Source organism: Somniosus microcephalus, chromosome 3 (genome assembly GCF_052327205.1).
Source record: "Somniosus microcephalus isolate GS21.2 chromosome 3, FLI_Smic_1.0, whole genome shotgun sequence".
NCBI classification, from domain to species: Eukaryota; Metazoa; Chordata; class Chondrichthyes; order Squaliformes; family Somniosidae; genus Somniosus; species Somniosus microcephalus.
This window is the reverse complement of record NC_140989.1, coordinates 294,806,346-294,950,524: the sequence shown is the minus strand read 5'-3', so window position 1 is coordinate 294,950,524 and position 144,179 is coordinate 294,806,346.

Below are 144,179 nucleotides of genomic sequence, written 5' to 3'. Positions count from 1 at the left end.
GCTACTTGAAGATAAATCAGTGTCAGAGCAGTGGGAGGCATTCAAGGAGGACATCCGGAGGGTTCAGACCAAATATGTGCCCTTAAAGAAAAAAGGTGGGACTAACAAATCTAGAGCCCCCTGGATGTCTAGAGACATACAGGGTAGGATAAAGAAAAAAAGGGAGGCGTATGACAGATACCGAGGGCTAAATACTCCAGAATCTTTAGAGTACAGAAAGTGCAGGGGTGTAATTAAAAAGCATATTAGGAAAGCAAAGAGAGAGCATGAAAAATTCTTGGCAAGTAAAATCAAGGAAAACCCAAAGATGTTTTATAAATATATTAAGAGTAAGAGGATAACTAAAGAAAGGCGGGAGACGTCGGTAGGGTTCTTAATGAATACTTTGCATCAGTTTTCACAAAGGAGAGGGGCGAAGCAGACATTGCTATCGGGCGGAGGAGTGTGAAATATTAGATGAAATAAACATAGTGAGAGAGGAATTATTAAGGGGTTTAGCAGCTTTAAAAGTGGATAAATCTCCAGGCCCGGATGAAATGTATCCCAGGCAGAGGCCCTCACCATCATTTTTCAATTCTCTCTGGCTTCAGGTGTGGTGCCGGAGGACTGGAGGACTGCTAATGTGGTACCCTTGTTTAAAAAGGGAGAAATGGATAGACCGAGTAATTACAGGCCAGTCAGCCTAACCTCGGTGGTGGGAAAATTATTGGAAAGAATTCTGAAGGACAGGATAAATCTTCATTTAGAAAGACACGGATTAATCAAAGATAGTCAGCACGGATTTGTTAAGGGAAGGTCGTGTCTGACAAACTTGATTGAATTTTTTAGGAGGTAACAAGGAGGGTAGTTGAGGGTAGTGCGTTTGATGTAGTGTATATGGACTTTAGCAAGGCTTTTGATAAGGTTGCACATGGCAGACTGATCACGAAGTTAAAAGCCCACGGGATCCAAGGCAAAGTGTCAAGTTGGATTCAAAATTGGCTCGGAGGCAGGAAGCAGAGGGTAATGGTTGATGGGTGTTTTTGTGACTGGAAGGCTGCTTCCAGTGGGGTTCCGCAGGGCTCAGTACCAGGTCCCTTGTTTTTTGTGGTATATATCAATGATCTAGACTTGAATATCGGGGGTATGATGAAGAAGTTTGTAGATGATACTAAAATCAGCTGTGTGGTTGATACTGAAGAAGGAAGCTGTAGACTGCAGGAAGATATCGATAAATTGGTCAGGTGGCAGAACAGTGGCAAATGGATTTCAATCCGGAGAAGTGTGAGGTAATGCATTTGGGGAGGGCTAACAAGGAAAGGGATTACACATTAAATGGTAGGACACTGAGTAGTGTAGAGGAACAAAGGGACCTTGGAGTGCATGTCCACAGATCCCTGAAGGTAGCAGGCCAGATAGATAAGGTGGTTAAGAAGGCATACGGAATGCTTGCCTTTATTAGCCGTGGCATTGAATACAAGAGCGGGGGGGGGGTTATGCTTCAACTGTATAAAACACTAGTTAGGCCTCAGCTAGAGTACTGCGTGCAGTTCTGGTCACCACATTACAGAAAGATGTGATTGCACTAGAGAGGGTACAGAGGAGGTTTACAAGGATGTTGCCGGGAGTAGAGAATCTTAGCTATGAGGAAAGACTGGATAGGCTGGGTTTGTTTTCCTTGGAACAGAGGAGGCTGAGGGGAGACCTTATTGAGGTGTAAAAATTTATGAGGGGCAAAGATAAAGTGGATAGAAAGGGCCTATTTCCCTTAGCAGCGGGGTCAAAAACCAGGGGGCACAGATTTAAAGTAATTGGTGGAAGGTTTAGAGGGGATTTGAGGGGAAAATTCTTCACCCAGAGGGTTGTGGGGTCTGGAACTCACTGCCTGAAAGCGTGGTAGAGGCAGAAACCCTAACCACATTTAAAAGTACTTGGATGTGCACTTGGGATGCTCTAGCCTGCAGGGCTACGGACCAAGAGCTGTGTGGTGGGATTAGGCTGGATAGCTCTTTGTTGGCCGGCGCAGACACGATGGGCTGAAATGGCCTCCTTCCATGCTGTAAATTTCTATGATTCTATGACCTATTTCCCTTAGTAGAGAGGTCAATAACCAGGGGCATATATTTAAAGTAACTGGTAGAAGGATTAGAGGGGAGTTGAGGAGAACTTTTTTCACCCAGAGGGTGGTGGGGATCTGGAACTCACTGCCTGAAAGGATGGTAGAGGCAGAAACCCTCAGCACATTTAAAAAGTACTTGGATATGCACTTGAAATGCCGTAACCTACGGGGCTACAGTTCAAGAGCTGGAAAGAGGGATTAGGCTGGATAGCTCTTTTTAGGCCAGCACAGACACGATGGGCTGAATGGCCTCCTTCTAAGCCGTAAATTTCTAATTTCTGTGTTTTCAATCTGTCGTTATTTTCAGAATGCTGTACATTATCTGTGGCAATCCATAGTGAAAGTTATTGAAAATTCCTTAAAAGTACAGTAGCAGGGGCATGGCTGAGCTTTTGGCCAGCGGCGGGGCTGAAAGGATACAAGATGCTGATCGATCATACACTATCCTCCTTCTCGCATGCACCTCTTGCTTTCCCGCGCTCCCCTCACCACAACTCCACCCTTCTGCCTTCCTCATTTCACACACTCATTTCATGCAGCCTGCCCAGCCAGTGGGTGACCAAGAAGAGGGAGAGGAGAGTGAAGGAGAACAATAATAATAATAATAAGAAACACCGTCAATCGATTTGACACTCCCAGCCACCAGCTCCTCAAGGTCAACCATCAAGGTCATTTGCAGTGTCCCCCACTGAAAGTCAGCAGTCTTCTAGCAGTCATGCTGCAGCCACTGGGGTAGCACTGCGTGTCATCAGTAGGATAGGCAATGGTACACACAAGACAGTCACTAAGGGAATGCATAAGGGTGATGAGTTGATTTTCTTGATGACATATTGGATGGATAGATGTATAAAGTTGGATTGGCAAATTGCTTTGTGGTGGCTTTTATTTCAGCACTGTGGCTAAGAGGACCCTGTGACAGTCAGTAACAGAGAGAAGTTAAGTGTGGGAGAAATGTGGAAAGGAGAATTGGGGTTGTGGTCATTGGTATCGCAGGTGGATGATTCCATCCTGGATATCCCGACCAGAAAGGGGCTGTCTGGGTTGCATCCTTCCTTCTGCTTCCACCTCTTCTGCTTCTTCCTCTTCTGCGTCCTCCACTTCCCTCTGTGAGTGGATGCTGTAAATCTTAAATAAAAGCATAAAATGCTGGAAACACTCAGCAGGTCAGGTAGCATCTTGACCTGAGACGTGAGATGTGGGCATCGCTAGCAAGGCCAGCCTTTATTGCCCATTCCTCACCACCACCTCTTGAACCGCTGCAGTCCATGGGGTGAAGGTTTGCTCACATTGCTGTCAGGGAGGGAGTTCCAGGATTTTGACCCAGCGACGATGAAGGATCGGCGATATACTTCTAAGTCAGGATGGTGTGTGACTTGGAGGGGAACTTGGAGGTGATGGTGTTCCCATGCACCTGCTGCCCTTGTCCTTCTACGTGGAAGAGGTCGCGGGTTTGGGAGGTGCTGCCAAAGAAGCCTTGGCGAGTTGCTGCAGTGCATCTTGTAGATGGTACACACTGCAGCCACAGTGCACCGGTGGTGGAGAGAGTGAGGCCTAGAAATTGGGTATAGCCCCGCCAGCTCGTTTGTGCCGAAAATTTTGCGCTGGCCGCAGAGCCAGTTGCGCCCGTCCCATATTCACTTTTAGCGCCCCAAGGCGGAACCGGGCGCTGTTCCAGGGTGTGCCCGCCCCCGCTTGGGGCGCTGAAAGTGAATTTCAGCACTCCCGGTGCCGCTGCGCCACCCGATGCGGTGCGGCAGGCTTCTGTACTGCAGGCCTCCTCCTTCTCTTAAGGAGGAGGTGCCTGCAACGGCCGGAGCCCCGATCGCGAGTGCCGGCAAAAGAGCCCGGCACAACGGAGAAGTGCCGGGCTCCACGGAAACCAGCCGGCAATGCCGCGGGGGGGGGTGGAGGAGGCCGGGGAAGGAGGTGCAGGCAGGCGGCCGCCGAAAAAGCGGCCGGCCGCACCTCCACCTTAAAGCGCCCCGCTAACGCTGCATTAAGGGCCCGGTCTCCCGATGTTGTTAGCGGCCGCCACGGAAGAGGCGGCCGCTACTGAAGATGGGGGTCAGGGCAGTAGCGGGGCGGAACCGGGGCACTGCGCACACCGATGACGTCATCGGTGCCGGCGCAGCGCTACCGGCTACCGCCGCCATTACCGCGGCCCTCAAAATCAGCGCTACCACCCCTACTGGCGCAGAAGCCCTCTTTGGGCTGTAACTGGGCGCAAAGCCCACCGAATTTCTAGGCCTCAATGTTTAAAGTGGTGGATGGGGTGCCAATCAAGTGGGATGCTTTGTCTTGGATGGTGTCTGTATTGATTTGTATGTGGGTTCAATGACGACACATTCATGAAAGAGAATGACTTTTTATCTAAAGTATGTTCAACTCAGTTAACAGCATTACAGGAGACACCAGCTTAGAGATCCATCTAAAATGAAACTAAAACTAAACTGCTTGTCTCTCACATGCCCTCTGCTGGTCAGGCATAAATAATCAATCAGGCAAATACCATCACTATTTGCTGATAACATTACATCTCCCTTTCTTAAAACAAAAGTATTTTACTTTTATCTAACAACATGTTTTCTTTGTATTACTCTGCATTTTAACTGTAACACTTAATGAACTTACATTATCATTATCATGATCAAGGTTTTTTAACCTTGTTTTGTGTGTTCACATGAAATATGTAAATACACTAGAACTTGAAGAGAGAATAAGATAACATTACTTCCTTCTATAACAAGAGTCCTTAAACTTGCTCAATGAGTCTCTCAGGAGGCTTCACGTGTCTTGAGGATTTTCTGATTGATTGTCCTTGAATCTGAGTTGTTGCCTCAGATGATGATTTCTCAGCTGTGTGATCAGGTTGTTCAACAGTATCAGTCTTTCGACCTGCTGTGTGATCAGGTTGTTCAACAGTATCAGTCTTTTCACCTGCTGTGGCTGGTCCCATGAGAAGATCCCAACGATTTCTTCTCAGAACAGCACCCTCATCTGTCTGAATGGTGTATGATCTTGGTTGAACTTCACTCAGGACAGTTCCCTTCCGAGTCCATATGTTCGTTTTGTCTTTGAACCTTACTTGGTCACCAGTGTGGAGTTCAGGTAGGTTTTGTGTTCCTCTGTCATAGTAGTACTTTTGCTTTTCTTTCTGTTGTTCTTTGAACTTCCTCACTTTCTCCCCCTCTTTTGTTTTCAGGAGGTTCTCCGGGATGGGTAGGTTTGACCTTAGCAGACGTCCCATAAGGAGTTGGGCTGGTGACATACCACACTCGAGCGGCGTTGTGCGGTATACAAGCATGCTCTGGTAGAAGTCAGTTCCACTGTCTTTTGCCTTGTACATCAGTCTTTTCACTGTCTGGACCGATTTTTCCACTAGTCCATTGGACTGTGGAAAGTGAGGACTTGACGTTGTGTGGACAAAGTCCCACTCTTTGGCAAAGTGTCGGAAACTTGCATTGTAAAACTGGGGTCCGTTGTCTGTGAAGACCTCGCTTGCCACGCCATGTCTGGAGAATATGGCTTTCATACATGTTATCACAGCATCTGCAGTGGTGGTGAACAGTCTACAAACCTCTGGATACAGGGAGTAATAGTCTGTGACTACAAGATAGTCCTTCCCTTGACATACGAATAGGTAAGCGCCTACCTTCTGGTAAGGTCTGTCTGGCGCTGGGTGTGGCTTTAGTGGTTCTACCGGATTGCTTGCTCGATATTTCAGGCATATTGTGCAGTTTGACACCTCATTTGTCACATCTTGGTTGATTCGTGGCCAGTACATCACCTCTCGTGCTCTTTTCTTACACTTTTCGATTCCCAGATGTCCTCCATGGATCCTTTTTAGCATCTCTTTTCTCAGACTCTTTGGGATAACTATTTTACTTCCTTTGTAGATGATGTCTTCGACCACTGATAGTTCCGCCCTGCAGTTCCAGTACTCTGCCATGTCAGGTGAGCAGTCTTGCTTCATGTTGGGCCATCCATCCAAGATGCTTTTCCTCAGTCGTCTCAGTGTTTCATCTTTGTTTGTCTCAGTCTTTATGAGCTCCATTTTTGCATCTGCTATGGGCAGTGCACTTGTGATCATGTCCACGTAGGCGTTCACTTTTTCATCCATTTTGGTGTTTGCGGGCTCACTTGGGTCAACAGCTCTGGACAACGTGTCTGCTGTATACATCAGCTTACCCGGTGTGTATGCAACATTCAGTGTATAGCGTTGCAGCCTGATCATCATTCTTTGTATTCTAAGCGGACAGCTATTTAGTGGCTTTTGGAACAATGCAATCAAGGGCTTATGGTCAGTCTCTACACTGATTGCTTGTCCTGCCACAAACTGGTGAAATCTTTCACAGGCGTATGTGATGCTGAGCAGCTCCTTTTCTATTTGAGCATATCGCGTCTCCACGTCTGTCATTGAGCGCGATGCATAAGCAATAGGTTGCCAGTAGTCATATTTTTGCAGAAGAACGGCACCGAGCCCACTCTGTGATGCATCTGATGATATCTTGATGGGTCTCGCTGGGTCATAAAACCTCAGAACTGGTTCCTCTGTGAGCAGTTTCTTTAGATCGCTCCATGACTTCTCATGCTCATGATTCCATTCCCATTCTATGTTCTTTTCAGTTAGTCTTCTCAGTGGCGCCATCTTTTCTGAGAGGTTGGATATGAATTTACCCATGTAGTTGATCATTCCATTAAACCTCTGCACGTCCTTTTTGCATTGTGGCCTTGGCATATTCTCAATGGCGGACACCTTTCTGGGATCTGGTCTGATGCCCTCACTGCTAAGGATATCTCCCACGAATGTCAGTTCTGTCACCCCGAGCTGGCATTTCTCTCTATTCAGCTTCAGGTTTGTTTTCCTTGTTGCTTCTAGCACTTTTTTCAGTCTCTCGTCATGCTCAGTTCTCGTGGTTCCCCATACTATGATGTCATCCATTGATGTATCAACTCCTTCCAGGTGCTCATAGATCATATGGATAGTTTTGTGATACACTTCAGGAGCTGAGGCAATGCCAAATGGTAACCTTAGGAATCTGTATCTGCCAAATGGACTGTTGAACGTGCACAGTCTTGAACTTGCCTCGTCCAGTTTCATCTGCCAAAATCCTGATGATGCATCTAACTTGCTGAAATACTTTGCATTTGCAAACTGTGACATGATTTCCTCACGTGTAGGAAGCTTGAAGTGCTCTCTCTTTATTGCTCTGTTTAGATCTCTTGGATCCAGGCAAATTCTGAGCTTTCCATTCTTTTTGTCCACAACGACGAGGGAACTCACCCACTCAGTTGGCTCATCTATCTTCTGAATCACGTTCAGGCTTTCCATCCTGTCCAACTCTGCCTTCAGTTGCTTTTGAAGAGCAAACGGAACTTTTCTGCATGGATGTATGACTGTTGGCATACTTTTATCTACTCTGATCATGTGTTCTCCTGGAAGGCAGCCTAGACCCTGAAATAGGTCGTTGTACTCTCTCATGAGTTCATCATAGACTGTCTCTCCTTCGCTTTCCACAACAAGGACTCTCTTTACCAGGTTCAGTCTCTCACAGGCTTTTAAACCTAGCATTGCCTGCACATCCTTTGGCACCACAATTAATGCTAGCGTGTGCTCTCTGTCCTTGTGTGTCACTTTGACAATGCATCTTCCTTTCACTGGTATATTAGTACCTGAGTATCCTGTCACTTTCACTTTTATTCCATGTATCTTTGGTCTGGGTCTAATTTTCTTAAAATCAGTCTCTGATATCACATTAACTTGTGCTCCAGTATCCAATTTAAATGGAATGTGTATGTCATTCACTTTTAGTGTCAACATCCAGTCTCTTTTTTCTTTCTTGTTTTCAGACACAACATCTACATAGAACTCCTCTATCTCGCTTTCATCTACTGTATGGACCTTGCTTTGTAGCTCTTGGTTCTTACAGCAATGGGTATAATGGTTGTTTTTGTTGCAACTATTGCATTTTTTACCATATGCTGGACACTTTCTTGGTGTATGCTGTGTACCGCATCGACTACATGACTTTCGATTGCCCCTTTCATTTTTGTTCGCTGGCCACGCCTCTTTTTTCACATTGGCGCTCTTTTTGTTAAACGGTTTGTGTCCGTTCTTTCTCACTGCATCCACGTTGCAGCTACTGTCACTGAACAGCTCCTTTGCCTGCGACTTCACAGTCTCTGTAGCCCTACACAGTGCTATGGCTTTTCCCAGGTCTAGATTTTGCTCTCTTAGCAGTCTTTCCCTTAGACCATTATCTGGAATACCACACACCAGTCTGTCTTTTATCAGCGAGTCTGTCAGTCCCCCAAATGCACATGTTTTGCTTCAGTTTCTCAGTTCAGTCACATACTGATCAATAGTCTCTCCCATTTTCTGTACACATGTGAAAAATCTGTGCCTCTCAAACGTCACGTTACGTTTAGGTATGCAGTAGGCCTCAAACTGTTCCATTATTTTATCCAACTTCATTTTGTCTCCATCAGCAGCGAATGTGAAGTTATTATACACCTCCAGCGCTTCATCACCCACGACATGTAAGAACACTGACGCTTTCATTTTATCACTTTTCTCGTCAGCTCCGATTGCCGCTAAATACAACTCCAAACGTTGTTTGAATCTCCTCCAATTTTCAGCCACATTACCTGTCAACTGAAGCTTCGCCGGTGGGTGTAAACCTTCCATTTTTCACTTCGTTAGCTATTCTCCAATGGTAAGTAACGATGTTCTCTTTTGGCTTGCTAATATGTGGAGAGCTGATTTAACTTCAGATTTTTCCTCTTCATCTCTTTCAATCACTTCTTCTGACACCATGTATTGATTTCTTATGTAGGTTCAATGACGAGACATTTATGAAAGAGCTTGTCTTTTTATCTAAAGTATGTTCAACTCAGTTAGCAGCATTACAGGAGACACCATCTTCGAGATCCATCTAAAACGAAACTAAAACTAAACTGCTTGTCTCTCACATGCCCTCTGCTGGTCAGGCATAAATAATCAATCAGGCAAATATGCTGGTAAGGCATAAATAATCAAACAGGCAAATACCATCACTATTTGCTGATATCATTACAGTGTCGAGCTTCTTGAGTGTTGTTGGAGCTGTACTCATCCAGGCAAATGGAGCGTATTCCATTACACTCCTTACTTGTGCCTTGTAGATGGTGGAAAGGCTTTTGGAGTCAGGAGGTGAGACACTCGCCACAGAATATCCAGCCTCTGACCTGCTCTTGTTGCCACAGTATTTATGTGGCTTGTCCGGTTAAGTTTCTGGTCAATGGTGACCCCCCAGGATATTGATGGTGGGGAATTCGGCGATGGTAATGTCGTCGAATGTCAAGGGGTGGTGGTTAGATGCTCACTTGTTGGAGAAAGTCATTGCCTGGTACTTGTGTGGCGCGAATGTTACCTGATACTTATCAACCCAAGCCTGAATGTCATCCAGGTCTTGCTGCATGCAGGCATGGACTGCTTCATTACCTGCGGAGTTGCAAATGGCACTGAACACTGTGCAGTCATCAGCGAACATCCCCACTTCTGACATTATGATGGAGGGAAGGTCACTGATGAAGCAGCTGAAGATTATTTGGCCTAGGGCACTGCCCTGAGTGTGTATGATTATACGTCTTTCCGATCTGCCCTCATGACCTCTCCGCTCTCACCTTGTCCATGAGGCCCACTTCCTGCTCCCTCCTCCCTATTCCCACCAAGCTGCTGACCACCCAACTTTCTTTTCTGGCTTCCATGTTAGCTGCTTTGTTAACAGTTCTCTCTCCTCAGATTCTGTCCCCCTCTCCCTCAAAACTGCCATCATCACCCCTCTCCTCAAAAAACCAACCCTTGATCCCTCCAACCTTGCAAACTGTCGCCCCATCTCCAACCTCCCTTTCCTCTCCAAAGTCCTTGAACGTGTTGTCGCCTCCCAAATTCATGCACATCTTTACTGCAACTCCATGTTTGAATCCGTCCAATTAGGTTTCCGCCCCGCCACAGTACCGAAACGGCTTTCATCAAAGTCACAGATGACATCCTTTGTGACAGTGACAAAGGTAAACTATCCCCCCTCGTCCTTCTCGAATTGTCTGCAGCCTTTGACACGGTTGACCACTCCATCCTCCTCCAACGCCTCTCTGGGTGCACTCGCCTGTTTCCATTCTTATCTATCTAATCATAGCCAGAGAATCATCTGCAATGGCTTCTCTTCCCGCTCCCACATCGTTACCTCCGGTGTCCCCCAAGGATCTATCCTTGGCCTCCTCCTATTTCTCATCTACATGCTTCCCCTTGGTGACATCATCCGAAAACACAGCGTCAGTTTCCACATGTATGCTGATGACACCCAGCTCTACCTCACCACCACTTCTCTTGACCCCTCCACGGTCTCTAAATTGTCAGACTGCTTGTCCAACATCCAGTACTGAATGAGCAGGAATTTTCTCCAATTAAACATTGGGAAGATCGAAGCCATTGTTTTCGGTCCCCGCCACAAACTCCATTCACTAGCCATTGACTTCGTCCCTGTCCCTAACATCTGTCTGAGACTGAACCACACTATTCGCAACTTGGTCTCATATTTGACCCTGAACTGAGCTCCCGACCACATATACGCGGCATAACTAAGACCGCCTATTTTCACCTCTGTAACAACACCCATCTCCAACCCTGCCTCAGCTCATCTGCTGTTGAAACCCTCATCCATGCCTTTGTTACCTCTAGATTTGACTATTCCAATGCAGTCCTGGCTGGCCTCCCACATTCTACCCTACATAAACTTGAAGTCATCCAAAACTCGGCTGCCCGTGTCCTAACTCTCACCAACTCCCGTTCACTCATCACCCCTGTGCTCGCTGACCTACATTGGCTCCTGGTTAGGCAATGCCTTGATTTTAAAATTCTCATCCTTGTTTTCAAATCCCTCCATGTCCTCGCCCCTCCCTATCTCTGTAGCCACAAACCACCCACCCCCCCCCCCCCGCCGAGTTATCTGCGCTCCTCTAATTCTGCCCTCTTAAGCATCCCTGATTATAATCGCTTAAGCATTGGTGGCTGTGCCTTCTTTTGCCTCGGCCCTAAGCTGTGGAATCCCCTCCCTAAACCTCTCCACCTCTCTGCCTTTCTTTCCTCCTTTAAGACACTCCTTAAAACCTACCTCTTTGACCAAACTTTTTTTCACGTGCCCTAATTTCTCCTTATGTGGCTCGGTGTCAAAGTTCTGTCTTTTGCTGTGAAGCATCTTGGGAGGTTTTACTACATTAAAGGTGCTATATAAATACAAGTTGTTGTTGTTGTGTATTGTACTCTCGGGCCGCGATTTCGCCTACTGAGGCGGGTCTGGGGCGGCTGGTGCCGATAGCATAGTCCCAGCTCACTGCCTGCTCCATCTTGCTCTGTTGAAGTGATTTTACATTGATTGGGCTTGTTAAGCCCGCCCAGCAAAGTTCCCAGCCAATTAAAAGGAAGCGGGTCAGATAACGTCATTTGATGACGTGTCATCAGCTGCTTTCCTTAAAGGGACCACGGCCACATTGTTTTTGACAATTGTGCTGTCAGTATTCTACAGCATTGAGGTGCTGCAAACACTGACAAGTACTGCACAAAGGTGCCGGGATGCACCCAGGCTCTCCAATGACTCCCTCCATATGCTTATGGAGGGAGTCACAGCACACAGGGAGGTTCTCTTCCCTTCCAGTGGGCAGAAGAGACCTCCCCTGGAGACCATCGCAGCCTGGTTGCACATTGCACAGGAGGGCACAAGCACAAATGTCGTCAGGAGGACCAGGCTGCAGTGGTGCAAACCTTTCAACGATCTCAGTAGATCACAAAATGTTACTGCCAAGCCACACTCAACCTCATGCTGCTGTGCCACTCATCACACCCCCATCACTCTGCTTTCCATACCCTACTCCTGCACATCCTTACTCACACCAACTTACCTTACACCTCCACCTATCTCTCTCTATCTACATTATCACATCCCCATCTCATTAGCCACCCCTCACACTCACCCTCATCCTACTGCAAGCATACAAACTAACAACACACAAGGGTAGGCACTTGAGTGTTTTAGCCAATGTTCATGTAAAGTTTCTGTTAATGTGGTGTCAAACATTGAAACCTTTATTTTCAACACTTTGCGTTCTTTGACAGATTTGTGTGCACCTTTGGAAGTGGCTTAGTGAGTTGCAGTGAATGGTGAGACATAAGGATACCACCCCACCTCCCCCGCACAATGGTGATGAGTGTGAAAAGAATGGCTTGGGCATTGTAGGGATGCTTTATGGTGTTGATGTGGGGTGGTGCCAACCTGGTGCTTCAAGTGGCAGCCAGGGTGTTCAGCGTCAAGTGAAGTAAATGTGGCCATGGTGAGGCTATCGCTGGCGTCCCGGGCAGTAATGTGGTCGAGTGCTGATGCCCTCTGTCCTGTGCAGCATCAGTTGATTGCAGAGAAAGTTGGTGTTGATGTTGGTGCTGCTGGTGTGCCCGATGATGCTGGTATTGGGGCTAATTATGGTGGGATTCTGAGGACCAAGGTGAGGTTTTTTCAAGGGCACTGATGCTGATGGAATAGATGGCAGGTGAAGTTGATCTGTCAATGGTGAGAGAGGTTGCTCCAATGAGGTGACACTGGATAGAGAGTTTGCTCCAAACATTTGCTAGCTGCATAAAGCTCGATCTGTCTTCTAAATGCAGTAAGCAACAGCTTCTAACCTTGGAAAGTAAAGACCTATGAAATGGGAGCTTTTATAGACCATTTGCAGTTGTCAAGTTAGTAAATCATCCCATCTTGACACAACACCTGACTTCCTTACCTGACGTGATCCCCGAGCAGCAGGGAAGCTGTTGGCGACCACTAAAAATCTAAAGGTAAGCTTAAAATAATACTTAATTGCCTCTTAACAATCCAGCTAATGATCTAAATTGCCTCCCCTGCCGCTTGGTGTCGGGTCTGTTCAGCACTGACAAAATTCCAGCCTAGGATTTTTTTCTATTTTTCTGTTGCATTTTGTGTCCACATGTTGAGGGGAAAAATAAAAATCAGGAATGGTGAAAACCAGAAATAAAAATTGAAATGCTGGAAATGCACAACAGGTCTGTTAGAATCTGTAAGAGAAAGCTAAGTTACTATTTTGGAAGGGATCTTAATATCTGTTTGCAGATTAATAAATTCATCACCTGATTCTGTATGAAAGTACTTTGGAAGTCTATCTGTTCTTTCCCTTACCTCTTTGATTTAGTAAGTCCAATCAGAGGCGCTTCTGTCTGACCATGTCAGTTATCCAATGAATATAGCTACTTAAGACCTTTACATACTGTTCTCTTTCAAATGCCGACCTGTTGTTGATTCCAACATTTTATGTAATTGAGGCATTTCTATACAGACTGAGTTTGTATGTTTGAATCCCTCCAACCAGGTGTCCGCCCCGCCACAGTACTGAAACGGCCATTACCACAGTCACATATGACATTCTATGTGACTGTGACCATGGTAACCTATCCCTCCCCATCCTTCTCGACCTGTCTGCAGCCTTTGACATGATTGACCACGCCATCCTCCTCCAACGCCTCTCCTCCGTCATCCAGCTGGGTGGGAGTGGATTCGCCTGGTTCCATTCTTAACTATCCAGCTGTAGCCAGAGAGTTCTCTTCCCACTCCTGCATCCCCCAAGGATCTATCCTTGGCCCCCTCCTATTTCTCATCCCCTCGGCGACATCATCCGAAAACACATCAGGTTCCACAGGTACACTGATGACTTCCAGTTGTAACTCACCGCCACATCTCTCGATCACTTCACTCTCTCTAATTTGTCACCCAGCTTGTCCCACATTCAGTACTGGATGAGCAAAAAATTGGGAAGACTGAAGCCTTCGTCTTTGGTCCAGGTCACAAACTCCGTTCCCTAGTCACCGACTCTCTCTAGCAACTATCTGAGGCTGTTCGCAGCCTTGGTGTTGTATTTGACCCGGAGATGAGCTTCCGACCTCCAATTCTGGCCTCTTGCACATCCCTGATTTTAATCGCTCCTCCATTGATGGCCGTGCCTTCAGCTGCCTAAACCCTAAGCTGTGGAATTCCCTCCCTTAACCTTTCCGCCTCTCTACCTCTCCTCCTTTAAGAAGCTCCTTAAAACCTAACTCTTTGACCAATCTTTAGGTCATCTGACTTAATATCTCCTTATGTGGCTTGATTTTGTTGGATAACACTCCTGTGAAGCGCCTTGGGACATTTTACTATGTTAAAGGCGCTACATAAATGCACGTTGTTGTTGTTGTTGTTGCAACTGCATAAATGTTTTTGCATTCTGTCTCAATCATTAGCCAATGTCTCAGACTCCTCCATCACTATCCCTGAGTAGGTCCTGTCCCATCGGAAGGACAGACCACCAGAGGTGGCGGCACAGCTGTATACAGTTGGGAAGGATTGGCCCTGGGAGTCCTCAACATTGACTCCAGACCCCATGAAGTCTCCTGCCTCAGGTCAAACATGGGCAAGGAAATCTTCTGTGGATTACCACCTGCCACCGTCCCTCAGCTGATGAATCAGTACTCCTCCATGTTGAACACCACTTGGAAGAAGCACTGAGTGTAGCAAGGGCACAGAATGTACTCTGGGTGGGGGACTTCAATGTCCATCACCAAGAGTGGCTCAGTAACGCCACTACTGACCAATCTGGCTGAGTCCTGAAAGACATAGCTGCCAGACCTCGTCCTCACCAATCTACCTGTCGCAGATGCATCTGTCCATGACAGCATTGGTAGGAGTGACCACCGCACAATCCTTTTGGAGACAAAGTCATGTCTTCACATTGAGGACATCCTCCATTGTATTGTGTGGCACTACCACCGTGCTAAAAGGGATAGATTCAGGACAGAACTATCAGCTCAAAACTGGGCATCCATGGGGTGCTGTGGGCCATCAGCTGCAGCAGAATTGTATTCCAGCACAATCTGTAACCTCATGGCCCAGCATATCCCTCACTCTACCATTACCATCGAGCCAGGGGACCAACTCTGGTTCAATGAGGAGTGTAGAAGAGCATGTCAGGAACAGCACCAGGCATACCTAAAAATGAGGTGCCAAACTGGTGAAGTTACATCACAGGACTACTTGCAATCTAAACAGCAAAAGCAGCATGCTATAGACAGAGTTAAGCAACCCCACAACCAATGAATCAGGTCAAAGCTCTGCAGTCCTGCCAAATCCAGCCATGAATGGTGGTGAACAACTTAACAACTAAAGGGAGGAGGAGTCTCCATGAACATCCCCATCCTCAATAATGACGGCGCCCAGAATGTGAGTTTAAAAGACAAAGCCGAAGTGTTTGCAACCATCATCAGCCAGAAGTGCCAAGTGGATGATGCATATCGGCCTCCGCCTGAGGTCCCCACCATCACAGAAGCCAGTCTTCAGCCAATTCGATTCACTCCAAGTGATATTAAGAAATGGCTGAGCGCACTGCATACAGCAAAGGCTATGGGTCCCAACAACATCCTGGCTATCGTGCTGAAGACTTGTGCTCCAGAACTAGCCTTGCCTCTCGCCAAGCTGTTTTAGTAGCGCTACAACACTGGCACCTACCCGACAAAGTGGCAAATTGTCCAGGAATTTCCTGTCCACAAAAAGCAAGACAAATCCAATCCAGCCAATTACTGCCCCATCAGCCCACTCTCGATCATCATTAAAGTGATGGAAGGTGTCGTCAACAGTGATATTAAGCAGCACTTACTCACCAATAACCTGCTCACCGATGCTCAGTTTGGTTTCGCCAGGACCACTCGGCACCAGACCTCATTACAGCATTGGTCCAAACATGGACAAAAGAGCTGAATTCTAGAGGTATAATGAGAGTGACTGCCCTTGACATCAAGGCAGTGTTTGACCGAGTGTGGCATCAAGGAGCCCTGGTAAAATTGAAGTCAATGGGAATCAGGGGGAAAATTCTCCACTGGCTGGAGTCATACCTAGTACAAAGGAAGGTGGTTGTGGTTGTTGGAAGCCAATCATCTCAGCCCCAGGATATTGCTTGAGGCATTCCTCAGGGCAGTTTTCTAGGTCCAACCATCTTCAGCTGCTTCATCAATGACCTTCCCTCCATCACAAGGTCAGAAGTGGGGATGTTTGCTGATGATTGCACAGTGTTCAGTTCCATTCGCAACAACACAGATAATGAAGTTGTCCATGCCCACATGCAGCTAGACCTGGACAACATTCAGGCTTGGGCTGATAAGTGGTAAGTATCATTTGCGCCACACAAGTGCCAGGCAATGACCATCTCTAACAAGAGAGAGTTTAGCCACCTCCCCTTCACATTCAATGGGATTACCATCACCGAATCCCCCACCATCAACCTCCTGAGGGTCACGATTGACCAGAAATTTAACTGGACCAGCCACATAAACACAGTGGCTACAGGAGCAGGTCAGAAGCTGTGGTGAGTGACTCACCTCCTGACTCCCCAAAGCCTTTCCACCATCTACAAGGCACAAGTCAGGAGTGTGATGGAATACTCTCCACTTGCCTGGATGAGTGCAGCTCCAACTACACTCAAGAAACTCGACACCATCCAGGACAAAGCAGTCCACTTGATTGGCACCCCTTAAGCATTCACTCCCTCCAACACTGGCGCACTGTGGCTGCAGTGTGTACCACATACAAGATGCACTGCAGCAATTCACCAAGGCTTCTTCAACAGCAACTCCGAAACCCATGACCTCTTCCACCTAGAAGAACAAGGGCAGCAGGTGCATGGGAACACCACCACCTGCAAGTTCCCCTCCAAGTCACACACCATCTTGAAAATATATCGCTGTTCCTTCATCGTCGTTGGATCATAATCCTGGAACTCCCTCCCTAACAGTACTGTGGGAGTACCTTCACCACACAGACTGCAGCGGTTCAAGAAGGCGGCTCACCACCACCTTCTCAAGGGCAACTAGGGATGGGCAAAAATGCTGGCCTTGTCAGCAACGCCCACATCCCAGGAACGAATAAAAAATTAACTAATTCAGAAGTAATGAGGTAAATCATAAAATGGTTGCTTCTTTTCACTTAAAAAAAAATAAAATGGCTATTTGCAGTACAGACACAGTGGAATTTACAAAACAAATGCACCCCCTTAAGATCTGCATTTTTAGAATCAATTTGCAAATATTTTTAATGATGGGAGTGAGGAGTTAAGAATATTTCTAAATATTCCTAAATTGGCCTATGGGTTTTCTCTCTGTTTTTCTGCCTCTCCCAGCAAGGCTGGATGGCGGGAGGTGGACAGATGGGGGTCACGGTGTGCATTATTTGCACCAAGACAATATGGACAGGCTGATGAAACTCAGCTGCACTTTTCCTGTCCTTCATTTTCGTGTGTTCGTATGTGCTTCTCCTATTTGTGAAGCACTTTGGGAAATTCCTCATGTTAAAGATGCTGTACAAATTCAAATTTATGCCATTGAATACATTTAATATAATCCAAGGGCCTTTAATTGGATCCACCAATTGTATTATTACTTTGACTCATTTCTTCTTTTGTAGGTGCAGGTAAACCTCTTGACTACACTTATTGAGGTCTCCTTTGATTTGACAGTAATTGCAGAGAGGAGAGTTCTCGCAAGAATGATGAGGGACAGGATGATGTCAGCAGGTCTCCTTTCATTCAAAATCAGTACTCACTGTTCTATGAATATAAAATAATTTCAGTTCAGCAAAGTATATCTATACAAACTGAGGGCATTCAGCTATTTAATAATTCTTACAAACAGCCTGCTTATAACATCTGTTGAATTAATTAAAACTGAAGTGTTAAAATGTATAAATCATTCATTTACTTTAGACGGTGTAGCTATTTGGTGGTGGTGCCAGCTTTTGTGCTGCCACTACAGTGCATCCGCGAGGTTGAGAAATACTTGGAAAGCACATTTCTAGTGGTCAGCCCGCAGCCTCAGAATGTGCAGGCAGAGAGGGAATGGGTGACTGCCAGGCAGAGAAGGAGGACCAAGCAGGAAGGACAGGAATCCCCAGAGTGCATCTCGCTCACTAACCGGTTCACAGTTCTGGAAACTGGTGGGGCTGATGGTTCCTCAGGGAGAGCAGCCAAAGAAAAGGCCACGGCACCACGGGTGGCTCAGCTGCATGGGGGGAAGGAAGAAGAGTGGAAGAGCCATAGTGATAGGGGATTCATTGGTTAGGGGAACAGATAGGCATTTCTGTGGACACAGATGTGACTCCAGGCTGGTATGTTGTCTCCCTGTTGCCAGGGTCAAGGATGTCACTGAGCAGCTACAGGACACTCTGAGAGGGGAGGGTGAACAGCCAGAGGTCGTTGTCCATATCGGTACCAACGACATAGGCAGAAAGAGGGATGAGGTCCCGCAGGCAGACTATAGGCAGCTAGGAAAGAGATTAAAAAGCAGGACCTCAAAACTTGTGATTGCTAAAACAACTGGCTTTTCTTTGGATTGGTGGCACCAGTGCCACGTGCTAGTGAGTACAGGAATAGGAGGATAGAACAGATGAATGCGTGACTGGAGAGGTGGTGCAGAAGGGAGGACTTTTGATTCCTGAGGCATTGGGGAAGGTGGGACCTGTACAAGCCAGATGGGTAACACCTCAACAGAGCCGGGACCAATATTTGTAGGGGGTGGCGGATGGTGCATGTGCCCAGTCAGTTATGCCCCTGACTGCCTGTGAGTGGTTCGAATCGCTCCCACGCCCCTGGGTTCTAGACACCGGACTTAAGTACAGGCGGCGATACAGAAAGACTCAAGTAGACAGGTGGTTCAGTGTAAGAAAACCAAGATTTTATTAAAACAGAAAACGAGAACACAGTCTTATGAGAAAATTACTGGTAGAGAACAATTACAGACATATAACACTATACTTATACAGGGAATGGGGAACACACGGCACATCGAGGGAAAAACAACTACTTTAACAATCCCCTTATCCTTATCCCACCCCTGTACCTAACTAGATTAAGCTATGAGGGGCCAGGAATTCATGCTCACCAATCCAAAGAAAAGCCAGTTGTTTTAGCAATCACAAGTTTTGAGGTCTGGGCTGCTGTCCTTTGGGGTACTCCATCGCCACATGGTCTCAGGGCGCAGTGCTGGAGCTGCTGCTGCGACACACCTTTCTTCTCCTCAGCTACCGTCGTCGTCTCGTCGCGATGGGTTCTCTTCTTCTTCCCCCTCGGGCGGTCGGCGGCGGTAACGTTGCGTCAAATGAGACAGTTAGCAGTCTTCACTGCTTAGATTTTCCTACCCATTCTTAGAACGCCACTATATTCGTTGTGGCGTGGCCACCTGCGTTTATTCGCAGTGTTCAACAAGATTCTTCCCCTCAAGTGCCAGCTTATACCTAGGCGCTTGGCCTTTAGCGATGCATTTTTCGCTGCCCTGCTCTGCTCTTTGTCGGGTCTACCTTACTCTTCATCTCGGTTCGTCTCGCCTCATTTCCTCTGCCCTCTCTCGTGGCCCAGGTATCCTGGGTGACTTTGGATTCGGGTCTCGTTCCCACCCCCTGCTGTTGGTACGGATGTCCTTGACTGCTGAAGAACCAATGCGGGGAACGAGAAGAGAACCCGCCATGAGGCCAGGGCTCGAGTGCGGGCGGCAGCAGCCCACGCTAGCAGAGAGCAAGAGTCCAGAGACAAGACACAAGAGTCAAGAGAAGAGACAAGAGAGCGATTGCTACTAAGGGCCTACAGTTATACTCCTTTCGATGGCCCCTTATCTGCGCGCCAAATCAGGTTAGTCCATTGTTTCAATTTTGGCGGGCTGTTTTGAATGATTATACCAATCTAAAATAACTGTTTATAGATGGTCGTTTATTGCACCTAATGGCCTGATGTCCGGGCTGTATTGTCATTAATGCATTCTAATCGGCCTGTCCAGTCTTGATGGCCCCCATAAGCTGTTTCCGATTATTTATGCGGACAAACTTGTAAGGGGTTTTCTCTCTGAGGTCGCAGAGGTTTCTCTTGCCAGAGGCCTCTCTCTCTCTTTTGCATAGTAAAACCTTGAGTGGTTCAACCCACTCGCCCCTTAGGTTCTAGACACTGGACTTAGGTGCAGGAACTACAATGCAGAGAATACTCTTATAGACCAAGTTTAATGAAACGATATGAAATTTTATTGCATAAGGAAAAACAAATCAAATGCAAGCAAAATAAGAGGGTACATGGGAGGGAAAAACAAATCATAACAATACAGTACTAGCTAAAATAGATACAGGCATATTATACTTTACAAAAGTCATCATGAAATGGGGAAACACACGGAACATCGAGGGACAACGACTCATGTTAATTATACCCAAAATGCCCACCCCCTTAAACCTATCTAGGTCCGATTATGTAGGGCCAGAAACATGCTCACCAATCCAACTAGGAATTGCAAGGTTTTGAAACAGGTCTGCGTTTTGATCCTTTCAGGTGCCCTGTCTCCTCGTGGTCAGCGCTGCGGGCTGCGAGCTGTGACACGCCTTCTCTTCCTCAAGGTGAAGGTTACGGACAGGCTGGATCTCAGCAGGCCTGGATGTCGATGTGGGGGAAGAGACCATCTGCTTGACCACGGTTGGAAGCCTCTAGCCGGCGTTCATACAGGTTTCTTCTGTAGTTTTGTCTCATCAAACGGCCCGGGGTTTGTCGACGATCTCCCGATGGTTACCCCAGGGCGGGATGTCGACTCGAACCGTCTTCTTCTTCTTTAATCGCCACGATGGCTACGATGGCACTCTGTGATGGCTCTGATGGCTCCGATGGCCCCCGATCGCTACCCCGGGTGTCTCCAATTATACTTCTCAGATGAGGCCTTTATCTCCCGCCAAATCAAGGTTAGTCTTTGTTTAACTTTTGGTGGGCTTGGATCACAACGGGGAGTTATTATATTTTAAACTGCTTTAGGATGGCCGGTGACGGCCATCTCTGGTCTGGAATGACCTGGTAATGTTTTAATGTCTTCTTGATGTCTTAAATGGGTCCTTGATGCTTTCCTCATGAATATGAAACTGTTCCCCTTTGTCTGGGTAAACATTTAGATGGCCTTTATCTACAGGCCAATCTTGACTGGATCTGCATCCAATCTATATGTATGTGTATGTGTCTGGTTTCGTTCTCTCAGAAACGGCTTCCAGAACTTACTGTGGGTTGAATCCACAAAGGCTGTCTGGGGACTGCAGGAACCATTTTAAAGTGTTCAAAAGTCAGTCACGGGGTCTGGCGGCCATTTTATATGCCCCTTTTTCTGGGCTTCTTTTAAAACAGTCTTTTAAAATCAAGGCCTCTTCTTCCAAAGGACCCTTATAATACAATACTAATTTTGCGAATTCTACAAACTAATGGCCTCATGTTTAGGCCTAACTGGGTTGATCTGTTCCAATTTGCCGAAAATGCATATTCAAATGTTTGCTTATCTGTCTGGCCCTTCAAACACAAAAGTCCTTTTCACAGAAATGCATTTTAAGTTTCAATTTCCCAAAGCTGCTTGTGCTGCCACAGAGTCCAAGTTTTTAAAAAATCTTACAGGCATTTGGTCACGAGGTGCGGACGCCATCTTTGGATACCCTTTTTAAATTGTCCATAGGGTCCCTTTTATTAATAACCTTGGGAGAATGTGGAAATTTTGCGAATCCTACATATTCTCGCAGGGAGGTTTGCAAGAGCTGATGGGGAGGGTTTAAACTAGTTGCAGGGGGATGGGCACCAGCATATTGGAGTAGAAAAGAGGAATAAGGTTCATAAAAGAGTGAGGCCTAGAAATTCGGTGGGCTGCGCCACCAGTTAGCGCCTAGAGAGGGCACTCAGTGGCTTTAGCGCCACTGGCCATGCCTCCCACGAAATTTAGCGGGGCGCTAATGCCGGCGTTAGCCTGTAGCGCTGCGCCACCACCGATGACATCATCGGTGTGCGCAGCGCCCCGCTACCACCCCGAATGCGATATTGGGTCGTGCCCCCCCCCCTGTAGCACCGGTCGCAAATCGCGACCGGTTCAGGGGGCCTAACTGTGGCGGTAGTGGCGCAACTTAAAGGGGAGGTGCGGAGAGGCCATTTTTTTCGGTGGCCGCCTGCCAGCACCTCCTCACGCCGCCCTCCCCGGCCTCCTGATCCCCCCCACCCCCCGGGCTCTTTTGCCGGCACTCGCAATCGGGGATCGCGCTGGTACAGGCTCCTCCCCTTTAAGAAGGGGAGGAAGGCCTGCAGTACCGCAGCGCGCCATGCCGCAGCGTGTGGCGCTGCGGCACGTTGCGCTGTGATATTCATTTTCAGCGCCCCAAGAGGGACACGGGGCGCCTCGAGCAGCGCCCCGCGTCCCTCTTGGGGCGCTCAAACTGAATATCCCGCTGGCGCTCCCGGCTCCGTCCGGGGCGGGACTTCCGGCACCCAGACGAGCTTGGCGCCCCAAACGCAGTGCCACCGAATTTTTAGCCCTGAGTGTGTTGGATAGTACTAGAGCAGAAAGTAGTACTAGAGGCGGAAGTAGTACCATATTAGATAGGAGCAGACTAAGAAAGACTACGAAAAATTCAAAAATGTGTTTAGAATGCATGTACGTAAATGCACAAAGTGTGGCGAATAAGGTTGGTGAACTACAAGCACAATTAGTCGTGTGGCAATATGATGTTGTGGCAATAACGGAAATGAGCCATAAAAACGGTGAGGACTGGGCACTTAGGGAGAAAAAATGGGCCGCGCCCCCTTTGGGGCGGTAACTTCGCCAGGGCACTACTTTTAGCGCCCCCCTGTGCCCGAAATTCACTGGTAGCACCCCAAGAGGGAGGCGGGCACTACTGGAAGCACCCCACCTCCCTCTTGGGGCGCTGTGAGTGAATCTCGCGGCAGTTCACACCGCGATACTGCAGGCCTTCCTCCCCTTATTAAAGGGGAGGGGCTTAGCACAGCACGACCCGGGACCCAGCTGGGCCACCAGGGATCGGAGTGCGAGCAAAAGAGCCCGGCACTCAAGAGAAGTGCCGGGCTCATGGAGCGCAGCCGGCAGTCCATGGGGAAGCTTCGCAGAAGGCTGGGGATGGCAAAGCGGGCAGGTGCTGGCAGGCGGCCAGCAACAAAAATGGCCGCCCAGCACCTTCCCCTTAATTTGCGCCGCCCCGGCCGCAGGTAGACCCCCGACCCTGTTGGACATAGCGTCCGGTGGTAAGTCAGGGGGCGCTACTAAAGATCGTGGCCGAGGTGTGAGCAGGGCTGGTGGCGCAGCGCGCGGGGCGCTAACGACTACAGCCACCACTAACCTCCCGCTGAATTTCGCGGAGGCGTTAGCGCCACCGTGCCCAGGCACTAGTTGCTATGCACCCCGTTAGCGCAAATCAACCAAATTTTTCCCCTTTAATATTCAAGGGTACAAGGTGTTCAGAAAAGATAGGAAAGGAAAAAAGGGAGGGGGTGGCAGTGCTGATTAAGGAAGGCATTGTAGTGTTGGAAAGGGAGGATGTTCTTGAGGGGAGAAGGACAGAATCCATTTGGTTAGAGTTGAGGAGCAAAAAGGGTATGATCATGCTATTGAGGGTATTCTACAGGTCTCCAAATAGTGAGAGGGAGGTAGAGGAGCAAATCTGCAGGAAAATCGCAGAGATATGCAAGAGCTATAGAGTGGTGATATTGGGGGACTTTAATTACCCAAATATTGATTGGGATAACACTAGGGTAAAGGGAAAAGAAGGGGAGGAATTTCTGAAATGTGTTCAGGAGAGTTTCCTTGACCAGTAAGTTCTTGGCCCAACTAGGAAGGAGGCATTGCTGGATCTGGTACTGGGTAATGAGGTGGGCCAGGTCGACCAAGTGTCTGTGGAAGAACACCTGGGTACAAGTGATCATCGTATCATAAGATTTAGATTAGCAATGGAGAAGAGCAAGGAACAATCTAGAGTGGAACTTCTAAACTGGAATAGGGCTAACTTCAATGGGATGCGAAAGGATCTAGCCAGGGTAAAATGGAGCCAAATTATTGACAGGAAAAACTGTAACGGAACAATGGGTGATCTTTAAGGAGATGTTGTTCCAAGTACAGGCTAGGTACATTCCAATAAGAGGGAAGGGTAAGGGAGCCAAAGCAAGTGTTCCTTGGATGACGAGGGAGATAGAGAAGATGACGAAATAAAAAAGAGGGCGTATGATGCATGTCTGTTGAATTCTTCAAGGGAGAACCAGACCAAATACAATAAGTTGAGAGGGGAAGTGAAGATGAAAATAGGATTAGCAAAGAGAGAATATGAGAGTTGAATGGCGGTTAACATAAAAGGGAACCCAAAAATCTTCTACCGGCATATAAACAGTAAGCAGGTAGTAAGAGGCGTGGTGGGGCCTATTAGGGACCAAAAAGGTGATGCTTAGAGGCGCAGGGCAGGTTAGAATACTCAATGGGCTGGATTTTGCCATTGGGGGCAAGCTGGGGCGTGTCAGGTAGTTTTCGTGTCAGAACCCCGACTCGGATGTGAAGTGGGAAAAAAGTGCGATTTTGCCCTAATTGGAAACTTGATTTCCAGCGTGTGGAAACCCCTGGCCCAATGAGTCTTTTCATACAGAAAGTTGCCTCTGATGATATCATCAATGCTGCTGGATTTAAGGCCTGCAATCAGCCTTGCTTCTTCTGGAGACTTTAAACTTTATGCCCATTGTTGTGATCGCTTCGTTCAGCAACTATGTCCAGCAGTAGGCCAAAGTCTACTCCAAGGTTCGATGAGGCCTCCCTCCAAGCTCTGGTGGAAGGAGCAAGATCAAATAAGGAGGTGCTCTTCCCTTTCTCAGGGAGGAAAAAGCCTCCCCAGCAGACTAAAGCTGTGTGGCTGCAAGTGGCCCAGGAGGTCAACTCAATCTCTATGTGCCACAGAACCTGGCTGCAGTGCAGGAAGAGGTTTCATGACCACCTCCGCACAGGAAAAGTAAGTATGACTTTCCCATCACCCTCAATCTGATCCCCATCGCCTCTCCTCACCAGCACTCTGCTTTGCCAACCTCTTCCTCCACATCCCACTTGACACTTACATCCCTGCACCCTTACCCATTCCCTCTCTCTCTATGGTCACATTCACTTAACTATTCTACCATGCAGCACTCACACTCCCTATCACTGTGATGCAATGACAACAACTTAGAAACACACAGGAAGGGCCCATTGTCTCCTTCCAGGCATCTATGCTATGTATTCTCTACACTCACTCCTTTATTCTCACTCAAACTCCACTTGTGTCCCTCATTGTAGGAAAAGAGAGCCCACAATAAGAGGGAAAGAGCGAGTACAGGAGGAGGGCCAACCTCAGTAGCCAAGCTCACCACCTCGGAGGTGGCGGCCCTGGAAATCGCCGGTGTCAAGGACGATTCACAAGTGGGCGATGTACAGACGGGCGCATCACAGCAAACCGGTGACAGAATAGTTTGGCATCTCTCTCATTGACATTGTATGAGTGACTGTTAATGATTCTGATGCTCAAACAGATTGACTTATGACCATCTGCACAATTCAGTGTGCATGTAACCTTTACCTCACATCTCTAACTCTTTCCTTTACCCCCCCCACAGGACCATCGATAGCCCCCATTCCCACTGTCCAGGAGGAACAGCCTGAGCCTCAAGACTCCTCAGAGGAAGCTCCAAACTCTGAGGGAGCAGCGTCAGCAGTATTCAGCGCACCCAGCACCAGCACAGACACTCACACCTCGGTGGGACCTTTGCGAGATAGAGTAGTGTTGTCACCTGGTGTATCACAGTTCACAAGTGAGCATCAGCAGATGGTGGAGACAGGGACAGCAGTGGCGAGTCATCATCAGAGGGCGCAGGACTCTGCCAGCTCGGCTCAGCTGCATGTCGACCCTGTGCCTCCGGGTCCATCCAGAAGTAGAGCGGTGCTGGAACTCCAGGAAGAGGTGCAGGAGTGTCTGGCAGGTTTTGCCTCCAGGGTCGCTGCGAGTGTGGAGCGAATGGAGGAGTCCATAGCGAACATGAGCAGAGCCTTTGTGGAGGCATTGGTGCATGAACGCATCACCACGGAAAGGATGGCTACCTCCGTGGAAAGGATGGCTACGGTAGAGGGGAGGATGGCTACGGCCATGGAGGAGCTAAATCGCCAGAGTGTTGAAAACATTGTCGTTGTTCAGAATAGACTGACATCTCTTGAGGAGCGATGGTCAGCTATTGAGCATAGAAACCAGACCTTCATGGAATTCCTCTGGAGTAGGACTTCATGTGCAGAAACGGGTCCTCATGGCCCCCCTGAAGTGCAGCAACGTGCTGTCAAGCCACTTGCTAGCTCTGAAGTGGGGCTGACCCATGAGAGGGATGTTGGGAGCAGACAACAAGGAAGTGGGGGCTCCTCTCCAAGCGCTCACACGACCATGCCACTGCAGTGCCCTCAGTCAGAGCCCCACCAGAGACGTCACCCAACTGAGATGGGCATCTCATCCCCTGCACAGCTATAGGAGCAGCAGACTGTTGCTGAGCCCTCACAGGTTCACAACCCCAGAGGACGGCCGCCAAAGGTGTCGCGACAGGAGCAGCAAGAAAGTGAGCAAGGGGTGTCCACATCTGCTAAAGCCACAGGGGAAGCACCACATAGGAACATGCATAAGAGGAAGATAATGCACAAGTTATCACAAGGGTAGTCACTTGGGTGTTATGTTGTGTTTATTTTTGAAATGCCATCAGTTGCTTGTGATAAAAGATTCTGATGGGAAACTGTTGAAGTTGTGGCGTGTGTCATTTTGTAAATGGAACTTCCACATTGAGGGCTTAGAGTGACTTGCAATTGTCAGTATGGTGGTCAGAGTGATAGGAATCCGCAGGATCTTGTCCATTGTTGATGCTCTGGTAAGAAGGTGCGAGGCAAAAGTGTTTGATTGTGCAGGCTAAGCAAATCTGGCCAACATGAGTGCATCCCTTGCATCCCGGGCAGCAATGTGGTCATGCTCTGGCACCTTCTGGCCTGTGCAGCTTCAGGTGGGTGAGCAGCAGCTTGGCGCTCCTGTTGTTGCTCCTGCTGTTGGTGCTGCTGTTGTCCATGGTTCTGCTGCTGCTGCGGCTGGTCTTCGTCTGAATCTGATGTCCAGGAGGAAAGGAAATAAATGGTTCCCATGCTTCTGGTATATGCCTCAGTTGAGGAAGCGCTCAGTCAAGATGGGGAAAGGGGTTTCCCAGGACGTCACACTAGAGATGGGAGTCAGGCTCCAAACTTCCACAACAATAAGTATGCCTGCTAAAAGATCCCCCAGACCTGAGACAAAAAAGTTCTGCCACCTGCAAATGATCATTGGTGAAAATTCCTTTTTAATGGTGGATCTGCAGCTGTTCGTAAGCAATCCACTTGTGAGGCCACCGGGATTAACTGGCGTGTTCCAGAGGAGACGTGCAGGACGGGGGAAATGTGTTAAAATCAGAAAGGCCTCTCGAAATGGGATTATAGAGGCAATTAACTGGTTTGTCAAGGGCCTTAAGTGCCGATCCCACCTCTTGGAGGTGGGATGGAAACAGGGTCTGAAACCCCGATTCTGGGAAAATGGCTCGGAGGTGGGCTGGAGACAGGATCGGAGCCGCCCACCATTCCTCCAATCCCGCCTCCACGGGCCTGGCAAAATCGAGCCCAATGAGTACTTTGTATCGGTGTTTACTAAGGAGGTGGATGCTGACAAAATATCGGTAGAAGTGGAAAAGGTAGAAGCAATGGAAGGGGTGAAAATTGATAGAGAGGATGTAATAGAAAGGCTGGGTATGCTTAGGGTGGATAAGTCACCTGGTCCAGATGGCTTGCATCCCAGGTTGCTAAGGGAATTGGGGGAGGAGATAATGGAAGGGCTTGCCATAATTTTCCAATCTTGCCAAGATGTGGGGGAGGTGCCTGAGGATTGGAAAGTGGAAAATGTGACACCATTGTTCAAGAAAGGGTGTAAGGAAAATCCTAGTAACTACAGGCCGGTCAGTTTAACATCAGTGGTGGGTAAAATTTTAGAAACAATAATCAAGGAAAAAATTAACAGGCACTTGGAGAGGTTTAAGCTAATTAAGGAGAGCCAACATGGATTTGTAAAAGGCAGATCGTGTTTGACTAATTGAATTTTTTGATGAAGTAACAGGGAGGATTGATGAAGGGAATGCAATGAATGTTGTCTACGTGGATTTTCGGAAAGCGTTTGACAATCTACCACAAATTTTCAGAACCTCTCTGGCCACAGGGGAGGTGCCAGAGGACTGGAGAACAGCTAACGTAGTACCATTATTCTAGAAGGGTAGTAGGGATAAAGCAGGGAATTACAGGCCAGTGAGCCGAACATCAATGGTAGGGAAATTATTGGAAACAATTCTGAGGGACAGAATTAGTCTCCACTTGGAGAGGCAAGGATTAATCAAAGGATAGTCAGCATGGCTTTGTCAGGGGAAGATCATGTCTAACCAATTTGATTGAATTTTTCAAGGGGGTTACTAGGTGTGTGGATGAGGGTAGTGCAGTTGATGTAGTCTACATGAACTTCAGTAAGGCTTTGGACAAAGTCCCGCATGGGAGACTGGTCAAGATGTTAAGAGCCCATGGGATCCAAGGCAATTTGGTACATTGGATCCAAAATTGGCTTAGTGGCAGGAGGCAGAGGGTGATGGTCGAAGGTTGTTTTTGTGACTGGAAGCCTGTGTCCAGTGGTGTACCGCAGGGATCGGTGCTGGGTCCTTTGCTGTTTGTAGTGTACATTAATTATTTAGATATGAATGTAGGACGTATGATCAGTAAGTTCGCAGATGACACGAAAATTGGTGGAGTGGTAAATAGCGAGGAGGGAAGCCTCAGGCTACAAGATGATATAGATGGGTTGGTCTGATGGGTAGAACAGTGGCAAATGGAATTTAACCCTGAAAAGTGTGAGGTGATGCATTTTGGGAGGACTAAGAAGGCAAGGGAATACACAATGAACGGTAGGACCCTAGGAAGGACAGACGATCAGAGGGACCTTGATGTGCATGTACATAGATCCCCGAAGGCAGCAGGACAGGTAGATAAGGTGGTTAAAAAGGCATATGGGATACTTGCCTTCATTAGCCGAGGCATAGAATATAAGAGCAGGAAGGTTCTGGTGGAGCTGTACAAAATGCTAGTTAGGCCACAGCTGGAATACTGTGTGCAGTTCTGGTCGCCACACTATAGGAAGGATGTGATTGCATTAGAGAGGGTGCAGAGGAGACTCACCAGGATTTTACCTGGGCTGGAGCGTTTCAGCTATGAAGAGAGACTGGACAGGCTGGGGTTGTTTTCCTTAGAGCAGAGAAGGCTGAGGGGGGACCTGATTGAGATGTACAAAATTATGAGGGGCATAGATAGGGTCGATACAAAGGAACTTTTCCCCTTAGTAGAGGGGTCAGTAACCAGGGGGCATAGTTTCAAGGTAAGGGGCAGGAGGTTTAGAGGAGATTTGAGGAAAAAAAGTTTCACCCAGAGGGTGGTTGGAATCTGGAACTCACTGCCTGAAAGGGTGGTAGAGGCAGGAACCCTCACAACATTCAAGAAGCATTTAGATGAGCATGCACGAGGCAGGGAGGACAAGGCCGGCAGTTGCACACGCGCGAGGAGGGGGCACTGGAGCCGGATTACGCGCAAGCGTGGTAAGGCGGGACCGCGCGCGCGAGGTGTGGAGAGTGCGCAGGCGCTTGGAGGCCAAAGGGGCAGGGCAGCTTGGATAAGAAATTGGCTTAAGGACAGAAAACAGCGAGTTGTGGTAAATGGCAGTTTTTCAGACTGGAGGATGGTAGACAGTGGAGTTCCTCAAGGGTCAGTGCTGGGGCCACTGCTTTTTTTGATATATATAAATTAACTGGATATTGGAATACAGAGTAGAATTTCAAAATTTGCCGATGACACCAAACTTGGGGGCGTGGCAAACAGTGATGATGATACCAATCGACTGTAACAGGCTAGCAAAATGGGCAGACAAGTGGCAGATGTAATTTAATACAGAGAAGTGTGAGGTGATGCATTTTGGCAGAAGGAACAGGGAGAGACAATATACACTTAATGGCACAGTTTTAAAGAGTGTGCAGGGACAGAGGGACCTGGGAGTTAATGTGCATCGGTCCCTGAAGGTGGTGGGACATATTGAGAGAGTGGTTAGCAAAGCATATGGGATCTTGGGCTTCATAAATAGAGGTATTGAGTGCAAAAGTAGAGAAGTTATGCTGAACCTTTATGAAGCACTGGTTAGGCCACAACTGGAGTATTGCGTCCAGTTCTGGTCACCACACTTTAGGAAGGATGTGAAGGCACTTGAGAGGGTGCGGAGGAGATTTAACAGAATGGTTCCGGGAGTCGGGGATCTTAGCTACAAGGGCAGGTTGGAGAATCCGGAATTGTTTTCATTAGAGCAAAGGAGTTTGAGGGGTGATTTGATAGAGGTGTACAAGATTATAACGGGTTTGGATAGGCTAGACAGGGAAAGGCTGTTCCCACTCGTTGATGGTACAAGGACTAGGGGACACAGATTTAAGGTTTTGTGCAAGAGGCACAGGGGGATGTGAGGAAAAACCTTTTTACGCAGCGAGTGGTGAGAACCTGGAACTCGCTGCCGACGGAAGTGGTGGAAGCAGAGACACTCAATGGTTTCGAGGAGAGACTGGATAGGCGCTTGAGGGAAACAAACTTGCAGGGTTACGGTGATAGAGCGGAGGAATGGGACGGACTGGATTGCTCTGCAGAGAGCCGGCATGGACTCGATGGGCCGAATGGCCTCCTTCTGTGCCGTTATGACTCTATGATTATGACTATGATTTGTAGAAGAAACCAGGTGATAGATTTTCACCTTCAGCACCTGAGCGGAAATCTGGCAGTGCTGATTACCCACCCTTAATAGAACTTGCCCGGTTTACGTTCCTTTTATTTCAGCATATCAAAATTGGCCAATTCTATAAAGGACGGGTGATCTGCCCCCGTATTATCACCTAGGCAGTGATGAAAATCTACCTCGAGGTGTGATAAACAGAACTTTTACAAGAAACGGCACATTGGCAGGCGTTATTGAATCATGCTGCATAACCAGATCTGACAGAAGGGAAAGAGTAACATATAAAGCCTCCTTGCCAGCTAAAATAACATCAACTATTTCACTGGCACAGTTAGATGAGCAAAATTAATATTTGGATCAGGGAAAGACATCAAAATATTCTTAAAGACTGCCTCAGTTGGCTGACTTATAATGCCAAACAAGACAGGACTAGTTTGTAGAGTGTGATTTGCATCAGGGTTTTCTGCAAGGGGTAGATATGTGGCAAATAAGAAAAGGCTGTAGGAGATTATCTGAATTATGAAGACATATTAGGGAGAAAGTGTAGGTTGATTTTCAAGTGGTTTAAGGTCATTCAGAATAGCAAAGTACTCTGCTTTACTACCAGTCCGATCATTAGTAGATTTGAAAAGTCCCTGAAAGTTACCGAGGCAACAAATGTGACAGAGAATTTCAAGGGCAATCCCACAAGTACAGGGAGTGGATTGTGGGAAAGCTGTGGAAAAACTGTGGGCTTCACACCCGCCATGTTTGCAATGCATTCCCCGCAAGTGCGATTCACCGCTGGAAATGTCTAATTGGCCCTTTAGTGAGGTATTTACATCAACAGTAAAGCCTGATCATATTTTCACTTGATGTCCACACATACAATTTTTAGTGGGGGGGGTCATTGAATAACAGTCAGATACAGGAATGTTTGTGTAGCTCAAGGGTGCTGAGCAGCACCCAGGCATCGTATTTTGGACTTCGGTGGTCTGTATGGCTCAGTGCCACACCAAGCATCGCCTTTATCCATTAAGTTGTGAGGGGAAGTGATGGAGATTCTGCTCTAAGTAACCACCTTGCTGTCAATGTTAAATATTCTTCAGTGGTAGACACAATTGTAAGTTAACATTTGGTTATGCCAATGAACTAAAATGAATGCTCAGTGTGCAGTATGTGTGAAATCTGTCATAAATCCAAACAAAAGCACAATAAATGCCAAATGCTGATGGTACATTAATGAGAATAACCCCTTCTTCTGTAATCCTGATGTGTTGCCCTATAATAGTGAGCTGAGACTGAGTTAATGAAGAATTCTAATCACATCAAAGGCTGTAGTATCTGTTGATTATATACATATATAAGAAAGAACAAATAGTGGTTGCTCCAATGGCAGCTGAAAGTGCTCTTAATCTGCAAAGACACTGTTCTGTTGAATTGGTTGTTTCCCTTTTCCAAACCAAACATTTTGCCAGTTTCACAAAATCAATCTTGACGCGTTAATGGTCTCTATGGACTTGCGCTGATGTGCTTTTTAAAGCAGATACATCAGGAAAACAAGCAACTATGGAACTGACTTGCAGAAATGTTTGAAGAGATATGCGTGATGCTATCTCAAGCATATGCACATGTCAACATGTCCAACTGATCAGATTTTGAAATCTGTACTTGTATTATTCTTTATTGGAATAGGCTCTGTAAACTTATAAATAAAAAATGTGTATATTCAAAAATACTCAGATCATAGACAGAAACAAAGAAAATCTGGGAGAAACCATCCTCACATTGGAAAAAATAAAAAAATATAATGGAAGTTTGTTATTACAAACCTTTTGCTATAAAACTATCTAATGGTTCCTGTTGCAAGTGTATGTGTAAACATTGGTTGGGGACAGTGTTAAGTCTGTGTGTTCTAGTTGTATGTAAGATTAATTACTGACACAGACTACAAGAATAACGTTTCAACAGGTCTTTACTAGTTGGAGGTCAGGGCTATACTAACAGCAATATCACTACACGGTACTTATATACCGGTGGTCACCACCGGTATTACGTATACAGCAGCCAGAGAAAGTAGTACATCTCTTAAGGTGGAACAGGCTTAAGTTCTCTTAAGGTGGAACAGGTTACATACACCACAATCCTCCCTTTTTAGCTTAACAGTCATATCCCCATTTAACATAACATCATAACATATATACATATATAACTTCAGGTATAAACAGTTCAAAGGTTCAGTCTCTCAGGAGGCCTTCTGATTCGGGTTGGATAACGCCTTTCAGTGGTCTCTGATTCTTGTTGCTGAGGTGATTCCTCTAGTTGGTTTCCTATGTATTGGACGTCATCATCAGGTACATTCCCTGCCGAGGTAGATGCTTCAGGTTCATTAACGTCTTCCACAGTTGTCTCTGTCGCAACCATGGGTTCGACCCTTGCTCTCGATTCTACCAGTTGATCCACATGACGCCTTATCACATTGTTACCAATATCTACTGTGTACATCAGAGGTCCTTGTCTGGCCTGAATTGTTCCGGACTGCCATTTTTCGTTTCCATAGTCCCTTGCCAACACTGGTTGTCCTACGTCGAAACTTCGAGTGGTCTTGTTATTAATATGCCGGAACTGTTTGTTTTCCACTTCCCTCCGCACATTTGGTTTTAACAAGTCCAACCTGGACCGCAACCTCCTGTTATAAAACATCATGGCAGGACTTTGGTTAGTCACTGCATGAGCGGCGATTCGATATGCCATTAGGAAATTGTCCACCTTGTGTTGTAGCGGAATCTGATCATCGTTCATGGCCTTTATTGCCTTTTTGAATGTTTGGACAAATCTCTCGGCCAACCCGTTTGTCGCCGGATGATATGGGGTAGAGGTATAATGTTTCACCCCATTCTTCTTTAAGAATTTTTGGAATTCTTCTGACACGAACTGTGGTCCGTTGTCCGAACATATCTGTTCTGGCAATCCATTCCTTGCGAATATTGTTCTTAACACCGCAATTGCCTTTTCTGAAGTAGTGGTATTCATCTTGATCACTTCTGGCCATTTGGAATGTGCGTCCACCGCAATTAGGAACATGGAGTCCATGAATGGACCAGCAAAGTCAATATGTACGCGTTGCCATGGGGCTGAAGGCCATTCCCATGGGTGTAGCGGTGCGATCGGAGGTGTATTTTGCACTTTTTGGCACCCAGCGCAGCTTTTCGTCAACTCCTCTATCTGTTGGTCAATACCCGGCCACCATACATAAGCCCTAGCAAGACTTTTCATCTTAACTCCCCCCAGATGACCTTCATGCAGTTCCTTTAGAACTCTTTCCCTTAACTTGGGAGGAATAATCACTCTTGTCCCGTACATCAAAGTACCATGGCAGACGGACAGCTGGTCTCGCCTTGCCGAGAATGCCGGTAACAGAGGATCATCTTGTGTTGGCCATCCCTTCACTGTCACCTCGTAGACTCGGGACAGTGTCGGGTCGTTCCTGGTTTCTCTTTCAATACTTGCATTGGTGACTGGTAAACACTCGATGATGGTCGAATGAAATAACTCAACAGGGTCAACTTTCGTCGTCTCTTCTTCTTCAGGTAGTGGCAGGCGCGACAGCCCATCAGCATTGCCATGCTGCTTTGTACCTTTGAATTCTATTTGATATTGATGTGCCCCTAGGAAAAGGGACCATCTCTGGAGTCTCTGTGCTGTCATCACCGAAACACCCTTCTTAGGGTTAAAAATGGATACCAACGGCTGATGGTCTGTCAGAAGTGTGAATTTTTGGCCCTGCAGGTAATGATTAAACTTCTTCACTCCCCATACAAGGATGAGAGCCTCCCTATCGATCTGCGCATAGTTGCGCTCAGCGGAGGTCAATGATCTGGATGCAAACACGACTGGCCTTTCCGTGCCATTTGGCAACTTGTGTGAGAGTACTGCCCCAATACCATATGGAGAAGCATCACAAGCCAACTGAATAGGCAGTGTCGGGTTGAAGTGAGCCAACACTTCCTCTGAGGTGATCAATTCTTTGCTTTTGCGAAATGCCTTCTTACAGTTTTCGCTCCATTCCCATGGTACCCCCTTCTGTAAAAGAGCATTCAGCGGGTGCAGTACCGTGGATAGATTCGGTAGAAACTTATGGTAATAGTTAATCAATCCTAGAAACGACCTCAACTGAGAGACATTATCCGGAGCGGGAGCCTTTACAACTGCCTCTATCTTGTCAGGAGACTTATGAAGCCCCTCCCGGTCAATGACATGACCACAGTACGAGATCCGCTTCTGAAAGAACTCACATTTCTGCCGATTAACTCGAAGTCCATACTCTTTCAGTCTGTTGAGCACCAGTTCCAAGTTTGCGAGGTGTTCTTCATCACCATCTCCTGTAATCAGAATATCGTCCAGGTAACATTGTGTGCCTGGAATTCCCTGTAATACCTGCTCCATGGCCCTCTGCCAAATTGCTGGAGCCGATGCCACTCCAAAAACCAGCCTATTATACCGGTACAAACCTCTATGCGTGTTGATCGTGAGGTACTGGCGTGACTCTTCTTCAACCTCCATCTGCAAGTACGCCTGCGCCAGGTCTATCTTGGTGAAGTGTTTCCCGCCAGACAATGAAGCAAAAATATCCTCAATCCGCGGAAGCGGATACTGCGCTGTGTGAAGCACCGGATTAACGGTGATCTTGAAGTCTCCACAGATGCGAACCTTCCCTGGTTCACCTGGCTTGTTGCTCGAAGGACGTTTCATAACGGGAACAATGGGCGTAGCCCACTCACTCCAATCTACCTTAGACAGTACACCTGAACGTTCTAGCGCTTCCAGTTCCGCTTCTACAGCAGGTCATATTGCATAGGGTACCAGTCAGGCTTTGAAAAATTTTGGGTGTACATGTTCATCAATCTTGATGTTTGCCGTAATTCCTCTCAGTGTTCCCAGTCCCTGCTGGAACACCTCTTTAGCATCATCCAATATTCTGGACAATTGTTTAGGTTTGACATCTGTTTCCCCGGAATCTACCGTTAGTGCCTTTAAGGAGTGCCAGTCCATATTCATTTTCCTAATCCACTCCCGTCCCAGTAGTGGTGGACCTCCTTCAGGTAGCACATATAAATCCATTACTTGGCTTTCTTTGCCCTTGTGGACCACTTTTACCTCTATCTTTCCGATGGGGTACACTCTCTGCCCCGTGTATGTTTTCAATATAATCTCCGTATCCCGTAGGGGAATATGTTGGAATAACCTTTTGTAATCTTTCTTATTCATGACCGTCAATGCCGAGCCAGTGTCCAATTCCATCTTTACTTGGACTCCTGCTATCTGAAGAGTGACCCAAATTGTCTGGAGATCTGCATCCTTACCAACGTTGTGTACTCTTAAGCTACCCAGTTCATTACTGCTGGCGTCTGAATCTGACTTCTGTTCGTTCGAACTGTTCTTTGTCACCTTGTGTACCTTTATGTATTTTCCTTGCGGTGACTTTTTGTTGCTGGTCTTCTTTCCTGACCAGCATACTTTAGCTATGTGGCCAAGCCTGCCACACGCTCTGCATTCTTGGTTTTTAAACCAACACTGGTTCTGATCGTGCGTTGTCTTTCCACAACGATAACATTTTACAGTACTCAAAACCAATTGATTTGTACTGAGTTCCGGTGACCGTAGCTGCATTACTGCCGTGCCTCTCGCTGCGGCTTCGTGTGATGCTGCCATAGTGACCGCTTTCTCAAGCGTCAGCTCATTCTCCTCGAGCAGTCGCTTTTGTGTATCTTCTTTTAATAATCCACACACAAATTTATCTCTTAGCGCATCTGTTAGTCCCGTTCCAAACTGACAGTACTTTGCTAGCTTACGCAATTCCATTAAATATTCAGCATTGCTTTCATCTTTCAGCTGCTTTCTGCTGTAAAATTTAAATCGTTCCGCTAACATCAGCGGCGTGGGGTTTAGATGATTTCTCAGGACAGTAACAATCTCCTCGAACGTCTTCTCCGCCGGTTCATCTGGTGATAAAAGGTGTTTCAATTGCCCGTATGTCTTCGCACCCATTAAGTTTAATAAAGTTAGTGCTTTCTCATCATCTGGGATTTTATTTGCTTTACAATAATTTTGTATGCGTTCTACATACGTGGCCCAATCTTCGATGTCGCTATCAAAGGTATTAATGTTCCCATGTTTAGGCATCGTTGCAATTTTTTTTTAGTGATTTCCCTTTTTCCAAGATGGCGGCTTCCCGCTCTTGTCTTCGTCCTCCGCCTACAAAATGGCGGTTTCCCACGCTTGGCGGTCTTTCCCGCGCTCGCCTTCTTTACCCGCTGGCTGCAATGGCGTTTGGCGTGCCACTGCTGCTCCCCTTTCCCAGCGGTTAGTAACTCCCCCAACGCTGTCTCCGCTTCACCGCGGCTCCCTCGGGCATTCGCGCTTCCCCGATGTCGTGCCTCGCAGCCCTTCTTGCAGCCCGGTTATTAGCACCGGCTGCGTTCGCCTTCACCGCGGCTCTCGCGCCTTCAGTCGCCCCAGACCCTGCGCCTTTTTGGCCCGAATGCGGCCCGGCCCTTATCACCAGCCGCGATCGATGTCCCCGCGCTGCGCCTTTTGGCCCAAATGCGGCCCAGCCCTTATCTCCGGTCGCGATCGATCTCACCACCCTTATTCCTCCGTCTTCCCTCCCCGTCTGTACAGCCAACGCGGCCGACTTTCTGCTCGCGTCGCTGACCGGCTTACCCAGCACCGAGGTAGAAGGAAGATAGCTGACTGCCGCTGATGGAGGCTTCGAGTTCAGGATATCTTCTGCACTCCGGGTTCTCGATGCCTGCCGCGCGACGTGTCTTCCAGCAGGGTGATGAGGGTGGATGCCTCTCTTCGACGCCCGTTCTGTGGACGAAGCCACCGTGGATATAAACTGCCGCAGGGTAAGAATCGGACTTGTCGCCACTGTTAAGTCTGTGTGTTCTAGTTGTATGTAAGATTAATTACTGACACAGACTCCAAGAATAATGTTTCAACAGGTCTTTACTAGTTGGAGGTCAGGGCTATACTAACAGCAATATCACTAAACGGTACTTATATACCGGTGGTCACCACCGGTATTATGTATACAGCAGCCAGAGAAAGTAGTACATCTCTTAAGGTGGAACAGGCTTAAGTTCTCTTAAGGTGGAACAGGTTACATACACCACAGACAGGATAAGGCTGTGATGCCCTCACTGTAAAATAGCTACACTAGCAGGGTCAGTGATGGAGGACACCAGTGGGTGCAATCCCAGCATAAGTGCTGGAATCACAGCTTCTGTAAATTTAGGGTCACAATGTCCAGATCTGCCTTGGCTCCTCTGAGGGGGGGCCCCAAATCCCATAATCCTTTTGAGGGTAGTTTTTATGTAGGGGGATGAAATTTGGGGTGTGATGTCAGATATGCCAGAATTATACCCCTTATAAAATAAAGACAAAATTCCAGTGGAAGTGGCTGCTGGCAGAAGATGTGCCATCCCTAGAGTGGTGCATGGAAAAGAGAGGGTGGTTACCTGCATGGCTTATTACACCAGGGAGTGATTGCGTTCATGGAATTTAACTGTCCACAAATGTTGTCTGAAACATCAGCTTTGACTGAAGTGATTAGAAAAACCTCATTAAATTAGAAAAATGTACATTTCAGCAGTTCAAGTAGGGAAATCTTTTTCTTCCCACCCTTCTGTCATGAATAGCCTCTTTCCATATGATTCACAGTGGCTATATGTCATTATGATGGAGCCAGAGCAGGAGTTGTGCTTCCAGACCACACCATGCCTTTAAAAAAGTGTCAGAAGAGATTTGCCTAAGGAGGCAATGGTTCAGTAAAAGGGCAAAGAAGAAATTCTGGGACTCGTTGCAAACTGCTCTCCAAACACTTCAAAGAGAGAACAATCATATCTTGGAACATTGCACTTTATATCACAAAAGTTGTTTTTGCTGTGCACATATATATTTACAATAGATGCTCTTTCTACAGCCTTTCCTACCTCTGGTGCACCTCTGTGCTGTTCTTAAACCTATTCTGGTGCTGTGCCAAGGTGTAACTGGAGAGACAGATACCAATAGTGCTTTCTTGCAAATGCATGAGCAGTCTGGTCCTATATCCAGACACCTACATGAGTAGGCATCTGAGGGGGCTGACCGAACGGAAAGATCACATGAACTGTCATCATGAGAGGATGGCATTGTGAATGTGGACTATAGCCATACCATGTGCTGGGTCCTGGATCTGAGATTACAAAGAGACAGACTTGATGGTATCAGTTAGGAACATAGGAATTGCTAGACAAACAAAGACCACGGTCCATCTACTTCACATTTTACTATCCTGACAGTCACATGATACAACGGTCATGGAGTTGTTGACTAATCATAGCAATCAATCTCGATCAATTAGTCTACAACAGACCCAGAAATGACACGTGGAACACCCAGTGGTGGAAAGCTATGGGAACCTTAGGTCTAAAGTCACCATTTTCCTCCCAAGCATGCTACACTTACCACACACCATGTATCAAATTACTCATATACTGTATCCCAAAATGTTATTTTCTGAAAGAAATCTATCTAATTTGCATTAAAGTGAATCAATACTAACTGCTTCCACCAACTCCCTAGGAAGTCAGTTCCATAGATTGACCACTTGCTCACTGAAATATTGGTTGTGATTTTGCCGGCGCTCAGCTGACGGGATGGGTGGCGGGTCAACTGTGAAATTTAAAATGATGGACAGCAGGTCGGGAACCCGCTGTCAAAGCGCACACACCTGCATTTCCCAATCCCAACAGGCAGTGGCGGGAGACCCAATTCAAATCATTAGTGGCTTGTTTACAGCCACTTAACAATACTTTCTTTCCTAGCTTTTTGACTTTGACAGGTTTCCCACTGGTTTGCCGCTGTGCCTAGATCTCATCTGTGAAGCTGAGATGGGAGGTCACTGGCCATTGAATCAGCTGATGAGTTGACAGTTTCAAATGTCAAGTCAAAGCTCCCAGCTGATTGAGAAATGTTCCTTTAACCACTAGCTTCTCTAAACTGCATTTCCACTACAGATTCGGAATGCTGCAAGTCTTTACACAAGTTTCCATCTAGTCTGACCTCATTACCTCTCTCACCGTTGACAGATTGCTTCTGCCATCTCTACTTCACCTGCCATCTATTCCATCAACATGGGTGCACTTTATACTCTCTCACCTTGGTCCTCAGAATCCCACCATAATCAGCCCCAACACCAGCATCACCAGGCACACCAGCAGCACCAACTGTTCAGCAACCACACTGGCAGTAATGTGAATAGTGTCACAATTTACCTCTGCAACACCCCCTAGTTCCCTTTCCAGTCTCCTCCTTGGTAAAATCTGAGGCAAAAAACTTATCTAGCACTTTTGCAACCTATATAGCATCAGTTGCCATGCCCTCATCTGATCCCAGTTTCAGTGGCCCCATTCCATCCCTTGGTTTTCTTTTTCTCTTTCTGAAAAACTTTTTATTATTATCCTTCACTTCTCTTACCATATTCAATTTGAAAATTCTCTTTGTCATTTTGATGCCCTTTTTACACTGCAGGCATGCCTTTTGGTATTAGATTCTGTAGATCCCGAGATCTCTTGGAAGTTAATTGCCATTATTTTCTGTAAACAGTTTTTTTTAATTCATTCGCCGGATGTGGGATTTATTGCCCATCCCTAATTGCCCTTGAGAAGGTGGTGGTGAACCGCTGCAGTCAGTGTGGTGAAGGTACTCCCATAGTGACTTTATTGAACCACTATGCTACCGTTCCCATAAGTGGCCATGTTGATTATACATTAACTGTTCTGCAGGCTCCTCTGTCACAGATGCAGAGGTTCCTTATACTGACACTCACTCGCGGTAACACCAAATTATTTCCAGATATTGGCACTGAAGATAATGGCACCAAAGATTACATTGGACTTTGCCATGACCTGTGCCATCTATCGCAGATCCTCTAAAATGGTCATCAGTACTTTCATGGTCATCCAGCATCCTGTTTAGAGTAGTACCACAAAGAACTGAGTTCACAGGCCGTGGAGTCAGAGACTGACTTCTATGGCACCTTTACTGCCCACTGTCAGATCCCACTTTGACCTCGGACTCCTACGTGAGTCACCCTCATACGTTGCATCTCACCCAGTGAAAGTGTCTCATCAGAGCCAGAACACGACCCACCAATGTAAATTCACGGCTATCTGATTGCAATTGCCTCCCAGGGCCCTCATTTGCTATTGAGGATGGTTTGGCACAGTAACACTGCTCCTACATAAGTACATAAGAACTAGGAGCAGGAGTAGGCCATGCGGCTCCTCGAACCTGCTCCGCCATTCAATAAGATCATGGCTGATCATCGACCTCAACTCCACTTTCCCACCCGATCTCCATATCCCTTGATTCCCCTAGAGTCCAAAAATCTATCGATCTCAACCTTGAATATACTCAAAGACTCAGCATGTACAGCCCTCTGGGGCAGAGAATTCCAAAGATTCACAACCCTCTGAGTGAAGAAATTCCTCCTCATCTCAGTCTTAAATGGCCTACCCCTTATCCTGAGACACTCCAGCCAGGGGAAACAACCTCTCAGCGTCTACCCTGTTAATCCCCTTCAGAATCTTGTATGTTTCAATGAGATCACCTCTCATTCTTCTAAACTCCAGAAAGTATAGGGCCATTCAACACAATCTCTCATCATAGGACAGCCCTCTCATCCCAGGAATCAATCTAGTGAACACAACACCGAGCCCATCGAGGCCATGTAAGTAAATAGGCTAAAGAGGCCTTGAGATAAGGGAACTGGGATTATCTGGTACAGATAAGGTTAGAATAAGCCAGCAGTTAAGAAGGAGTTACAAAGGCAGACCTAATACAACTTATTTCAGCTATGCTTGGTTGCTAACCTGTATAAATATTAATGATTTGTAAAATAAATTGATTCCAGTTATATAACTTGCCATGGAAGGTACCATTTATATTTCCCTGATGTACCTTCTACTTGTGAGTATATAGACGTATATCACTTACTTGTAGTCTTAGGGGGAGAAATTCAGTTGGCTGCACCACCCGTTAGCGCCTTAAGGGGGCACTAAGTGAGTCGCAAGCCACTGGCCACGCCTCCCGCTAAATTCAGCGGGACGCTAGTGGTGGCGCTAGCCATTAGCGCTGCGCCGCTACCGATGACGTCATCGGTGTGCGCAGCGTCCCACTGACGCCCCGGCCGCAATATTTGGAAGCGCCCCCTGATTTACCGCTGGACGCTATGTGCGACCGGTTCAGGAGGGCCTACCTGTGGCGGTGGAGGCGCAAATTAAAGGAGAGGTGCGGGGCGGCCATTTTTGTTGCTGGCCGCCTGCCAGCACCTCTGCGCTGCCATCCCCGGCCTCCTGAACCCACCCCCCCGCGGAGTGCTGGCTGCATTCCAAGAGCCCGGCACTTCTCCTTGGTGCCGGGCTCTTTTGCCGGCACTCATGATCCTCGGGGGCCCAGCTGGGCCCCAGATCGCGCTGAACAAAGCCCCTCCCCTTTAAGTAGGGGAGGAAGGCCTGCAGTACCGCAGCGCAACGTGCCGCAGCGTGTGGCGCTGCGGCACCTTGCGCCACGATCTTCAGTCGCAACGCCCCAAGAGGGATGCGGGGCGCCTCCAGTAGCGCCGCACTTCCCTTTGGGGCGCTACTACTGAATTTCCAGCGGGCGGCCGCGAATGCTTCCGGGGCGCCCTGGCGAGGCTGGCGCCCCAAACATGACGATACTGAATTTCTAGGCCTTAGTGTGCTGTCAAATATCAATAAGCATCTGTTAATGTATCACTGACTTATGGGTTCACAAATCTGTTAAATACATTTTTTACAACATCCAACATTCCAAGAACTGTTATACAGTGCAAAAAGAGGTTCAATAACCTCACAAGGGTAGCTAAGATGCAGCCTTCATGCACCTCCTTGCCTCTCATACTTTTTCTCTATCAGCATCTGGCTGTCAGGGCAGCTCAGTTCAACAAAGGAATCGCTGCAAATGATCAAACATCTCTTCACTCAAAACCCCTCTGATAACTTGCACTGCCTGCCACAAGGAGTATTGCTAGTCTTCAAAGACATCATTTAAAGGGACAATGCACTTCCACATCTCATCATCATGAGATGTCTGCACACATATGGGGGGGTGGAGAAATGTTTATATCGCTCACATGCCCTTAAGATTGCCTTCCCTTCTTCCAAACAAGAAGCTGATCTACAAACAGCATCACAGAAATAAAACTGAGGGAGGATCAGCAATGCTGAAAACCTTGAGTGCATATGAGGTGGAGGCAATGCACACTGTGGCCAGGCTGACAAACAGAGAACCTATGGGAGAGAGTAAGGTTGGAGCTGAGTTGGCAATAGAAGGTTGGTAAACGCTGGGAAATACTCATCATAGGAGTGTAAACTTCTCAAAGTATTACATTGCTCTTATGCTCAGCAAGTATTTCTTCTAGGGCAATGTCACTATGCAGTAGCTAATCAAGTTTCACATCATAAAGGGTGCCTTGCAAGTTCCCCAAGGTTCAGTACTCGGACCACTGCTTTTTTTGATATACATTAATGACTTGCACTTGAGGGTACAGGGCACAATTTTGAAATTTGCAGATGACACGAAATTTGGAAGTGTAGTAAACAGTGAGGAAGATAGTAATAGACTTCAAGAAGATATAGACAGACTGGTAGAATGGGTGGATACATGGCAGATGAAATTCAACCCAGAGAAGTGTGAGGTGATACATTTTGGTAGGAAGAATGAGGAGAGATCGTACACACTAAATGGTACAATTTTAAAGGGGGTGCAAGAACAGAGAGACCTGGAGTGCTTGCGCACAAATCTTTGAAGGTGACAGGACAGATTAATAAAGCAGTTAATAAAGCATATAGTTTCCTGGGCTTTATAAATAAAGGCATAGAGTACAAAAGCCAGGAAGTTATGCTAAACCTGTATAAAACACTAGTTCAGCCCCAGCTGGACCAATTCTGGGCACCACATTTTAGGAAGGACGTGAAGGCTTTGGAGAGGGTGCAGAAGAGATTTACTAGAATGGTTCCAGAGATGAGGGGGTACAGTTACGTGGATAGACTGGAGAAGCTGGGGTTGTTCTCCTTGGAGCAGAGAAGGCTAAGAGGAGATTCAATAGAGGTGTTTAAAATCATGAAGGATTTAGATGGAGTAAATAAAGAGAAACTGTTTCCAATGGCTGAAGGGTCGATAACGAGTGGCACAGATTTAAGGTGATTGGCAAAAGAAGCAGAGGCGACATGAGGGAAAACTTTTTTATGCAACGAGTGGTTAGGATTTGAAATGCACTGACTGATAGGGTGGTGGATAAAGATTCAATAGTAGCCTTCAAAGGGAATTGGATAAATACTTGAAGGAGAAAAAATTGCAGGGATATGGGGAAAGAGCGGGGAAGTGGGACTAACTGGATGGCTCTTCGAAAGAACCAGCACAGACTCGCTGGGCCAAATTGCCTACTTCTGTGCTGTACTATTCTATGATTCTATGATTCTATAAGAGGCCAGCCATGATGATGACCACTCAGGCACTCTAACTGTGAAATTAGATGACACAACCACAACATCAACTGCTGCCACTTCCGCACCAACGACGTCATAACATCTTACTTGCTCAAGTTGTAGCACAGACACATCCACTCAGGAGGAAATAGCTAGTAAGTCAGAAGGGTTGACACTGGATGAAGCACTGAGCACCAGTGCGAATGAAGACCTGAAAGTGGAAGAGAAGGAGAGTGTCAATTATCATGAAGGGTGGACTAGTAACCACACTTGACTGAGGTAAATAGGCATCCAGATCTCAGGGGTCTAGTCTTCAAAAGAACTATGATTATGGAACATTCATCTCATGTGTGGAGACAGTTTTCACACAAATGGTTGAGATGGTAGATAAGTGGATAAGTGAATGGATTTACACCGCCTGCACTCCTCAGGGACAAGTAGCAGAATGGATTGCTAGCTGGCTTCAAGACAGAAAGCAGAGAGTGAGAGTAAAGGGTCGCTAGTCACAGTGGCAGAAGGTGGGTAGTGGTGTTCCACAAGGATCAGTGCTGGGACCACTGCTGTTCACAATTTACATTAACGATTTAGACTTTGGAATCAAAAACACAATTTCTAAATTTGCAGATGATACCAAATTGGGGGGGTGGGGGGATAGTCAATACTGAGGAAGACTGCAATAAATTACAGGAGGACATGAATAAACTTGCAGAATGGGAAAATAATTGGCAAATGAAGTTCAACACAGACAAATGTGAGGTATTTCATTTTGGTAGGAAGAATAGGAGGTTACTTGTCACTTGGTGGGTGCGAGTCTAGGTGGGGTAGAGGAACAAAGGGATCTCCGAGTACAAATACACAAATCACTAAAAGTTGCACCACAGGTTAGCAAGGCCATAAAAAAAAGCAGACCAAGCACTAGGGTTTATTTCTAGAGGGATAGAATTGAAAAGTAGGGAAGTTATGCTAAACCTGTAACGAACCTTGGTTAGACCACACTTAGAGTATTGCATGCAGTTCTGGTTGCCATACTATAAAAAGGATATAGAGGCACTGGAGAAAGTGCAGAGAAGATTTACAAGGATGATACCAGAAATGTGAGGGTATACCTATCAGGAAAGGATGAACAGGCTGGGTCTTTTTCCTCTTGAAAAAAGAAGGCTGAGGGGTGACCTAATAGAGGTCTTTAAAATTATGAAAGGTTTTGATAAAGTGGATACAGAGAGAATGTTTCCACTTGTGGGGAAGAGCATAACTAGAGGCCATAAATATAAGATAGTCTCCATGAAATCCAATAGGGAATTCAGAAGAAACTTCTTTACCCAGAGAGTGGTGAGAATGTGGAACTCGCTACCACAGGGAGTGGTTGAAGCAAACAGTATAGATGCATTTAAGGGGAGGCTGGACAAGCGTATGAGGGATTAAGGAACAGAGGTTTACGCTGATAGATTTAGATGAGGAAAGATGGGAGGAGGCTCGAGTGGAGCATAAACGCCGGCATGGACTGGTTGGGCCGAATGGCCTGTTTCTGTGCCGTATATCTTATGTAATTCTATGATTATGCTATTAATCCGATCCTGTAATTTATGGTGGGGTCAGCACCATGACATCATGCTAGACGGAAGCACAACCTTGCCTCACTATCAGTACCACAATAGCATGTTGAAATTTCAGGTCCCTAGTCTTTGACAGTTCTCTATAGGTTTGTTATTTTGTATGAATGCATAATTAATGACTTTTAACAAAGTCTAGACTAGCTATATGAATCTTATCCCTTACTCTTCACTCACCCTTCTTACTCCTTTTTGGAGGACTGAGAACAGTGAGTGCAGAGCTAAACGTATCTGAATCATCAAGTGATGCTTTCCTTACATTCTGCCATGCTTTACGTCTGTTTTTTCAGTAACATTAGTGATCATGAGAGAATGTCTGGCCCAAAATTGTCTTCATTGTGTGATAACGATTGCTTTCAGTGTTCAGAGAGGTATTAGCATTTACACACACACACACACACACACACACACACACACACACAGATAACTCTCTCTTCACATGTAGGCATCACCTCTCAAATATCATACCTCATAATTTTTATGACCATGCTCCTACAAACCTATTAAGCTTAGACTCATAAACAATATTTCATATATTCTTTGTAAGTTTACAAAATCTTTTAGCTTTTTTAAGTTTCCAAGAGATATATCATTTGGACCCTATTTTCATGTTTTTCCTTTATCACCCAATTTAGCCGCACACTAAGAGGATTGACAACATCTCATTTACCTGTCAGATCCTCTGAGGCTGAAGCAAAATCAGTAGAATAGCTATGTACTGTACTTAACGAAGCATAAAGACAGTGAGGCTTATAAAAGTTTTCTCATCTCATTGTAGTATTTTAGGTGCCTCCCTTGTGAAAGCTAATTAACAGCCCATATCGAGTGTGGTTTACAATACTTGACTCTTGAAGGTGAAAGGAAGTGATTCTGAATCTCTCCAAAAAGAAGTGTGCCTGTTATGACAACGTGCCTTCAATTTCCATGAGCCTGCTCGGCTGGCAGAAGTGCAGCAGAATAGGTACTGGTGACCTCTACCCTACTGGAATATCCAGGATGTGAGGGAAGTCACATCATTTAAATAGCCGTGATGAGTGTCTGCACCACAATGGGTGCATCTTGGTTGCCCACCAGGGAAGGGGAAAGGCATCACAGGTCAGCTGCACTTTTGGCTGCCAGCACTACCGGACTTTTGATTGACATAATCCTTTTATAAGAGGTCTAAAAGATTACTGCTTTAGGTATTTAGTGGGCTCCAGGCTCCAGATAGTCAATGCAGTAGTGGCAGCAAACTCCTTACTACTCAGTGTCAAAACATCCACATTGGATGCACTGAATGATCTGGCACTGTTAGGGGAATGGATGCAGATGTTTCTGATACTGCCACTCATTCCAAGTAGCACATTACTATGTCAAATCCTTCTTAGGATTTTCCATCGGACTGTGCTGTAACCCCTGCCATCTGTCTCAGGTCTTCTGTGATGGTCCTCGGGGCGTTCACCTGAGTGTGATGCTCATGCAGCACTCCGCTTAGGAACAGCTTGATTGTTGTGTCCAGAAATTGGCTGGAGTAGCTGCAAGAACCACTCCCTTTACTGAGGAAAGTCTAAAAATCCTGCTGGAGGAGATGGTGCTCAGGAAATTGTCCAGTTTGGGGACAGTGGGCAACCTCCAATCTTGTGTTTATGGATCTTGCTGTACCCAAATTAGAACAGAACAGTCACAGCACTTAAAAATTCATGGTACATGAAGTGCTTTGGAATTTATCTGAGAGATATAAGACCCTTTATAAATGTAACTACTTGTTTGCTATTGTGTATGTTACATTTGAATTACAACTGGTGTAAAGCAAAAGCAGTGTGAGATATGAGTATAAATCAATTTGCCAAAACAGTTGCACTACAAATTTTGTATTGGCACACTCTGAAAATTACATCAAATCTGTGAGATAGCTGGTTCATATAATGCTTGCCTTTTGAGTACTGGAACTGTACGGAACATTACTTTTTGCAGATGGCCCCTTGATGGTCTGGGTAGGAGAAGCTGCATTAAACTCTCCCTATTACAGACAGATATTCCATGACCTCAAGCACTTCACACATAAGCTTTCTCAATGGCACTGTAATTACAAAGCACATTTTCTTCAACACACAGGGTATAAAGTAAAACCGTTCTCAAAGGAGCAAATTATTCCGTCTTTTGACATGGTTCAGAGTTCTGGGAATCATAAAAGTGTGGCAAATTTAACTTTATTGATGATTTCAATCTACATTGTAAAACCTTGCAGAAATAATCCAACCTGTTTCTGCCTTGTTTTAGGAACAGATAGCATGCCTCCTTTTTCTGCTACAGTAAGCCTGTTCACTAAACATTTGATTCCCTGGCTTCAATCATTCAGGGATTTCCCCCCATTTTTCTCCTTCAAAATCTGCAGAATAACTGGCCCATAGAATTTCCTTTCCCATTCAGCAAATGTTCTTCCTGTGACAGAGATATTCCACGATACTGTAATCTATGACCACAAACACACTACACATTGGCCCCAAGATTGCATACCATTTTTGGAGGTTCTCCAGCCTTTAATCGGGGCAACTCAATTTTCTTGCCAGCATATTGAATTGGAAGCAATTGTCAGTGGTTCCCCTCAACATCTCCCCTCCCACCCACAAAATCAATCGCCCTGAATCATACATTACCCATCTCTGCCCCTGCCTCTGCCCATCGGCAAAAATTTCCTCCCTAAACCTCTCCACCTCTCACTCCTTGTATAAGCCCTTCCATAAAACCCTGCTTTTTGATCAAGCTTTTAGTCACCCCTCCTAATGTCTCCTTCTTTGGCTTGGTGTCAATTTTTGTCTGCTTATTCTTCTGTGAAGTGCCTTGGGATGTTTTTCTATGGTAAAGGTGCCATATAAATGCAATTTGTTGTTGTTACTGCATGAGGACCTACAGCCATGGCCATCTGCTTGCATTGCTCTCTCTGTGGCTTTGAAGGCGATGACTGCACACAATCTGGTAATATGTGAGCAGTACCAGGAAAGAAAATGATCATGAAAGCTATTGGATTGGTGTAAAAACCCAACTGATTCATTGATGTTCATCAAGAAAGGCAATTGGCCTGGTCATCCACTGCCACATCTGGCTTGACCATGTCAAACAGTACCGTATCTCCCTCTCCATGGCCAAATCCTCTAACTATTCCATAATCATCCTTGATGGTAAGCACAATCTCAGATTCCTTTTCTTAACAGCCAACTGCGTCCTCCATCCCCTTTACACCCTTGCACCCTCCAAACTCTCCTCCAGTGCCTCCCTTTCCCCCGTCTTTGTCCTCAACCAGCTTGTCCCCATCACCGTGTCTATTCCATATTCAACTTCTCTCTCATCTTTCCTTCACCAGGCTCATTTTCTACATGATGTTTCCCTCCTTGAGCTGCAACTGTTGCAGTCTTTGTGATAATGGTGCTCCCACAATGTTAGGTGGAGAATTCCAGGATTCTGACCCATCGATGATGAAGCAATGGGGATATATTTCTAAGCCAGGGCAGAGTGGGATTTGCAGGCGAATTAACCTTTAATGTTAAATAAATCTGATGTTGCTCTTTGATTTGGCTCAGCTGTTCAATAAGTGCCTGAGGTCTCATGAGGTCTGGTTGGAATAATGTGATATATTTTTTAAAGGGGCTAGAAAGACAGGTGTTGTGGTATGAAATGATTGGATTTGCCAGGACGACAGAGGGGAGGTAGTGATTGAAGGTTTTGAAGGGTACCATCTTAATCTGTTTTGCCTCATGCTCTTTTGAAAGACATTCCACTTTCTTCTCCTTTTCTCCTCCTCCATCAAGATTGCAACCATGGGAAAATCCCTAGCAAAACCCATACTGCTTCTTACGATGGATGAGATCAAAACTGTGTTGGTAACCAGAGAGTCCCTCACACTGGCAGTTTATAGTGCAGCTCCCCAAGACAAAAATAAAAATTCTGAAAATATGCAGGCAAACCTGATATATGTCTGGTCAAAGTTGTCTGGACAGTAGGCCACCTTAAGTGCATCAATTCCAGCAGGTGGATCTGCTTCAAAGTTGCACGTCCTTAATTTGGTTAGAAGTTAAACCTACAGAAATGGTGTCTGCACTCGCCCATGCTGCTGGGATGTGATTATAACATATTAAAATGAGGCTGACTGGTGTTGGAGTGTGTTGTGGAGTATTTTAAACCAACACTCGACACAAGGTTTTAGATCGTTATTCAAATGATCTTTATTACACCGGTGGGGAGGTCATCTTTACTGGCACACCAGCATGCTTCTCTGAAATGATACAGTAAGCGTTACATATTTATGCATTCAAAAGTCGTGGTAGCCTCGTGCACAATACGTTACACTGTTTTAATTGGCTTAAAGCCCGCATGCACAGTTGCTGTTTGGCTAATTCCCTATCTCGCATCGCACAATCTTTCACCTATATTTTATTGTCACATGATCTTTATGATCTCACCTGTTGTTATATATTGTAACCTTTAGTAAAACCACATGTCTGCATTTCTGTCTTGCTGTGCCCTGTGTGGTTTTACTTCCATATTTTGTGGTTGGTGCTTCTGAGCTCATTTCATCTAATCTTGCAAAAGCATCAAGATCTTGTGGTCAACATGTCTGATCTCTGTCAAGTGTGCAAGCTGCATTGTTAACCCCTTAATTCCTTAAGGGTGCCGCTGCTCCACTTCAGTCCCTCCTTTTGGTCCTTGGCTAACCTACCCAAGATGAACAATTACTACTACTACTGCCTTAGGCATCCCGCCCCACTTGCAGTGGCCAGCTGCTAGGTTGGGGACACCTAGTGCATTTACAGCTAAATAATTCCTTCGTCTTGCACATATTTGAACAGCTTACTCTGTACTTTAACTACCACCTTTGCCCTGGTTTTGTTTCTACGTTTCGAGCAAGCAGCACATGTCATTGTAAGCCAACCTAATGCTAATATTAATTGTAGCGCTACCAGTACATGAGAGATGATGCAGATCCAAGGGTGGATATCTACGTTCAAGCCCCAGTTCCAGACTGTTTCATACCACGGTATCTTACGGAGTTCGGTTTCGATCTCCTTGTCTAGTTCCTGTAACTCTTGTTTTAGGAGATGGTACCGTTTTATGTTCTCATGTAGAGGGTCCCTCAGTTTCTTTAGATCCTCTGGGAGATACGGAATGGGCGCTGCGAGGTGTTCCTCGTACAGCCCCAGGTCCGCTTTTATCTCATCTGTTAGATTCCGGGTGACCACTTTTTTTTTGTGTGTGAATGTACGTCATCCGTGCAAGCTCAATAGTCACGGGTAGGCTGGGGGTGAAGCAGAAGTTGGGGTTAGTGATATTACATGTCAGTCCACCATAATCGTACGTCCGTTGGTTTGTCGTCACGCAATGCTCGCCCTTTCCCCGGTAGGCAGAGTGGATTGGTTCAGATTCCACTGGGCTTATTTCCAACACACATCCGACAGTCTGATTGAACCCGTACCCATCCTTACTACCTTGCCCCACCGGGTGTGGGCAGATCGTGAGGCTTCCTTCCCTGCGGCACCCAATCAATGAGACCCCTCTCATGGTTCCGTTTCTTTTGATTGTGTATTGATCCATTGGGTAATACCGCAGGTAGTCCCTTCCCCTGATCAGTCCTATCTTCTCTACCTCATACTGCGGGTATGGTTTTGCATCTCCAGTCATCACCAGAATTATAAGCACCATCCCTATCAGCGAGGTGTGAGAATCAGTGCACCCACAGGGTAGACCCTTGTCATGCCCTTTAGTATACAGCCATCCAGTGATCCTGGGTGCTGTGCCAACTGCAGTAGTATTGATCCAGTCGTGGACCCTGCCTGTCTGCATCTGGTCCAGGTTGTGTCGGACTTGTTCTATCATCCATCCCCCATATACGTGACAAGTGTTTCGCTTCACCCCCTTGATGGCATCCTCGTATTCTCGGTCAATTTAGCGGTTAATGGTGGTAGCATGCCCCTCCATTATCGTAAGTCCCTGTAATAATATCTTGGTGGCCTGCTGCCCCAAGTCTACTCCCGTCCGGACGTCACCTGGTCTCTTTAAGACTCTCGAGCTTGCTTTCACGGATTGGATATCCAGGGCATTTACAAGGGACATGCCGGTATTTATTCCAGTTAGTATGTCATTAACTAAACCTCGCTTATGACGGTGGAACCCTGTGTGTCGAGGCACCGCATAAAATTAACACGCGTTCACATGTTTCTACAGACATGTAGTATCTGTGGCATCCCTGGTAGATACCTAAACTTAATCCACATACATCTCTGATATGTCCGTAGGTTCGCCCATACCCTATTACTACTACATTCAATCCACAAGGTCCTATTATACTTTAACTCAACGCGCAATATCGTGGGTTGGGTTCCCTTACACCCACGAAATGTTCGGCCCATTCCGGGAAAATTGAAGTACTTGGTGCCCTTCCGCCAGAATATACCCATTAGATATACTTTCTCTCCTATGAGGACCTGTCGGTAATTCGGGTTTCCTTGGTCCTCTGGATGTTCGCGATTTCTCAGAAGGTTTTCTGCTCCTATGGCGTCTAGTAGTGTTCCTAGTACTATTAGGATCGTGGTGTATGGCAACATTCTGTAGGTAGAACTTAGGGTGGGTGCCTTGAGTGTCCGTCGTACGAGGCCCATGTTACCTGTAACTTAAGCAGAAATCTGGTCATCACCAGATGTTAGTTTATCTCCGGTGTTTATACCACTGTTCCTGTGGAATTTAAGATCAGATGGGTTATTGTTGTATCGTTTCAGTTGTGTCCAATGTTTCCATCTACCCTTTCCTCTCATGTCTACGCATGCACACGTGTCACTTGTCATGATGACTTCAAATGGTCCGGACCATCTAGGGGAGAATCCTGACCTTTCTGGTGCAACTTTGACAAACACTCGTTCGCCCACCTGTGGCAAGGGCTCTAATACCCCTTGGGGTTTGTAATCCTTATCTCTAATGTCCTGTTGCGCCTTTACCTCTTGTCTAAGTTCTTTCTACTGGCTGTCTAATGTTTGAACATAACTTCTAATTCTATCCTTCATGGGTCCCAGTCCCTCGCTGCCGGATGCTACTCCCTCCGGTAAGTGCATTGCTCGTCCGGTCATGAGTTCATACGGTGTTAATCTGGTTACTCTGTTTGTGGTTGCTCTTAGTCTCATTAGGATACATGGAAGGACATCCACCCATCCCTGTCCTGTTTTGGCTATAGCTTTGGCTAATTCTGTTTTTAGGGTTCGGTTCATGCGTTCTACCATTCCTGAACTTTGTGGGTGATATGGGATGTGGAATCTCTGCCTTATCCTTAGTCGTCTACAGGCTTCTTTCATGACCTTTCCTGTGAAGTGTGTTCCCTGATCCGAGTCGATCTGCAGCGGGACCTACCCATCTTGGGATTACATCATATGCGAGTATTTGGGCCACTGTCTTTGCACTGCAGTCTCGGGTCGGGAATGCTTCTACCCACCTAGTGAACTGATCTATAATTACCAAGCAGTATTTCTTCCCTCGACTACTGGGTAAGGGTCCGGTAAAGTCTATCTGGATATTTTCCCAGGGGCCCTTGGGTCGAGGCTGGTGTGCCATTTTAACCTTTATGGGCCTCCCAGGGTTATGCTGTCCACAAATGATGCAACGTCAGCAATATCTTGCTACATCCTGTCCCATGCCACTTCACCACCGATCTTTGCTTAATCTGTTTATCATTCCATTTCGCCCTCCATGATCAGGCTCGTGGTATATTTTTAACAAGTTCTCTTGGATACAGCGAGGAGCTACTACTCATAAATCTTTTCTCCATATTCCATCTATTCCCCTAACAGCCCTGTTTTTTATCCAATGTTCCTGCTCCTCTATATCAGTTTCTTCCTGTACTCCCTTAATGTTCACCTCCTCTTCTCCTATTCTGCCTGTTGCTACGGATACCGGGGTTTCGGTGCCTGCCGCTGCTCTAGCTGCTTCATTGGCTAGCCTGTTTCTTTTCTGGTGCTCATTCTCTATCTTGCGGTGAGCTATTATCTTAATCACTGCTACCTCCTTTGGTCACTTTGCTGCTTCCACTAATTCTCTAACTATTTCTTCATGCCTTATATGTCCCCCTCTGGAGGTTATATACCCTCTCCTGCTCCAGGCTGTCATGTAATCGTGTATCACTCCAAATGCATATCTACTGTCCGTATATATATTTACTCGTTTTCCTTCTGCTAATTTTAATGCCTCAGTGAGGGCTACTAATTCTGCTACTTGTGCTGAGACTCCTCCTTCTAATCCTCCCTTGGCAACTGAGTCTCCATTCTCAGATACTACTGCCCAACCATCTATGAGCCGGTGTGATCCGTTCTCGGGACTCTGAAGGGGTGTCTCCGATATAGTTCCACTGATTTCCTCATCTATTACTAACTGGCATTCATGTGCTTCACCTTCCGATAACATCCCATCCACGGGATTGACTCTATGGGCTCGATTTTCAGTGTACCATGGAGTCGGGTTTGGAGGTGTGCAGGGGGTTAAATTCCCGAAATCGGGGGTCCCGACCCCATCCCACCCCGCCTCCATGCCAATTTCAAAGGAGGTGGGTACCTGCCCCGCACTGGGACCCGCCTACCCGAGGCGGGAAGGGATTAGTGCCAATTAACCTCCTGTTAACAGGTAGTTAACAGGCAGTTTTTAGCCTAATCCCTATTTTTAAGCTTGAACTGTGGGAATCCCGACGGCTCCAAACCACGCCAAGTTGGAGGAGTCGGGCCGTCGGGTTGAAGGGCTTGGAGGAGTCGAGATGTTGGTGTTCAGGTGAGTGATGTGTGCATGAGTGCAAAGGTAAGTGTGTTTGGTGTGTCTAAAGTGATTAAATAAGTTTTACATATATTTTCTTACCTTTTCAGCCTTCCTTCCTTTAGATTCGGGGAGCCCCTCAGCTCACCGGCACAGAAAGCAGAATGGCTGCGATATGTCAAAAGTAACAGCCTGCAGCTTTCTGTGCAGGAGAGATTTCTAACTGAGTCTGTGGAGAAGGACTCATGTTAGAAGTAAGACTGTCAGTGTTTGACAGCTTCAAACAACTGTGAAACACTGATATTTCATCTGTCAAAACATCTTGACAGATGAAATTTCAGTCTGTGACGTCACCTGTTGCCGGGTGGCCCTTAGTTGGCCTGCTGAGCCCGCTGGGTGGGCTCAACAAGGTCAATCAAGTTAAAATCGCGTGGATTGGCCGCATCTCAATGGAGGCGGGACTACAACCCCAAAAGTTGTAGTCCCGCCTCCAACCCGACTTCTGAATGAAAATCCAGCCCTATGTTCCCTCATAATCTGGACTGATCTGTCCTTGGCTATCAATACTGCTTCCCAAGCCGCCCTCCTTCTGTCTGATACACCCTTTATTTTGCCTGTGTTTAGTAGGTCCACCACTGTGTGTTGTGTGTGTAGTATCAGCTGTCCTGACATAGTGACGGGCTCGCAGATTCGCACTGCCCATGCGGCACAGCCTAAGGCCGCCACGTAATTCACCATTCCTTCAACTACGGGGTTTTTTTGGGTGGAGTAATAGGCAATCGGCCTCATTTCTCCCCCGTATTCTTGTGTGACCATGGCGTTATAGAAATTTCCATCTATACTGTAGTATATATGGAATGGTTTGACTAAATTCGGTAATTCTAATGCGGGTGCAGACGCCAGGGCTGCTTTTAATTTTGCGTAAGCCTCGTCCTGCTCTGATTCCCATTCTATCTTATCAGTGACGGGTCTCCCCCTTTAACTAATCGTTGTATCGACTCAGCTTTCCCTGCAAAATCTGGTATAAAATTTCTGCAGTAGTTAAATAGTCCCAACACTTTCCTTACTCCCCTGACGGTTACTGGCCTTGGCATGTCTTTTATAGCTGTTTTCCTTTCCTGGGGGAGTGCTTTGTATCCCTGGCTGATTTCATGTCTGAGGTATTTTACCTGGGACAGTCCGACCTATGCCTTTTTGGGGTTCATTTTAAAGCCCGCCTTCTTAAGTGTTTGTAGGGTGCTACATCCTGACACCATGTTCTGTCCCTGTATTGTGGAGCCAATTGACCCCAGTTTTCTTCGCTCAATTTTGCTCTTACTAGCCCTGCAACATCCCGATTGTGGAAGTTGTGACATATTCTCATTTCTCTTAGTTTCTACCAAAATTCTGCATTACTCTGTCGGGGTTTTAAATCGGGCAGTAATTGCAGTAGTTTCAATTAATCTCCGGGGGAAAAGGATATGTAAGTGGTTTTTATCTGTGGCAGTACTGCTGGGATGGGCACAGTACCTATGGCCACTCCGGCTGGCACTGGCACTGCTGGAGTGCCTGGGATAAACTCCACTTTAATAGATGCCACTTTCACCTTGTCATATGGGGGTGTTATCCCCCAGTCGTCATTGTCGGGATTATACTCCAATGCCTTTCTGCCTAAATCATCCCAGTCTATGCCGTCTAGGTTTTACAGGAGCTGTTGCCATTACTGGCACCCGGGTACATTGTGGACACCTGTTTTTGGTCCATATTCAAGTACGTCTACTCAACTCATGATAGGCGTGAATCACTAAAATAAGGGCTTTTTTCTCTTTCAATTTTGTTTCCTTGGCCCACCATTCCCTTTGGTTATTTTTTGGTGGGTCGTTTGGTTGCCAATCACTTTTAACCATTTTGTCAATTAATCTTCTATTTTTGTCCACTAAAAAGCGTGTCAGAGACTCTTCCGGTCCCCAATCGAGGTTTTCACTTCCCATGATTAATTGTTGTCAGTGGTACGTCCCTTACTTTACTCTCGCAGAGTGAGACTGCACTTGCAATTTGTGTTGTCAGAGGTATGCTTAAACTTTCTGCACTAATTGCATCTTTTTATTCAGGTTCTTTGTTGTCAGAGGTATGCTTAAACTTTCTGCACTACTTGCACTTTTTACCACGTCTATATTTCCACGTGTTTCGCCCGAACCCTGAGACCGTTTGACCTACCGATCAAACCTTCAGATTTCTTTGATTCCTAGGGGGCGGTGGACACAGAGCAGTGTTGCCTTGCCCTAACTGAATGTGGTCATTTAGAAAGTACTCACGTTTTTGGCTTGGTTTCACTCACCCGTGCCTCCCGTTCATATGGAATCCTGTTCGTGACGCCAATTGTCGTGGAGTATTTTAAACCAACACTTGACACAAGGTTTTAGATTGTTATTCAAATGGTCCTTATTACACCGGTGGGGAGATAATTTTTACTGGCGCACCAGCAGACTTCTCCGAAATGATACAGTAAGCGTTTCATATTTATGCATTCAAAAGTCGTGGTAGCCTCGTGCACAATCCATTATACTGTTTTAATTGGCTTAAAGCCCACATGCACAGTTGCTGTTTGGCTAATTCCCTATCTCGCATCACACAATCTTTTGCCTATATTTTATTGTCACATGATCTTTATGATCTCACCTGTTGTTATATTTTGTAACCTTCAGTAAAACCACATGTCTGCATTTCTGTCTTGCTGTGCCCCATGTGGTTTTACTTCCATATTTTGTGGTTGGTGCTTCTGAGCTCATTTCATCTAATCTTGCAAAAGCATCAAGACCTTGTGGTCAACATGTCTGATCTCTGTCTAATGTGCAAGCTGCATTGTTAACCCCTTAATTCCTGAAGGGCGCCACTGCTCCACTTCAGCGTGCCTAAAATCCGTGACTTGCACTCCCATTGCACTAAAGGTAATTAGCAATGTACCGGTTGCCAGTATCACAGTATCTGCTGAGACTGGAGCAAATGTTTTACTTTGCAAGCTACAGCTGGAATAAACTTCGAGACATGTTTGTTCAGGTTACAAAAGTGTTTCTAAAATATTTATTTTTTGCCTGCACCTGGATATAGCTGGACTTGCCTCTAACATCCTGGGAGCCTGTGAGACAAGCAGAATTTTTTTGCCCCCACTCACAGTAACAGTTTCTGAGAATCAAGTATGAAATTCCCAATTCCCTTGTTTGCAATTTTAATCTTTTTCTTCTTAGGCAGTCCCTCGGAACCGAGGATGACTTGCTTCCACATTAAAAATGAGTTCTCAGGTGACAGATGAGTCCAATGTGGGACCTACAGTCTCTGTCATAGGTGGGGCAGATGGTGGTTGAAGGGGTGGGTGGGTGGGGTGCTTGGGTTGATGTGCGCTCCTTGCACTGCCTGCGCTTGGCTTCCGCTTGCTCCTGGCAAAGAGATACGAGGTGTTCGGCGCCTTCCACTTTGTGTGGTCTTGGGCCAGGGATTCCCAGGTGTCGGTGGGAATGTTACACTTTTTCAAGGAGGCTTTGAGGGTGTCCTTGAAGCATTTCCTCTGCCCACCTGGGGCTCTCTTGCCGTGTCGGAGTTCCGAGTAGAGCGCTTGTTTTGGGAGTCTCGTATCGGGCATGCAGACAATGTGACCCGTCCATCGGAGCTGATTGAGTGTGGTCAAAGCTTCGATGCTGGGGATGTTGGCCTGAGCAAGAACACTGACATTGGTGCGCCTATCCTGCCAATGGATTTGCAGAATCTTGCGGAGGCAGCATTGGTGGTACCTCTCCAGTGCTTTGAGGTGCCTGCTGTACATGCTCCATGTCTCTGAGGCATACAGCAGGGTGGGTATCACTGCTGCTCTGTAGACCATGAGCTTAGTGCCAGGTTTGAGGTCCTGGTCTTCAAACACTCTCTTCCTCAGATGACCAAAGGCTGCACTGGCACACTGAAGGCGGTGTTGGACTTCGTCGTCGACATTTGCCCTTGTTGACAGTAGGCTCCCGAGGTATGGAAAGTGATCCACGTTGTCCAAGGCCTTGTCATGGATTTTGATAATCGGGGGGCAGTACTGTGTGGCGGGGGCAAGTTGGTAGAGGACCTTTGTCTTACGAATGTTTAGTGTAAGGCCCATGCTCTCATACGCTTCGGTGAAAGTGTTGACGATGGTTTGGAGTTCAACCTCCAAGTGAGCGCAGACGCAAGTGTCGTCTGCATACTGTAATTCGATGACAGAGGATGGGACGACCTTGGATCTGGACTGGAGGCGACGGACGTTGAACAGTTTCCCGTTTGTTCTGTAAATTAGCTCCACTCCAGCGGGGAGCTTACTGAGGGTGAGATGGAGCATTGCAGCAAGGAAGATCGAGAAGAGCATTAGTGTGATGACACAGCCTTGCTTGACCCCGGTTCGTATGTGAATTGGGTCTGTGGTGGAACCATTGGTCAGAATCACGGCTTGCATGGCGTCGTGAAGCAGGCGGAGGATGGTAACAAACTTTTGAGGGCAGCCGAATTTGAGGAGGATACTCCATAATCCCTCATGGTTGACAGTTTTGAAGGCCTTTGTGAGATCAAAGAATACCATGTACAGCGGTTGGTGCTGTCCTCTACCAACCTGCCCCCGCCACACAGTACTGCCCCCCGATTATCAAAATCCACGACAAGGCCTTGGACAACGTGGACCACTTTCCATACCTCGGGAGCTGTAAGGTTAGCAAAAATATCGGAGGATTTCTACAGCCCCCGAAGATTATTTTTGATTAAAGAAAACCTGGGTGGAATATACCTTAAAAACCCAGGGTATCAAAATGGCTGTCAGGCCTCGTGGCAGAAGACAAAGACAGCCTGCTTGTATATCTTCAATCACGGGCTGACAAAGGATTTGAAAAAAACACCAGCCTGCACGAATGTTGAAGTACTTGAAACTGTCAATCAACTGCAGTTTAGGAAGTTTCACCCACAGGACAAAGGGTGTTTGTTTACAGAACTCTCTACAATGTTGACTCAAAGGCTTAAGTGCTTAAAGCTGTCCATCAGTTGCGGTTGGGCGGTGACCGCAGGAGAATGGATTGCTTACAAAGCACTTGAGTGCTGTTGACTGAACACTTGAGAAATCAGTTGGGACATTTCAAACTGGTCAAAAACCAGTTTAAATGAATGGGTAACACATTCAAACCCATTAAAGTCAATGGGGACAGTTCGGTCCCTTTTGTATAGCCCAGATACATCCAGATTTGGGCGCGAAGATTACGGCTCCCAATGGGGTATAAAGATAGCCCCTCAGGAAGCCATTCTCTCTCTCTCTGCCGCCTTGCCTCTGTGCCCTGCCTACAAAGGGGAACAGCTCAACAGCCTGCCCAAAGAAGTGGAATACCAGCAGTTACTTTTGAATTACTGGGGTATCTCTACTTCGGGGTGGTGAAAAATCCAAGACAGACCGCAGGGGCACTGAGTAGGCGTTTACTGGTGAGCATAAAACTTTCTGGCCCTTTACAAGGCAACCTAGATAGGTATTAGGGGTGGGAATTAAAGGGGGATTTTGTTAAATTGTAATTTTAGTCAATTTTCCCTCGATGTGTCCGTTTCTCCTCCCCTATTAAGTAAAAGTACGCTGTATTAAGTAAAAGTGTGCTGTATTAAGTAAAAGTACGCTGTATTAAGTAAAAGTGTGCTGTATTAAGTAAAGGTGTGTTGAGTTCACTATTATTTTCATTATTTTCAATTTATTCTTTATTTCAATAAATACTGGTCTTCTTTGCACCCAACCACGAGTCTCGTTTTGTCTACATCGCTACTGAAATAAGTCCAGCGGTCAGAACCAAAAAGGGGAGCGATTCGAAACCACACAGGGCTCTGGAGCAGCTCAGATACTTCTGACTGGCCAGAGACAATAACCCCATTACCACCCACCCCCTTTTCTACAGAGCCTACTGTCAACAATGGCAGACGTCGATGACGAAGTCCAACACCGCCTTCGGTGTGCAGTGGGCACAATGGACATGGTCTTCACCGCATGTCAATTACAAGAGAAATGCAATTTTAATGAAGGAGGAGGAACACACTCAATTTTTATGCCAGAGGCTCATTTCAAGCAGCATGAGGGATCTGTGCAATATCACCCAGAGTGCTGTCCATGCATGCATACATCAGGTAACTGACACGCTTTTCAGGAGAGTTGGGGAATTAATTCAGTTTGGCATGGCAGCAAGGCAATATCATGATAGGGCAATCTAGATTTATTGGATATAGCCATGAAACGGGCAGTGTTAAGGCCAAACGATGTTAAGTTGCGCCACTTGAAAATGGTCTAGGTAGCATGCAAAATTCGTGTTCACTCTTCATTAACATGATTTCATGATTTCAGTGCTAAAGCTGCTGCTCATTGGTTGAACACTCAACAGGTGGACCAATATCAGGGCCAGTCTAATTCACAGTCATGTTTGGCACAGGCTTTTTCCACTCCTTAAAGGGGAGATCCATTGATGCTTTGGCACCTTATTGTCAGGGCAGTTTGGTTTGCAGCCACCCCAACAACCAGAAGAAGAAGAAGCTCAATGTCAAGCAAGAGTTGTGTACACATGGCAGAGCATCGCATCAGGGAGAGAGCCCGGCGTTTCTCTGATGAAGCTCTGGAGGCACTCATATGGAGCGGAAGTGGGCTGTACTCTACCCGCAAAGTGGCAGGAAACACTCAACCTATATGTCCCATACCATATGGCAGAAGATAGCGGACCATGTGACAGCCAGCACTGTGGCCCCAGGTCCGCCATCCAATGCCGCAAGAAGCTTAATGACCTCACACAGGTGGTCAAGGTGAGTGAAGGCTTCAGCAAATGCCACATACCACCATCTGCACCACAAGCCGGACATACTGCTCAATGCACCACACCCCCAGCACTCACCCGCCAACAATCTCTACCTTAGTTGCTGGCACATAATCAATGAGAGCAGCAGCAGACAGGTGGGGCCAGGTGGACATGCAGGACTTCAGCCAGCTGGAGGAGCGAGTACTCCAGATAATTGGGCAGCACGTGGTAGAGGCCGTGGCAACCGGCGAGGTTCAACATCTTGGGGACAACAACAGTAGGTTCATTTCTAATCCTTCTTCTCATATCCCACTTCCCCCTCAGTCCACAATCTTTTCTCACTTTCAAGCTACTCATTTTGTACGCATGCATTTCTGGCTTCCCCGCACCCCTCCCCTCACCATAACCCGACGCTTGTGCCTTTCTGCTTTCAGATAATCAACAAGCACCCAAGCAGCCTGTCATTGCAGAGAAAAAGGGGGGAGAAGAAGAGGAGGAAGAAGACACCGCATAATTACATCTCTCACTCACAGACACCAGCTCAGAAACTGGCACTATGCAAACTTTAGAGGCTAGTGTAGAAGCGGGATCTGCACAGGGTGAGGCACTGGGCACAAGTGGGCTGCAGCAAGGCCAGGAGGAAAGGGTAGCTTGGGGGCCAGCTCCCCAGAGGGCAAGTTCGTGTGCGAGTTCTGCTGCACAGGACTCAGATGAGAACCTCAATGGGGAGATCTTCAGAAGAAGGGTGATAGGCATGTACATCGAATTGCTGGGTGCAATGGCAAGCCTGCCAGAGAGGATCTCGGCAAGGTCAAGGAGCGTGGAGGAGTCTGCTTCCAACATTGCACAAGGCTCTGCACAGAGCATGGAGCCCAGGATTTCCAGCCTGGAAATGATGGTACACCCCCAAAGAGACTGTGGCGACCCAAACATGATGGTGCGCATGATGGCAGATGTCGCAGCTTCCATTGCAGCACAGGCGGAAGCGACCCAATGTCTCAGTGCTGCAGCGGAAGCTCAGTCTGCTCTCATGTAGGCTCAGCATGATGCCACCCAAGCTCAGACGGCTGTCTTACAGTCTCAGCTTGAAGCCACCAAGCTCTGACTGCTGCCATTGTGCCTGGGTTTACCACTGTCGACCGGGGCTTTCAGGGTGTCACAGCGGGCCAGCAATCTGTCCTCCAACAGATTGCTAGGAATGCTGCGGCGCCACCCCGGGGGAATGGCAGTGAGTCAGTGAAACAGGATCCTGCTATCCTCTCTCAAGATGGCAGCATTCCTGTTCCCACCTCTGCCACTTTGCCATTGGCCCTTGCCGCTGCCTGTCAGCTAGCCAGCCCAGACTGCTGCCGCCCATGCCAAGGTGGTGCAGTCTACAGCTGGGCCTTCTAGGGCCAGAGCTGCTTGAGGTTGTCCTGCAAGGCCATCTGAAGTCTCCTGCATGGAAACTCAGCAGACTTCTACCAGCCATGCTGCAGCCACTGGGGGAGCACTTTGTGAGTGCACTAGGTTAGGAAAAGCCACACGAAAGACAGGCACTAAGGGATTGCACAAGGGTAATTAGTTTATATTTTTCATCTAAATATGCGTGAATTGATTTGATATATATTTATTAATTTTGTTTGGAATCTTTTGTGGTGTCGCTCATTTCAGCTTTTTGCCCAGGAGGATGCTGTGATATTCCATGAAACAGGGATGGTATGATGAGGATGTGGTGAGAAACGGGGATCTGGGGTTACACTCATTGGAATCGGAGTCTGATGAGCCGTTCACAGAGAGACCATCCGGAAGGACAATTGGCTGCCTGCCTCCTCCCTCCCTCCTCTTCCTCTTGCTCCTCATCATTCTCCTCGTCCTCTTCCTCCTCTCATCCTCCTCGTCCTCCAATCCCTCTTCTTCCTACTGAGGTGGTGCCGCAATCCCTGGTGACAAGGGCTGCACCCTCGTGATGGCCAAGTTGTGGAGAATGCAGCAGACCACCACGAAATGAGACACCCACTCCGCCATGTATTGGAGGGCACCTTCCAAGCGGTCATGGCAGTGGAACCGTTACTTCAGTAGCTCGATGGTCTGCTCAATAATGTTCCTGGTGGAAGCATGGCTCTCATTATATGAGTGCTGGGCACCAGTGTTGGGATTGCAGAGGGGAGTCATCAACCAGGTGGACAGCAAATAGCCCTTGTCTACGAGCAGCCACCCTGCACAGCACCTGCACATTAAGTGAGTGGTAGTGTTTGCGGTTACGGAATATCTCAGGATTGTTATGCAACACTGGCAAAGCAATGAGGGTGCAGTTGATGGCGCCCTGCCCCATAGGGAAGTCCGCTATCCTGGCAAAGCCTCATGCGCGCTCATCCTGCTTCTCCCTGCTCAGAGAGAAGACAACATAGTCCCATCTCCTGGTGTAGAGAGCCTCAGTGACCTCCCGGGTGCAGTGATGGACGGCGAACTGTGAGATGTTAGCTATGTCTCCTGCTGCAGACTGGAAGGATTTGCTTGTGAAGAAATTGAGGGCCACTGGGAGAGCTGTGGTCGCCCTGCTCTCAGGCTGCAGATCTGGTTGCAGGAGTGGCAGAGTTCTGTGACCACCTCCTAATACATTGCTCCTCACTTATGTGGAGGTAGGAGAAGTACTGTCGGAAGACCCTAGGTGTGTAAGGCCTCCTGTTGAGAGCCCACATGGCCCTCCTCCTCTTCCCTCTGTGCGCATGTTCCCGTCTTCCTCAATGGCTCCGCTCCCTCTGCTGAAGATCCCAAAGTGCGAGGTCGACTGCCAGTAGAGCCCCCATGACTGTGAGCAAGTGTTGTGAGCAGAAGCCTTTAAAAAATAATGAAGGCGTTCTGAACTTGCAACAACACTCCATGTTACCTTAGAACCTTGAAAGAAGTTAATAAATCTGGTGGCGTTGCAAGAGGTAGCACAGAGCAGTCAAACTGCATAAACATGTCAGATGCAACTGATGGCTGATAATCCCTTCAAATAATGTTGCTGGAGCCTCCTTCCTGCTGTTGAACACTTGCTCTCCCTGTCATTGTTTAGGCATGTCGGTAAGTTGAACGATGAAATCCAATGCTGCAAATCGGGCGTCAAGTGAGTATCTGGTTAATTTCAATTCCACCAGCGATTGCGTTTATCAGTACCTGCCCTCACAAAATGGCAGCCACCATGGGACCCGCCACCAGTTGGCAGAAGTGTGCCGGCTGCCATTTTTTCGCCATTTCATGGCGGTAACGGGTGGCGTTAAACACCCGAATTTTTAGCCCATTGTTTTGTTGGGTTCCCCAAAGTGTAGGGTGCAATTGATGGCACTCACGTAGTGCTGTGAGTTCATAGAATTAGCCCCTTCAACATTATTACTATGAGCAGGTACCACTCTTTGAATGTCCAGATTTTGTGTAACGAGGTACAAAGAATCCTCCACATCAATGTCAAATTTGCTGTAAGTTGCCATAATGCCTTCATCCTCAGGAATTATGTCCTTACTGAGCTCTTCCAGGAAGATAGTGCCAAATGAATGGATGGCATGTGGGTGACAAAGCATACCCCTTGCTGTCATGGATAATGACCCCTTGAAGAGTTGCAAGAACAGCAGCTGGAAGTGCTACAGTGGGGCATATGGCTCAATCACAGTTTTCATAGAGAGAACTATCAAGGTCTTAAAGGGATGTTTTTGTTGCCATGATAGATCAGGAGGGTCTCTGCAATAACTTGCAGTGCCCTGCACAAATTTGTCATCCCAAATGGCTCAAAACTGCACATAACCCATCCTGCAGTTTTCTCACACTCTGCTTTCCATGGACATTTAAAAACATCCTTTCTCATGTTCTACCTGAGGGTTAGAACTGCAAGAGGTGACTGGCTGCTTGAGGACTGAAACTGAGTTGGTCCTGTCCTCTCATAGCAGCTGGGCCCTGGGAGGGAGTGGCTGCTGGCTACATCACTAGAGCTTGTTTCTGGGAAGTCACTGATCTGCAGGCAGGCGTGTCTAATGGCAGATAACAGATTCTGAGATCCCTGCCTGCATTCTGGCCCCCTGTGACTGAAAACGGGTATGAAGGGTGCTGTCAAATCTGCCCCCTATTACCACTGTTGTGGAGATGGGGTCAGTGATTGGTCCTGGGCCACTTCTGCAGTGGGGAGCTGCCACTGATTCCAGTGAAGCCACCAGAAGTTCCATTGATGTCTGCAACAATGAAAAAGTTTCCAAGGTGTTGCTATAAATGAGGTTGTAGATTCTAGAATCACAGCTGTCAGTTGCAGCACATCCTCGGGGATTGACCTCAGAGCCTGCACATAGGTGTGATGTTCCTTGGTAAGGTGGCACATTCTCACCCAGTCCTCCAGCTCCCACATGCTCTGTGAATCACCCACTGCTACATCCTCACTTACACTAATTCACCTAGGGTGAGAGTGTCAGAGCTGGTGTGTGGGAGTGCTGAAGCAAGTGATGCAGGAGGTGACATCAAGTGGGTTAAGGCAGAGAAACATGGGGCATAATGTTGCTCTAGGAACTCCTGTGTGGCCCTTTCCTCAGCATCCTGAATTAGGTGATGGGTAGTATTTGAGGCATGTCTCCCTCAAATGGAGCCTGTCTGCTGGTACCACCCTGTTAAAGTGAAGAAAGGGGTTTTAAGGTTCCACATGCGGGTAATTGTTATTATGGGAGATGGTAACACCTATATTGTAATATCCAGATTTAGAGAAGTCCTTAACCATAGTGTATTGTAGGGGTTGACTTGTGCAGCTATTAATTTTAGAGGGTGAACAGTTTGTTGCATCTAAGGAAGAATGGAAGAGTGCCAGTGTGTTACGTTGCCTGCTTTTGTCAGGCCTTTGAATGACTTCTGGCACTGGTCTGGAGTTCTGGGGATAAAAGGGGTAACTCAGTGCCACTGCCACCTCGCTCCACATGGAATGCCAGACATGTTTTTGCAGTTTTCTCCCATGAATACCCAGCAATTTTTCTCTCCTTTGCTTCATCTCATCCAGCAGAATTTGTAGGTCAACTTTTTAAAAATGTTGCCTCCCTCCAATGCCCTGCTCATTTCCTTGGGTATCTCTGCCAGGACTTCCACTTGAAGACATGCTTTAAAATTCCCATAAAATATCAAATGAGCCATCTACTACACATTCCTGGCAGTAACCTCAGTCTGACAATATGCTTACTATTTACCTGCTGCACCCCCTAATCTGTTAATGGGACCATCTGCCATTCTAGGAGCTTTAAAGGTCTGTATCTTTACTTTTCATTACCCCAGAACAGTACTACCACATTGCATGGAAGTTGCACTCAACCAGCGTCAAAGGATATATAAATGAGCTGACCCTGTGATTTACGGTGGGGTCAGCACTGAAGAAGATCAGCAGATAGAAGTTCTCCCTGGAATATAACACCAGCGTAAATGCCCATGTGGATTTTCATAGCCTCATTTTCTGGGTTCACGTATGTAGATTGGCCACTTGGGGGAGGCTTCTGGCATCCCTGCAACTGTGCTTTAGTACAAGGTGTCATTTTTAGAGAAAAATTAGGAAAAGAATGTAGAAAGAAAAAAAGCGGTAAGCTAATGTGCATTTTCCTTGATAATAAATTACTCCTGTGCTCTGATTAAAGAGTTAAGCTTTAGTGTTTCAGTGTTCTGCATTTATTCAGCCCAGGAGCCATTTATTACCTGTGGACAAACAAAAATTGACAATTATCTGGCAATAATACTGTTTTTTCTTCACATTAGCATTAGCAATTATTTGTTCATCGTTTGGCAGGTGGAGGCAATCAATGAAACCCTGATGATTGTGTGTGGAATGACTTTCATTTTATTAGGCCTATTTCATCTAAAATTAAAGAAATAAATGTTGAACAGTATGATAGTTTGTCACTACAATCTTCCAATAAACAGAATTGAAGAGCTCTTGGCAATGGTACATATAATATACTTCAAAGAAATCCTGGGATTCATTGCTTTTCAAGGGAGGTAATTGTTCCTGTTTAAGCCAGGGACAGTAGAGTCCATCTTTTCAAATCTAATTTGAATGTAATTTGCCATCATTTCATTTTCAGGAAGCAGGTACTGCCTCTTGAGATTAAAATTCCTAAATATTTAAAATCACCAAAATGGACAGGACAAAATGGAAGGTCCATAATCAAAATGAATAAATCAAATTCAGTAAGTGGAATTCATCTTCCTGCCATAATCTTGGAAACTCACAGATTACATAGAAGTTATCTCACCAATGGCAATGAATTACTGTCTTTCACAACCATGAAAGATCTATAACTCACACAAGCTGCAGGCACGTATCAGACTACATCAAGAACCCTCTATTACCCCCAAAAAATTTAAATGTTCTTTTTTCTTGTTACCCAGCTAAATATAAATGAACCTGAAATTTTAAATAACCTTTAAATTAATTTCAGCATGTTGCATGGAACTACCAGCTGTCAGATGATAATATACAATCTCGATCTGTGGAATAATGCTTCAGTGAACAGGGAAATATATGGGCCAACTCCATGAAATAACATAAAATATCTTAATAGTTATTACACAAGTAACCTGATTTGTAACAATGTTGCTTATCAGAAAAGCCCACATAGTTATATAAATTGGGTAAGGAATAATGTACAGCAGCCTATCCTTAATTTCCTAAGTAATTAAATTAGTGTAACTTTGTCTCTTGCTATTCAATGACATTTATGGGGCTTTTGAAGATATGGCCCAGAAATTCGGGTCGGAGGCTTCCCACGGGTGCAAGCCTCTAACCTGCACTTAGCTAGCGCGCCGGCCGTTGAGCTGTGGGCCCGTGTGGGATTCCGATCCTGGGCTTCCTCCAACTGCCGGCGCGCAGTGCTTGCGTATCCCAGGGGCGCAGTTAGTTCAATGCATCCCCTGGGATCACGTGGGCCATGGAGAGCCAATGGTAGCAGGGAATGCTTCATTCATAAGTTTGACAGGAAGAGCTGTCAAACCTATAAATACTATAAGCCCCAAAACATCACTAAAACTTCAAATACATTTTTTTTAAATCGCATTTTTAAAGTAGACTATAAATTACATGCAATAACTATTTTAAACAATAATTTACATTTTTGAAAAAATTAATTACATTTTCTAACGGGGCTAAAAATAAACTTGCCTTTCTTTAAAGTATTTAAAAATAATAAACCTGTGGAAAAAAGTTTTAATTTTAATTAATTCACCACTTACCTTGTTAAAAGCATGCCTTTGTAGGGGGTTTTGGTGTGTGGCGTGTGCCCAGTCAGCTCTGCCCCTGACTGTCTCTGAGCAGTTCGAATCGCTCCACACCCCCTGGATTCTAGACACTGGACAGGTGGCGATAAAGAAAATCGAGTAGACAAGTGGTTTGGTGCAAGAAAACCAAATGTTATTAAAAGGCTGAATAAAACACAATACTACTGAGAATTACTGGTATAGTTACAGGCATAAACATTTAATACACTTACATGGGAATGGGGAACACATGGCACATTGAGGGAAACAAATACATTAAAAATCCCCTTATCCTTATCCCACCCCCTATACCTAACTAGATTAAGCTATGAGGGGCCAGGAATTCATGCTCACCAATTCGAAACCTGTTGCTTTAGATGGTGGGGTTTGCAGGTTCGCTCTTTCTGTCTTTGGGGTATCTCGTCACCACATGGTCACAGACCGCGGCGCTGAAGTTGTTTGTGCGAGGCACCCTCCCTTTTTCTCCGTTAACGTCTTCGGGCCTTCTTCTCCTTCGGGCGGTCGCCGACAGCATTGCTGTGGTCGGGGGTCGGTCTTTACCGTTTAATGATTTTCCTACCCAAGCTTCGAACACCAGCTTATTCTTCAACTGGGCTATTACTGTCCATGTAACAAACGCCAGCTTATAACTAGGCCTTTTGTCTCGATTTTGCTGCCCATTCTTCGAACACCAGCATATTCTTAAATTGGGGTTTTACTGTCCATGCATGTAACACCAACTTATTCACCAAACGCCAGCTTATAACTAGGCGTTTGTTCCCCAACGCTTCTTTCCGCTGCCCTTCTCTGCCTTTATCGGTTTACTGTATTCTTCGTCTCGTCTCATCTCGTCTGCTCGTTTGTGGCCTGTGTGTCCTGTGTGGTTTTGAACTCGGGTCTTGTTCTCCTCCCGCGTTGGGCCCTCGGTGTAGTAATGGGCGTCCTTGGTGTTGAGCGGCGCGGGGAGCAAGAAGAGAGCCCGCCACGAGGCCAGGGCCCGAGAACGAGAGGCAGCAGGCCGAAAGCCAAACGATAAGCAGCCAGAGCAAGAGCGCTATGCCCAATCACTACCGATGGGCCTACAATTATACCCGATTCTTCATTCCTTATCTGCACGCCAAATCAGGTCAGTCCTTTGTCTAACTTTTGGCGGGCTCGTTTAAAATGATTACAGCCATTTACTTTAACGACTTCTGGAATGGTTGTCCCCGTGTTTAATGGTTTCGATGCCCTGGCTGTTTGTTATTTATGAAACTTAATCGGGTTTCCTGACTTGATGGCTACTGTGAGCTGTTACCGATTAAATATGCAGAAACCTAATGGCCTCGATTTAGGCCCATTCTAACCTGATCTGTTTCAAGGTGAATGAAATGCATATTCTGCGTTTGCTTTAGCTGTCTGGCTCCACAAAGTCTCTTCACAGATTTATGCATTTTAGGTTTCACTTCAGGCTATTGAAAAGGTGCCTGCCTGTTTGCAGGGTCTTGCTTTTAAAATCCTGTACTTTTGGTCACGAGGTTGCAGAAGCCATTTTGGGTACCCTTTTTAACAACTTGTCCATGCAGGGTCCCTTTATCCATAATTTTTGGGGAATGTGGGAATTTTGAGAACCCTACACTCCCCCCTGTTGATACTAAACTTGCTTTAAGTATCATCCTGATAAGGTGAGCAAAATGTCCAACCCTCCACAGTCAATCTTCCCCTGCAATTACCTATCTAAGATACCCATGACACATGCATTTCCCATTCTGTAAAATGTAGTGTACATCAGCATACATAGAATAATTACAGTCGTTTACACACATCCAAGCATGGAGGGGTCCAACACCCCTGCACCACTTGGTACATACACATCTTTATTAAAAATAACACATCAAAGTCTTTATTAAAAAATAACAAAACACAAAAAAAAACAATCTTTATTCAGAAGTACACAAAAAAAATTCAAACAGGTGTATCTCCCTCCAACTTAACGTAATGTTCCTTCCAGGTCCTTTGGTTTTGGAATTCTAGTAATTGACCTTTTCCCTTGGACTGAGTGCATACTAGGCACAATACTATCCTCAACTGACAAACCATGAGAATGTGGGAAGCCAGTCTGATCCACGAAAGGACCTCTATATTCTCAAAAATGTCCCACCAGGGTGGAACTACAATGTCCAATATCTTGGCCCCTATCTCTACTGTTTTCTGCTCCAGAGTGTAAAAATGTTTCTGTGAAACTATAGCTGCTTTGAGTATTTTGGTAAGGTGTTCTGGGAGGGGGGGAATTTCGTAGCTGAAATGCGCTACATACTTTTGTAGATTGGTGAAATTCTCTTTTACAGTGAAGTGAACAGTGGAGGGTTCAGGAATGGGGACAATTCGTTCCTGGGCCACTTAAATTTCTGCCTTGGGTTTAAAGCAGAAACTGCTGTCACTTACCGGACACCAGCTATGCTGTCCATGCTGGTAGTGGGGCACACCCGTGGTGACACAATATGTCCCACCTCCTATATATGCTACCTGTGGGGGAACATGGCCTTGTGCCATTGCCTCCATGATACAATTGAAAGGTTTTGCGCCAGCAGCTCTGAACCCGCACTGTGGTTTTGAATAGGCGTTCAAGTGCTGGGGACACAGGATTATGTGTGCTCCCCGGCTCTGGCACCCTGAGAGGTCAGTACCTGTCATAGTGTGCTCCCACTTTATGACATAAGATGGGACCGCTGTGAAACGAATGTGTGCACCCCCTTCAATGACTCCAATGTTCTCAACCCTGTATACCGGCGTGGGTCGGGCTGTCCTACCCATGACCGGCATCCTAACTACTATACCCATGATCGTGTGGTTAGACCGTCCACAATCCACTGGGACTGGGTAGGCCTCAGAAGCTAGCCGGAGTTGGCACGGGCTTAATTCATTCTCAAACAGATGGTGGGCTGCGAGGTGCTTGTTGCTGATCCAGGAGGGGAGTAAACCCTGTTTTAAATCCTCCAGATTACTGTGGCCCTCGCCCAGCAACCACGCCCCGTACAGCACGCACACCTCATTCTGCGCAGCCTGGTCAGAAGCATTTCTGTCCTCCCTTATGAGGGCATTTACGGTCTTTGCGTGCTTCTCCAGCTCGGCTATAATTTCTTTTAAATGGACCGTCCTGGCCTGGTCTTCGTGTAACTCCGAGCCCGCTACCTTGTTTTCATCCATTAGGATTTTCTTTAATTGAATTTTTAAACCGTTTATCTGGGTCTGCAATTCTATGTCATCTAAACTTTTGATGACGGAGGATCCAGTGTTAAACGCAGTAAAAACATAATTCCGTACTCCCCTTCTTTGCCTCCCCGCATTACCCAAAAACTCATGGGGTGTGGGGTGCAGTTCAGTTTTGTCGTCATTGGTGAAATCGAACTTGTAAAATTTTCTGAACATGTCCTTTAATAGGGCCTGGTATAGCTGCTCTGTCTCTTTGGGGCACCACTCCGGTAAATGTACCTCGGTGAGGTTTAAAATCATGAAGGCTACCGCGTAGTGTACCCCCTGGTACAGCACCTGATCCATAGGCACTAGTACCAGCCCATTCCCTGGTCCCTTGGTGGTGGCGGGGCACCCTTCCCTGTGTGTCCTCGCTGTCTGCGTCGTGGGCGGGGCACAAGCTCAGTGGCATTGACTGGGATCGGGGAGTATTGGACCGCGCACACCTTGAGGCTGGTGTCTCACTTCATCCCCTCCCCGGCGTCTTGCCACTGCCGGTGGAAAATGATGGATATGCCTGTGGGGCAGACCCTCTCTGACTCCAACATACAGACATAAATCCCTTGATCCGGTTCCCACCACTTGTCCCAGCACACTCTTAATCCCCCGTGAGTCCCTGTAATCGTCCAGTGGGTATTGTTCCCCAACCGTTCCCCCTCGACTGCGGGGTTCCTCATATCCTTGCTCAGCTTTCTGAGCCACCACCACCTATCCAAAGGAACCTGTCCCTTGCATGTTAAACATACACGTTTCCCTACGGTGACGCTAACCCTTGTGGTAACGACCTGTAACCTGGGGCACAGGAGGGAGGCCTCCCCGTACATGAAGCCGGTCTGGCTGGAGTACTGAGACGAATTGGACCCCAGCCACCCTGGCCACCTTCCCTCGTGGCCGTAGACGGCGATCTCCTCCATGTCCCGTTCACCACTTCCATCGGTTACTATAGGTGCTCTTTCTCCTGAGCACCCATAGATGTGGGATTCCTCCATGTCGCCTCTCTTTTCAATGCTCAGTCCTATCAGGGCAAGTAGGATTATGCCCCCTTTCATCCTGAAAATCTTTCAGCAAAAGATACAAGAACATATAGCTAGGTCCCGAGGAGATTCTCTGGCTTGGATGAAGCACAGTCGGGCCTCGCGACCTCGACTCACATACACACACTCGTAACAGATTACTACTTATTTAAAACTACCCATCGCCCCATTTAAACTTGCACTAAACACCCAAACTAAAAAAAAAACTAAACTTAAATTACCTAAACTATATACATCCGCTGCCCGTCTCCGGGCGGCCAGCCTAATTGCTGTTTTGGCTGCGGCACACCGCTCCCTTCGGCGTGACCACACTGTCCTGTACTTTCAGTCCCTCGCAGCCTCTGGCTGCTGGCTGGGGACCTCTGTCCTTGGACTTACCCCTAACTCGGGAGGCTGTCCCTTTAAAATGGGGAGCCGGTGACCATGGTTTCCTTGGCTGGGGCGTCCGTGGAGACCTTCTAGGGACTTTGGCGGTTGGGGTTTTCTTGGCTGGTGGGCCTTTAACCCGAACCGCTGTCCCCTCCGGTGCGGTCTGTGGGCTTACCACTGCCGCTGGCTGGGGATCTGCTTCCTCAGGCTTTACTTCTCCCGAACCTGGGCTAGGGGCAGGTAACTCTCCGCAGCCTGTTGCTGCAGGCTGGGAGTCTCCGCCCCCAGGTCCCAAACCTGGGTCCAGGGCGGGGTCTTCGCCCTCGGGTCCCTCCTCATCTAAACCTGGGTCAGGGGTGGGGTCTTCGCCCTCGGGTCCCTCCTCATCTGGATCCCAGAAGAGTGGGGGAGTGTCCCAATCGGTGGGCAGGATGGCCCCTCCCCTTAAACAAGCCACAGTGCCTGCCGTGTGCAGTCTGTGAACTTGTTCCCGCTGCAGGCTGAGGATCTCTATCCTCAGACCTTACCCCAACTGACTGCTTTCTCTTCTCGGGTTTAAACAGTTTACACTGATTAATATGGAACCATTTGGTGCGCCGAGGCATCTTAATGGCGTATACCATGGGGCTTGCCTTGTCTACAATGCTGTAGGGCCCCATGTATAGCGGTTCTAGACTTCCTACCCGAGCATAGTTCCTCACCATGACCTGATCTCCTCCCTCCCACTCGTGGTGTTTTCGGGGTTCTAGCAGCAATCGGTTGCTCCGATGCTGCTTTCCCATGTTCCCAGCCGTCTGCCTGTGGACCTGCTTAAGGTGCTCGAAGAGGTTTTGGGCGAACCTGTCCCGGTTTACCTCTCTGAGCTGACCTTCGGTGAGCACCGGGGCTCGTACATGGGTGGGGGTCCGCATAACCCTGCCAGTCATCAGCTTGTGCGGGGAGTACCCCGTGCTTTTCGACTGGCTGGCCCGGATCCCCATTAGGACCAGCGGTGAGACCTCTGCCCATTTTCGAGGCGAGTCCACCGTCTCCTTCCTTAACCTCTCCTTTAAGGTCCTATTCATCCTCTCCACAATCCTTGATGACTGTGGGGTGTGGGCAACGTGCCACTTCCCCTCGATGCCTAGCAGCATAAGGGTATTCTGCATTACCTGCCCGGTAAAGTGACTCCCTTGGACGGACTCCACATACTGCGGTAGCCCCCATCACGAGAACACTTCACGGATCAGGATCCTGGCCGTACCCAGAGCTGCGGCCGTTTGCAGGGGAAGGCTTCTACCCATTTGGTGAACACATCCACCAGGACTAGGCAGTACTTATAGCCTCCCTGGGCAGTGGGTAGCGGCCCGATGTAGTCGACCTGTATCAACTGCCATGGTCCCTCTACCCTCCTGATGTGTCCCATGGGTACCTTCCTTTTATGGGGGTCAGGGTTATTAGCAGCGCACACCAGGTAGCTGGCGCAGGACTCGCGGACATCTTCCCTGAGTCCTGGCCACCATCCCGCCTGTTCCACCCACTGCCAGGTGGTCTCAGGCCCAGGATGCCCCGCTCCTGGACCCTCATGGGCCAGTTGAAGGAATTCCCTCCAGTGCTGTTGCGGCACAACCCACTGTTCCCCCCTGAACAGCATGCCTTCTTTTACGGAGAGGGCTGCTGCGTCGTAAGGGCCCTCTACCCTTTCTCCCTCAGCTACTGCGCTGAGGACAGCCTTAAGGACGGGGTCTTGGGCTTGGACCGTCTTAAGGTCCGGGGCTAAAGCTACCCCTGCACTCCCTTGAGTCCCATCCCTACCCCTGACTGCTGCTATGGGTCTGGATCCATATGGGTCCCAGAAAGTGCCTGTGCGGGCACCGTCCTTAGCCAGCATGTCAGCCTGCTGGTTACCCTGACTACGGGGTTCTGTGGAGGAATGGGCCTTCACCTTGTGAATGAAGACCTCCCCTTCCTCCCCCACTGCCGCTAGGATTTTCTCCAGCAGGGGTTTTACTGTGAGGGGTCTCCCGTCAGCGGAGCTGTATCAGCAGCGAGACCAGATGGCCAGGTACTCCGTACACGAATTGCACGTAAACATGCTGTCCGAGCAAATCGTGTATGGGGTGGGATTTCGGGGTGTGTAACGACGTACACTACCGCGGACAGTTCAGCCTGCTGGGTGCTCATGGTGCTGAGGAGCTTAATTGTCAGGGCAATGTTTGCCGCTGGGTCGTAAACTTCGCACCCCGTGAGTCGCTCGCCAGCAGATACCGTGCTGGAGCCGTCGACATAGATCTCGCGACCCGTGGGATGTATCCCGGCCCGTAAACCTATGTTCACTTCCCAAACCCCTTCCATGTAACACCGGTGGGCTGTTCCAGGATATACCAGGTTGGCTGCGAGCTTTGGCTCGCAGAGACCCTTCACCTTAAGATCCATCTGTGAGAGGAGCAGGGTCCAGTGGGCAATGCGGGCACTGCTCACCGTTCCATCCTTGATCCTCCCATCCAGAAGCATCTGGGTGGGTGTGTGATGGGTGAGGAGGGTGATGGGAGAGGTGCCTGTGAAGATCAGTGATCTTTTCACAGCCCAATGTGTGGCCAAGAGGTGCCGCTCACAGTTGGAGTAGCTCCTCTCCACCTCCGTGAGTATCCTGGAGGAGTAGACCACCGGCCTTAGCCTGCCCTGCCGCTCTTGGAGCAGCACAGCACTCAGGCTATCCCCACTGGCTGCTACCTCCAGGAAGAACTCTTTCCCCCCATCTATGGCCCTTAGAGCTGGTGCGGTCTGCAGATCCTCCTTGAGCCTGACAAATGCTGCCTGGCAACCCTCATCCCAAACCCACTCCACTCCCTTGTGTAGGAGTCGGAGCAGAGGGGCTGCTGTGGCTGCAAAGTCTTCAATGAAGTTTCTGCAGTACCCGGTTAGCCCTAAAATTGACCTCACACCCGTAACTGTGTTGGGGACGGGTAACTCATGCACCACCTCCCTCCTAGCCTTATCTATGTCCCTTTCCCCAACGCGTACGGTCAGGCCCAGGAATTTCACCTCCTGTTGGCCGATCTGCGCTTTCTTTGGGTTCACTTTAAAACCCTCCTGCCTGAGCAGCTCCAGCAGTTCGGCCAATAGTGGGCCATGCTCCTCTCTCGAATCGGTGAAAAGGAGCAGGTCATCCACGTACTGCACCAACTGTCTGGGCTGGCTGAAACCCTTTAAACTGTTCGCCATGCACTGGTGGAAGATGCTGGGGCTGTTGTGGAAGCCCTGGGGCAAACAGTTCCACGAGTACTGTTGCCCTTTAAACGTAAAGGCAAACTTGTACTGATCCTTCCTCCTTAAAGGGATAGACCAAAACCCGTTGGAAATATCCAGCACCGTGAAGGTGGTCGCGGATGCTGGGATACTTCCTATCAGGTCGGCAACTGCTGCTACCGTGGGTGCACAGGCTGGGATGTTGCTGTTGAGCACCCGATAGTTCACCGTGGCCCTCCAGGAATTGTCCGGCTTTCTAACCGGCCACAGTGGAGAGTTTACATGGGTGGCTATCGGTCTCAAGACTCCCTGCTGCACCAAGGAGGACATGGCTGCTTCCATGTCTGGCTCCGCTTCCCTGGGGAAGTTATACTGTTTCTGTAGTCGGGCCATGGGGTCCCCATCTACGCTAACCTCAAACCCGTTGACCCTCCTGCAGTCGTGTTTGTGCATGACAAATGTGGCTAGGTGGGCGCGCACAAATGTCTGGAACTCTTTCGGGGTGTTACTGACCATGAGCTCGAGGTTATAACCCTCTTTGGGCTTCATTGTGCACAGGGTCCCCTTCCCTTCTTTCCCTGGGATCACTACTACCTCGCCGTCCTTTCCTGTACTTGCCCCCAGAGGCAATGATTCCTTAAATCTACCAGGATACCGTGGCCTACAATAAAATTGGCTCCCAGGACCCCTCTTCCACCCTCCACTTCCCATTTCATCAGGACACAGGTCCACTTGGAGCGGAGTGGTCCTAACCGAATGGCGAGCAGGATGGAAAACGAGCTGGCCTGTTCTTTGCCTGTAAATCCCGACAGACTGTATGGGACCCCATTAGATAGAGGCGAGGTGGTGGAGTTAGCTGAATGGACCACGGTGCAGGATGCCCCCGTGTCCAACAGATAGGTCCCCTTCACCTTTTCTACCTCCATCTCCACGAGGGGTCTCTTCCATTCATCGTACCGCAGGGAACACAGGTAAACAGGCTGCGCTGGCTCTAGTCATGGCTGTGGGTTGGATGGGGCTGATGGGGTCAGAGCACCGGTAGCGGCTACTACTCTCCCGTGGCCAGTCAATAAGGACCTCGTGGTGTCCAAAAATGACTCGACCGTGGCGGGAGGGATTCCTGCCTCTGCCTTTTGGGCTGTGGAATTCTTTCCCTTGTTGTCTTTCCAAGGGTTTTTGCACTCCTTCCTCCAGTGGCCGTCCTTCCCACACCCGTAGCAATTCATCTTAGTGCTAGAAGGGTTATTCCTTTCCTGATGCCACTCCTTCCTACCTTGTCCGGGTTTTACCTCATGCATCTTCCCCTTAGGTGGGTGTGCATCGGTTCCCCTACCGTTCTTATAGGCTAGGGTCAACTGTCTGATCACCGTAACTTTGGTGGTCTGGGGATTCTTGGGGTCGAACCAGACTTCCAGCTTGGCCCAGACCTGTGGCAAGCTGTTTGCCACCAGGCAACCGAGCCAATGGGCCAGCTGACCCTGGCTCAGGAATGCCCGATTAGGTGCCCCAGGACAGGCGCTCCTATAAACCGGCCATAACCTGTCCGCGAAAGCCTGCGGGGTTTCCCCTGTGAGCTGGACGGTCTTCTCCACATGGGAGAAAGGACTTCCCTCATTCATCCCCATGGCCTCCAGAACCTCATCCCTGAGCTCCTCATACCCGCACTGCCCCTTCTTACAGTCGTCAGAGAGGGATTGGACGAGCCTACTTTCCAGGGAGAATAGCAGCATTTTGGCTTGCTCAGCACCATCGCAGGCGTTGATGCTGGCTGCCTGCTCTACTTCCCTGAAGTGGATCGAGGGGTCCCCTTTTTCGGAGAGCTTTGGGATATGGCTCACCATAGCCCTAAGCTGTTGGGTGCTATAGGGTAATACGAACTGGTTTTGGAGGGTGTAATGATCAATAACATGTCATTCTATAGTGGACACTAGGTGGAGCCGTAGAGCTGTGTAGAGCTGTATATATATATAAGACTACACTACCCAGCTGTATGTATATTAAGACTACATTACCCATGAGGCACTAGGCTACCCACAAGGCAGCAGTCAAGATGGATGCCTCTACAGATACTGTACCTAGTCCACATGTGCTCAATAAAAGTGTCTAGCAAAAGCTAGCTGTGTTCATAATAAGAATGTCTATTTAGTAATGAACATAAGATGGTACCAGGATGGTGAAGATCTGCTGAAAATTGTGAAAAGCGACATGGAGAATTTGAAGCCACCAGAGCGTTTGAAACTCACAGGAAATATCGACTACAATTGGCAGACTCTTAAACAACAATTCGAACTCTACATTGCAGCCATCGGATTCGGTACGAAGCCAGACGCAAGGAAGATAGCGTTGCTGCTTACGGTTGCAGGCCCATGGGTGATAGAAGTATTTAATACATTTGTATTTAATCCAGAGGAGAACAGAGAAAAATTAGAAGATGTGCTAAAAAAATTTGATGCACATTGCTCTCCCAAAAAGAATGAGACCTATGAAAGATACATTTTCTGTTCTCGGACACAGCAGCAAAATGAGACTTTTGATAGTTTTATAACTGACCTGAAACTGAAAGCACAGACATGTAATTTCTCTGAGCTCAAAGCATCCATGATTCGTGACCAGATTGTGTTTGGTATTCATGATAAAAAAAAGTCAGGGAACGTCTGTTGAGAGAAACCGAACTAAATTTGGAAAATGCAGTGAAAATATGCCAAGCCAGCGAGCTAGCTCAAAAGCACGCGAAGACTTTCAGTGAAATCAATAATGATGCGATTGTAATGAGTGATAATGCTGCTGTCGGTGCTGTGTCCTACAAGGGGAAGAAACGTGGGCAGAACAGAAATGAAAAGCAATCGGAGGATGAAATTTTTAATTGTAAACGCTGTGGTTACAAACACCAGTTAAGACAATGCCCAGCGTTTGGAAATATGTGCACAAAGTGTAATGGAAAGAATCACTTTGCCAAACAATGCTTTTCAAAAGTACAAACTAAGAAAGGGCAACAAGTTAATGTAATTGAGGACACTGATTTAAGTGAGACATTTTTTGTAGGAATGGTGTCATGTGACGATATCAAAAAGGATACAGAAAATGTGCAGCCCTCAGAAATGGACAATGCTGAACATAAAGTTAATGCAGTAAAAGAGGACAAATGGATGATCCCACTGCAGGTAAATGGAGCATTAGTTACCTTGAAACTAGACACTGGGGCAAAAGCAAACTTAATCAGTATGAGTGACATTAACAATATGAAAGAAAAGCCCAAAATACAGAAAAAGTCAGTACTACTGAAGGACTATAATGGACAGAAAATAGATAGCTTAGGTGTATGCAGACTTAAAGTGACAGTCAAAGACAAAGTGCATCATCTCATGTTTTCTGTTGTGGCTGAAAGACTTGATTCGATACTAGGTGACAAAGCTTGTGAGGACTTAGAACTGGTCAAGAGAGTCTACCGTATAAACTGTGCCATAAGCAGACCAGATGACTCGGTGGATTCTGTAGTGAATAATTTCCAGGATGTGTTCAAAGGATTTGGAGTTCTACCATTCACTTACAAGATCCAGCTAAAGGAGGATGCTCAGCCAGTGGTACATGCTCCACGAAGAGTTCCAGCACCCCTGCGTGACCGGCTCAAGAATGAACGGGACAGAATGACCACACTAGGAGTCATCAGGAAAGTCGAAGAGCCAACAGACTGGGTTAACTCCATGGTATGTGTAAAGAAAAAGAACAAAGATCTAAGAATATGCATGGATCCAAAGGACTTAAATGCAAACATAAAACGTGAACACTACCAGATTCCCAAGCGAGAAGAAATCACCGGAGAAATGTCAGGTGCCAGATACTTTACAAAGCTCGATGCCTCACAAGGATTTTGGCAACTAAAACTGGATGAAGAGAGCACCAAATACTGGCCTAGAAATTCAGTCGCGTTTGCGCCCACTTATTGGCTATAGAGTGGTTTGCGCCGGAAGTTTTTTAGCGCCCGAAATTCAGTTGGTCCCTAACATCGGCGTTAGCCGGTAGCGCTGCGCCGGCACCGATGACGTCATCGGTGTGCGCAGCGCCCCGGTTCCAATGCTATTCCGTGCCGATGGCCAAATTCAGTTGCGGCCGCCTCGCCCGTAGCGGCCGCAAACAGCGTTTGAAAAATGGTGCCTTGCAGCTCCGAGAGGCCGGCGCATAAAGGTGGAGGGGCGGCCGGCCGCTTTCCCGGCGGCCGCCTGGCCGCACCTCCCTCCCCGGACTCCTGCACCACCCCCCCGCGGCATTGGTGTCTGACTCCCGCGAGCCCGGCGCTTCTCCGTGGTGCCGGGCTCATTTGCCGGGGGAATCCAGCGGCGATCTCACGGCTGCAGGCAGCTCCTCCTTAAGAGAAGGAGGAGGCCTGCAGTACCCCAGCCTGCCGCACCGCATCGGGTGCCGCAGCGGCAGCTGGACGCCTGAAACTGACTTTCATCGCCCCAAACGAGGCGGCCAAACCCTGCAATAGCGCCCGCCTCCGTCTTGGGGCGGCGCAACTGAATTTCAGGCGGGCGCTACGGGAATCCGGGCGAGCGCAAAATTTCGGGCACTAAAGACCTGGCGCGGCGATACCGAATTTTTAGCCCACTGTACCTTCAACACACCATTTGGCAGGTATTGTTTCCTCAGAATGCCTTTCGGGATAATATCTGCATCTGAAATCTTTCATAGAGCGATGGAACACATAATTGAAGGTCTGGAAGGAGTTCGGGTCTATGTTGATGACATCATCATCTGGGGCTCCACACTGAAAGAACACAATGAGAGACTGACTAAAGTGCTACAGAGCATACGCCGGAATGGACTGAAGCTCAACAAAGCCAAGTGTCAGTTTGGCATCCAGGAAGTCACTTTCCTAGGAGATAATCTATCTGGTAAAGGAATAGAGCCAGATATGGAAAAAGTAAACGCCATACTCAAAATGCCCCGACCCACTGACAAAAAAGGAGTGCTACGCATCATGGGGATGATAAACTTCATTGGAAAGTTCATTCCTAACTTGTCAGCCAAGACAGCCTGTCTGCGAGACCTGCTACATAAAACAAATGAGTTCGCATGGACAGAAAGACATGAACAAGAGTGGATGAACCTCAAAACAGTGCTGACAACCACACCTGTACTCACCTTCTTTGACCCAACAAAAAGAATCAAAGTGTCAACGGATGCATCAAAAGATGGCCTAGGTGCGGTCTTGCTACAAGCAGAGGGTGAAGATTGGAAGCCTGTTGCCTATGCCTCCAGGTCTATGACTGATACTGAGTGTCGATACGCCCAGATTGAAAAGGAATGTCTAGGCTTGGTAGTTGGACTAGAAAAGTTTCATGGCTACATATATGGACTTCCCACCTTCACAGTTGAGACAGACCACAGCCCTCTGGTTACCATCATAAAAAAGAACCTGAATGAGATGTCTCCAAGGATTCAACGACTCATGATGAAGCTGCAAAGATATGACTTTGAACTGATCTACACACCAGGCAAATACATAGTGTTAGCAGATGCACTATCCCGAGCACCCACAATGAGTCATGTGAGCTCTAACGTGGATGTTCATATGAGTATGGTCACTGCTGCGCTGCCCGTGTCAGACACAAAATCAAAGCAAATAGCAGAAGAAACAGTAAAAGATACAGTATTACAAACAGTAATAGAGAGCATTCATCATGGTTGGCCAAAAGGTTCCTGTCCAAAATATTTTCATATAAGGTCAGAATTGAGTGTCGCAACTGGACTATTACTAAAACAGAACAGAATAGTCATTCCACAGGCTCTACATCAAGACATGCTCAAAAGGATTCATGAGGGACACCTCGGAATTGAAAAATGCAAAAGGAGAGCAAGAGACACTGTTTATTGGCCTGGCATAAATAAGGACATTGAGAACATGATAGGCATCCAGATGCATGGAACAGGAAAGCTACAGTTCTTGAGGAAGTAGGACCAAGGTCATACACTGTTAGAACTGAGGAAGGACCGATTCTCAGGAGGAACCACCGTTCCCTCCTAAAAACACAAGAGACTATTCAAGACCAGATTGATGACAATGCCGCAACTGCATCGTCATTCACCGCCAGAACAATCTCATGAAGACACATCAGACTTACCCGTGTTGAGAAGATCCACACGTGAAGTAAAAAAGCCTGATAGACTTCATCTTTGAGTACAATGTAAAGCTTTGAAAATGTGTTGACTGTTTTGAAAATGTTTATGTTTATAGAGCACTAACAAAAGTGTTACTGATATATCTTTATTGTTTTCTTGAAAGTTGATTGATATTGATTTTGTTAAACCTCAAAGAAAGGGGGATGTAATGATCAATAACATGTCATTCTATAGTGGACACTAGGTGGAGCCATAGAGCTGTGTAGAGCTGTATATATATATATATAAGACTACACTACCCAGCTGTATGTATATTAAGACTACATTACCCATGAGGCACTAGGCTACCCACAAGGCAGCAGTCAAGATGGATGCCTCTACAGATACTGTACCTAGTCCACATGTGCTCAATAAAAGTGTCTAGCAAAAGCTAGCTGTGTTCATAATAAGAATGTGTATTTATTCATGAACATAAGAGAGGGGTCCCTCGTCGTCGCCATTGACGGGTGGGCCGAACCTCCGATGCCGGGCCGGGCACATCGGTCCCGGCTCTGCCCTCTCTGGCGGGGGTTGATCCACCTCCGCTCCCACCCCTGACTCCGCCCCTCCTTGCTGCCAGACCTCGCTGAAACCTGGCGCTATGGGTGGCAGTCGTGAGACCTCCTGTTCCTCAACCGGGTCGTTCCTGGGCACTACCAGTGATGTTTGAATCATTCTCTCCTCGTTCCCTATAAAATCCGCCTGGCCTGCCTTCGGGCTTATGAGGCACACCATGCCTTTTGCTTTCCTCAGGGCCAGGCTCAGATTTTCTATCTGTTCTTTGCAGGGGCCATGATCTGTATCTTCAAACCCCTGTTCGCTCGCTAACTTGTAAGCTGCCTTAACCTCTTTCACTTTCTCCTCCTGTTCCCTTACTTGTCTTGCTAGGCGGGTGTTCTTTTCCTGCGACCTCAACTCATTACCCTTGGCTTCGGTGACTTGGCACTGTAGGTATTCCAACCTGGCCTTAATTTCTCCCATTAAATGTACCCTTTCCTGATTCAGGGCCTGCAATGCTACCAATAACTTCTCCCCTGCTAGAGCCTTGTCCTGGATCTTCAGGGCTGACTCCTTTAACTCGGCTGCCTGTGCTGCAACGAGCCTGTCCAGAAGCTGGACCTGCTTTTTAAAGCATATCAGCCAGACTGCCTTCTCTAGGGATTTCTTGTGCTCCTTCCCTTCTGTCCACTTAGCTGCGGCATCTACCGGACACCCAGCCTTTAACAGAGTGGTGATCCACATCTTTGTGATATTCACCTTACTAAACACATAATCAGAAATCCTTTCCTCCATCATGGTTTGCTCTTCCGAACCATTGTCTACTGTATCGCACCCCTGTTGCCGGTGTCCTGCCGCGGTCGCCATTTCTGTAGGGGGTTTTGGTGTGTGCCCAGTCAGGTCTGCCCCTGACTGTCTCTGAGTGGTTCGAATCGCTCCACACACCCTGGGTTCTAGACACCGGACTTAGGTACAGGCGGCAATACAGAAAATCGAGTAGACAAGTGGTTTGGTGCAAGAAAACCACATTTTATTAAAAGGCTGAATAAAACACAATACTACTGAGAATTACTGGTATAGTTACAGGCATAAACAGTTAATACACTTACATGGGAATGGGGAACACACGGCACATTGAGGGAAACAAATACATTAAAAATCCCCTTATCCTTATCCCACCCCCTATACCTAAATAGATTAAGCTATGAGGGACCAGGAATTCATGCTCACCAATTCAAAACCTGTTGCTTTAGATGGTGGGGTTTTGAGGTTCGCTCTTTCTGTATCTTTGGGGTATCTCATCGCCACGTGGTCACAGACCGCGGCGCTGAAGTTGTTTGTGCGAGGCACCCTCCCTTTTTCTCCATTAACGTCTTCGTCGAGTACTTCGTCGTAATGGGCCTTCTTCTCCTTCGGGCGGTCGCCGACGGTATTGCTGTGGTCAGGGGTCGGTTGGCGGTTTTTACCGTTTAATGATTTTCCTACCCAAGCTTCGAACACCAGCTTATTCTTCAACTGGGCTATTACTGTCCATGTAACAAACGCCAGCTTATAACTAGGCCGTTTGTCTCGATTTTGCTACCCATTCTTCGAACACCAGCATATTCTTAAACTGGGCTTTTACTGTCCATGCATGTAACGCCAACTTATTCACCAAACGCCAGCTTATAACTAGGCGTTTGTTCCCCAACGCTTCTTTCCGCTGCCCTTCTCTGCCTTTATCGGTTTACCGTATTCTTCATCTCGTTTCGTCTCCTCTGCCCGTCTGTGGCCTGTGTGTCCTGTGTGGTTTTGAACTCGGGTCTTGTTCTCCTCCCGCGTTGGGCCCTCGGTGTAGTAATGGTGTTGAGCGGCGCAAGGAATGAGAAGAGAGCCCGCCATGAGGCCAGAGCACGAGAACGAGAGGCAGCAGGCCAAAAGCCAAACGATAAGCGGCCAGAGCAAGAGCGCTATGCCCAATCACTACCGATGGGCCTACAATTATACCCGATTCTTCATTATCTGCGCACCAAATCAGGTCAGTCCTTTGTCTAACTTTTGGCGGGCTCATTTAAAAGGATTACAGCCATTTACTTTAACGACTTCTGGAATTGTTGTCCCCGTGTTTAATGGTTTCGATGCCCTGGCTGTTTGTTATTTATGAAACTTAATCGGGTTTCCTGACTTGATGGCTACTGTGAGCTGTTACCGATTAAATATGCAGAAACCTAATGGCCTCGATTTAGGCCCATTCTAACCTGATCTGTTTCAAGGTGAATGAAATGCATATTCTGTGTTTGCTTTAGCTGTCTGGCTCCACAAAGTCTCTTCACAGATTTATGCATTTTAGGTTTCGCTTCAGGCTATTGAAAAGGTGCCTGCCTGTTTGCAGGGTCTTGCTTTTAAAATCCTGTACTTTAGGTCACAATGTTGCAGAAGCCATTTTGGGTACCCTTTTTAACAACTTGTCCATGCAGGGTCCCTTTATCCATAATTTTTGGGGAATGTGGGAATTTTGAGAACCCTACACCTTGCACCTGCTTTTTAAAAGTGTAACTCCTGGAGACTTACTCTCCCGGAGAACCCTGCAAAAAAAACATAAGTTCGATGCGCACGCGCTGCCTCTCCGGCGCACGCGTTCGACCTCTGAACCCCTTCTTTCAGAGGAACAGAAGTGCTGGTTTCCCGCGCATGCGCAGTGCATGCACAAAACCGGCACTTTCGTTGGGCCTACGTGTGAGTACCCCGTGCGTACTCACGCGTTGGGATCCGAATTTCTGGGCCATTAGTTTTCATATTTCTGTTGAATCAGTATTTATGTTCTTAAAATTATTATTCCCTCAATGTACTATTGGCATGGAATGATTGAATTTGAATTTCCCATATATACAAGAAACAACAACAACTTGAATTAATATGGCACCTTTAATGCAGTAAAATATTTCACAGTGGTGAAAACAGATGCCAAGCAATGGTGGGAGAAGAATTCAGGGAGGCAACTAAATGCATTTTCTGCTGTTATTTCAGATTTCCAGCATCCGCAGTATTTTGCTATTGCATAGTTAGAGGTCGGCTTAGAGGGGACTTTTGAAGGAGGCAATTGAGAGGTAGCAAGGAGGTGGGGTTTAAGGACTGTACCCATAGTGTGAATGCAAGATAGCATAAGGTTTACCGCCAGAAATGGAACAAAAGAGGGGATGCAAAAGAGGTCAGTCAGATAAGTGTAGGACATACATTGACATGTAGGATTGGAGGAGGTCACAGAGAGCAAGAGTACGGACAGATTTATAAATAAGGACAAGGATTTTGAATTCAATACATTGGTGGATGAGGAGTCAATGTAGGTTGGTGAGGATAGAGGTATATATATAAGGTATAAAACCTTATATTTTTATTAAAAATAAAAATACAAAATCCTGGAAATAGACAGCGGGGTCTCAAATTTCCAGGGCTGTCTGATACACTCATAGCAAAACAGGGCCTAAGGGATGCCTGTCGGTGTCCAACATTGCTATGTATGGTGGAGGGGGGAAGTTAAAGGGCCACAGAAACAACGGGGGTGATTTTCATTCAGAAGTCGGGAAGGAGGCAGGACTGCAACTTTCGGGGTTGCAGTCCCGCCTCTATCGAGATGCGGCCAATCCACGCAATTTTAACTTGATTGACCTTGTTGAGCCCGCCCAGCGGGCTCAGCAGGCCAATTAAGGGCTACCTGGCAACAGGTGACATCACAGACTGAAATTTCATCTGTCAAGACATTTTGACAGAAGAAATATCAGTGTTTCACAGCTGTTTGAAGCTGTCAAACACTGACCGTCTTACTTCTAACCTGAGTCCTTCTACACAGACTCAGTTAGAAATCTCATTGGCACAGAAAGCTGAATGCTGCAATTTTTGATAGATCGCAGCCGTTCTGCTTTCTGTGCCGGTTAGATGATGGACTCCCGAAACCTAGTGGAAGGAAGGCTGAAAAGGTAAGTACAGGTAATTTAAACTTCTTTACACACTTTAGGCACACCAAACACATTTACCTTTGCACTCATGAACACATCACTCACCTGAACACCGTCATCTTGACCCCTCCAAGTCCTTCAACCCGACGGCCCGACTCCTCTAACTTGGCGTGGTTTGGAGCCGTCGGGAATCCCACACTTCAAGCTTTAAAATAGGGATTAGCCTAAAAACTGCCTGTTAACTACCTGTTAACAGGCAGTTAATTGGCACTAATCCCTTCCCGCCTCGGGTAGGCGGGTCCCAGTGCAGGGCAGGTACCCGCCTCCTTTGAAACTTACATGGAGGCGGGTTGGGGGCGGGATGATGTCGGGAGCCCCAAATTCGGGACTTTAACCCCCCGCATGCCTCCAATCCCGACTCCATGGGTCAATGAAAATCGACCCCAATATAATCAATTGCTAAGGTTACTTCTTTTGAATTTTTGATATAAATTTTAAGTTTATCAGACAGCACAGAGGCTTGCAAGTTACTTTTTTAATTCATTCCTGGGATGTGGGCATCGCTGGCACCAACATTTATTGTCCATCCCTAGTTGCCCTTGAGAAGGTGGTGGTGAGCCGCCTTCTTGAAGCACTGCAGTCTGTGTGATGAAGGTGCTCCCACAGTGCTGTTAGGGAGTGCCAGGATTTTGACCCAGCGACGATGAAGGAACAGCGATATATTTCCAAGTCAGGATGGTGTGTGACTTGGAGGGGAACTTGCAGGTGGTGGTGTTCCCATGCACCTGCTGCCCTTGTCCTGCTAGGTGGAAGAGATTGCGGGTTTGGGAGGTGCTGCCGAAGAAGCCGTGGCAAGTTGCTGCAGTGCATCTTGTAGATGGTACACACTGCAGCCACGGTACGCCAGTGGTGGAGGGAGTGAATGTTTAAGGTAGTGGATGGGGTGCCAATCAAGTGGGCTGCTTTGTCCTGGATGGTGTCGAGCTTCTTGAGTGTTGTTGGAGCTGCACTCATCCAGCCAATTGGAGAGTATTCTATCACACTCCTTACTTGTGCCTTGTAGATGGTGGAAAGGCTTTGGGGAGTCAGGAGGTGAGACACTCACCGCAGAATACCCAGCCTCTGACCTGCTCTTGTAGCCACAGTATTTATGTGGCTGGTCCAGTTAAATTTATGGTCAATGGTGACCCGCAGGACGTTGATGGTGGAGGATTCAGTGATGGTAATGCTGTTGAATATCAAGGGGCGGTGGTTAGACTCTCGCTTGTTGGAGATAATCATTGCCTGACACTTGTGTGGCAAGAATGTTACTTGCCACTTATCAGCCCAAGCCTGAATGTTGTCCAGATCTTGCTGCATGCAGGCACGAAATGCTTCATTATCAGAGGCGTTGCGAATGGAACTGAACACTGTGCAATCATCAGCAAACAACCCCACTTCTGACCTTATAATGGAGGGGTCATTGATGAAGCAGCTGAAGATGGTTGGGCCTAGAACACTGCCCTGAAGAACTCCTGCAGCAATGTCCTGGGGCTGAGATTATTGACCTCCAACAACTACAACCATCTTCCTTTATGCTAGGTATGACTCCAGTATGAGGGTTTTCCCCCTGAGTCCCATTGACTTCAATTTTACGAGGGCCCCTTGATGCCACACTCGGTCAAATGCTGCCTTGATGTCAAGGGCAGTCACTCTCATCTCACCTCTGGAATTCAGCTCTTTTGTCCATGTTTGGACCAAGGCTTTAATGAGGTCTGAAGCTGAATGGTTCTGGCAGAACCCAAACTGAGCATCAGTGAGTAGGTTATTAGTAAGTGCCATTTGATAGCACGGTCGATGACAACTTCCATCATTTTGCTGATGATTGAGAGTAGACTAATGGGGTGGTAATTGGTCGGATTGGGTTTCTTCTGCTTTTTGTAGACAGGACATACTTGGGCAGTTTTCCACATTGTTGGGTAGATGCCAGTTTTGTAGCTGTAGTGGAACAGCTTGTCTAGAGGCGCGGCTAGTTCTGGAGCACAAGTCCTCAGCACGACAGCCGGGATGTTGTCAGGGCCCACAGCCTTTGCTGTATCCAGTGCGCTCAGCCATTTCTTGATATCATGTGGCGTGAATCGAATTGGCTGAAGACTGGCTTCTGTGATGGTGGGGACCTCAAGAGGAGGCCACCATTCTCTGTATCCCCCCACACCCCCAACAGACTGCCTGATGAAATCACCTAAAAGGTGCAAAGTGGCCTGACAACAGAAAATTAGCCGGGGATCAGGGATGCATCCTTGCGATGGGCGGAACTGACACACCACCTAAATGCACCAGGATTGTGCGATAGTAGAAAATCCAGGCTGGGTTTTCCACTCTTTTACCTGCGTTAATCATAACAAATTACATTAATGGAATGTGCACAACACAGGGGAATTATCCAATGTTTGTAAGTTTGAGCTCCTTTAGTGTGTATGGTTAACAACTTAACAAGTGGCTCAGCAGTATTACTGCAGGTGCATTCATATGCCTCCTCAGGTGTGTATTAGTTTCAAAACATCTGACTTCACAGAAAATGTTCTAAGTTTTGCAAATCTACCAGTACGGTACAGAGTAAAGTTATCTCACCTTTAATGCAGTATCTGTGCACTGAGGAATTTAACCCTTTTTATTATTGATTTTGTGCTATTAATGATATTCATTGTCGAATGATATGTATGTAAAATTGTGCACAATATTTTGAAGATGTGAACCTATATTTGTTCTCAATGCAGGGATTACATTGGCCCAGAACTTGGTGTCAGGGGCTTGCCGCGCGTGCAAGCCCCCGATCTGCACTCACCCTGCACGCTGACATCTGAAGCCCGGGCCTGCTTGCATTTCCTGTGACAGGCCCGGTTCAGATGTCAGCGCGCAGTGCTTACCTGATCCAGCGGCATAGTTAGTGCGATGTGCCGGCTGGGATCAGGTGAGCACTGTACAACCAATCAGGGGAGGGGAAGGTTCATTCATGAGTTTGAGAGTAAGAACTGTCAAACTCATGAAAACTACGGGGGCCCAAAACACTATTTAAACTTTAAATAAAAATTTAAAAAACATCCCAATCATTAAATTAAGTATAAATAAGTTTAAAAAAATAATTTAAACAATAATTTTTCTTTTTTGAAAAAAATAAATTTTTAATAAAAAGGGTCTAAAACTAAACTTACCTTATTGTAGATTCTTTAAAATAATAAACCTGTGGAAAAAAAATTCTAAATTACACTAAAACACCACTTACCTGTAAAAATAAATACTTACGTGTGCTTTTTACAAGCGTAAAGACCGGAGGCCTTTAGACATGCGCAAATCCCCCAAAACAGAGGAAATCAAAGACGCACGCGCTGCCCCCTACAGCGCACGCGCTAGCCTCTTCACCTCTTGGGTTAGAGGAGAGGAAATGCCGGTTTTCAGCGCATGCGCTGTGCATGCTGAAAACCGGCATTTCCTCCGGCCAGACGCGTGAGTACCCCTTCCGTACTCACGCGTTTGGGGAGGAATTACTGCCCCAATGTCAGGGTAGACCTTCCACCTGCCCAACAAATGTTCTGTTGACACCAGCAAATGTTGCATGGTCAGCTTAAATAAAACATTTTGCACAAGCTCCTTGGAGTGTTTCTGTTACAATTGGAAGCTCACCACTGGATTTAAATACCCCTCGGAGCTTAAAGGGCCAGCCATCATTAGGGAGATCCAATCAGGGAGATTCAGCTGCTTCATCAATGACCTACCCTCTATCATAAGGTCAGAAGTGGGGATGTTTGCTGATGATTGCACAGTGTTCCATTCCATTCGCAACTCCTCTGATAATGAAGCATTCCGTGCCTGCATACAGCAAGACCCGGACAACATTCAGGCTCAGGGTGATAAGTGGTAAGTAACATTCACGCCACACAAGTGCCAGGCAATGACCATCTCTAACAAGAGTCTAGCCACCTCCCCTTGACATTCAACAGGATTACCATTGCCAAATCCCCCAACATGAACATCCTGGGGGTCACCACTAGACCAGAAATTTAACAGGACCAGCCACATAAATACTGTTGCTATAAGAGCAGGCTGGGTATTCTGTGGTGAGTGACTTCCTCCTGACTCCCCAAACCCATCCACCATCTACAAGGTACAAGTAATGAGTGTGATGGAATACTCTCCACTTGCCTGGATGAGTGCAGCTCCAACAACACTCAAGAATCCAGTAACAAAGTGGTTATGTTACCGGATTATTAATCCACAGGTCTGGACTAATGATCCAGAGACGTGAGTTCAAATCCCACCATGGCAGCTGGTGAAGTTAAATTCAGTTAATTAACAAAATCTGGAATAAAAAGCTACTGTCAGTAATGGTGACCATAAAACTACAAGATTGTCATCTGGTTCACTCATGTCCTTTAGGGAAGGAAATCTGCCATCCTTACCCAGTCTGGCCTATATGTAGCTCCAGACCCACAGCAATGTGGTTGACATTTAACTGCCCTCTGAAATAGCCTAACAAGCCACTCAGTTGTAACAAACAGCTACAAAGAAGTACTGCAGTGGTTCAAGAAGGCAGCTCACCACCACCTTCTCAAGGGCAATTAGGGATGGGCAATAAATGCTGGCCTTGCCAATGATGCCCATATCCCATGAATGAATAAAAAAATCTGTGTAGGAGTACATGTGGAACCCTAATGGAATGTGTGGTGGACTCCTCCTACCTTGCTTGAACTGCTCATTAGACTTCCTGTGTTGAGTTACAGTCGTGGGGGACGGGGGTCTGGAAACTTGCATGATTTGCATTCCTCCCAAACTGAACAGTTCCCTCAATTCCTGTAGCAGGACCTCTATAGTTGCAGAAGAAGATATGGAAATATGCAGTGCAGCAGTTGCCATTTTGAATAAACTTACTGTTTTCTTGTTACCCAGCTAAATATAAATGATCCCTGAAATTTTGTCCAATCATCAGCGAACATCCCCACTTCTGACCTTATGATGCAGGGAAGGTCATTGATGAAGCGGCTGATGATAGGACACTGCCCTGAGGACCTCCTGCAGCAATGCCCTGGGGCTGAGATGATTGGCTTCCAACAACCACAAACATTTCCTTTGTGCCAGGTATGACTCCAGCCACTGGAGTGTTTTCCCCCTGATCTTCATTAAATTCGGTTTTACTTGGGGTCCTTGGTGCCATAATTGGTCGAATGCTACTTTGATGACAAGGGCATCTTACTTCTGCAATTCAGCTTTGTGTCCATGTGTGAATTAAGGCTGTAATGAGGTCTGGAGTCATGTAGTCCTGGCGGAACCCAAACTGAGCACCAGTGAGCAGGTTATTGGTAAGTAGGACTCCTGCCATTACTTTGCTGATGATTGGGTGTAGGCTGATGGTGTGGTAATTGACCGGGTGGGATTTGTTCTGCTTTTTGTAGACCGGACATACCTGGCAATTTTCCATATTGTTGTGTAGATGCCAGTGTTGTAGCTGTACTGGAACATCTTAACTACCTAGCCTTTTGCACTTACATGCTGGGCTTCACCATCATTGAGTATGGGAATGTTCATGGAGCCTCCTTTTCCTGTTAGTTGTTTAATTGTCCCCCACCATTCATGACCAGATGTGGCAGGACAGCAGAGCTTTGACCAGAACTGTTGATTGTGAGATTGATTAGCTCAATCTATAGCATGCTCCTTTTGTTGTTTAGCATGCATATTGGGCCTGTGTTGTACCTTCGCCAGTTTAGCACCTCATTTTCAGGTGTGCCTGGTGCTGCTACAGGTGTACTCTGCTGCAATTTTCTTTTGAGACCTATTCAGGTTGTTTGGTGGAAAATTGATGAAATGGTAAATGGTATAAATTAGTCGAAGAATCATAGAATCATAGAAAGTTACAGCATGGAAGGAGACCATTTCGGCCCATCGTGTCCGTGCCGGCCAACAAAGAGCTATCCAGCCTAATCCCACCACACAGCTCTTGGTCCGTAGCCCTGCAGGTTAGAGCATCCCAAGTGCACATCCAAGTACTTTTTTAATGTGGTTAGGGTTCCTGCCTCTACCACCCTTTCAGGCAGTGAGTTCCAGACCCCACAACACTCTGGGTGAAGAAATATCCCCGCAAATCCCCTCTAAACCTTCCACCAATTACTTTAAATCTGTGCCCCCCGGTTTTTGACCCCTCTGCTAAGGGAAATAGGTCCTTTCTATCCACTTTATCTAGGCCTCTCAATGTTATAAACCTCAATAAGGTCTCCCCTCAGCCTCCTCTGTTCCAAGGAAAACAAACCCAGCCTATGCAGTCTTTCCTCATAGCTAAGATTCTCTACTCCCGGCAACATCCTTGTAAATCTCCTCTGTACCCTCACTAGTGCAATCACATCTTTCTGTAATGTGGTGACCAGAACTGCATGCAGTACTCTAGCTGAGGCCTAACTAGTGTTTATACAGTTGAAGCATAACACCCCCTGCTCTTGTATTCTATGCCACGGCTAATAAAGGCAAGCATTCCGTATGCCTTCTTAACCACCTTATCTACCTGGCCTGCTACCTTCAGGGATCTGTGGACATGCACTCCAAGGTCCCTTTGTTCCTCTACACTACTCAATGTCCTACCATTTAATGTGCATTCCCTTTCCTTGTTAGCCCTCCCCAAATGCATTATCTCACACTTCTCCGGATTGAATTCCACTTGCCACTGTTCTGCCCACCTGACCAATTTATTGATATCTTCCTGCAATCTACAGCTTCCTTCTTCAGTATCAACCACACAGCTGATTTTAGTATCATCTGCATACTTCTTAATCATACCCCTATATTCAAGTCTAGATCATTGATATATACCACAAAAAGCAAGGGACCTGGTACTGAGCCCTGTGGAACCCCACTGGAAACAGTCTTCCAGTCACAAAAACACCCATCAACCATTACCCTCTGCTTCCTGCCTCCGAGCCAGTTTTGAATCCAACTTTGACACTTTGCCCTGGATCCCATGGGCTTTTAACTTCGTGATCAGTCTGCCATGTGGAACCTTATCAAAAGCCTTGCTAAAGTCCATATACAATACATCAAACGCACTACCCTCATCTACCATCCTTGTTACCTCCTCAAAAAATTCAATCAAATTTGTCAGACATGACATTCCCTTAACAAATCCGTGCTGACTATCCTTGATTAATCCGTGTCTTTCTAAATGAAGATTTATCCTGTCCTTCAGAATTCTTTCCAATAATTTTCCCACCACTGAGGTTAGGCTGACTGGCCTGTAATTACTCGGTCTATCCTTTCCTCCCTTTTTAAACAAGGGTACCACATTAGCAGTCCTTCAGACCTCCGGCACCACACCTAAAGCCAGAGAGGATTGGAAAATGATGGTCAGGGCCTCTGCTATTTTCTCTGTTGCTTCACTTAGCAGCCTGGGATACATTTCATCCGGGCTGAATATCTGCTAAATCCTTTCTGCCTCTTTTTAACATGTATACACAGAATATCACATTTATATATGTTCTATAAATTAGCTGGCTTTTAGACTGTATCACATAACCCTGGCCAAATAATATTAATCTTTACGGAAATCAACCATAATGCAGGGCAATACTGAGTGAAGTGTAATTAAATCCTACTTACTAGAATCATCACAGATGAACTTGGACATAAAGATCCATTAACTAACATGATTTTAATTGATTAAACAACATCAAAAATGATAATTAATGCTATTGCAAGGTTAAGCATTAAGAATTTCAATAATTTGATAGTCTAGAACATCAAAGGCACAACCATAACTTAAGTATATCATAATATCCTAACTTAAGTATAACACAACAGCTGGATTTTACTTAATAATAGTCTCAAAGAGCTATGTGCAATGAACAAGCTTACAGTTTGGCTTAGTAAGCTTACGTTTTGAATTCAACATGTCACTGACAAGCTTCCAGCATTCAGCATAATCTGAACATAAACATACAACCTCTTCCTTTTGGTAGGTTGGCTGCTGTAGCATTGGGTAGTTCCAAATTTCTCAGGGATTCTTGGAATCTCCTCCAGGAGGCCTGTGGTGAGTCACCATCTATGGTTCTTGTCTTCTTTTGTTGATCATCTTCTTCTTGTCCTAGTTTAAATAATGTCCCATGCATTTTATCTTTGTGTTGTATATTGTTAATTCTCTGAACCCAAAGAGTAAAGTAAGGTATTAACTAATAGCTTTGATACACTTTATGGGCTAAAAATTCGAGGGTTTAGCGCAGGCTGTTACCGCCCGATTTAGGGAAAAAATGGCGCCGCCACCATTTTTGGCTGGGCAGCATCGCTGTCAATGTCTGCACTTGCAAAAGTTATGTAGATAATGCAGATCGTGACGTCAGTGAGTGTGCAACACTCACTTGGTGCCCGATCTGCCATTTTCAACTTTGCCGCTCCACTTACCGGCAAGACTTAACTGCGACCAGCTGAGCAAGAGTTGACAAGCAGGAAGGAGGCTCCAGCAGTGTTATTTAAAGGGATCATCAGCAACAACTTGCAGCTGGCATGTTTCTTCAGTTTGAATGGCTCTGTGGATCTTTCTGCAACTCCAGCTGCCTTATAAACATCTTTCAATGTCCTAAGGTAACATGATATGTTGGGGCAAATGTAGAATGCCTTCATTCTTATTTAAAACCTTCTGTTCACAACACTTGCTCACAGTCATGGGGTTTCTACTGGCAGTCCCCTTCATGCTCAATTATCTTAGGAAGAGGGAGCAGAGGCAGCGAAGGAGATGAGAAGATGCATGCAGAGGGAGGAAGAGGAGGGCCAGGAGGGCTGTGAACAGGAGGCTTTACCCACCTAGGGTCTGCCGAGAGCACTTCTCTTCTGTCCACTTAAGCAAGGAGCAGTGTATTAGGAGGCTCCACTTCAGCAAGGAGGTGGTCACAGAAATCTGTCACCTCTTGCGATCAGACCTGTAGTATCAGAGCAGGGTGACCACAGCTCTCCTAATGGCTCTCAAGGTCCACGTGGCCCTCAATTTCTTCACCACTGGATTCTTCCAGTCTGCAGCAGGAGGCATAGCTAACATCTCCCAGTTCGCCGTCCATCGCTGCATCCGGGAGGTCACTAGGAGAACGGATTACGTTTTCTTGTGGCTTGTGGCTTTACCAGGAAAGCAGGTGTCCTCATGTTGCACGGCACCATCAACAGCACCCAGGTGGCTTTGCAGGTACCGCATAACAATCCTGAGATCTTCTGTAACTGCAAAGGCTACCACTCACTTAATGTGTAGTTGGTGTGTGACCTGATGGTCAATGCCCGCTATCCTGGCAGCAGTCATGATGTCTTCATTCTGCAATCATCCAGCCACCACGTCAAACTCAAGGGTGGCTACTTGAAGACAAGGGCTATCCATTCTGCACCTGGCTCATGACTCCCCTCTGCAGCCCCAGCACTCATGCATATAATGAGAGCCATGCTGCCACCAGGAACATCATCGAGCAGACCATTGGGCTGCTGAAGCAACGGCTACGCTGCCTTGACTGCTCAGGAGGAGAGCTCCATTAATCGCTGGAGCGGGTGTCCTATTTTGTGGTGGTCTGCTGCATGTTTCACAACTTGGCCATCATGAGGGCGCAGCCCTTGCCAGCAAGGATTGTGAGACCACCTCAGGAAGAGGAAGAGGAGGAGGATGAGGAAGAAGAGGAGGATGATGAGGATGAAGGGAGGAGGCAGGCAGCAAATCCCCCTTTGGTATGGGCTGTCCATGAATGCCTCATCAGACTGCGATTCCAGTGAATGAAACCCCAGATACCTGTTGCTCACCACATCCCCATCATACCATCCCTCTGTCACGGAATATTACAGTGTCCTCCTGGGCACAAAGCTGAAATGAGGACCACCACAAAATAAAGATTCCAAACATAATGATTAAATTGATCAAGAATCAATTGACACATACTACAATCAACTAATCACCCTTCTGCAATCCCTTAGTGCCTGTCGTTCGGGTGCCCTTTCCTGCTCCAGTGCTATGAAGTACTCCCCCAATGGTTGCAGCATGGCTGGTGCAAGGCTGCTGAGTTTCCATGGGGGAGACTTCAGATGGCCTTGCAGGGTGGCCTCGAGCAGCACTGAACCTAGAAGGCCCGGCTGTAGACTGCACCACCTCGGCATGGGCGGCAGCAGTCTGGGCTGGCTGGCTGATAGGCAGCGACAAGGGCAATGGCGGAGTGGCGGTGGTGAAAACAGGAATACTGTTATCCTGAGAGAGGACAGCAGGGTCTTGCTCCACTGATCCACTGCCAGTCCTTGGGGCTGCGCCTCAGCATTGCTAGCAATCTGGTGGAGGACAGATAGCTGGTCTGCTGCGACAAGCCCTGTTTGGCACTGGTAAACCCAGCCACGATGGCAGCAGTCTGAGCTTGGGTGGCAGCAAGCTGAGACTGCATGAGAGTAGTCTGATCTTGTGTGGCAGCAAACTGAGACTGCAGGACAGTGGTCTGCGCTTCTGCTGCAGCATTAAGACGTTGGGTCACTTCCTCCTGTGCTGCAATGGCAGCCACGACATCGCCCATCACACACAGCATCATGTCTGGGTCGACACGGTCTTTCTGGAGTTTTCCATCATTTCCAGCAATGTTGGAGGCAGACTCCTCAGTGCTCCTTGCCATTGCCAAGAGGCTTTCTGGCAAGCTTGCCATTGCACCTCGCAATTCGATGTGCATGCCCATCATTCTTCTTCTGAAGGCCGCCCCATCGAGATCCTCATCTGAGTCGTGTGCAGCAGAACTCATGCGCAAACTCATCCTCCGGGGAGCTGGCCCCTGAGCTAGCCTATACCCCTAGCATTGCTGCAGCCGGCTCGTGCCCAGAGCCTCACCCTGTGCACATCCCGCATCTATACTACCCTCTAAATTCAGCACAGTGCCAGTTTCTGAACTGGTATCTCCGAGTGACAGATACAGTGACGCTGTGTCTTCTTCTTCTCCCCCCTTGCTCTCCTCCACTGTCTCAGAGGCAGGCTGTGCTGCTGCTTGGTCTTGGTTATCTGAAAGCAGCAGGGCACAAGAGTTGGGTTAATGGTGAGGGGAAAGCAAGATATGCAGATAAGCATGCATACAGCATCAGCAGTGATTGTGGGAAGAAGGGGAAGTAGGATGTGAGAAGGATTAGGAATGAGCACACCTTTGTTGTCACCAAGGGCTTCAACTTCACCTGTTGCCACGGCCTCAGTGGTTTCCCCTCCAATGATAATGAGCACTCTCTCTTCCAGTTGTCGCAAAGCCTGTATGGCAGCCTGCCCCCCGCTGTTCCCAGCGATTATGCGCTACCTTGGCCTACAAGAGAAAGGGAAGTGTGTGAGTGAGTGTGGTGCAATGTACTTGGGTGATATGCCTGCCATAGTTGAATAGCTGTCAGTGTGTGCAAGGTGTGAGATGTGGGTGTGAGTGTTGCAGCAGTGGTAAGGTTGTGAGAGTGAAGTGAACCTATGATTGAGAGGTCTAAGTGTTGATAGAGATTGTTGATAGGTGAGTGATGGGGGTGTGGTGCATTGAGCAGTGTGTGAGGCTTGTGGTGCAGATGGTGGTATGTGGAATTTACTGAAGCCTTCACTCCCCTTGACCTGCTATGTGAGGTAATTAAACTTCTTGCTGCTTTGGAAGGAGGACCTGGGGACCACACCGGTGGCCGTCACATAGTCAAATATCTCTTGCCACAGCCCTCTGAACATATGGCGTCCTGCCGGCTTGCAGGAAGAGGACAGCCCACCTCCTCTCCACGACCACCACCAGTGCCTCCAGAGCCGTGTCTGAGAATCATTTTGCTCTCTCCCTGTGTTGAGGCTCAGCCATCTCTTTGTAGTTGGTTGTACTTCCAAGTGGAGTTCCGAGTGGAATGACAATGAGAAGCTGTTGCATCAATGCACCTTCCCTTTAAATAGTGGAGCAAGCTTCGGCCAAACATGGCTTGGAATTAGACTGCACCCGGTATTGTCCCACCTGTTGAGTGGTAAGCCAATGAGCAGCGGTTTTAGCGCTGAGATCAGCGCTATAATCATGTTAATAACGACTGAGCACAAATTTTGCGTGCTACGTAGACCAGTTTGACTCGGCACAGCTTAATAGCGCTGGACCATGACACCGCCCATTTTTGGGCCATATCCAGTTTTTAGGCCTATAAGTTTAACTACTGATGTACTAACAACATGACATTTCTCAATCTTCCAACCTCAGAGGCATAGAGTCAAAGAGCAGACCTGGGGCCACAATCCCTGAAGATCAGTAATATTTTTTTTAATTACTTCAATCCTTATACTTGGCCCATTTTTACCACAAATTGCAGCCTCTGCAGTTGGAAATTCCCTAGATGCAACTTCTAGAGGTGCCGATGCCTCTCAATGGAAGTGAAATCAAAGGATCTCCTCGTGACCCCAAAAACTTTGGTACTTATACCAGGATCTGTCGCTCTGCGATTTTTCGACCCATTATTTTTATTCTTAATCGCCTTCTTCCCCCATTGTCAAATCAAAGCTGTTCAACCCATACAATTTCTTTCAACCAGGCGTGTGGGACAGTCTGGGTCACCAATTGTGCCAGCTCTTCACATCTGAGGTGGAGTACCCTGCCATAACAAGACATGGGGCAGGATTTTCATTGAGCCGTGGAGGCGGGATTGGAGGTGTGTGGGGGGTTAAAATCGTGAAAACTGGCGGGCGGGACCATCCTCGCCTCCAAGCAATTTTAATTCATTCGTGTTTAATGGTCCCATCTCCGTCCCGCCTCCAAGAGGCAGGATCGGCACTTAAGGCCCTTAACAAGCACTAAATTGCCTCTATAATGCCATTTTGAAAGGCCTTTGCCATTTTAACCCTTTCCCACGTGAAACACACCTGGTATGAAACAATTGGATTGTAGGCTATCAGCTGCAGGTCAACCATTAGAGAGGAGATTTAATCAGCCATCATTTGCAGGTGGCAGGACTTTGTTGTCTCAGGCCTGGGGGAACTGTTAGAAGGCTTAAACACAGCTGTGGAAGTTTGGAGCCTGACACCCATCTCCAGTGTGACCTCCTGGGACACCCCTCCCACCACCTTCACTGAGCGCTTCCTCAACTGAGGCATATACCAGAAGCATGGGAGCCATTTATTTCCTTCCCTTCTGGGCATTAGATGAGCTCGAGCACCAGCCACGGCACCAGCAGAACCAGGAACAACAGCAGCACCAACAGCAGCAGCAACAGGAGTGCCAGGCTGCTGCTAACCCACCTGAAGCTGCACAGGCCAGAAGGGGCCAGTGCATGGAAGCCCATCAGCGCAGGAGATAGCCCCCAAACAAGGTCTACAGACATAGGGTCAGCTACCTCAACATGTCTGAGCAGCAGTGCCAAAGGCGGCTCCGACTTTCGCGAGAAGTAGTGGGTGACATCTGCGCAATGCTGCAACAACACCTGCAGGCTAGAGGACCAGGTAGACAACCCTTACCAGTGGCCATCAAAGTCACCACGGCACTCAACTTTTTTGCCTCAGGCTCATTCCAGGGATCAGCAGCAGACATCAGCGGCATCTCCCAGGCAGCCACACACACTTGCATCACGCAGGTAACCGATGCCCTCTTTGCCATTGCGCACAATCACATCCATTTCACCAAGGATCGAGCAAGTGTCACGGTGCGTGCAGTTGGATTAGCTAATCTGGCAGGCTTTCCAAGGGTGCAGGGCGTCGTTGGCCCTTAAGGCACCCCATCGCAATCCAGGTATTTTTGTCAACCGCAAGGGCTTCCACTCCCTTAACGTTCAGCTGGTGTGTGACCACAAGAAGGAAATTTTGCATGTTTGTGCCAAGTACCCTGGCAGTTGCCATGACTCCTTCATACTGCGCCAGTCTAGTGTGCCTCTGCTATTCAGTTCGCCAGACCAACTTAACGGATGGCTACTTGGAGACAAGGGTTATCCCCTGAGGACGTGGCTAATAACACCGTTGAAGAGACCATTCAACGAAGCAGAGGAGAGCTACAGCTCCAGCCACATGTCCACCAGAACCATAATCGAGCAAACCATCAGTTTGCTGAAGATGCGCTTCAGATGCCTGGATAGATCTGGTGGAGCCCTGCAATACTCAGCAGCAAGGGTCTCCAGAATCATCGTGGTTTGCTGTGCACTTCACAACATGGCACAGCGTCGTGGCTTGCAGATTCCTGAGGACCAAGTGGCTCCTCACATATACTCCTCAGATGATGATGAGGAGGAGGAGGAGGAGGAGGAGGAGGAAAGCGAAAATGAGCATCCTGCAGAAGCCCATCAACCAGCGGCTGCATTATGCGAGAACATTGCTGCCCGGGATGCAAGGAATGCACTCATCTTGGCCAGATTTGCTTAGCCTAGCCGATCAAGCACTTTTGCCTCGCGGCTTCTTACCTGAGCATCGACAATGGCCAAGACCCTACGGATTCCTAGCTATTTGACCAGCATACTGACAATTGCAAGTAATCCTAAGCCCTCAATATGAAAGTTCCCCTGTGGCTTCAGCAGATGTGGAGGCCCCTTGCTCACTTTCCTGCTGCTCCTGTCTCGACACCTTTGGCAGGCGTCCTCTGGGGTTGCGAGCCTGTGAGGACTCGGCAACAGTCTGCTGCTCCTGCGGCTGTGCAGGGGTTGAGACACCAATCTCAGTTGGGTGTGGACTCTGGTGGTGCTCTGACCAAGGGCTCAGCAGTGGCATGGAAGTGTGAGCGCTTTGAGAGGAGCCACCACTTCCTTGATGTCTGCCACCAACTTCCCTCTCATGGGTCAGGTCCCCCTCAGTGGCTTGAGAGCACCTTGCTGCACATCAGGGGTGTCATGGGGACCCGTATCTGCACTGGCAGTCCTACTCAGAAGGACTTCCATGAAGGTTTGGTTTTTCTGTTCAATAGATGATCATCGCTCCTCCAGAGTTCTCATTCTATTCTGAACACTCACCATGTTTTCTGCACTCTGGTGACTTATCTTCTCCTTGGCCACAGCCATCCTCTCGTCTACTGTAGCCATCCTTTCGACAGAGGTTGCCATCATTTGCACAGAGGTTGCCATCCTTTCCATGGTGATGCATTCATGCGCCAATGACTCCAAAAAGGCTCTGCTCATGTTTGCTATGGACTCCTCCATTCGCTCCACACTCACAGCGACCCTGGAGACAAAACCTGCCAGAGACTCCTGCATCTGTTCCTGGAGTTCCAGCACCGCTGATCTTATGGATGGACCTAGAGGCAGGGGCTCGACATGCAGCTGAGCCGAGCTGGCAGAGTCCTGCGCCCTCCGACTAGGACTCTCCACTGTTGTCCCTGTCTCCACAATCTGCTGATGCTCGCTTGTGAGCTGTGATACACCAGGTAACAACACTACTCTATGTCCTGATGGCCCCACCGAGGTGTGAGTGTCTGCGCTGGTGCTGGGTGCGCTGAATTCTGCTGACGCTGCGCCCTCAGAGGTTGCAGCTTCCTCTGAGGAGTTTGGCTGCTCAGCCTGTTCCTCCTGGCTAGTGGGGACAGCTGCTTGCGATGGTCCTGTGGGGGAGTAAAGGAAAGAGTCAGAGATGTGATGCCAAGGTTACATGCACATTGCATATTGCAGATGCTCATAAGTCCATCTGTTAGAGCTTCAGAATCATTATCAGCGACTCATGCAATGTCAATGAGAGAGATGGTAAACTATTCTGTCACCAGCTTGCTGTGATGCACCCGTCTGTCCGTCCCCCACTTGCGCATCTTCCTCAACTCCAACAATTTCCAGGACCGCCTCCTCCCAGGGGGTGAGGTGGGCTAGTGAGGGGTGTCCCTCCTTCTGTCCTCACTCTTTCTCTTTTATTGTGAGCTCTCTTTTCCTGCAATGAGGGAGACAAGTGGAGGTTGAGTGAGAATGAAAGAGTGAGTGTAGAGATTCCATAGCATAGACACTTAGAAGGAGACAAAGATGGAGTGAGGTGACAAGACCAAGAGCCCTCCCTGTGTGTTGTCAGTTGTCTGCATAGCATCACAGTGATAGGGAGTGTGAGGGCTGCATAGTCGAATAGTTAGGTGAATGTGGCCATAGAGAGAGAGGGAATGGATAAGGGTGCATGGATGTCAGTGTCAAGTGGGATGTGGAGGAAGAGATTACTAAAGCTGAGTGCTGGTGAGGAAAGGCAATGGGGATCAGATTGAGGGTGATGGGAAAATCATACTCACTTTTCCAGTGCGCTGAAGGTCATGAAATCTCTTCCTACACTGTATCTGTGGTGTATGTAACCGTTCCACCTTTAAGAGAACTATTTTAAGAGATGCACTACTTTATCTTGGCTGCTGTATACTGTAATACCGGTGGTGACCACACCGGTATATAAGTGCTGTGTAATGATTTATTGGGCAGTTCAGCCTGACCTTCGACTAGTAAAGACCTGTTGAATTTATTCTTGTGGTCTGTGTGCAGTGATTCTTATTAACAATAACTAGAACACACAGACTTAACAGTGGCGACGATGACGATCTTACCCTGCGGCAGAGATATATCCAAGGCAGTTTAACGGGCGTCGAGAAGAGACATCCGGCCTCATCATCCTGCTGAGAAAAGACTCGGGTCTGAAGAGCAAGGAAGAATCCTGACACGAAGCCTTCCATCAGCAACAGGCAGTGATCATCCCTTCTACCACGGTGAAGATTGCGAGGATACCTAAGCGTGGTAACATCAACGATTTCGATGCCGATGTTGAAGATTGGGCCACGTATGTAGAACGCATAGAGATTTATTGTAAGGCAAATAAAATATCAGATGAAGATAAAGCACTAACCTTACTAAACTCAATGGGTGCGAAGACATACGGGCTATTGAAACATCTTCTATCACCAGCTAAACCGGCGGATCAGGCTTTCGCTAATATTGTTGCTGTCCTGAGAAATCATTTGAACCCCACACCGCTGATGTTAGCGGAACGATTTAAATTTTATGCGAGAACGCAACTGAAAGAGGAAAGCAACGCGGAGTATTTAATTGAACTGCGTAAGCTAGCGAAATACTGTCAGTTTGGGGAAAGACTGACAGAGGCACTGAGAGACAAATTCGTGTGTGGATTGTCGAAAGAAGGAACACAAAAGCGGCTGCTTGAAGAGAATGATCTTACACTTGATAAGGCTGTCACTATTGCAGCATCGCACGAAGCCGCAGCGAGAGGCACTGTGGAAATGCAGCTGAAGGCAGCGGTACTCAGCGTAGATCAAATGGCTTTGGGTACAGCGAAATGTTATCGTTGTGGAAAGACAACACACGATCAGAACCAATGCTGGTTTAAAAATCAGGAATGTAGAAAATGTGGCAAGCTTGGTCACATAGCTAAAGTATGCCGGTCAGGAAAGAAGACCAGCAACAAAAAGTCACCGCAGGAAAAGTGCAGAAAGGTACATAAGGTGGCTGAGAAGAGTTCGGATGAACAGAATTCGGATTCAGACTCCAACAGCAAGGAACTGGGTAGTCTGAGAATTCACAATGTGAGTAAGGAAGCTGACCTACAAACTATCTGGGTCACACTTCAGATAGCAGGAGTCCAAGTGAAGATGGAATTGGACACCGGATCGGCGTTGACAGTCATGAATAAGCAAGATTACAAAAGGTTATTCACACATATTCCCCTACGGGATACGGAGATAGTATTGCAGACATACACGGGGCAAAGAGTATACCCCATCGGAAAGATAAAAGTCAAGGTGGTACACAAGGGCAAAGAACACCAAGGAATGGACTTATATGTAATACCTGAGGGAGGTCCACCACTTCTGGGACGGGAGTGGATCAGGAAAATAAATATGGACTGGCACTCCCTAAAAGCAATAACGGTAGATTCCGGAAAAAAAGATGTCAAACCTGAACGATTGTCCAGAATATTGGATGAGGCTAAAGAGGTGTTCCAACAGGGACTGGGAACACTGAGAGGAATTACGGCAAAAATCAAGATTGCAGAACATGCAAACCCAAAATTTTTCAAAGCCAGGCCGGTACCTTATGCGATACGACCTGCTGTGGAAGCTGAGCTGGAAGGGCTAGAACGTTCAGGAGTGCTGTCTAAGGTGGACTGGAGTGAGTGGGCCACGCCCATTGTTCCCGTCATGAAGCGTTCATCGAGTAACAAGCCAGGGGAACCGGGGAAGGTCCGCATCTGTGGAGACTTCAAGATCACGGTTAATCCGGTGCTTCACACGGTGCAATATCCGCTTCCGCGGATTGAGGATATCTTTGCTTCATTGTCTGGCGGGAAACACTTCACGAAGATAGACCTGGCGCAAGCGTACTTACAGATGGAAGTTGAGGAAGAGTCGCGCCAGTATCTCACAATCAACACACACAGAGGCTTGTATCAATATAATAGACTGGTTTTTGGAGTGGCTTCGGCTCCAGCAATTTGGCAGAAGGCCATGGAGCAGGTATTACAGGGAATTCCAAGCACTCAATGTTACTTGGACGATATCCTGATTACAGGAGATGACGATGAGGAACACCTTGCAAATTTGAAACTGGTGCTCACCAGATTGAAGGAATATGGACTTCGAGTTAATCGCCAGAAATGTGAGTTCTTTCAGAAATGGATCTCGTACTGTGGTCATGTCATTGACCAGGAGGGGCTGCACAAGTCACCTGACAAGATCGAAGCTGTTGTGAAGGCTCCCGCTCCGGAAAATGTATCCCAGTTGAGGTCGTTCCTAGGGTTGATTAACTATTACCATAAGTTTCTGCCAAATCTATCCACGGTGCTGCACCCGCTGAACGCTCTTTTGCAGAAAGAAGTACCATGGAAGTGGAGCGAGGACTGTAAGAAGGCCTTTCGCAAAAGCAAGGCATTGATCACCTCAGAGGAAGTGTTGGCTCACTTCAACCCAACGCTACCTATTCGTTTAGCTTGTGATGCTTCTCCTTATGGTATTGGAGCAGTACTCTCACACAAGTTGCCAAATGGCTTGGAAAGGCCAGTCGCATTTGCATCCAGATCATTGACCTCCGCTGAGCGCAACTATGCTCAGATAGATAGGGAGGCTCTCAGCCTTGTGTGGGGAGTAAAGAAGTTTAATCATTACCTGCAGGGCCAGAAGTTTACACTGCTGACAGACCACCAGCCGTTGGTATCCATTTTTAACCCTAAGAAGGGTGTTTCGGTGATGACAGCACAGAGGCTCCAGAGATGGTCCCTTTTCCTAGGGGCACATCAATATCAGATAGAATTCAAAGGTACAAAGCAGCATGGTAATGCTGATGGGCTGTCGCGCCTGCCACTACCTACTGAGGAGGAGGCACCGACGGTTGACCCGGTGGAGTTATTTCACTCGACCATCATCGAATGTTTACCTGTCACCAATGCAAATATTGAAAGGGAGACTAGGAATGACCCGACACTGTCCCGGGTCTACGAATTGACAGTAAAGGGATGGCCAGTCCATGGTGATCCACTGTTACCGGCATTCTCAGCAAGACGAGAACAGCTGTCCATCTGTCAGGGAACATTGATGTATGGAACAAGGGTGATTATTCCTCCTAAATTAAGAGAGAGATTTCTAAAGGAACTGCATGAAGGTCATCTGGGGGGAGTCAAGATGAAAAGCCTTGCTAGGGCTTATGTGTGGTGGCCGGGTATCGACCAACAGATAGAGGATCTGACGAAAAGCTGCTCAGGGTGCCAAAAAGTGCAAAATGCACCTCCGATTGCACCGCTGCATCCATGGGAATGGCCTTCAACCCCATGGCAACGTGTACATATTGACTTTGCTGGTCCATTCATGGACTCCATGTTTTTAATTGCGGTGGACGCACATTCTAAATGGCCAGAAGTGATTAAAATGACTACCACTACCTCGGAGAAGACGATCACGGTGCTAAGAACGATATTTGCAAGAAATGGATTGCCAGAGCAAATATGTTCAGACAACGGACCACAGTTCGTGTCAGAGGAATTCCAGAAATTCCTGAAGAAGAATGGGGTGAAACATTATGGCCTAGAAATTCAGTGGATAGCGCCAGCCGTTAACGCCATAAGAGGGGTCTACTTCCAGCGCTAGGCACTTTGCGCCCGGGCGCAGCGCGATCCGCGCCGACGCCCAAATTCAGTTGACATTTAGCGCCGGCGCAAAGTGTTTGCGCCCGCTCAGGTGCGCGTGCAGCTTATGACGTCATATCGTCGCGCAACGCTGTTTGTGCGCCCCAAACCGGAAATTCAGTGGCGCCCGCCCAATGTGGGCGTGGCGCTGCTAAGAACTGTGAAGTGGAACGCAACAGAGGCCCTGTGGGCCTCGGGGAGCGCTAATTAAAGGGCACTTACACTGACCTATAAAGCCCAGCCATTTTGCTGCAATGACTTTACTGCTTTGGATTTCTGGACAGAGACCAAGGGACAGAGCTAACTGATTTGGGACAACATAGGAGAGGTATTTTTGGCTTCTGGCCAGTGCTTTGACATTTGACTCATTGTGATTTCACTGTTTTCAACTTCATTATGGGGGCTGTATGGGGGTGCAACCCTGAGTTGCAGCATTCTGTGCGAAGGGCTCGCAGATGCTGTGAGAGAGGGCCAGCCATGCCTAGACGCAGAGGGGCCATCAGGCGTCGGCAACGTAGGCCTTACACACTCAGGCAATACCGGCAGCAGGTATCCTATCTCACCATGACTGCGGCGCATTGTGTTAAGAGGCTGCGCTTCAGAAGGGAGGTGGTTGCAGAGATCTGCCAGCTGCTTCACAGAGATCTGCGTCCACAGCTGATGTGCAGGACGTCTCTCTCGGTGGAAGTGAAGGTCACGGTGGCTCTGAGCTTTTATGCAAACGGCTCCTTCCAAGCCGCTGCTGGGGACATAGCGAACATCTCCCAGTTTGCCGCGCATCGCTGCATCCGGCAGGTCACCGATGCACTTTTCGCGAGGAGACACCAATTCATCTCCTTCCCCATGACCCGACAGAGGCAGGAGCAGCGTGCAGTCGGATTTGGCAGGTTCGCGGGCTTCCCCATGGTGCAGGGCGCCATTGACTGCACGCATGTGGCTATGCGGGCACCTATCCACAATGCCGAGGATTACCGCAACCGGAAGGGCTACCATTCCCTCAATGCACAGCTGGTGTGTGACCACAGGCAGCGCATCCTAGCTGTCAATGCCCGCTTCCCAGGAAGCAGCCACGATGCATTCATCCTGCGCCAGACTACTGTGGCTGACATGTTCGAGGCACAGCCTCCACCAAGGGGATGGCTTATTGGGGACAAGGGCTACTGTGCTGCCTCTCCCTCTAACTTAACCTCAACTGTATGTATTTAACTTACTTATATATGTATAACCTACCTGTTGGGGCCGTTGCCCCTTTAACTTACCTTTTAGGGCCATTGCCCCTTTAAGACGCACCTTAGCGTGCTGACGTCACGTCACGTACAACGTAGCGTGCTGACGTCACGGCACGTACGACGTGACGTGCGTGAGGCGGCTGCCGGCCCGACTCGGCCTTCCAGAAAGGCTGCCGGCACAGCCCGGCCTAGCGTCTTCGGCCGCATCTACCAGCCGCCGGGAGCGACGCGATCTTCCGCTCCCGCGGCAAGCATCGGCTCAGCCTGGCCTCCAGCTCCCGCTCCCGACTTCGGCCTCCACGGCCAGAAACGCGACCACGCGCATCACGTGACGCCCCAAGCGCGGACAACGCTACCGAGCGTGATGAGGTCATCACGCTCCCCACAGGACTGCTACGTAGTCCTCGTGGAGTCCTCGCTGGGACACAGACCTACACCACAGTGCTCCTACAGCAGCACAGGCTCCGGGCAGTTGTATTGTCCCCATGCTTGAGTCTTGGAAATTGTTTGTCTGTAAGTATTTTAGAATGCTATAGATGATTAGTGTGCACTGCATGTTGTAGAAAATGTTTAGTTGTAACTTTTCTCTGTCTAGCTGATTAACTAGTAGCTGTATTTTGATACACTATGTACAGGGCTAAATTAAAGAGAATGCCTCCCAGTTTACTAAATGTACTGTGTTCCTCAGGCGTAACTAAATCTGTGTATACATATCAGTTATGCGCTTGTATACTAATGTGTGCTTCCATTTCTGTGTTGTATTTCAGTTTTACAATTAGAATCGTTCAGTAAAGCGTTACAAGAAAAGTCAAGCCTTGTGATTTTATTGGAAGATATCGAGTTGTTCGCTATCTGTCTAGCTCTGCATAGAATCGCGTTGCGAGGGCAGAACAGCTACCCTTTGTGTACATGGCTCATGACCCCGCTCCGTGCGCCCAGGACCACAGCGGAGGAGGCATACAACAAAAGCCATCAAGCCACAAGGAACATCATAGAGCAAACGATAGGCGTCCTCAAGCAACGGTTCCGCTGCCTGGATCGTTCCGGCGGCTCTCTACAGTACTCACCGGATAGAGTCTCCCAGTTCGTCGTCGTGTGCTGCATGCTGCACAACCTGGCTATCCGCAGGACTCAGGCACTGCCACCTGACATTGCACCACCACCTCAGGAGGACGAGCAGGAGGACCATGAGGAGGAGTACCAGCCCAGGAGGGAGCCACAAGGTCCAAGGGCCGTCCGCCGGGGGCTTATTGCTCGACACTTCTAGGCCCCCTGTCAGGGAATGGGCTGTGGAAATGTACGCACCTGAAGGCAGCCGCTCCGCAAGCCCTCAGCCGGTTAACGCAACAACCGCTTGAAACATGACACCTGGACATGCTGAATAAATAAAACGCTTTATTTCACAAACTCAGGGCCCTTCCCACATGAAACAGAAAAACAGACAAGAGCCCCAAAAAACAGTCAAAAACATCTGTTGCTCCCAAAACCTGGGGAGGACTTACAAAACCTGGCCATCCAAATGGCCTTCAACATCGGCCTTACAAAAATAAGGGCCCCCCTCCACAACACAAACACCCCCATAAAAACAAACAAGGCCTTGATCTTCGGCCTTCCCAAAATAATCCCCCCCAAAACACAAGCCCCCCCATATATAAAAAACCGCTCTCACCACACTCTAGTGGGTGTGCCGAGAGGGCGAGTCCTTAGACAGCCTTCCCCGGCCCCTGCCCAACCTGCTGCTCCGCCTCAACCTGGGTCCTGTGGCTGGGACAAGGCTGGGGGAAGGCTCATGAGGGCCCCGAGGCGTGTCGGCAGATGCCCTTGGGGGTCGGCCTAGACGACGCACGTCCCGGGAGGGGCCGGCTGCTGACTGCTGCAGCTGTCGCTGGCCAGCATCAGTGCCAGCAGCAGCTCGTCGCACCTTGGCTGGGGGAGTGGCAGTGTCGGCTGCACCAAGGGGGGCAAGCTGGCTGATGGCAGGCGCGCGATGTTCGCCAGAGACACTGGCACTCGGCCGGCCTGGCAGTGCAGCAGGCGCAGCTATCTGGTGGAGGCCAGACCACTGTGCTGCAGCAGGGCGGCGGGTGCCGTGGCGAAGCCTCTGCGCCACAGCGAGTGTGGCAGAAGTGAGTGCCCGAACTGCCCTGGTATGTGGCCGCATCAGCTGTGCCAGTGTCTGGACGGCACCACTCATCTCGCGAGTCACGTCCTGCACTGCCGCGAGATGCTGGACACCCCTGTCATGGGCTGCCGCGAGTTGTTCCACCCCCCTGGCCTGTGATTCCCCGAATGCGACCACGCTCTGAGCCAGGGACTGAATGGCCTGAGGCATCTGGTCCACAACCCCCATGAACTCCTGGTGGCGCCGCTCAGAGGCCGCCGAGATCTCTTCGAGGAGGCGCACCTCCTGGGCGAGGACCCTCTCCGGACTGGAGGGAGGACTCTCCCTCTGGGGAGAAGGCGGCCGAGCTGGCCGAACCCTCCCGCCTGCCTCAACCCCACTGGGCCCAGGATCTGCCCTCCCCTGCAACACCTCCCCGCTCTGGGGAGCAGGCCGGCGTGCTGCCGGACCCTTCCCGCGTGCCTCAACCCCACTGCGCCCAGGATCTGCCCTCCCCTGCAACACCTCCCCCCTCTGGGGAGCAGGCCGGCGTGCTGCCGGACCCTTCCCGCGTGCCTCAACCCCACTGGCCACAGGATCTGCCCTCCACTGCAACACTTCCCCCTGGCTCTCCTGCAGGCCAGACGTCCCCCCTCCATTGCCATCCCCTGGCGCGGCTGAGGGTTCCCCCGATGTGCCGCCTTCCTCCTGGTCCTCGTCGTCCTCCTCCTCCAAGGGCCTGGCACTCGGAGCTTCAGGGACCACCTCCTCCTCAGCAGCTGAAAGCAGGAAGGCATAAGAGTAGCTTTAGAGTGAGGACACGGCGTCAGCGAGGGAGGCCTGAGTGGTGGCATTATGCGCATTTGTCGGTTAGTGGGAAAGGATCTAGATCTGAAGCGCTAGGGCAACGAGAGAGGTCCAACCGGTCATGTCCTTACCAGTGGGTTCCAGTAGAGGGTCCGCATCTCCGATCGCAACAGGGCCAGTCACCCGGGAACGCATGAGTCCAGCCACGCTCTCCTCCAGATCAGTGAGCGCCTGGTACTGGGGACGGCCTCCACCGGTGACAGTCTGGCTCCTCAAATTCCTTGCCAGCTTGGCCTGCAAGAGAAAGGACGGACTCTAAGTACAGTGTGGTGCCCTGCTGCTGTGTGCACTGCCTCCCATGGTGGAATAGCTTGGCCAGTGTGGTGCCCTGTTGCTGTGTGCACTGCCTCCCATGGTGGAATAGCTTGGCCAGTGTGGTAAGTGCAGAAAGTGCTATTGATGATCATGCCAGTGCCATTGCTGCGGGAGGAGGGCTGCCCATTAGGCCTTTGAGGTCCCTTTGCCCATAATGTGAGGTTCACATGCAAGGATAAGGAGGACACTGGAAAGGGTACTCACCTTCACCAACCGAGTGAGGTCGTTCAACTTCTTGCGGCATTGGTCCGCACTCCTGGGGACATCGCAGGTGGATGACACCCTGCGGGCGATTCTCCTCCAGGCTTTCCTGTACTCGCTCCTGGGAGCCTTGTTGCCACTGTCCGGGCACAAGATCTGTCTTTTGTCCTCCACACCATTAATGAGCACCCTCAGAGCATGCTCGGAGAAGCGCTGCGCTCGTTCACGGGCCCTCTCCATGTCTCCTGGCGCTATTTTGGCCCACCAGCAGTGTTGAGGCCTAGCTGCAGGGCTCCAGTATGCAGGGCGTGGCAGCAGTCAAAGTCGACCCTTCCCCCTTTAAGAGCAGGCCAGCGTCAGGATGTCTGCTGTCAATCAAAACATGACCGCACCTGCGCTGCGCCCGGCCTCGGCGTTATCAGGCCGCATCGCCGGATTAGCGCCTGAACAGAGCATTGCAACGCCAGTTTCAGCGCTCGGCCAAACTCTTGGCCAACTCTACTGAATTTCGGCGAGGTGGCCTGCACTTTCCGGCGGGCGCTAACTTTAGCGAGCGCCCGACTTTAGCGCCCCAAAAGTGTCCAGACTGAATTTCTAGGCCTATACCTCTGCCCCATATCATCCAGCTACGAATGGGCTGGCCGAGAGGTTTGTACAGACGTTCAAAAAGGCAATAAAGGCCATGAGCGAAGATCAGATTCCACTGCAACACAAGGTGGACAATTTCCTACTGGCATATCGAAACGCCACCCATGCAACAACAAACCAAAGTCCTGCCATGATGTTCTATAGCAGGAGGTTGCGGTCCAGGTTGGACTTGTTAAAACCAAATGTGCGGAGGGAAGTCGAAAACAAACAGTTCCAGCATATCAATAACAAGCCCACTCGGAGTTTTGAAATAGGACAACCGGTGTTAGCCAGGGACTATAAAAACGAGAAATGGCAATCTGGAACAATTCGGGCCAGACAAGGACCCCTGATGTACACGGTAGATGTTGGTGAAAATGTAATGCGACGTCATGCTGACCAACTGGTGGGATCGAGAACAAGGGTCGAGCCCATGGTTACGACAGAGACAACCGTGGAGGAAGTTAGTGAACCTGAAGCATCTACCTCAGAAGTGAATATACCTGATGATGATGTCCTATCCATAGGGGATCAACTAGATGAGTCACCCCAGCAACGAGAACCAGAGACCCCTGAAAGGCGTTATCCGTCTCGGATCAGGAGGCCTCCTCAGAGACTGAATCTGTGAACTGTTTTTACATGAAGTTGTGTATATATGTTATTATGTTATGTTAAATGGGGAATATATACTGTTAAGCTAAAAAGGGAGGATTGTAGTGTATGTAACCGTTCCACTTTTAAGAGAACTATTTTAAGAGATGCACTACTTTATCTTGGCTGCTGTATAATGTAATACCGGTGGTGACCACACCGGTATATAAGTGCTGTGTAATGATTTATTGGGCAGTTCAGCCTGACCTTCGACTAGTAAAGACCTGTTGAATTTATTCTTGTGGTCTGTGTGCAGTGATTCTTATTAACAATAACTAGAACACACAGACTTAACAGTATCCAGGTTCTGCGGGTCATTGCTAAGGAGTTGACCTCCTCTGCCACCTGTATCCACACTGCCTTGGCCTGCTGGGGAGGCTTCTTCCTCCATGTAGAAGGGAAGAGCACCTCCTTATGTGCTCTAGCTCCATCAACTAATGCCTGCAGGGCCACATCATCGAATCTGGGAGCAGACTTAGCTCTCCCGCTGCTCATGGTGCCTCAGGTCCCTCCCACACCAAATGCCAAAAGGTTGGCAGTCTGCAGAAGAAGCAAGGCTTGTTGTAGACCTTAAATGCGGCAGCAATGATGACATCATCGGAGGCGACTTTCTGACTGGATAAACTAATTTGCCATGGGTTCCCACACGCTGGAACTCAATTGGCCAATTAAGTTAAATTCGCATCAATCTCCCACATCGATTTACATTCGTGTGGATAACACGGAATGCGGATTACACGACCCCAGCCCGCCCCTGAATTAAAATCCAGCCCATGGTGTCTGAAGGGCTGCAGAGAACTACTGAGATATATTCCAAGCATTAGTAAGGGAATTAAAGAGACAGGTACCATTTATACTCGGATCTGTGACCATCTCATTCAAATGCAGGTACTGTGACTTGCTGTGCTCCTGTTCTTTTACCATTGAGGCTGCAGTGTTCGTTTTACAGCCTAACAAGGCTCTATCTTTTCACAGAATTCATTCTTTCTATAGCAGATCCACAATTAGATCTATTTTCAGGTAAAGAAATACTACACCTTTAATATAACTAAACATTTGTATGTTTATAATGCACTATGCAATCAATTTCTCTGTTATTTTTCCTTCCTGCCTTGATTATATGACTTCTTCTGCAAAATTAACAGCAACACAATTTACACAAGCATATTGCATTACTATCTCCTATAGCTCTGCCCTTATTGATGGAGAAATGGTGTTGGAGTTCCAAAAACTGGTCTCTTGCGGCCCTCTCGTTAATGAAAAGTAACTAACAATTAATTAAAAGAGGCATACCAGTTGCTAACATCAGCTAAGGTTGGCAGGGATACAGCGGGCTAAAAATTCGGTTGTGTAGCGCCGTTTATTTGGTTGCTATGGGTGCCGTTTTGGGTCAAAAATGGTGTCCGAGCAGCACGTGCACACTTCTCATGCGGACCATGCAGACGCCATTTTGGTGAGGGCATTAGCGTTGGCGCAGGGAGCGTGCGCCATGAGTATGCAGAGTACATAGATTGTGACGTCAATCAGCGTGTAATGGGCCAGCGCTGCCATTTTTGACCTCAACGCTGGAGTTAATGCACTCTCTTAACCTCCCACAGCTGAACATGCATTCAGGAACAGGAAGAACCCCCCACCAGTGCTATTTAAAGGAATCATCAACTACTTACAGGTTCATTGCTGATTGATTTCTACTAACTGATGCTGAGTATGTAGAAGTGTTTGGTGCTTTCCAGACTTCTTTAAAGTTGCCTAAAGTCTACAAGGAGTGGTGTGGCACATGCTCAAGGACCAGGTACTGACTTGCAAGGGGTCTGCTCAGACCAGTTCCACCCAGACATGGGTGCAGTAGTTTGTACCCCCTTGGCCTGCAGCATGACAGAGAGAATGAGCAGAGGCGACACAGAGCAGGACAAGCTGCTAGAAGAGACAGGAGGATGAGGGGAGAAGGGCTTCCAGCAGGAGGCCATATCCACCCAGGGTCTTCAGGGAGCAATTCTCCTACCTCAACCTCAGCGAGGAACAGTGCATGTGATGTCTCCGTTTTACGAAGGAGGTGCTCAGTGAAATTTGTCACCTGCTGCAGGCAGACCTGCCGCCACAGTCCAGGCCGAGGACGACATTGCCAGTGGCTGTAAAGGTGACTGTGGCCTTGAACTTCTTTGCATCGGGCTCCTTCCAGGTGACATCTGTAACATCTCCCAGTTCGCTGTCCACTCCTGTATAAGTGAGTTGAGTGAGGCTCTGTATGCAAAGGGAGCTGAATACATATTATTCCCTTGCCGGAGAGAAGCATAGAAACACAGAAGATAGGAGCAGGAGTAGACCATTCGGCCCCTCGAGCCTGCTCCGCCATTCAATGCGATCATGGCTGATCATCCAAATTCAGTACCCGGTCCCTGCTTTCTCCCCATACCCCTTGATCCCTTTAGCCTTAAGAAATATATCCAACTCCTTCTTGAATATATTTAATGAACTGGCCTCCACCGCCTTCAGTGGTAGAGAGTTCCACAGGTTCACCACTCTGGGTGAAGAAATTCCTCCTCATTTCTGTCCTAAATGGCCTACCCCTTATCCTTAGACTGTGACCCCTGGTTCTGGACTCCCCGACCATCGGGAACATCCTTCCTGCATCTAGTCTGTCCAGTCGTGTCAGAATTTTATAAGTTTCAATGAGATCACCTCTCATTCTTCTAAACTCCAGCGAGTACAAGTCCAATCGACCCAATCTCTCCTCATACGTCATTCCTGCCATCCCAGGTATCAGCCTGGTGAATCTTCGCTGAACTCCTTCCATGGCAAGAACATCCTTCCTCAGATAAGGCGACCAAAACTGCACACAATACTCAAGATGTGGTCTCACCAAGGCCCTGTACAACTGCAGCAAGACATCCTTGTTCCTGTACTCAAACCCTCACGCTACAAAGGCCAACATACCATTTGCCTTCTTAACCGCCTGCTGCACCTGCATGCTTACCTTCAGCGACTGGTGCACAAGGACACCCAGGTCTCGTTGCACTTCCCCTTCTCCCAATCTATTGCCATTTAGATAATAATCTGCCTTCCTGTTTTTGCCATCAAAGTGGATAACCTCACATTTATCCACGTTACATTGCATCTGCCATGTTTCTGCCCAATCACCCAACATGTCCAAATCATCCTGGAGTTTCTCGACATCCTCCTCACAGCACACACGCCCGCCCAACTTTGTGTCATCTGCAAATTTGGAGATATTGGCCCAGAAATTAGGTTCGGGGGCTTGCCGCGCGTGCAAGCCCCCGATGTGCACTTACCCGGCGCACCGACAGCTGAAGCCTGGGCCTGCTTGGAATTCCTGTCACTGGCCCAGTTCAGCTGTCGGCGCACTGTGCTTGCCTGATCCAGCGGCGTAGTTAGTTCGATGTGCCAGCTGGGATCAGGTGAGCACTGGGCAGCCAATCAGGGGAGGGAAAACTTCATTCATGAGTTTGATAGTAAGAACCGTCAAACTCATGGAAAATACAGGCGCCCAAAACACTACTTAAACTTTAAATAAAATTTTTAAAAACATCCCACTAATTAAATGAACTATAAATAACTTTAAAAAAACTATTTTAAACAATTATTCAAATTTTTTAAAAATATATATATTTTTTAAATTGGGTCTAAAAATATACTTACCTTACTGTAAAGTCCTTAAAAACAATAAAGCTGTGGAAAAAATGTTATAATTTTAAATAATAGACCACTTACCTTAAAGAATCAAGTCCTTACGTATCCTTTTTACATTCGTAAAAAGTTGAGGACCTTACACACGGGTAAACCTGTAAAAAAGAAGGAAGTTCAACGCGTGCGCGCAGAGTCCTGCGTGCACGCGTTGGACCTCTGAACCCCTTGGAGGAAATGCCGGTTTCCCGCGCATGCACTGTGCATACAAGAAACCGGCACTTCCATCGGGTCCACGCGTGAGTACCCCGTCCTTACTCACGCGTTGGGACCCGAAGTATTGGGCCATTACATTTAGTTCCCTTGTCCAGATCATTTATATATATTGTGAATAGCTGGGGTCCAAGGACCGATCCCTGCGGTACCCCACTAGTCACTGCCTGCCATTTGGAAAAAGACCCGTTTATTCCAACTCTTTGCTTTCTGTCTGCCAACCAGTTCTCTATCCAAGTCAATACCTTGCCCCCAATCCCATGTGCCTTAACTTTACACGCTAATCTCTTATGCGGGACCTTATCGAAGGCCTTCTGAAAGTCCAAATACACCACATCCACTGGTGCTCCCTTATCTATTTTACCAGTTACATCCTCAAAAAATTCCAGTAGATTAGTCAAGCATGATTTACCTTTTATGAATCCATGTTGACTTTGTCCGATCCTGTCACTGTTTTCCAAGTGCTCTGCTATTACATCTTTTATAACGGACTCTAGCATTTTCCCCACTACTGATGTCAGGCCTATCGGTCTGTAATTCCTCGTTTTCTCTCTACCACCTTTTTTGAATAGTGGGGTAACATTAGCTACCCTCCAATCCATGGGTACTGTTCCAGATTCCATCGACTGTTGGAAGATGATCAGCAATGCATCTACTATTTCTAGGGCCACTTCCTTAAGTACCCTAGGATGTAGATTATCAGGCCCTGGGGATTTATCGGCCTTCAGTCCCATCAATTTCCCTAACACCATTTCCCTACAAATACTGATTTCTTTCAGTTCCACCCTTTCATCAGACCCTATGTTCCTCAGCATCTCTGGGAGGTTATTTGTGTCCTCCTTTGTGAAGACAGAACCAAAATATGTATTTAGTTGGTCTGCCATTTCTTTGTTCCCTATTATAAATTCCCCTGATTCTGACTGCAAGGGACCTACGCTTGACTTCACCAATCTTTTTCTCTTCACGTATCTATAAAAGCTTTTACAGTCAGTTTTTATGTTCCCTGAAAGCTTACTCTCATATTCTATTTTCCCCTTCTTAATTAATCCCTTTGTCCTCCTTTTGTTGAATCCTAAACTGCTCCCAATCCTCAGGATTATTGCTTTTTCTGGCCAATTTCTATGTCCTCTCCTTAGATCTTATGCTATCCCTAATTTCCCTTGTTAGCCACGGTTGAGTCACCTTCTTGGTTTTATTTTTATGCCAAACTGGGATGAACAAATTCTGTAGTTCATCCATTTGGTCTTTGAATGTTTGCCATTGCCTATCCACCGTCAACCTTTTGAGTGACATTCCCCAATCAATCCTACCCAACTCGCGCCTCAGACCATCGTAGTTTCCTTTATTTAAATTCAGGACCCTAGTCTCTGAGTCAACTACTTCATTCTCCATCTTGATGAAGAATTCGATCATATTATGATCGCTCCAACCCAAGAGGCCTCATACAAGATTGCTAATTAATCCTTTCTCGTCACATAATACCCAGTCTAAGATGGCCTGATCTCTGGTTGGTTCCTCGACATATTGGTCCAGGAAACCATCTCGTAAACACTCCAGGAATTCCTCCTCTACAGTATTGTTACTAATTTGGTTAGCCCAATCTATATGTAGATTAAAGTCACCCATGATGACTGCTGTGCCCTTATTGCACGCTTCTTTAATTTCCCTTTTAATGCCATCCCCAACCTCCGCCTTACTGCTTAGAGGTCTATATACCACTCCCACTAACGTTTTTTGCCCCTTGGTATTTCTCAATTCTACCCATACAGATTCCACATCATCAGAGCTAATATCCTTCCTTACAATTGTGTTAATCCCTTCTTTAACCAGTAATGCTACCCCACCTCCCTTTCCTTTTTGCCTATCTTTCCTGAATATCGAATACCCCTGGATGTTGAGTTCCCAGCCTTGGCCATCCTTGAGCCACATTTCCGTAATCCCAACCAAATCATATTCGTTTACCTCTATTTGCGCAGCCAATTCATCCACCTTATTACGAATGCTCCTCGCGTTAAGACACAAAGCCTTCAGGCTTGTTTTTTTAACGCTCTTAGACCTATTAGAATTATTATTTACTGTGACTATGTTTGATTTAAACCGTTGATTTCTCTGACTGCCACTTTTGTTTTTCTCCTTCCTATCTTTTGCTTTTATCCTTGTTTCCCTTTCCTCTGACTCCCTGCTCAGGTCCCCAACCCCCTGCCATTTTAGTTTAAACCCTCCCCCAGAGCACTAGTACATCAGTTCCAGCCCTGCCCAGGTGCAAACCATCCAGTTTGAACTGGTCCCACCTCCCCCAGAACCGGTTCCAATGTCCCAGGAACTTGAATCCCTCCCCATTGCACCATTCCTCTAGCCACGTATTCATCTGAAATATCCTTCTATTTCTACTCTGACTAGCACGTGGCACTGGTAGCAACCCTGAGATTACTACCTTTGAGGTCCTACTTTTTAATTTACCTCCTAACTCCCTATATTCCGCTTTTAGGACCCATCCCGCTTTTTACCTATATCGTTGGTGCCTACATGCACCACGACAACTGGCTGGTCACCCTCCACTTCCAAGATGTTCTGCAACCGCTCTGAGACATCCTTGACCCTTGCACCAGGGAGGCAACACACCATCCTGGAGTCTCGTTTGCGGCCGCAGAAACGCCTATCTATTCCACTTACAATCGAATCCCCTATTACTATAGCTCTACCCCTCTTTTTCCTCCTGTCCTGTGCAGCAAAGCCACCCCTGGTGCCAGGAAGTTGGCTGCTGCTGCTTTCCTCTGATAAACCAATTCCCCCCAACAGTACTCAAAGTGGTGTATCTGTTTGAGAGGGGGATGTCCACAGGGGACCCCTGCACTACCTGCCTGCACCTAGTACTCTGCCTGTTGGTCACCCATTCCCTTTCTGCCTGTCCAACATCTACCTGCGGTGTGTCCAACTCTGTAAACATGCTATTCACGACGTCCCGAGCATCGCGAACGCTCCAGTATGCATCCAATCGCTGCTCCAGTGCCGCAATCCAGTCTGTCAGTAGCTGCAGTTGGATGCACTTCCTGCACACATAGTTGTCAGGGACACAGGAAGTGTCCCTGAGTTCCCACATATCGCAGGAGGAGCATACCACGTGGCCGGGCTGTCCTGCCATGACTTACCCTTTAATTAATTGAAATTAAATTAAATCAATCAATCCCACTAATTACACTACAGTTAAATGGTTTACCAACAGTCCTCGCTACACCAGAGAGACCTTAGTAACTATAAACCACAGAGTTTAAGTTTAAAAAGAGAGAAATACTCACCAACCAATCACTTACCTGCTTCCTGGTGACGTCACACTTTGAGTACTTTTTACCTCTCTCCCGCTGCTGAATTGGTAAGCCTCGCTCACTGCCGCCGCTTTTAAACTCGCCGCGCTCCTCACTCCACACCCAGGTCCGCCGCAGGCGGAGTAAGCATACGGCTTCGCCAGGATAGCAGACCACAGCCTCAGTTACAGCCATTCCAATTATGCCAAGTGGGGTCTGGATATGGAGGTGCGCCTGTCTTCCTCCAGTTAGCTGCTGCTGCCTATGGTTGTGTGTCACCTCCTGCAAGAGATAGGGAAGTGTGTCAGTGTGTGTGGTTCAATATATTTGGCTGATGTGGTTGTCATGGTTGAATAGCTGGCAGTGTGTGCAAGGTGTGAGATGTAGATGTGATGCTTGCAACAGTGGTAAGTATGTGAGGGTGTGATGGAGCATATGAATGTGAGGTATGAGTCGTGACTGATAGAGATTGTTGGTAGGTGAGTAATGGGGGTGTGGTGAATTGAACAGTGTATGAGGCTGATGGTGCAGTTTGTGGGATATGGCATTTGAAGATGCATTCAGTGACCCTGACCACTTGTGTGGGGTCATTGAATTTCTTCCGGCACTGCATCCAGTTCCTCGGGGCAATACTGTTGGCATTGACCTCCACGGCTATCTGCTCCCATTGCCTTCGCAGTGTCTGTCTGGAAGCCCTCCTGGTCCCCTGTGGAGACAGGACCTCTCTCCTCCTTTCCACCTCCTGTCCTCATGCCTCTAGTACTGCATCTGAGAACCTTGGAGCCCTCTCTCTGGACTGTTGTGCCATTGCTGAATGTTTCTCAGTTGAAACAGCCTTCTGGAATGACTTCCAGCACCTGGTCTTGTCAAACCTCACCTCCCCTTTAAGAAATGCAGGCTGGCTTGAATTGGTGCTAGCCTCGCAAGGACCTGGGCCCTCTGCTGAGCATGCAGCCACTCAGCAGTGTGTTTAGTGCTGGGCTGCATGCCACTATCATTTAAATTAAGAAGCAGCATTAAGTTTGTGTGCTGCCTGTATTACTTTGAACGGCCGCAGGTTAATCGCGCATCGCGATCCCCATGCCCATTTTTGGGGGCAATCAAATTTTTACCCCTGCATGTTTTAGCCTGTAGCATAAAGGCACTTTGAGGATTGACTGCTGAAGTTACAAATTTGGTTTTTTTGTTCCTTTTTGAACTGGGCTTAGAAGTGACATCCTGGGAGTCTGGTATCTTCTATTCTCCTTTGTATCAAACATTGTACAAAGGGGACTATCTATAGGAAAACCTATGCTGTTCTACATCCACCTCCTTTTTCTCTCCATATCACTTGAGAAATGAATACTATTGGGGCCAATGCCACTTTAAGTACAGAAAAGATAGGCTGATATAGACAGTGTAATAATGTATTCATAAATTTAATTAAAAACAAACTATGAGAGAAAAACACAGACATGGAGAGAAATACAGTTTGTAATAGGCTAAAAACAGAGGCATGATCAACAGACAGAGAGGGGTGAGAGAAAAATACAAATAACTGATAAGCTGTCCCATAAATCTATACACGTATACACACACACACACACACATTATACATAACATGGAGATGTTTTAAATGGATATTAACTGATAGAAACCAAAGGGTGGTGGTACAGGGATTGTCATCAGCCTGGGAGAATGTTACCAGTGGGGTCCCACAGGGGTTTGTTTTGGGACCCCTATTGTTTAATATCATTAGAAATGATCTGGTGCCAGGAGTCACAGGCACAGTGGCTAGATTTGCAGATGATACAAAGCTAATGAAGGTGGTAGATGCCAAAGCTGAACAGGATAAATTACAGGAGGATTTGAATATACTTGGGGATTGGGCAGACAAGTGGCAGATGAAATTGAATGTAGAGAAATGCAAAGTGATTCTAATGGGGACAAAAAATTCCAGGAAGGGATTATTACTTAAATGGAAAGAAAATAATGTGCATGGAAAATGAAAGAGATCTGGGGGTCCTGATTGACATTAGATTAAAGCAACAATGCTTGGTGGCAGTGAGTAAAGCAAATGAGATTTTGGGATGTATTAAAAGGTCAATATTGAGTCGAAATAGCGAAGTAATCCTACCACTTTATAACTCATTGGTGTGACCACACTTAAAATACTGTGTACAGTTCTAGCCACCAAAGTACTAAAATAATTGCAGCTATTGTAAGGATACAGAAGAGAGCAACCAGAATGACTGAGGGGATGGAGGGATAGGAATAGGAGGAGCGATTATGGAAATTGGGTATGTGATCACTGGAGAGATAATGTGTAGGCATAGGGAAGGCAGGTAGAAACACCCTAATCATTCTAATAACTGTAATGAGCATTTCTTAATACTAAAACACTCAAACATATTGAACTAAAATCTGCAGAAGAAGTAGTTTTGAGTGTTTCCTGGTTCTCAAGCTTGTTTAAGGGATCTGGATACAGATTAACCTGTAAAAACGCAATAATATGATCGCTCTTTTTAGGATTCTAAAGGGACTAGATAATGTAGACCATGATAAGCTATTTAACCTCGTTTAGAACAATAGAATCAGAGGACACGGCCTGCGCTTGAAGGGGGTAAATTCAAAAATAATCTGCGGAAACATTATTTCATTCAGTGAGCGAGTGGTCAATCTATGGAACAGGTTCCCTCGGGAGATGGTGGGAGCAGATAGCATTGATTCATTCAAATGCAAATTATATAGATTTTTCTCAAAATTAATATTTTGGGATACAGTACATGAGTAATTTGAGACATGACATGTGGTAAGTGTAGCATTTTTGGCAGGAACAGATAACTTTGGACCTATGGTTCCCAAAGATCTCCACCACTGAGATGTTCCTTGCGCATGTCTGGATGTGCTGTAGACTAATTGATAGTGATTGATTGCTATGATTAGTCAACAACTCCATTATCGTTGTATCGAGCGACTATGAGGAGAGATTGAGTAGATTGGGCCCATACTCTCTGGATGCTAGATGGTGAGCTAGATGGACCGTGGTCTTTTTCGTTTAGAAATTATTATGTTCCTAAGCAGCAACTTCACTGCAAAAATCACATCAATATATGGTATTAAAAATTGATTGCTGATACGTGAACCAGAATTCATCTTAGTCTGCAATTTCACTGAAATTCATTTCTGAAACTACAATTTAATTTTTGACCTCTGCCACCAATTTCAAATTCAGTCTCGAAAAAGGTAGGGGAAAATACCAACTCCATGACCCAGAATTCTCCCTATTTTTCAGCATGTTATATGGTTTCATTTTTATTTGCTTTTTAACTAAATTCATATTTTCTTCCATTTCTATTGTGTGCATTTTCGTATTTTTTGCACTGATTAATTTCCTTCACGACCTATTGTTCTAGGATCTTTCTCCCTTTTTTCTTGCTGTATACAGACTCTTATTCAGCTTTAATTCACTAGCTGCCATTCATAAAAATTAAGTTTTAAGAAAATGTGCATATCAGATGCTCAGAGCTGCCACTAATAATTACTGTGAATTTTAACTATTACCATTATGCCAATCCAACTAGTCTTCCAGTTCTCTGTGGATGTTTAATAGAAAACACAAATTATACAAGGTGTTTCTTACTACTGGCATTTTAATTAGCATAATTGTTTCAAATGTAAGCACTGATTTCTGCACTGATTAAATATTCTTAATCCATACCTTGCAGGAAACAAGCCTCTTTAAAGCATTCATTCAATGTACAAACCATATTCATAAAAACATAAGAATTTAAAGACAGAAAAGGATATCCACCTTTGATTGATCTCAACCCCATCTATCTGCCTTCTCACAACATCGCTCAACAATCCATTCTCTCTCCATAATTACATTTAACTGCCTTTTGAACTGGTTTATATTGTTCACTTCAACATCCTTAGCCAGTAATCTGTCTCACGAGTCTATTATGCTTTGTGGGAAAAAATTCCATCTGACTTTCATCTTATTCCTAATTTCCTAAGTTCCTAAGAACCTGCAATCCCAGGTATTTGAACCGTTTAAGAACATGAAAACATAAGAAATAGGAGGAGTAGGCCATACGACCCCTCAAACCTGCTCCGTCATTCAATAAGATCATGGCTGATCTTTGACCTCAACCCCACTTTCCCGTCTGATCCCCATATTCCTTGAGTCCTCTAGAGTCTAAAAATCTGTCGAACTCAACCTTGAATATACTCAACGTCTGACCATCCACAGCCATCTGACGTAGACAATTCCAAAGATTCACAACCCTCTAATCGAAGAAATTCTCATCATCTCAGTCTTAAATGGCTGACCCCTTAACCTGAGACTATGCCCCCTAGTTCTAGACTCCCCAGCCAAGGGAAACAACCTCTCAGCATCTACTCTGTTAAGCCCTTACATGAATCTTACATGTTTCAATGAGATTAGCTCTCATTCTTCTAAATTCCAGAGAGTATGAGCCCAATCTACTTAATCTCTCCTCATAGGACAACCCTCTCATCCCAGGAATCAATCTATTGAACCTTTGTTGCATCCCCTCTAAGGCAAGTATGTCCTTCCTTAGGTACGGAAATCAACACTCTACATTGTACTCCAGTTGTGGTCTCACCAAAACCCTGTACAATTGTAGCAAGACTTCCTTACTCTTGTACTCCAACTCCCTTGCAATAAAGGCCAACATACCATTTGCCATCCTAATTGCTTGCTGTACCTGCATGCTAACTTTCTGACTTTCATGTACAAGGACACCCAAATCCCTCTGAACACCAACATTTAATAGTTTCTTACCATTTAAAAATTCTGTTTTTCTATTCTTCCTACCAAAGTAAATAACCTCACATTTCCACACATTATACTCCATATGCCATCTTCTTGCCCACTCAATTAACCTGTCTTATATCCCTTTGCAGACTCTTTGGCCTGAATTTTAATCGGGAGGCAGGTTGGGGTTCTCAGAAGTGGTTGAGAAACCCAGGAGAATGGGTTTCCCGTAGACCCTGGCGAATTTAACAGCGAATTGATTTGTATTGGAAATCTCCGTTTCCCACCCACAGCCAGCCAGATTGAGAGGCTGGCTGGCTGCGGGTGGGTAGGTCTGCGGCACTAGGCTGCAGAGAGGAGGAAGAGAGATCACGTTGGGGCCAGGGGGTGGGGGCCGGAGGGGCACGGGGGGGCCGGAGGAGTGGGGAGGGGGCAGGACCGATCAAGGGCTGGAGAAGCAGGGTGGGGGGTCGGACCGATCGGAGGACCGGAGGTGCTGGAGGGGGGGTCGAGACCAATCGGGGGCTGGAGGAGGGGGTAAGCATCAGGGGGCCGGAAGCAGCAGATCGGGGGAGCCGGGTGATCATCGGCGGGCCAGTGCAACATGATAGGGGGGCCGGAGGGGGGATCAAAGGCCTGGGGGGGAATTAGAGGTCTCGTGGGGGTTCTCCGATCACAGGGGGTGGGTTAGGAAGGGACATTGGATTCAGGAGGTAAGTGTAAAGGCACTTACCTCCTGGATCCAGGAGGCAGTCCTCACCTTACTTTAACTGGCGGGTTTCAGGAGGCCTGCAAAACCTGACCAGCTACAGTTAAATTTAAAATGTTGGTTAAATTTGAGGCATGCCTGCCTCATTATAATATTTAAATGTGCGACCCGCCTTCTTGGAACGGGTTGGCTGCCCAACCCCCGTCCCACCTCCGTTAAAATTGAGTGGGTGGGTTGGAGTTGGGTTGGGGTCGGGTTTCAGATCTTTAACATCTTAACTTCGCACCCGACCCCACCCCAACCTACGCATTATTTTGGATTAAGATTCCCCCCTTTGTGTCCTCCTCACAGCTTACTTTCCCATCTAGCTTTGTATCAACAACAAACCTGGATACATTACACTATGCCCCTTCATCTAAGTCATTAATATAGACTGTAAATAGCTAAGACCCCAGCACTGATCCTTGCAGCACCCCGCTAGTTACAGCCTGTCCACCTGAAACTGACCCGTTTATTCCTAATCTCTGTTTTCTGTCCATGCTAATATATATTACCCCCCAACCCCATGAGCCCTTATCTTGCATAGCAACCTTTTATGTGGCACCTTATTGAATGCCTTTCGGAAATCCAAATAGAATACATCCATTGGTTCTCCTTTATCAACCCTGCTAGTTACATCCTCAAAAAACACGATTGCCCTTTCATAAAACCATGTTGACTCTGCCTAATCATATTATGATTTTCTAAGTGCCCTGATACCACTTCCTTAATAATGGATTCCAGCATTTTCCCGATGACTAATGTCAGGCTAACTGGCCTGTAGTTCCCTGGTTTCTCTCTCCCTCCTTTTTTGAATAGCGGAGTTACATTTGCTACCTTCCAAACCATTGGGACTGTTCTAGAATCCAGGGAATTTTGGAAGATCACAACCAATGCATCCAATATCTCTGCAGCAACCTTTTTTAGAACCCTAGGATGTAAGCCATCAGGTCCAGGGGATTTGTTGGCTTTTAGTCCCATTAATTTCTCCAGTACCTTTTCTTTACTAATATTAATTTTTCTCTACTGATCTTAATTACTTTAAGTTCCTCACTCTCATTAGACCTTTGGCTCCCCACTATTTCTGGTATGCTTTTTGTGTCTTCTACTGTGACGACAGTTACAAAATATTTGTTTAACGTCTCTATATTTTCTTATTCCCCATTATAATTTCTCCTGTCTCAGTTTCTAAGGGACCCACATTTACTTACACTACTCTCTTCCTCTTTACATACTTATAGAAGCTGTTACAATCTGTTTTTATATTTCTTGCTAATTTACACCCATATTCTATTTTCTCCCTCTTTATCACTTTTTTGGTCATCCTTTGCTGGTTTCTAAAACTCTCCCAATCTTTAGGCATACTACTCTTCTTGACAACATTATAAGCCTCTTCTTTTAATCTAATACAATCATTAACTTCTTTCATAGAAACATAGAAACATAGAGATAGGAACAGGAGTAGGCCATTCGGCCCTTCGAGCCTGCTCCGCCATTCAATGAGATCATGGCTGATCTTCGTCTGAGATCATAGCTGATCTTACCAGTTCAGTACCCCGTCCCCGCCTTTTCTCCGTAACCCTTAATCCCCTTAGCCTTCAGAAATATATCCAATTCTCTCTTGAAAATATTTATTGAATTAGCCTTCGCAGCCCTCTGTGGCAGGGAATTCCACAGGCTCACCACTCTTTGAGTGAAGAAATTCTTCCTCATCTCTGTTTTAAATGATTTGCCCGCTATTTTTAGACTGTGGCCCCTGGTTCTGTGCTCCCCGGCCATTGGAAACATTCTCTCTGAATTCAGCCTGTCCAGGCCTGCCATAATTTTATATGTTTCGATGAGATCCCCTCTCAATCTTCTAAACTCCAGTGAGTACAAGCCCAAACTATTTAATCTCCCTTCGTAGGTCATTCCCGCCATTCCAGGTATCAGCCTGGTGAATCGCCGTTGCACTCTTTCCATGGCAAGAACATCCTTCCGCAGGTGGGGCGACCAAAACTGTACACAATACTCCAGATGCGGTCTCACCAGCACCTTGTACAGCTGTAGTAAGGTATCCCTATTCCTATACTCGAACCCCCTTGATATGAAGGCCAACATACCATTTGCCTTCTTAATCGCCTGTTGCACCTGCATGCTCTCCTTCAGTGACTGGTGCACAAGAACACCCAGGTCCCTCTGCACTTCTCCATCTCCCAATCTATTGCCGTTTAGATAATAATCTACCCTCCTGTTTTTACCCCCAAAGTGGATAACCTCGCATTTATCCACATTATAGTGCATCTGCCACATATCCGCCCATTCCCCCAACCTGTCCAAATCGCACTGTAGCCTCCTGACATCCTCATCAGAGCCCACCCCTCCTCCTAGTTTAGTGTCGTCAGCGAATTTGGAAATATTGCATCCAATTCCCTGATCCAGATCATTTATATATATTGTGAACAGCTGGGGTCCCAGGACAGATCCTTGCGGCACCCCGCTGGTCACTGCCTGCCACTCCGAAAACGAGCCGTTTATTCCAACTCTCTGTTTTCTATCCGCCAGCCAGTTCTCTATCCACGTTAATACTTTGCCCCCAATCCCATGAGCCTTAATTTTGCATGATAATCTTTTGTGTGGAACCTTATCGAAGGCTTTCTGGAAGTCAAGGTACACCACATCCACTGGCTCTCCCCCATCTATTTTACCAGTTACTTCCTCAAAAAATTCCAGCAGATTAGTCAAACACGATTTACCCTTTGTAAATCCATGTTGACTCTGTCCGATCCTTTCCCCATTTGTCAAGTGCTCCGCTATTTTATCCTTAATAATGGACTCTAGCATTCTGCCCACAACCGATGTAAGGCTTACTGGTCTATAATTCCCTGCTTTCTCTCTACCCCCCTTTTTAAATATTGGGGTAACATTAGCTACCCTCCAATCCACGGGTACTGTTCCCGAGTCAATGGAGTTCCGGAAGATGATCCTTAGAGCATCTGCTATCTCCAGGGCCACCTCCTTAAGTACCCTAGGATGTAGTTTATCAGGCCCCGGGGATTTGTCGGCCTTCAGTCCCCTCAACTTACCCAGCACCATATCCCTAGAGATACTAATTTCTGTCAGCTCCTCCCTCTCATTAGTCCCTATGTTTGCCGATATTCCTGGGATGTTATTTGTGTCCTCCTTTGTGAATACAGAACCAAAGTATGAGTTTAATTGGTCTGCCATTTCCTTATTCTCCATTATATATTCTCCCGAATCGGACTGCAAGGGACCGACTTGGGATTTTACCAGTCTTTTCCTCCTGATATACCGATAAAAGCTTTTGCAGTCTGTCTTTATGTTTGCTGCAAGTTTACTTTCGTATTCTATTTTCCCCTTCCTGATTAATCCCTTTGTCCTCTTTTGCTGTATCTTGTACTGCCCCCAATCTTCCGGTCTGGTGCTTTTTTTTGCCAGTTGATATGCCCTTTTTTTTGATTTTATGCTGTCCCTAATTTCCCTCGTTATCCACGGTTGAGTCACCTTTTTAGGTTTATTTTTGTGCCAAACTGGTATAAACATGTTCTGGAATTCTTCCATTCTATCTTTGAATGCTTGCCATTGTCTATCCACTGTCAATCCCCCCAGAAACACCACCCAATCAATCTTACCCAATTCCCGTCTCATACCCTCGTAATTCCCTTTATTTAAGTTCTGGACCTTAGTCTCTGATTCAATTTCCTCACTCTCCATCTCGACTGAGAGCTCGATCATATTATGATCGCTCTGACCCAAGGGGCCTCGTACAAGAAGATTGCTGATAAGTCCCTTCTCATTGCACAATACCCAGTCTAAAATGGCCTGATCTCGAGTCGGCTCCTCGACATATTGGTCCAGATAACCGTCCCGAAAACATTCCAGGAATTCCTCCTCCTCAGAATTTTTACTAGTTTGGGTAGTCCAATCAATATGTAAATTAAAGTCACCCATGATGACAGCTGTGCTCTTATCGCACGCTTCTCTAATTTCCCTTTTTATGCCTTCCCTCACCTCCATATTACTATTTGGAGGCCTATATATCACACCCACTAACGTTTTCCTCCCCTTGCTATTTCTCATTTCTACCCATACAGATTCCGTTTCATCCGAGTTAATATCCTTCCTTTCCATTGCATTAATCCCCTCCTTTACCAGCAATGCTACCCCACCTCCCCTACCTTTTTGCCGATCCTTCCTAAATATTGTATATCCCTGGATGTTAAGTTCCCAGCCTTGCCCACCCTGCAGCCACGTTTCTGTAATCCCAATCAAATCATACTTGTTTACCTCTATTTCCACAACTAATTCATCCACCTTGTTCCTAATGCTTCTAGCATTAAGATACAAAGCCTTCAGGCTTGCTTTTTTCACACTCTCATTATGAATTAGTTTGGCCCTTTGTGTTTCTCTCCTTTGCTTATTGCTTCTCACCTTTCTACCATCTATTTCCGACTTCATATGACTTCCCTCTTTTCCACTACCTAGGTTCCCATCCCCCTGCCAAATTAGTTTAAATCCTCCCGAACCGCCCTAGAAAATATTACCCCGAGGACATCGGCTCCCTCACAGTTCAGGTGTAGACCGTCCCCTTGGTACAGGTCACTCCTCCCCAAGAACTGGTTCCAATGCCTCAAGAATTTAAATCCCTCTCCCTTGCACCACTGCTCAAGCCACGTATTTAGCTTATCTATCTTACTCTCTCTAAACTTATTAGCTCGTGGCACTGGTAGCAATCCAGAGATTACTACCTTTGAGGTCCTACTTTTCAATTTAGCTCCTAACTCCCTAAATTCAGCTTGTAGGACCTCCTCACTCTTTTTACCTACATCGTTGGTACCTACATGTACCACGACAACTGGCTGATCCCCCTCCCCCTTCAGCATGCTCTGCACCCGTTAGCCATTGATGGATCACTTTTCCCGTGGAGTTTTTATTTCTCAATTGAATGTATATTTGTTGAGAATTCTGAAATATTTCTTTAAATGTTCGCCATTGCTTATCTGGCATCATACCTTTTAATCTACTTTTCCAATCTACCCTGGTCAACTCAGCCCTCGTCCCATAGTGTACAATCTGAATATGGATAGTTCATTCCTTTGCTTTAATCGTGTGAAATGTAGTGAGTGGTTGTCATACTTCCTGTAACGTCTCGGCATCACAGTTTTATGCAAAATTTCTTATTGTCACATACAAAGTGTCTCATATTCAGCTTCTCCAGTTAATGAACTTGAGCTTAGTGAAAATTTTTTCATGCTAATTGGTTTATATTCAAATGTATTAATTACAATTTGAATTTATTAATTGTAATTTGGTCATCTGTAAATTTCTCAGAGAGTGCAAACCAATCACATTACTTAAATCCTTTTTCTAAAATAAAATTCTACCAATTTTTTCATTTGCCAACCAATTACAAACTTAGAATAACATTTGTAACATAATGAAAGCATTAAAAAAAAATCACATATTCCACAATAACCTGATTAAATTCTGTGAGCTGAAAGGAGATGTGAAGGTAATTTTCAACTACCGGCCACTTGTTTCGCATCTGAAAAACAAGCCCCCAGCTGTTGCAAACTGGCGGGGGGTCGGGGGGGGGGGTCACCTCAGCCGCTCCACTGATGCCCAAGGCACACCTAATGCAATTTTCATGCGGGTTTTTAAATGGGCAAACGCCCATCTGTTTCTGATGGGAGGCTGCTTAATTATGCAAGTTGGGGTCTTACATTGGTTGTCGGACTCCGAATGCAATCTACAGGTAAAAATGGGTGGAGCGTGTAATGATATCAGCAAATAGTGATGATATTTGTCTGTGTTTGATTACTTATGCCTTACAGCATATTTGTCTGTGTTTTTGATTACTTGTGCCTGACCAGCAGAGGTCATGTGAGAGACAAGCAGTCCAGAGGAGTTTTACTTTCAGTTTCATTCTAGATGCATCACAGCATAGTGTGTTCTGTAAAAAGCTGTAGAAAGTCTTGAACAAGACTTTAGATTAAACAACATTCTCTTTCAGAAATGAGTCTTTATTGAACCCAAAAAGAAATCAAAACATGATGTCAGAAGTGGCTGAAAGAGAAAAAATCTGAAGTTAGCAACTTGATGGGACAGTGAAAGCAGTTTTGGCAAGTAAGCGAAATCAGCTCTCCACATATTAGCAAGCCAGAAGAGAACATCGTTGCTTACCATTAGAGAATAGCTAACGAAGTGAAAAAATGGAAGGTTTACTCCCACCGGCGACGCTTCAATTGACAGGTAATGTGGCTGAAAATTGGAGAAGGTTCAAACAACGTTTAGAGTTGTATTTAGCGGCAATCGGAGCTGACGAGAAAAGTGATAAACAAAAATCGTCCGTGTTCTTACATGTCGTGGGTGATGCAGCGCTGGAGGTATATAATAATTTCATATTTGCTGTTGATGGAGACAAAATGAAGCTAGATAAAATAATGGAACAGTTTGAGGCCTACTGCATACCTAAACGCAACGTGACCTTTGAGAGGCACAAATTTTTCACATGTGTACAGAAAATCGGCGAGACTATTGATCAGTATGTGACTGAACTGAGAAACCGGAGCAAATTGTGTGAATTTGGGGGACTCACAGACTCGCTGATAAAAGACAGACTGGTGTGTGGTATTCCAGATAATGGTCTAAGGGAAAGGCTGCTAAGAGAGCAAGATCTAGACCTGGGAAAAGCCATAGCATTGTGTAGGGCTACAGAGACTGTGAAGTTGCAGGCAAAGGAGCTGTTCAGTGACAGTAGCTGCAACGTGGATGCAGTGAGAAAGAACGGATACAAACCGTTTAACAAAGAGAGCGCCAATGTGAAAAAAGAGACGTGGCCAGCAAACGAAAATGAAAGAGACAATCGGAAGTCATGTAGTCGATGCGGTACACAGCATCCACCAAGAAAGTGTCCAGCATTTGGTAAAACATGCAATAGATGCAACAAAAACAACCATTATGCCCGTTGCTGTAAGAACCAAGCGCAACAAAGCAAGGTCCATACAGTAGATGAAAGCGAGATAGAGGAATTCAATGTAGATGTTGTGTCTGAAAACAAAAAAGAAAGAGACTGGATGTTGACACTAAAAGTGAATGACATACACATTCCATTTAAATTGGATACTGGAGCACAAGTTAATGTGATATCAGAGACCGATTTTAAGAGAATTAGACCCAGACCAAAGTTACATGGAATACAAGTGAAAGTGACCGGATACTCAGGTACTGATATACCAGTGAAAGGAAAATGCATTGTCAAAGTAACACACAAGGACAGAGAGCACACGCTAGCATTAATCGTGGTGCCAAAGGATGTGCAAGCCATACTAGGGTTAAAAGCCTGTGAGAGACTGAACCTGGTAAAGAGAGTCCTCGTTGTGGAAAGCGAAGGAGAGACAGTCTATCATGAATTCATGAAAGAGTACAAAGACCTATTTAAGGGTCTAGGCTGCAATCCAGGAGAACACACGATCAGAGTAGATAAAAGTATGACACCGGTCATACATCCATGCAGAAAAGTTCCGTTTGCTCTTCAAAAGCAACTGAAGGCAGAGTTGGACAGGATGGAAAGCCTGAACGTGATTCAGAAGATAGATGAGCCAACTGAGTGGGTGAGTTCCCTCGTCGTAGTGGACAAAAAGAATGGAAAGCTCAGAATTTGCCTGGATCCAAGAGATCTAAACAGAGCAATAAAGAGAGAGCACTTCAAGCTTCCTACACGTGAGGAAATCATGGCACAGTTTGCAAATGCAAAATATTTCAGCAAGTTAGATGCGTCCTCAGGATTTTGGCAGATGAAGCTGGACGAAGCAAGTTCAAGGCTGTGCACGTTCAACACTCCATTTGGCAGATACAGATTCCTAAGGTTACCATTTGGCATTGCCTCAGCTCCTGAAGTGTATCACAAGACTATCCATATGATCTATGAGCACCTGGAGGGAGTTGATACATCAATGGATGACATCATAGTATGGGGAACCACGAGAACTGAGCATGACGAGAGACTGAAAAAAGTGCTGGAAGCAACAAGGAAAACAAACCTGAAGCTGAATAGAGAGAAATGCCAGCTCGGGGTGACAGAACTGACATTCGTGGGAGATATCCTTAGCAGTGAGGGCATCAGACCAGATCCCAGAAAGGTGTCCGCCATTGAGAATATGCCAAGGCCACAATGCAAAAAGGACGTGCAGAGGTTTAATGGAATGATCAACTACATGGGTAAATTCATATCCAACCTCTCAGAAAAAATAGCGCCACTGAGAAGACTAACTGAAAAGAACATAGAATGGGAATGGAATCATGAGCATGAGAAGTCATGGAGCGATCTAAAGAAACTGCTCACAGAGGAACCAGTTCTGTGGTTTTATGACCCAGCGAGACCCATCAAGATATCATCAGATGCATCACAGAGTGGGCTCGGTGCCGTTCTTCTGCAACAATATGACTACTGGCAACCTATTGCATATGCATCGCGCTCAACGACAGACGCGGAGACGCGGAGACGCGATATGCTCAAATAGAAAAGGAGCTGCTCAGCATCACATACGCCTGTGAAAGATTTCACCAGTTTGTGGCAGGACAAGCAATCAGTGTAGAGACTGACCATAAGCCCTTGATTGCATTGTTCCAAAAGCCACTAAATAGCTGTCCGCTTAGAATACAAAGAATGATGATCAGGCTGCAACGCTATACACTGAATGTTGCGTACACACCGGGTAAGCTGATGTATACAGCAGACACGTTGTCCAGAGCTGTTGACCCAAGTGAGCCCGCAAACACCACAATGGATGTAAAAGTGAACGCGTACGTGGACATGATCACAAGTGCACTGCCCATAGCAGATGCAAAAATGGAGCTCATAAAGACTGAGACAAACAAAGATGAAACAATAGATGACTGAGAAAAAGCATCTTGGATGGATGGCCCAACATGAAGCAAGACTGCTCACCTGATATAGCAGAGTACTGGAACTGCAGGGCGGAACTATCAGTGGTCGAAGACATCATCTACAAAGGAAGTAAAATAGTTATCCCAAAGAGTCTGAGAAGAGAGATGCTAAAAAAGATCCATGGAGGACATCTGGGAATCGAAAAGTGTAAGAAAAGAGCACGAGAGGTGATGTACTGGCCACGAATCAACCAAGATGTGACAAATGAGGTGTCAAACTGCACAATATGCCTGAAATATCGAGCAAGCAATCCGGTAGGACCACTAAAGCCACACCCAGCACCAGACAGACCTTACCAGAAGGTAGGCGCTGACCTATTCGTATGTCAAGGGAAGGACTATCTTGTCATCACAGACTATTACTCCCTGTATCCAGAGGTTTGTAGACTGTACATCACCACTGCAGAAGCTGTGATAAGAAGTATGAAAGTCATATTCTCCAGACATGGCGTGGCAAGCGAGGTCTTCACAGACAACGGACCCCAGTTTAACAATGCAAATTTCCGACACTTTGCCAAAGAGTGGGACTTTGTCCACACAACGTCAAGTCCTCACTATCCACAGTCCAATGGACTTGTGGAAAAATCGGTCCAGACAGTGAAAAGACTGATGTACAAGGCAAAAGACAGTGGAACTGACTTCTACCAAAGCATGCTTGTATACCGCACAACGCCGCTCGAGTGTGGTATGTCACCAGCCCAACTCCTGATGGGACGTCGGCTAAGGTCAAACCTACCCATCCCGGAGAACCTCCTGAAAACAAAAGAGGGGGAGAAAGTGAGGAAGTTCAAAGAGCAACAGAAAGAAAAGCAAAAGTACTACTATGACAGAGGAACACAAAACCTACCTGAACTCCACACTGGTGACCAAGTAAGGTTGAAAGACAAAACAAACACATGGACTCACAAGGGAACTGTCCTGAGTGAAGTTCAACCAAGATCATACACCATTCAGACAGATGAGGGTGCTGTTCTGAGAAGAAATCATCGAGATCTTCTCATGGGACCAGCCATAGCAGGTCAAGAGACTGATACTGGTGAACAACCTGATCACACAGCTGAGAACCAATCATCTGAGGCAACAACTCAGATTCAAGGACAATCAATCAGAAAATCCTCAAGACACGTGAAGCCTCCTGAGAGACTCATTGAGCAAATTTAAGGACTATTGTTAAAGAAGGAAGTAATGTTATCTTATTCTTTCTTCAAGTTCTAGTGTATTGACATATTTCATGTGAACACACAAAGCAAGGGTAAAAAACCTTGATCATGATAATGATAATGTAAGTTCATTAAGTGTTGTTCGTTAAAAGTAAAATACTTTTGTTTTAAGAAAGGGAGATGTAATGATATCAGCAAATAGTGATGATATTTGTCTGTGTTTGATTACTTATGCCTTACAGCATATTTGTCTGTGTTTTTGATTACTTGTGCCTGACCAGCAGAGGTCATGTGAGAGACAAGCAGTCCAGAGGAGTTTTACTTTCAGTTTCATTCTAGATGCATCACAGCATAGTGTGTTCTGTAAAAAGCTGTAGAAAGTCTTGAACAAGACTTTAGATTAAACAACATTCTCTTTCAGAAACGAGTCTTTATTGAACCCAAAAAGAAATCAAAACAGAGCGTGAGTGGGCTCTGCCCATTTGTACCATGCATTGAGCAGCTTAATCAGGGTTTCTTACAGGGGCGGCTGGTGGCTACTGAAGTAAAGGCTCAAAACTACTGCGGATCACTGCGACCCTATGCTCGTCCCCCTCCAGGAATGACTTCCCCTCCCAGCCAGATTTGCTGGCTTGCTCTGCTTGGGTGCCAGCTGATTTCCTGCCCTCCCACATTCGGCAAGCTCCAGTGGTCCACTTGTTGCTTGCTGACAGCACTTAAGTGAGACACAAACCCAAAAATAGTTTGGGCCTCCCGATGCAGGCTTTGGAAAGATGGCATGGCCGCTCTGCTGACTTTGGGCATAGGTCTACAATTGAATCCCATAAAGTCTGAGCTTTTTTAGTGTGCCTGAAATATGCCAGAATGCATCATTTAGATTTTGACAGCCCTACTGAGAATATTTCTCCTTAGCACCTAACGATATTTTGTTGATTAGCTTTTCTATAAATAATTTAGAAAAACAGAGGATGAAAGGTTTATTTCAAGTAGGGACATAGGAACAGGAGTAGGCCATTCAGCTCCCCAAGCCTGTTCCGCCAGTCATGGCTGATCTTCGACCTAACTCCATATGCCTGCCTTTGCCCCATATACCTTAATAACTTTGGTTACCAGAAAACTATCAATCTCATATTTTGGCAGGGCCTGATTTGCATGCGAGGCCTCAGTTTCCTGCCCGCAGCCAGCCAGATTGAGAGCTTGCCTGGCTGTGGGTGGGTAGGCCTGCAGCACTAGGCCGCACAGAAGAGGGAGGGGTCGCGTGGAGGATGGGCCATTAAAAGGATCAGTTGGGGGGGTCGTCGGGCAGAGAATTGGGGGTTTGCCCAGGCCGTCAAAAGGATCGGCTTGGGGTGGTGGCGGGGGGGGGGGGGGGCCGGTGGGGGTGGGGGGTGATGTTGGGCAGAGGATTTGGGGTCGGGCCGGGCCATTAAAAGGATCAGTTGGGGGGGTCGTCAGGCAGAGAATTGGGGGTTTGTCTGGGCTGTTAAAAGGATAGGCTTGGGGGGGGGGTGGGGGGCAGAGGATCAGGGGTCGGGTTGGGTTGTTAAAAGGATTGGGGGTGGGTGGGTTGGGAAGTGGATCAGAGGGGGGAAGAGGGGATCGGGGCCGGATGATCGGGAGGTGGGGGCGGTGAAGGGAAGATCGTGGCTGGCCCCCAGAGGATCAGGGCTGGCCACCGGTTGATCGTGGGGGGGGGCGGCGGGAGAGCAGATTTTAGCCAGCCTCAGCATCATCAGTAGGGTTGGGGGGGAGGGGGGGAGGTGGGGGAGGCCTGGGGGTGATCTGCTTTCCAGAGGAGTCAATTAGTAAAATCTACTGTTTCCTATCCCATTTTCTGTTGAAGAAATCCTGATCTGGGGGGCAGTGGTCACGTTTTCCACCAGTGCCCCTTATGTCCCAGCAGCAGTTTAGGGACATGTCTGGAGGGGTTCTTGGGCTATCCCAGGAATTCCACTCAACTTGCCATATGTTCCATTGTGGGGCATAAATGAGGTAGACATGGGGCAATCGATCTGAAAAGTATCAATTGCTGCTTCCAAGATTCCTCTTTGCCTCCTGCTTCAACAATTTGCTGCCTTATCTTCAGCCTGACAACATCCACTGTTTTGCCCCTCAGAATGATGTGGTCCACCAGCACTGCAGGGCAGGCGACTCTACTATGTGCATGGGCCACCCACTGTGAACAGTGAAGCCACAAATCCTTCCTATTATTCATGCGCTAGGGATGTAATGCAGGCACATCTTAATTTTGAGTGTCAGATTTTAGGGCAGGACCTGTTTCTGTTAGGTTTATGGTCCATTAAGGAAGTCTTTCTACACCTTGTACATGATGACCTGCAGCCCAGATCAAGTAACTGAACAGCTCTGCCACCGGTCGTCAAAGTCGGTGCAGCTCGCAACTTTAATGAACTGGCTTCTTCCAAGCTGCAACTGGTGACTTCTCCCATATCAGCCGTCCAGGCCTGAATACGACAGGTCACTGATACAATCATTAGGAGAGCTTGGGAATTCATCCATTTTGGCTGACTTCCAGGCAGCGGATGTACAGGGCCATTTAGTTCTATCATGTTACTGGTCTCGCCAAAGTTCAGAGAGCCATAGATGGCACTCACATTGCACTGTGGGCTCCTACAGTAGACTCTTTGAATTCCCTGACTGGAAAGGCATTCCACTCCTTCAATATTCAATCTGTCTGTGAGCAGTTACAATGAATCCTGTATTTCAATGCCAAATTTGCAGGGAATTGTAATGATGCTTTCAACATGATCTGCTGATAAGTCTGTTTTGTTATGTTTATTAATTATCTGGAGCAGGGCATAAATAGCATGGTTATTAAATTCACAAATGATTCTAAATAGTATGGAACAGTCAGAACCTTAGAAGCAGGAAATAGATTACAACTAGAATCTATTAGAGAAGTGGGCCTAAAACTGGCAAATATCCTTGTGGTGATTATTTCCTATGTTTAATAAGAAGTATTGTGATTGGTGAATGGGGTGGTTGTTCTCTGTGTTAGTAAGAAGTATTGTAATTGGTTGTTTGTTTCTACCTTGAGATATATGTTGTAAACTCATTGGTAGTGAATGTCAGGTGATTTGTGGTGGCCATCTTAAATTCAGTTCTCTCCAGTCATGGTTGGAGACTGGTGTTGAAAGATGTGCTACTGGATTTTTAAAGTTAATAAAGCCTAGATTAGAAAGGCAAATCTATTCTTTATTTCAATTTATTAACTTTTTATCAGAATGGAGCGATATCTTCAACCAGAACGATTCAATGCTGACCCTAATTCTGCAGGAGTGGATGATAAATGGAAACATTGGTATTGTACATTTACAAACTTTTTGGGTGTGTTGGAACAAGAGTCTCTGAATATGCTGATCAACTACATTGCTCCGGATGTGTATAAGTATATTTTGGACTGTAAAACTTACGAATTGGCTATTTCTACATTGGAAAAGATTTTTGTTAAACCAAAGAATGAGGTATTTGCACGTTATCTTCTATCTGCCCGTAGGCAGCAGGTGGGAGAATCTTTGGATACTTATTTACAAGCACTTCGGCACCTTAGTGCTAACTGTAATTATAAAGCCGTGACGGCCGAAGAATATAAGGAAGAATCAGTACGGGATGCTTTTATTAATGGACTACAGTCTAGATCAATTCGTCAGCAGCTGTTAGAAAATAAGACTTTGGATCTCAAGAGTGCTTTTGAGCAAGCTTCTACATTGGATATGGCTCAGAGAAGTTCGGATTCTTATGCTCTTTCTAATCAACCTGCGACTGTGGTTTCGGCAGTTCCGGACGAAAACGAATTAGGTGGACTTAATGGGAGTGGTTTACTAGATTCTGAAACAGTTTCTACTTCGGCTGCTGGTGCCTCTAGGATTCAGAAGTGTTATTTTTGTGGGAACGTCCGGCATCCTCGTTTGAAGTGTCCTGCCCGGGAGGCTGTGTGTAGTAAATGTGGAAAGAGAGGTCATTATGCACGTGTTTGTAAATCATTAGGTTCAATTACCTCCTCTTCTGCGACTATTCAACCTGTAGAGAGGGCGTTTATTGCATCAATTTCTGCTGCATTTGCTCATGGCCTAAACAAAGCTATAGTTATGGCCCAAGTTAATGGGTTAGAAGTGAAGGCTCTCATAGATACGGGCAGTACCGAGAGTTTTATAAGTCTTCAGTTTGCTAAGGAAAAGTGTTTGAAAATCTTGCCTGTTACTTATCAGGTGTGTATGGCTCAGACGACCCTTACTTCACAAGTAGCTGGTTGTTGCCTTGTGAAAATGATTCTTCTAGGTAATACGTATACTGATATACGCCTATCTGTTTTGCCTAATCTTTGTGCGGATATTTTGATTGGTCATGATGTGCTTAAATTACACGAGTCTCTCAGTCTTTCGTTTGGAGGGACTAAGCCACCCTTATCCATTTGTGGATTAACTTCTTTATCCATTTCTCCATTATCACTTTTTTCCAATTTGATGCCGGATTGTAAGCCAATTGCTACCAAGTCAAGAAGGTATAGCAGTCAGGATAGAGAATTTATTAATTCTGAAGTCCAACGTCTTTTATTGGAAGGAATCATTGAACCTAGTTGTTCGCCTTGGCGGGCTCAGGTAGTTGTCACCACTAACGAGAGACATAAGAAACGAATGGTGATAGACTACTCTCAAACTATTAATAGGTATACTCAATTAGATGCGTACCCTTTGCCTAAGATTGATGAGCTTATCAACAAAGTATCTCAGTATAAGTTTTTTAGCACTATTGATTTAAAGAGTGCTTATCATCAGATTCCGATTGTTAAGAGGGATCAACCATATACAGCCTTTGAGGCTGGTGGAAAGCTGTATCAGTTTTGCCGAATACCATTTGGTGTTACTAATGGTGTTGCTTGTTTTCAACGGGCAATGGATGCTTTTATAAGTGATAACTCTCTCTCTGACACATTTTCATATTTAGATGATATCACGGTGTGTGGTAAATCAAGGGTGGAGCATGATTCTAATTTAGAAAGATTCCTTCAAGCTGCGGAAAAAGTTGGTTTAACTTTTAATAAAGAGAAGTGTATCTTTTCGACTACTGAGGTAAATCTACTGGGGTATATTATCTCGGGAAATAAGATTAAACCAGATCCAGAACGTTTGCGACCATTGATCGATTTACCTTGTCCTACTAATTCTAAGGCTTTGCAACGAGTTGTTGGACTGTTTTCTTACTATTCTAATTGGATTGCAAACTTTTCGCAGAAGATCCGGCCCCTTATTCGGGTTACGACATATCCTCTATCATGGGAGGCCAGGACATGTTTTGATAATTTTAAAAAGGATATCTTAGGAGTTGTGCATTCTATTGATGAGCAGGTTCCCTTTGTGATTGAGACGGATGCTTCTGATTTTGCAATTGGGGCTACTCTGAACCAGAATGGAAGACCTGTGGCCTTTTTCTCACGTACCTTGAACAATAGTGAAAAAAGACATTCTTCAATAGAAAAAGAGGCATATGCAATAGTAGAAGCACTGCGTAAATGGAGACATTATTTATCGGGGCGACATTTTATGTTGGTAACCGATCAAAAATCTGTGTCCTTTATGTTTGATGTTAAACATTTTGGAAAGATCAAAAATGATAAAATAATGAGGTGGAGGATGGAGTTGGCATGTTACCATTTTGATATAGTTTATCGTCCGGGGAAGGATAATGTTGCTGCTGATGCACTGTCGAGGGCTTATTGTTCTGTGATTCACGGAGATACGCTTATTAATCTTCACAATGCCTTATGTCATCCTGGGGTTACGAGGATGATACACTTCGTACGCAGTAAGAATTTGCCCTTTTCAGTTGAAGACGTCAAGCGGATGACTTCATCATGTTCTATCTGTGCTCGGTGTAAACCGAATTTCTTTAAGCCTCAACGAGCCCATCTTATAAAGGCTACTTCTCCTTTTGAACGTCTGAGCGTTGATTTTAAGGGGCCTCTTCCTTCAACAAATCAAAATCGATACATATTTACTGTTGTGGATGAGTTTTCAAGGTTTCCTTTTGCTTTTCCTTGCGCAGATGTATCAGCTGCTACAGTTATCAAATGTCTGACTCAACTTTTTGTCATTTTTGGGATGCCTGCGTATATCCATTCGGATCAGGGAAGTTCTTTTATGTCTTCCCAGTTGAAGGAATACCTTCAGAGTCGGGGAATTTCTACTAGTAGAACTATCCCGTATAACCCCCAGGGTAATGGACAGTGCGAACGATACAATGGGGTGATCTGGAAGCAGTTATGTTGGCTTTGACATCCCGGAACCTTAAGAATACACAGTGGGAAATGGTACTGCCTGATGCCCTGCATTCCATTAGATCATTGCTTTCAACGGCTACTAATGTGACCCCCCATGAAAGGCTCTTTAATTACCCGCGGAGATCTACTACGGGATATTCGGTACCTTCATGGCTTACTATGCAGGGACCTGTGCTGCTTCGACGCCATGTTAGATTGTCAAAATATGATCCTTTAGTGGAGGAGGTGGAGCTGTTGGAGGCAAATTCCCAATATGCTCATATTCGATTCCAAGATGGGAAAGAAAGTACTGTTTCAATTAAAGATTTGGCTCCTTGTGGTGGCCAGCCCTCTTCTGAGGATAATAATAATAGTCACGATTCAGATAATGTGGATGTTGATATAGATACTATGAATATTTCCAATCCTACTGCAGATAATTATACTTCTATTAGTCAGCCTTTGATGGATGTTCATGACCGTCCTAGTTTACTTCCTGATGGGATTTCCAATCCGGAAACCGTTGATAATCGGGATATGGATAGCCTTCCTGCAGAAGATACTTCAGTGTCTCCGGGTGTGGGAGGGCAAGGAATTTCACCAAGGTTAAGAAGGTCGACACGAACAAGATATCCGGTCGACCAATTGAAAATGGACTTTTAAATTGATAGTAATGTTTTAAAATTGTTGAAATATTATATTTGTATTTTAGTTGTAAATAAATTAATTATAAATTGTAAAGGTTGTTTTAGGTTGGAGCATGTTTTAAGAGGGGTGAATGTGGTGATTATTTCCTATGTTTAATAAGAAGTATTGTGATTGGTGAATGGGGTGGTTGTTCTCTGTGTTCGTAAGAAGTATTGTAATTGGTTGTTTGTTTCTACCTTGAGATATATGTTGTAAACTCATTGGTAGTGGATGTCAGGTGATTTGTGGTGGCCATCTTAAATTCAGTTCTCTGGAGACTGGTGTTGAAAGATGTGCTACTGGATTTTTAAAGTTAATAAAGCCTAGATTAGAAAGGCAAATCTATTCTTTATTTCAATCCTTCAAAGTAGATAAGTGTGCAGTTATGCACTTAGGTATAACATGGGTGGGTGTAAAATAAAGGTGACAAGAAGAGAGAGAGACTTGGGAGACATTACTAACCATTCCCTATAGGTTCATGCTCAGTATCAGGTGGCTGCAGCCCAATTGAACAGGGTCTTAGGCTGTATTGCCCAGACTGTTTGGGAAGGCTGTGATAATAGGATTAAATAAGTCATAGAAACATAGAAATTTACAGCATGGAAGGAGGCCATTTCGGCCCATTGTGTCTGTGCCGGCCGACAAAGAGCTATCCAGCCTAATTCCACTTTCCAGCTCTTGGTCCGTAGCCCTGTAGGTTACGGCACTTCAAGCGTACATCGAAGCACTTTTTAAATGTGGTGAGGGTTTCTGCCTCTACCACCCTTTCAGGCAGTGAGTTCCAGACCCGCACCACCCTCTGGATAAAGAGATTTCCCCTCCAATCGCCTCGAAACCTCCTACCAATTACTTTAAATCTATGTCTCCTGGTTGTTGACCCCTCTATTAAGGGAAATAGATCCTTCCTATCCACTCTATCTGGGCCCCTCATAATTTTATGCAGCTCAATAAGGTCTCCCCTCAGCCTCCTCTGTTCCAAAGAAAACAAACACAGCCTATCCAATCTTTCCTCATAGCTAAAATTCTCCAGTCCAGGCAACAAACTAGTAAATCACTTTGGTTTTGGTTAGAACCTATCTGAAGTATTTTGTGCCCTATAGGTCCCCCATCTCAAGAAGGGCACTTGTAGAGAAGGA